This window comes from Mustela erminea, chromosome 3 (genome assembly GCF_009829155.1).
Source record: "Mustela erminea isolate mMusErm1 chromosome 3, mMusErm1.Pri, whole genome shotgun sequence".
Taxonomy (NCBI): domain Eukaryota; kingdom Metazoa; phylum Chordata; class Mammalia; order Carnivora; family Mustelidae; genus Mustela; species Mustela erminea.
The window spans coordinates 44667536-44788669 of record NC_045616.1 but is presented as its reverse complement, the minus strand read 5'-3'; the positions used below and the strand labels follow the sequence as shown (position 1 = coordinate 44788669).

The 121134-nt window shown below is 38.0% G+C and overlaps 1 protein-coding gene and 1 non-coding gene across 3 annotated transcripts; both read left to right on the top strand.

Annotated features, from left to right (window-relative positions):
- Positions 1–11378: 11378 nt before the first annotated feature.
- LNPEP (leucyl and cystinyl aminopeptidase) lies at positions 11379–114197 on the top strand. 2 transcript variants are annotated; one of them, XM_032335681.1, is made up of 18 exons: positions 11379–12656; positions 50210–51050; positions 55473–55611; positions 56927–57058; positions 75905–76025; positions 76714–76868; positions 79042–79155; positions 80554–80688; positions 84506–84637; positions 86954–87114; positions 87342–87430; positions 93817–94000; positions 95119–95275; positions 101615–101799; positions 103258–103419; positions 105658–105798; positions 106491–106572; positions 107422–114197. In XM_032335681.1, exons 1-18 carry the CDS (start codon positions 12638–12640, stop codon positions 107551–107553), a joined length of 3081 nt encoding a protein of 1026 aa, XP_032191572.1. In that variant the 5' UTR covers positions 11379–12637; the 3' UTR covers positions 107554–114197. The 2 variants fall into 2 exon arrangements, with proteins under 2 accessions (XP_032191572.1, XP_032191573.1); XM_032335682.1 differs by lacking the exon at positions 11379–12656 and adding an exon at positions 12698–13536.
- Positions 38448–38581, top strand: LOC116587439. The gene has a single exon (XR_004284447.1). It is a non-coding gene; the product is annotated as a small nucleolar RNA SNORA13 (small nucleolar RNA).
- Positions 114198–121134: the final 6937 nt, after the last annotated feature.

The window sequence follows — 121134 nt, the reverse complement described above, 5'->3', positions numbered from 1 at the left end:
AATGTAAATATTTAAATGGATCATGTTTTATAACTCAGTTTTAGCAGTTCTTCATATTCTTAAGGGAAACTGGATCTCTGAAATGCTTTTCTAAATGCTTAAATTACTTGTTTTATTAATAAGGTATTTGGAATGAATAAGGAAACCACCACTCTTAGATATCAGGTTGTAAATTTAATAAATTCATGTGCCCACATATGGATCACTATGAAGATATAAACATGTTCTAGAAAAATCTGAATCAATACACAGATTAATTTATCTGGGCTATTAAGGGAGGCTGGGATATTGGGGTATGAGTAAGGTGGGCAGAGCACTAACCCATCCATTTTAGAGTGATATCTTGAAGGTTTACAGATCTTTCTCTGGTGCCACGGACAGAGACAGGGTACAGCTTGGATGGACCATTGACATGACCCAACACATTTTGCTAAGTTTGTTTTCAGATCAGTTCTTGGAATCTTTGAAGCATCTTTGATTCTAGATTTGACTTGGTTATGGTCCTACCAAGATCTGTGTAACATGTAATACCCGTCTGGAATTAAACGTACTTTCAAATAAAGAAACTGAAAGAGTGAAGAATGTTATTTTTTCTACCAAGATAATGTGTAATTTAAGCAGAAGAATGTGTATGAGTTTTGGTAGATCTCTGCCGTCATATTTATTTCCATAAATAAGTAGTTTCCTTTGTATACTAAGTTATCTATCATAAATTTCCAAGTTTTTGATTCTCTTCCTTTTAGTTCTTTGTGTACGTTCTTTGTAAGTTCTTTGTAAGTTCTCAGATTCTTGAGAATACAGAAGTAGTAGAAGTAGCAATTTTATTTGTTGAAAATGAACACAGTAAGTACTGTGCCAGTAATGGTTTAACAAATAAGGAATTTTTTAAAAAGAAATCTATTGTACTTAGTGTAGTATTTCAAAATCTTTATGGCAGATGCCAAACCTCCAGCACCAACTAAGACTTGGCTAAAGTTAGTTTTACGTCCTTTTACCCCAAATGAACAAACAAGTTGTGAAATACTTATAGACAAGTTCATGAATGGATGATGGAGGGAGCAGACAGGGCTCCAGGCCTGCTGACTTCCCACAGAGACTTGGGAGAATTCTGTGGTCTCCGAAGCCCACTTGGAATGAGAAATCTTCCAGATCAAAGGAGCCTAAAACCAATGTCTTGCTCTGTGTGAGGGGCTTTGTGTGGGGGAGAATGGGGAATTCAGCCTTCAAGAGTCCAACTTTACCACCATGATAGGAATTTCTTGTCCTACTTCATGTATACCCCTGTGCATTTCGTTTCTTGCTATGTGATTGGGTCTATTTTAGGTTCCATAGAATCAGAGGTCTTGATTTTCAGAGGGAAGTTCCTGGAGCTTTTTTGTTTGTTTTTTTTTGTTTGTTTGTTTTGGGGTTTTTTGTTATTGTTTGGAGTGGGGTGAGGGGCTTATTCCATTCTAACTGTAAGGGGGATCTCCAAATAGTCCTGGAGGCTAGTTTTCCAGTTGAACATTGATAGCTGTCAAACACAAGGCTGCTTAAAATGGCCACATTTTTCTATGCAACTTCCCTTTACTTACATTTGTTATTGACCTTCTTTCTTCCATTTAACCACGCATCAGTGTTTTCCATTTCAGCATATAAGGGTTTACAACCTTTACGTTTACAGGCTTTAAATAATTTACCTGCTATATTGTCTGCTCCCTGAAAACTTAATCTCATTCATCAAAGTCATGTCTCCAAATCATAAAGAAGAAAGGGCAAAAAATATTATGAAAGGAGTGGGTTAGCTGGGTTGAAGCACATGTGTGTTTTATGTAATCTAATATTTTAATAGGTAGTGCCAGATTATCTTCCTGAAAGGGGGTGTCAATTTATTTTCTTAAAAAAAAAAAAAAAAAGATTTATTTATTTATTTATTTATTTGAGAGGGAGAGAGGGAGAGAAAGAGTGCCTGTGTTTGCAAGAGCAAGCAGGAGGAGGTACAAAGGGAAGAAGAGAGAGAATCTCAAGTAGACTCCCCCACTGAGCACTGGGCCTGGCTTGGGGCTTGATCCCATGACCCTGAGATCATGACCTGAGCTGAAATCAGGAGTTGAATTCCTAATCTACTGAGCCACCTAGGAGCCTGTAATTCACTTCCTTTTTATGCCTGTATCCTGTGTTTGTCAGTACCAAATGTTAATCTTTTATGTCTAGTAAACTTTCCCTAGTAAAGTACAGCTTCCCCAGATGTTTACATAGCTATGCCACTAGTTTCTTTTGGTTGATATATATATATATATATATTTTTTTTTTTTTTTTTAAGATTTTATTTATTTATTTATTTGACACAGAGGTCACAAGTAGGCAGAGAGGCAGGCAGAGAGAGAGAGAGGAAACAGGGTCCCTGCTGAGCAGAGAGCCAGATGCAGGCTCGATCCCAGGACCCTGGGATCATGACCTGAGCTGAAGGCAGAGGCCTTAACCCACTGAGCCACCCAGGTGCCCCACTTTTGGTTGATATTTGCTTAATGTATTTTTCTGTATCCTTTTACTTTGAATTTTTCTGTGTTTAGTTTCAGATGAGTCTTTCATAGAGAGGCTGTACCTGAATTTTGTTTGCTATTATGTTTCCCAACTTGGGCAAGCTCAGGCTCTCTCATCCATCCTTTCCACTCTCAAAGGCCAAAAAAAAAAAAAAAAATTGTCCTCAAGGTGAACACGGACTTCAGCCTTCTGCTTACCCCTCAGGGTTCCTGCCTTCAATTAGTTTTTGATCCATGACTATTTCTTACTAGCTTTCCAGGTCACCAATATATTCAAACAATTAAAAAATTCTTGAATTCTACATTTTTAATTATGCTTAGCAAGAAGGTCACTCAAGGTACCTAGTCTAGCATATTCCCAGAAGCTATAATAATTTATTTTCAACAATGTGCAAATGTCCAACACTTTTACATAAGTGACTCCTTAGGATGGAAATTGGTTTGCAGTATTGACTGCACAGTATCGATTTTTCATAAATAAACTTGTGGGATGCTTAACATTGTATCAGGAAGTTAGCAGTATAAACAGATCATTTGTTCAGGATTTAAATCAGAAAAATTTTCCAATATTCATAGGGAGAAATGACTAGAAAGTCTGAGAAATGTAGACATAATTGACTGGGTGAAAAGAATTTCTCTCTCAATCACTTCTGCAAGCTTTACTTTACAAACATGACTTTAAGATCTTTTGCTAATTCTCTTTTCTGCAAAAGTTTTCATCTTCTATCATGTTACCAGATAAAGTCAGGAAACCAGTTTTCTATTCTCAGTACATGATTAATTAATTCTCACCTCTAGGTCTTAACACATATGATTTCCCACCCTTCAAAGTTCATGTCTCCCTCTGTTGAATTATGCCATATTTATTTCAATGTATCATTTCAGGTTCATGTTTCTGTAAGGGATTCACATGTTGATCCACCTGACATTTCTTTGCAGTCATCTAAACAATGCTACAGTTATGATTAAAAACCCCATTTTAAGGTGGGCGGAGTAAATTGTCTATGAAAAGACTTAAGGGATACAAAGGACATTATTTCTTGGTTTTAAAAACCATGTTCCTGGGCGCCTGGGTGGCTCAGTGGGTTAAGCCGCTGCCTTCGGCTCAGGTCATGATCTCAGGGTCCCGGGATCGAGTTCCGCATCGGGTTCTCTGCTCCGCGGGGAGCCTGCTTCCTCCTCTCTCTCTCTCTCTGCCTGCCTCTCTGCCTACTTGTGATCTCTCTGTGTCAAATGAATAAATAAAATCTTTAAACAACAACAACAAAAAAACCATGTTCCTCATTAAATACTGTTCTCTAGTAAACTGAGCTTGGAAATTCTAACTGATTTCTAATTATTCTGAGTTTGAGTTGGGAAAAGGATAAGTTGAACACTCTGAACACTCAAATATGGCAAGAGGCAGGGATGGTGGTTGGAGAACTTTTTCTGAAAGAGCAACAATTGTCTTCATGGCCCAAGGCTGTTAGCATATACTTTTATTTTCTTTCTGTTCATGATTCCAGATCTAGGCTCAAAGACTAGTAGTAGGAATTCTAGAAGGATAAACAAGAGCCTTTTAAGCTGGTAAGGATTAAACAGGTCAAGAGACTCAAGCTGATAAAGATCAAAGACAAGTTCTGGTCTGAAACAACTATGCACAGTTCTTGTGAATCAGAGCCCTCAGGAGTCAGACTGGGCAAGTTAATTCAACTCACCCCAAGGACTAAATTAGGGTCACTTAAGCAACAATGAATAAGTTGTTGGTTAATGAGAGAGGCTGTATAGCATTTAAAGTTTTGCATTTGATTTTTCTTATTCTAACTTGTACCTTATCTATAGGCAATAGTTATGATACTACCGATCAAAACACTATTTTACTTTTATTTTATTTTATTTTGTTTATTTTGTTTATTTTATTTTATTTTGTTATTTTCCAAAGCACTGTTTTAAAAATAATGTTATTTTCCAAAGCACTGTTTTAAAAATAATGTTTTCTATATTCTAGAAAAACCATTACCTGGTAGAAAAAGCATCTTCTTCTCCTAGTTTCAGGTAACTGTTTCTCTGGGCAGCCTAGCTATTTGGATTTTAAGGCAAAGGGGAATATACACACTATTGTCTCCTCCAACTCACTGAGGACCTAGATAGAAATAACAATTTCTAGTGTTGCCCTTGCAAATCCAGATCTAAAAAATGCTATCTAAAAAAAGGAAACCACATATACTTCTTTTTTTTTTTTTTTTTCAAATACATCTTCTCTTATCCAGTTGGGTTTCTTCTATAATTTCACCATTACAGATTCATTCCTTTGGGCTAATAAAAGCTCAAGTATTCAATTGTAACTCATTAGTCATGCTTTAGTGAGACTTTTTAATTTTGTTTAAATGAATACTTATTTAGTTCTTTAATAGCTAGCTGAGAAAAGAGCCCTAAGGGGAGAGAGAAACCTGAAGCTAGGAGAGAGGATTGGGGTGAGTGGGTTCTGGGACAAGGACAACACTCCAGAAAATACTGGTTTGGTAGGAAGCTCTGGAAGGCAGTATCTGTTACTTACTCAAGGGTATTATATACAGGTGGCATTTGATAAATATTTGTTAACTGTGTGAAGCAGCATTTAGAATTGAGGAAGCAAAATGGAAAATGGGACCTAGCAGAACTCAGAGCCCCCTACTTGTCAATTTTGCCCCAGCCTGATCCTGCTAGTATATTTTTATATTTCTGTGTCATGCATTGTACACGATGCATATGTCCTGGGTACTTGTTCCGACTGGCCCAATGTATTGCAAGTACCTTAAAAGTAAAAATGTCTTTCCTGTTTTGTTTTTAGTCTCTTTAGTGTTCTGCGCACCATGGGCACTCCACAAATGTTGCTGACTGACTGACAGCCTGTGCTGGCAGCTATCAGCCAGAGGGAGGGAAAAAGCATCTGAGTCATCCCAGAGTCAGCCAAGAATCACAGTCAAGTGTAATTTTCGGTATAAATATTACAGTACCTTTTCATGCTCAAAAACAAACACAAAACCTGAAGGACACATTTAACGGGAAGGAATCTTAGGCTCTGTGTTAGCAAGGCTGCTAGAAAGAAAGGAGAGGGAAAACTGAATCAGAATCTTCAGGAGTGTAAACATCTCCCTCGAAAGAGCAGGTCGATCAAAAATGCCAGCTAGACATAATTTCTAAAAATATCATTTATATCTTCTGACTTTCACAGAAGGGGACGTATGATTGGTTTTCATAGCTAGAAGCAGGGCCTACCGCCCCTGACACTTCCTAGCCTGGCTGGGACCTATTAAATGACGGAGGGCTTAGATAGCAATATCAAGAACTCAGTTTCAGGGGCGCCTGGGAGGCTCAGTGGGTTAAGCCTCTGCCTTCTGCTCAGGTCATGATCTCAGGGTCCTGGGATTGAGATCACATCAGGCTTTCTGTTCAGCATGGAGGCTGCTTCCCTCTCTCTCTCTGCCTGCCTCTCTGCCTACTTGTGATCTCTCTCTCTCTGTCAAATAAATAAGTAATATATATCAGCGTCATATAAATTTGTTTGCACTCACATTATGCTTTGCAAGTCTAAGCGTTTTTTTTTTTGCATGCAATATTCATAGTATTAAAATTTCACAGTTCACATCTAATAGTAATAGCAAATCCATCCTTAGTGCTTATTTTGTGCCAGTCTCTGTTCAAAGCACATTTGAACATTTGTGTTAATTCGTCTTATTCTTATTCTTACAATAACCCTAAGAGCATGGTACTTATCTATTCAATTTACAAAGGCGAAAATGAAGCTGAGGAAGATTAAGCAACTTGCCCCAGTCCCAGAGGCAATGGTTTTTTAGGACATTTAGAGAGTGCATCTATCAACATGGTTCTTTTAGAACATTTTTATCACTCCAACAAGAAGCCCCCCATACCCATGAGCATTTGCTTCCCATTCCTCCCTCTCTTCCATCTTCGGCAACCACTAATCCACTTTCTCTATCATTTCGCCAGGCTGAGCTTTTCATACAAATGGAATAATACAATATATGGTCTTTTGTAACTGGCTTCTTTGATGGTCATTTGTGTTGTTTACACTTTTTGGCTATTATGAATAATGCTGCTATGAACATTCACACACAAGTTTTTGTATAAACATAGATTTTCAATTATTTTGGCTGTATAGCTAAGAGTGAAATCCTGGATCACTTGTTAACTCTATGTTTAGCTTTTTGAGAACTGCCAGTCTATTTTCCAACACAGTTGTATCATTTTATATTCCCACCACAGTATATTAAGTTTCCAATTTCTCTAGATCTTCACCAACATTTATTTTGTCTGCCTTTTTGATTCTAGCCTTCCTATGCCAGAACCTTGCCATGCTGTGAAGTGGCTCCTCATTGTGATTTTGATTTGCGTTTGTTTTATGATTAATGATATGGACCATCTTTTCATGGGTTTATTGGTCATGTGTATGTCTTCTTCTTCTTTTTTTTAAATTTAATTTATTTGTTTGACAGACAGATTACAAGTAGGCAGAGAGGCAGGCAGAGAGAGAGAGAGAGAGAGAGGAGGAAGCAGGCTCCCTGCTGAGCAGGGAGCCCAATGCGGGGCTCCATCCCAGGACCCTGGGACCATGACCTGAGCCGAAGGCCGAGGCTTTAACCCACTGAGCCACCCAGGTGCCCCATGTGTATGTCTTCTTTGGAGAAATGTCTATTCAGAGCTTTTGTTCATGTTTAATTGATTTATTTGTCTTTTATTATTGAGTTGTAAGGGTTCTTTATATATTCTAGATGTAAGTCCCTGTGAGGTATATGACTTGCAGATATTTCCTCCCATTCTGTAGGTTGTCTTTTTACTTCTTACTGCTATCCTTTGAAGTTACATCTTTCTTGATACTTATCTTCAACTTTATTTCTGTTAGGAAGATGCTGTTATAATGAGTTGAATAGTGCATCCCTCCCCAACCAAAATTCACATGTTGAAGTCATAACCATCATTACCTCAGAATGTGACTTTGCTGGAAATAAAGCCATTGCAGATGTAATTAGTTAAGATGAGGTCATACTGGAGAAGAGTGGGCCCCGATCCAACATGACTAGTTCCCTTATTAAAAGGGAAAATATGGACACAGGTGTGCACACAGGGAGAATGCCATTTGAAGGCTGGAGTTATTCTGCCACCAGCCAAGGAAGCCTAGGATAGAGGGCTGGAACATACTTTTCCCTGGTCCCTTCAGAGGGAACATGGCCCTGCTGATTCCTTGATCTTGGGCTTCTAGCCTCCAGAACTATGAGGCAATAAACTGTTGGCAATACATTCTGAGGCAATAAATCTTCTACCTAGATTGTGATACTTTTTTTGTAGCAGCATTTGCAAACTAATATAAATACCTAATTTATTTTTCCACTTTAGTAGTTACTTCCAGATCAGCATTTGAAGTTTAATAATATATCATTTCTTGGTTTGGAATCTTAATCTCATTGATCAATTACATCAAAAGTTACATCACATTGGGCTCTGTCTTTACTTTTCCTTTAAACCTTAGGGTTTAAAGAAATTATTATCAAATTATTATTAAAATATACCAGCGTTTATAACCTTCAGTGGACTAGGTTGCCTACTTGACATTTTGGTTACTTGACTCTCCCTTTTCTCTTTTAAATAATAAAAATGATTTTATCCAAGTTCCCCCCATTTCCCCCTATGAAACAAGGCAGTGATCCTAAACTCAGCATTCCTAAACTCTGCTTTGTTTAAGAAATCAATCATAGTAACCCTGCTTTTATTTCCAGTGTTTGGCTTAGAAATGTACAAAATTCCGTTTGGCAGTTGAAACCTAAGAAGGGTTCTAATGGGGGATTTTTGAGAAAGGTTTCCTTGCTCTTGAGAAAGAGACCAAAGAAAATGTTCCTTCTCCCTTCTCTGATGCCATCCCCTATCTGTCCACGAGACACTCAGTCTTATGGAAAATTGCTCCCAGAGCAGACAGAGTGAGAAGCGGGGTTCTTGGTAAGGTTGGGAGCAGTAACTAGAGATTGTCTTATCTCTGCATTTATGTGAGATGATAAATTTCCTTATGTTTATGCTAATTTGATTCAACATTTTGGTTTTTGTAGCCCAAAGCATCTGAACTACTATATAACTGTTCCTTCCTAATAACCTTTCCGTTTATTTAGCTGAATCTTTTTGCTAATGTCAAAGCTCTACCAAAACTCTGTTGGATAATTATGTTGCTTTCCTTAGTGCTCTAAGCATTTCTAGATTTGTGATAGCTTCAAACATCACTAATTGAGGCGCAGCATGTGTGTTGAAAATAGGTGACCGGTGTAATTAGATATTGACTCCTCTCATCCTTAGGGTGACTGGGTAGAAGTTTGGGATAGCTGGAAACCTCAGGGTGGTCATCTTGGTCCTGGAAGCAAGCAGCATCCTCTACTTATTCAAGAGTGCTGAATAAACAGCATTTCCTGAGGTATACACTGAATTAATGTATTGTTTAGTTTATTTTAAAATAATTAGAAAATATATTTAATAACGTTAAACTTAAAAGTTCACATGGAATATCAGTAAATTGAAACATCAATTAAATAATTAATGGAACAGTCTTCCAGTAGCCTGAATTTAGCTATAATTCTCTTTACCCTTTATTTCTTGTGTATTATTGTCATTGGCCCTAAATTCGCTGTGGGAATAGGGAAGCAGTAAACTCAAGAGCACTGGTTTAGAACATAGACCACCTGAGTTCCAGTCTGCATCTACCATCGGACTGTGAGTGACTCTAACCTTTCCAGAATTCATCTCACCTATTAAATCAAGACTTGGATGAGTTGATCCATGGCAGACCCAGTTTTTATTTTGATGAAAGTTTCTATATTCATTGTTTAGCAAATTTGCTGCTTCTTTATAAATAAATGCTGTTTGTTACTCAGGGAGCTTACATTTTTTCCTCTTGTGTTATTTATTATATAATTAGCCCTCCGAATACTTTGTTTTCAAATGTTAAACGGTAAGGATTTTGAAACTAGATGGGTATAGCAGATAATGTCACACTATCTCCTCTGATAATGAATAGTAACTTCATAATAATTTGAAGTATTAGATCCTTAAACTAAAAAAGCCGCTCTGTGTAGGAGGATAAGAGGTGGTTAATGATTGAAACAGAACCAGCAGCAAATTTATGAAATTGTGTTTTCTCAGAAAGTCTTCATGAAGTCAAATGTAAAGTGGTATCCAAACAAACAAAAACAATACCACAAGGAAATCCCAGAATAAAGCAAAACAAAATTTATTATTATTCTTTTGAGAATAGGTAGGATTATGAAACCTTTGGGTTCCTCGTTTTTTTTTTGTTTGTTTGTTTTTGTTTTTTACCTCCATTACAAAACCACAGGTCCGTAAATGTCCTTAATGTGTGTGTGTAGGAATGGGAGGGATGGAAGGCAAGAGGTTGGCAAAGAGGTAAAGAAGTTATTTATCTCTTTCTCAAATCTCAGGAAGACATGATGCCCCACCTATATTTGCTACTGCAGTGGTGAAGCGTTTTTACCACAAGCCTGCAGAATTTAAGTATTTAAGACAAAACACAAGATAACATGTTTCACACTTAAAAGCATGATAGACTCTGGCTTACAGGTAAGGTGAGGTGAGGAGACTTAACACTCTGTGTTGTTTTAAATATCTCTGATACTAAGTGCTTTGGCTGCAAAAATAACTCCAAAGGAACATGACCTGACCTAAAGTATAAGGATGAGTCTCTTATCTGAGCAATATAAGGTATGGAGTCCTTTTAACAAAATCCAGCCCTGCACATACTACATAACCTCTGAACACCATTGGCACCAACCCTGTGGTTCACTTCCTGTTTGGGATTCTGAAGTGCCCTGGGGGGGGGGGCGTGCCAAGGGCTCTGGCTATGCATAACACGGTGGGGAGAGAGTAACTTTGAGGTATCATAGGATACAGACATCTTCTCCGGAATTATCACAAACACACTACTGTTTCTGGCAGAATTCAACATTGCAAATGAACTAGAACCCTAACTACCATTGCATATATTCCCATATGCATTCATAAATTATTTATTGCATACTTACCTTGGGTTAGGATACTGCCCTTAAAAAGGTAGTAACTCTGCCTTCATGGAGCTTGCATTCTTGAGAGGGAGATTGATAATGAGGAAACAGCAAACAGAAGCATTGTTTCAGAGAGTGAGGAGTGCTGTGAAGAAAAGCAGGGCCGGGTCTTTAGAGAGGAGACTGTGTTTGTGGCTATTTTCCGTTGTGTGGTCAGGGAAAGGCTCTCTGCAGAGGTGACATTTGAGCTGACACCTAAAGGACAAGAAGATACCAGCAGGCAAAGTACCAGGCAGAAGGAATCGTTCTTGCGCAAGCAACATGCAAGGGGAATGGTTAACAATGCTGGACGGAACTTGCGGACTTCCAGGAACCGCAAGAAGGCCTCTGTGGCCAAAGCATCCTGAGCGCGTGTAGAGGAGGATCCATTTAGACCAGGAGTTTCACTTTTATTTTAAATGATGGGTATCCATTGGAGATTTTAAAGATGGAATGTTAAGAGCGTGATTTAATACAGTTGACATTTAATAATAAACTTGCATTCCGATTTCACTTCTTTAAAACCTGATTTCTAATTCCTTATGGGTCAAACGACACCCCAGCCATCCCTGTTTGCCTAGGCTGTTTGAGGTCGCCGCCGGCTTGTTTGCACCCGACGTCCTGCTTTTAACAGCCTCAGAGGAGTGTGTGACAGTTGGCAGGCGCAGTGAGGCACAGCCAGAGCCAAGTCGCTGCAGGGGCCAGGGCTGCGGGGCGGGGGTAGGGGGGTGGGGGTGGGGAGGAGGGGAAGGAGGCTGTGGCTGCGCGATGGGAGGGCAGAGGCTTTCACTGCGAGCGTGGCGGCGGCGCACACTTCGAATAAGGGATAAAGAAGCGGGCCCCTACGAACCCGGGGTCCCTGGGGCCCTGGTTGTTCCATCCCGAAGGGTCGCCGGGTAATGCCTGGATTTGACATTGAAAACAATGCTGGCTCGCGGTCGGAGGCAACGGCGAGAGTAGAGGAGGCAGAAGTAACTTAGAGTTTCCGCTTCAACTGGGTAGCAATGTCTGTCCTGTCCGCGGGCCCCATGCGGCTGTACCCACTGGAGCCGCAGGTGTTGATTTAAAGCTCAGCTCCAGCAGGCCTTCTGCTCGCACACTGCGGCGCCCTCACCCACGGCGAATCCAGCTCCAGGTTTTGTGATCCGCTTGCATGTAGAGGCCGCGCCCTGGACTGCCCGCGGTAGGACTGGAACCTACTTGTCTGGGGCCCAGCGGGAGTCCCCGCCCTCCCTTCGGTCTCCGGCCTCAGACCCGTCAGGGACCACTCTGGTGTGGGCCGGCAGCGGTTCCGGGATGACCCATAGCACCTGCTCCCACTGGCCTTGGCGATCCCGAGCCAGTCTCCGCAGGGAAACCGAAGCTTCGAATTCCGGAGAGCGACTCTCGCCCGCCGGCGGCAGCTGTGCCTCCAGATCGCGGCCTCAGTGGCACCTCTCGGCGAAGCCTCTCTTCACCAAGCTGTCCGCACTAGCTATCCACTCACTCTCCCATCACATCACCCTAATTTAATGCTCAGCGGGACATTTCTTTCAGTCTTGTGTGCCTTCTGTGTTTATTGTCTGTCTCTGGAATGTCCACTACAGGGGGCAGTGATCGATGTTTTGGGGCGCAGTATGGGGTTCCGGCGCCTAGGACCCGGCCGGGCCGGGATGCAATAGACCGTCTTCTTTGCTGAATGACTGAATACTTCCCCCTTGTATTGAAGAGCCTGAGCCCCTGGTCTTCCTGGAGGGGCGTGGCTTTTTCAGGCCCCGCCCAGGAGGCTGCTCCCACCTCTAACCCGCTCCTCCCCTTCCTCTCCGGGGAGTTGGCCTCGGGCCGTGCGGTGTTTTTCCCTTTGGCCTCCCTAGCTCTTGCTGCAGCTGTTGCAAAAACCCGGAGCAGCGGAACCTCAGAGCGGTGGAGCGGCGCCGTCTCTCGCGGCACCTCCCCGACAGCCCTTGGCGGCCGCGCTGGGCATGCTCAGTCGACAGGGCCGCTTCAGTTCTTGGAGTAGGAAGCTTGAGCGCTTCGGCTGTAAGGAGCCGCGGCGGGGGGAAAATGGATCCCTTTACTAATGGTGAGTAGGCAGCCAGAGGCGTCGGGTTTGGGGCTCTTTTGGGGTGCAGAGGGACGTTGGCCGTCGAGACACGCGGAGTCGGACTGCAGCCGCCCCCACCGTGGGTTTCCCACGAGGGTTTGGGGGCGGTGGAAGCGGACTGGGGGAGGCAGCTGAAGGCTGGGGCGGGGGTGGTCAGAGGCCGGCGCGGGACCGGGGGCTGGCGTGAAGGTCAGTGCCACCATCTGCCGAGGGCCTGGGGGCGTCGGGTGCCTCCAGACCCCAAACTGCGCTGCGTGGCCAGGTGGGTGAACACCAAAGTTTGGGCTGCTTTGCGCAGAGGAGGGGAAAGTTGGCCTTCTGGGTTTGCCCCTGGAGAAGGTGGTGTCTGCCCGCGGCTCTTTTGGCAGGAAGGGTTAAGCCTTGGCCACTGCCAAACCAAACTTCTCTTGTGCGCAGGGAGCTGTCCCCCCCTGTCCTTCCGCGCGAGTTGCCTGCGTGACTTTTCCTAATAGGGCGGGGTGGGGGTGGGGGGCTTGGCAGGTTAATTTAGTGGAAGGAAGGGAAACTTGCAGAAAGGCTTGCTTGGTCCTGCTCTGCGAGGAGGTGCCTGCCCGCACTGTCACCCTCCTGTCTGTTGGTGAGGCGCTCCGCAGGTCGTTCACCGCTACCTTTCACGGGCTCCCGATAATACCATTTTTTTCAGTCGAAGACTCATTAAATATCAGGGGTCCGTCATGGTGATATCACAATGTGTCTTGAGGCGAGAGTCAAAGCAGGAGCCTGCAGGACGCCCTGCAAAACAGCCACAGCTCTTCACTGAATGGACAGAATAAATCCCACCCTAGTTAAAACCGATGGCTTTTGTTTGGACCAGAAGTGCCGGAGTCACAACATAGGGGTGAGATGTCTTACCATTTTGTGGCCTTGAGTATATGGATTCCCTTTTTGGGACAGAAAGTAGGAGGAATGCCAGTAAGGGAGAATTCACTTTATAATTAGACGATTCACTCTGTCGTTGACCTGTGTTTTCTTGTGGGAGGTTGGTGACTTCAGGTAGACCGTTTGTCGCATGAGTAGAAGCCAGCCTCTGCTCTGGTTTAGGTGGGCCACTTGCCCCTCAAGAGATAGAGACATATATATATGTCTCCACTATAACCCAAACCGTTGCCAGACTTTGTTGTATGCTGTTTCATTCATGGGACTGCAAATTACTCATTATATTCTCCCTGCCCCTAATTCAGAATGCTTTATTCTACTGCCATCTTCCTGTCTGTACTGTCTAATTAGGCTTAATGATAGTAACTTTAATTCTGAATTTTCTTTCTCATTCAGGTTCTATTTGTAATTTCTAAGGCTCTAAGAATAGTTGGATAAAGTCCCTAAGAGAATTAAGGAATACGGAGCTGAAGGTAAACTTAGAGACCTTCTAGTATTTTAAGTGTAAAATATGTTTAATACAAATCGTTAAATCATTTCAAATGAATATTCCAAGGCTTTTGCTTTGTCCTCGGTGGAATACTTGGAGCTTCCATGTTTGTAGGATTTTAAATGTGAATTTTCACTTAAAAAAAATTCCCCGCAAGGCTGAGTCACCTATTTGGTCAAGACTAGTGCTAGTTGATTTTGCGGCTCTGTGCCTACAGAATTAAACTACATTTGCAAATCCTCCAACTGGGGTCTTTTCTCCCCTTTTAAAATGTATTCCTCTAAATGTTAATAGTTGCAGATTGTCACATTTGAGAGGGCAATGGAAAAGTCCCAGAGAGGTGAACAAAGAGGGAGGAATGCTTCAACATCGGTGTAGGAAGTTGAATTTTTAATCCTTTTGCTGTCTATCTTCCAGATTTTCAGAATCTGCTGGAACAGTTTGACAGTGCATCAGTTTAGTTAATGTGTTAATCACTTGTTGAGGGCTTATCTTAAGTGTCCTTTAACAAGGAAATAGAAACCATAACATCTAAAGCCAACCAAAAATTAGCTTCTAGCAACTTGAGATGCTTTTCAGGTTTAAGGTAGACTGTTTATTTATTTCAGAACTTTTGAAGGATAGCTGTAGAATTTTTCTAGTGTCTTTAAACAGGACTTGCTTAAGTAGGTTTATCTTTTTACTTAATCCTATTTAGTACAAACGATCTGTACAGCTAATTCTCCCCTAGGTCTGGGTATTTTGGTGCAGAGTATTTAATTATCCCTAGAATTTATAATGACAGGATTTATCAAGCTTGATATTGGCTTTTGCACATTCACCTTCTTCTAATAAAATATTCACCACGTACACTTTCTCATTTAAGCCTTGCTTATAGAGAGAGGTGTGAAAGCTTAGCAAAACCAGTTTCAGCAATTCAGAACCACTTGTCTTTCAATTAAAACATTGTCAATGGTTTCACCCTCTGACCTAGAAATTTGTAAAAGAGGCAGATATAGTTTCTCTTTCGTCATTTTTAACTTTCAGTACTCATCTATTCCAGTAGGGCTTTCTGTGCTTTCCCTGTTTTCCATCAAAACTTGCTGCTCATATGTCTCATTTGTCTTGGGCCCTGCTCTCTGCCTGCTAATACTGGGTTCATTTGATGAATATCCTATGTTAACCTGTCCAGGTAACATACTGCTACAACTTGTTAAAATGCTTATCTCCAGAAAGGGTTTATAAGAAGGGACCTTAGTGCCAGCAATTCCCATTTAGCTCAGGAGATATTTTTGATCTTGCCCTTGGGAGGGAACTGCTGACTATTACACTGCAGACTATATCCAGGCTGGCTTTGGATTCTTGGTGACTTTTTTTATGGGGGTAAAGATGTACTGGACTCAAGATTGGCTTGGCAGTAACTGTTATGTCCTATTAGGCAATTAGAGGTGAAACTCTTAGGAAGTAGTGGTTTATATATTACTAAAAGAAAAAAAATTGATGGCAACTCTATAGATGTTTTGATAGATGTACTAGATTGGGGCAAGTAGTTATTTGATTATTTTATTTCTCTTTATTTCTTCTCCTTTACATGTAGGATTAGGGTATTTGAGAATAATTTAAATTCATGTTAAGGACTGTAAATGCCAAGGCTCAGTCTTAGGATCTGACCAAGGAGTTCTGAGGTTAGGGCTAGAAATGTGTGACTTCATTTTGAGGATACTAGAAGTATTCACCAGAAGGGAGCTTTTGAGAACTTTATTAGGTCAGCAAATTCAGGATTTGGAAGCATACTTATGGAGAAGAACTTTTTCTTTTCCTGATATATATTCATCATTTTTTTCTTATGAACAAAATTCCCAGGAATCACTTTGGTAGTACCACCTGATATATAATCAAACAAGGGGGATTTACCTGTCTTGCAAACTATCTTTGTTTTGCTTTCGGATTGGCATCCAATTGGAAGTATTACCTAGCTTCCAAAATGGGAGGTCTGGAGAACAAATTCGATATTCATGGGTTGAAAGGCAGTATCAAATTGTGATTTCATTTCTTGATCTTACAAATAATAGTTGTCCTATAGCTGTGCGTTTCTTTTAAAAAAAATAGCATGGTCAGTCAAAAATATGAGCTTACCACATTTTGTGTGTGTGTGTGTGGTATATATATATATATATATATATATTTCTTTTCTATGATAAATGGCCACATTGAAAGAAAATCCTTAAAATGGAAGATCATTGTTGTTCTTTGTAATGAATGGAATATAAATAAAAATATGTTTTTATCCTTCTGTCTTGATTTTTCTATTTCAATTAAGTGAAATATGACTTAGATCAAATGTTAACATCTTTTAATATTATAAGGTTGAGGATGTAATTAGAAACTATTCAGTTTTTAAGGAAAGCAGTAGGGGGAAAGTCCTTTGCTTTGCATAACAATTTCCAAAAAAGTGTGTTTTGAGACAAACAGCGTATTTTAGAAATGATTAAAACCAGTGATTTTTTTTTTTTTAAAGATTTTATTTATTTATTTGACAGAGAGAGAGATCACAAATAGGCAGAGAGACAGACAGAGAGAGAGATGAGGAGAAGCAGGCTCCCTGCTGAGCAGAGAGCCCAATGCGGGACTCGATCCCAGGCCCCTGGGATCATGACCTGAGCCGAAGGCAGAGGCTTAACCCACTGAGCCACCCAGGCGCCCCAAAACCAGTGATTTTTTTAAAAAGATTTTATTTATTTGACAGAGGGAGAGAGACAGAGAGCAAAAGCAAGAGGAGCAGCAGGCAGAGGGAGAACCAGGTTCCTTGCTCAGCAGGGAGCCTGATGTGGAACTGGGTCCCAGAACTCTGGGGTCCAAATGCAGTCGCTTAACCAACTGAGCCACTCAGGCATGCCTAAAATCAGTGATTATCACTTATCTATAGAGGATCCTTGAGAGCTGAAAAATACATAACCAGAAAGATTGGTTATAAGGAAATTATCATACAGAAATAAGCCAGGGGTGATTTCCTCTTCAGTAATTCATGTGAACACTGTCTTTTGAATGCCCACTTACAAGTAGATTTTCTGCTGGACACACTTGCAGGAAACCCACAAACCTGTTAGCAGATAAAGCTGACCTCAGTAAGAGAAATGAAATGGAAAAATCTAGTTTTGCTTTCATGCTAATATAAGACTAGGAAATACAGAAGAAACAAGAAAGCAATAAAACTTTAAGATAGTTTTCTAATTGTGAAATAAATGTACCAAATTGTCTTTATAACCTGTTCCTGTAACATATGTCATCAGTAAGTTCACATTTGTGATGATTCAGTGTAATACTCCTGTTAGGAACCAACAGCATTTTGAACCTTCTCTATGGAAGTATTAGGAAATTGCAATATGGAGGAATTCAGCCAGGGTTACTCCTGAAGTTATGATGGAGCTGGATTAGGCCCATGGTTCTTGGCAGCTGAGGTTAGGACGGTGTCTTTGTGTTCTGTCAGTTCCCTCATGTCTTGAAACTGTGAGAGGTTGGAACTAGAGCTAATAATACTAGTAGATCTTTCCATAATATTATTGGAGCAATCAGAGAAAGTCTTTTTTTTTTTTTTTTTAATTTGAATTCCTAGATATGTACATTTACTGAGTGTTCACAAGAAACCAGGGGGGCATCTGGGTGGCTCAATGAGTTAAGCCTCTGCCTTTGACTCCGGTGGTGATCTCAGGGTCCTGGGATGGAGCCCCACATCAGGCTCTTTGCTCAGCAGGGAGCCTGCTCTCCCCCCCCCCCCCCCCCGCCTCTTTGCCTACTTGTGATCTCTTTCTGTCAAATAAATAAATAAAATCTTTAAAAGAAACCAGGATTGGGCATGAAGGGAAATTTTGGAGCCTTTGTGGTGGTTCAGCAACTTGCGTGTCTAGTGGACTTTGTAAAGTCACTCATTGCTTTACAATTGCTGCTCATTGCCCTGGTCTTTCTATTCAGCAAATATGACAGAAACAAAGTAGTTTTTGTTCCTTAGTCTATGGTAAGGATTTCCTTGTAACCTGATTCATTGTAATCCATTGGTGATTGTCCTGGGAGCACCTGTAGGACTTTGAATCCAAAGATCTTTAGGAAAAACAGAACAACAACAACAAAAACCCCAAAGATCTTTAGGGAAAACTGGGACTTAAGAGTTAGTGATGAAGATGAAAGAAATGTAGAGATTAAAGGTAAAGCAGGAGCCTGATAAGCAGAGATTTCCAAAATCGTCATATCTTGAGCCTTACACATGTTTGGCTGAGAAATGAGTTTACTTTGGGGATCAGGACACTGACGTATGAGGTCGAATGATGGAGGAATTGGGTTTGGAAGAGACAAGCAGGTGGGACTGGTTAGAGAAAAGCAATTGAGGGTTGAGGGGATGAGTGATTTAAACTGGCGTTTGGAAGCCCTGGCGGGAGATAGAAAACATTTGCCACAAGTTAAATTATGCAGTGTACTTCTCTCTCTGATAGTAAAAATAATCCATTGTCTCTTTTAAGTTAAGACCGTTCACTCTCCGGCTGGCTCAGTTGGTACAAGCATGCAACTCTTGATCTCAGGATTGTGAGTTCAAGCCCCACATTGGGCATGGAGACTACTTTAAAAAAAAAAAAAAAAAAAAAAAAGGTCTGTTCACTTTCCTGAATGTTTTAGATTTCAAGAAAAACGTTTCTAAGAGGGATGTAGAGCCATTGACTTTGTAGGAGCATCATGATCGCAGTTACTATTTTTTAGTGCCTGGTTTTGCTTCCCTTTTCTACTGATGCTTATGATTGAACAGTGAACCAATTAGTTTTTAAAAATTTCAGCCTTAGCATCTAAACTAGGAAGAAACCAGTTCACTTACCAAATAAAGTTCAGGCTTCTAAGGGAGTTTGAAAAAACAATGGTGAAAGAAGCAAGTTCAATAGTAAAAGACCCTTTGAAGTTCTTTTCCTTTAGTGTGTATTGCTTAATGAGGGTCTCCTGAGCATTCCTTTCACAAATTTCAAGAATGCAGCCACCAAAATAAAACTTAAGCTAATTGTTTGGCCTTTTTGTAAGTTGAGGATTGGATGGTCCAGAGTTTTCTCTAGACCCCTGGTGCTGTCCACGGAAGCCAAGCCAGTGATCTGGCATGAAGGGAGGTAAAGGCTTCCTAATGATCTATGGGGAGAATTTCAAAGCTGGGCTAACAGGAGAATGGGAAGTGCAGTGAGAGAATGGGTACCTTTGTGGATTGGGTGTGCTCCTTTCCTTCTTGGCCCTTGCAGCAAATACTAACCAGGGCTGCGTGGTAGTGTTTCTTAGACCAGCTGCCTCTGGTCTCATTCACTGGGCAAGGAGATTTTGAGCCATGGTATTTCTCACAGCTGACACTGTTATTTCATAAAATTTAAAAAAGTTGTTAGAACAGCAGCATCTCAGCAGCGTTACACCATTCCTAGGTTCTTTTTAGAGGAAAAATGCATAGTGATTAGTGGGAGTCATTGAGGACAGCTAAATGTTTTAAAGAACTTTTTTTAACTTATTGGTAGTATGATTTGAAGACAGAAGTAGTGTAATCCTTGTCTAGTTTCTTCTCATTCCATAATTGTCAAAATGTCCTCAATGGTTAAGTAAAGGAGGCTGCTATGGAGCTTGGTGGAAGGAACTAGTATGTTCAAGATTTATCAAAATAATATCCATGAATTTAGGCTGATTCCACTTTATACTTGTTAGCACTATTTTCTCTGGTCTTTAAATTAAATGCTAAGTACATAAGCCCTTTGGGCCACTGACATTGTCGTTTTAGTATCTAGACTGAGTGGCTAGTTTAAAAAAACAACTCAGTGAGTGTAGAGTATTTGAGTTAGTGGGAGGGACTAAGGGATGCTTTGCTCTTTAGAATAGAGGTCTTGCATCCATCTCTATCAGTACAGGCTACTGAGAGGCTTGGTAAGTTGTTATTCGGGGGAAGTACACAGAAGAATAATCGAGTGTCGAAGGAGGGTCCAGCCTGATTTGGGGATTAAATAATAGTGTTTTGAATTAGGTAGAAGTAAGCAAATGTTCACTAAAATATGGCTAACTTTGTTTCAGTGCAGTTCATTGCAGTTGGGCACATAGCTCTATTCTAATTAATTGTCAATTTAGGAAACACTGAGATAAAGACTTGAAGAATTCATGCATAGAAGCTTTTCTTGGCAGATAATGAGATGACAATGACTATTAGTAGACCAAAATGTGGTTACAAACCCAGACTTTTGGGTAATCATCATATATTTTTAAATGAGTTAATGATAGTCAAAGTGACCCTCAGCAAGTTGTAAATTGATGTCAACGTTTTTGCTATGAAGATTCAAGATTATCATCTCCCTTGCCTTTTATCAGTCTGGTGAATTAGATGGAAAAATGTTTCAAAATTATTAGCAAAATAGTCTTTTCAAATCCATCTGACATCAGCTCTAGCAAATTTATTCACCAGTTGAGGTCTTTTCTAACCCATAAGCTTTCTGCATACATTGAAGAGATCTCATACATTTTCTTTGTGGATCTCCATCAGTGGTTATGCATTCTCTTTAGATCGCTCACAGATATTCTTTAGGCCTAAATCCATTCTTCATTTCAAATAAAGAATTATGATAGGTTAACATTCTTTTGAAACTACAAATAATTGATGGAATTAAAAATAAACTTTGAACTTTTGCTCTTCAGAAAGTATTTGCAGTTATGTAGATTTTCATGAGAGATTAATGAGCTCATGTATTTAGGCATCATTAACAGTTTCAGTTATTTGTACGGCTAAGTCTTTCTCAGAGGTCCCCTGAGGATTGTCAAGGGCTGGGGGGCCTGTGTTACAAGGAAATGAAAAAAAAAAAAAAAAAAAAACACCCAAAAACCAACCAAATCTGATAAAGAGTATAAATTTGATTGGAGTACAAGTTGATATAAATATAAACATTATAGTAAATGATTTAGCTTAGAAAAGGAAAATGAAATTGAAAATTAAGCTCAATAATTTTATTTTTACCCGAAGGATAAATTAGTTAACTTTTAAGGGCATGAGATGGCATATCTTTATGTAAATTCTGTTCATTAGGACTGTATTCTGCACTGTTTGTATTCCTTAGTCCATGGGATATCATGTTGCACTTGTTAATTGATGTGTTTTAGGTGTCCTCTAGCCAGAATTTTAACTAGAGTATTTCCTCTGTGGAATCGACAATGTGTTTGAATGGTGGTAGAATTAAATGATTTTTGTTAGGACTTTGTATTTTATTGTAAATTTTATATTTTCTCTTGGTTCTTTATTAATTTCATTCTAACTAACAACCAGAGAAAATAAATACAAGAATATATACATATATACACAGAATTTACTGTTCAAAACATTTTTTAGAAGATGAATGCTTTGGGCTTAAGTCTGTTTTATTAAAACCAGGTAATATTGGGATTCAAATATACTTAAATTATTTTCTTTTTTGTTGTTATTTTATTGTGAATTTCTTTTTACTTCTTGCTAATAGTTTTTCTTTGTCTCTTATTTTCATCAAGACTAAAAATATTGGACACCAAAATTAGTGTTCCATGTCTCCTTGCTCCATTCTTCTTTTGGGTAGTCAGCAGTTGGGGGTCAGAGAAGCAGCACAGAGGGAATATATGAATACAAATCCTTCTTGCATACCATTTTACACTATGTCAATTAGCAAGTATTTTTTTAATTTGTTTCTGACAGACCTCAATTATCTCTTTTTAAAAAGAATAGTTTTTTAAAAAATATACTCCTCTCAAATAAACACATTAAAATGTACCTTCACTCTGTGCTGACTTGTTCCAGGCTTTGTTCTTAAAGCTGGCGTACAAGTAAGAATATGCAGTATGAGCTCTGCATTTGGAAAACTTAGTTCCAGTGGGATAAATTTAAAACAAATGTATATGAACACACAGATTAGCACACTGTCTTTGAAAATGATCAGGCTTGGAGGAGTACAGGTCCGATCCCACACTACTTTCCTTAAATATATTTGGCTTTATACTTTTATTTACTTATTTTTTTCATTTTAGAGATCTACTCATGAATCTACCTCCTTTTGTAAGATACTACGTAGTGTAGTGTAATGGTGAAGAGTAATTCAATTGGCCAGCATTCAAATCCTGGCTCCTCACTCACTAGCTCTGTGACTCTTATTTAAAGATATTACCAAGATGTTTTAGTAAGTTACGTTAAAAAACTAAAATGTGCAAAGAAACTCAAAACCTTTTCTGGTAACAATTGAGATCTAGGAGACGTGGTGGTTTGGGCATATTCCTGCCATAATGAGATTTTGAAAATTGGGAAACAAATGATATTTCATTTACTAAAGACTCAAGGCCAGTATAGAAGGGTTCTTTTTATTTCAATCTTTTTATTAACAATTATGCATTTGTAACACTTCCAGGGAAGTGTTGCCAAGAGTAGAGCTATTCATTTCTACATTCAACTTAATTCTGGCTTACATGTGTTTTTCTGGTTCTGTCCAGCAAATGTAATATGCTACACTTTGCTGTTTATACAGATAGATTTTGTTTCAGTGCTAAATCAGGTATTAAATATATTTGTCTCTTAAATGAGGTTGAAATAGTTTGGAATTTAAGACCAAAAGAGGTAGTGTTAACATGAAGGTATGGAATAAAGGTACTTCTTTAACTGGTAACATTGCCTGTATTTCATAGGCATCAGGAATGCAGACAAACGTGTCTATAATGTAATGTGTTTCAATTATACCTGTTTTGTGTTCTCACAGAAGCTTAATAAGAAACTAGTTTTACTAGTGAATTCCAATTTCTGTTGTACAGTGACACCCTTTTTTATTACTATTTTGGCTAAGTGAATGTTACTTGGCAGCACCTTTTGGGCTCTGAGAATCTATTATTCATTTTGGTAATTTACCTCCCTACCTCCATCCTGCCAGAAGTCTCTGGGTCTGTTATTTGTTTTTCTCTCACAAAGATAATATTCTGAACTTCCCAATCATATAAGGTAGTGACTTTGACTAAAGAGCAAGGCGAGCGAGGGAGGTTGGAAATAATCCTTCAAGTATTTGGTGGCTATGTGGGTGTATTGCATGGGAACAGAGTAGAGGCATTGCTCTCCTTGAGTCACAGTTCTTGGGAAACCTCAGCATGAAGAAGACTGTGTTTTCCCACAGGAGTAAGTTACTGGACGTCACATTTCTGCCCAAGAATGTCCAGAGAGGCATAAATGGTATGTTATGAAAGCAGAGGTACCACTTGTTTAGGACTCCCACTTTCTGAATGGTGAAAACCACATTTCCAGTTCTATATGTATGTATGTGCTTCTTCAGCCAGGAAACATCAATTACATCTGACAGAAAACACACAGTTGTCTTATATTTGGTTCTTACTAGAGTTGGCACCCAAAATAGTACCCCATATGTCAGATGTTCTTTAAATGTTACCTGAGACTAATACTACTTTAAGCAACTCCAAAACAAACTTTTAAGTAACCATTGTGTTTTTGTTTTTACTCCTTTAATTTTGTTTTTTTTTCCCCAAGTAAAGTTGAATGTGAATGCTCTTTTCCTTTTTCTATATATTTCTCTCTAGCAAATAGAGTAATTCCAAATCTCTTTTCCTGAATATTCTTATCAGTATTCATTCAGCTTTCCTTTTCACTGAAATGCCTTTTGGGTACTTGCTGTGTTTCAGACCCTTTGCTTTGTGCAGGGAAGATAGTGCTAAATGAGAAACGGTCTTAGTGTTTGAGGGGAAGGAAGATGAAGGTTAGCAGGAGGGAATCTCTTACTCTGAAGCATTTTCAGAATCATAATTAAAGAATAACCCAATAGTTTCCTCTTCTTTCATCTTGTGTTCTTATTGCATCGCTAGAGAGCTGCTTTGCATTTGAGACCAGAGTAATGCAGTTAAATCAATTTCTCTTCCTGCCCCGCTGCGGGCCTTCTGGCTGACCTGTTCTTGGGGTACTTTGTCTTTCATTAGAGAGCCACAGAAACAGATACCAAGCCAATTAGAAGGGACTTTTAAAAAGGAATTTCCTACTATCCCAGAATTGGTAAAAAGGCATGAATTGGTCTGCATAAGAATTCAAGTGGCCTTGTGGATTATGTAGGGGAAGCTATGCCATTGAAAGGCAGGGTTCTCTGTTAGTTGACAGGACAGAATAACTAATGGTCTGAGTTACTGTAGTGCAATATGAGCTGAGATATGATAGCATGAATTTCAGACATGACACCAACCAGGAGGAAGAAATGGATGTTTCTGTCCTGATGTTAAAGGAAAAAAGTTAAATGACATTTTGAGAAGAACAAAACCTTAACTCCTTAGTGGCCAAGTAACAGAAATTATGATATGTAAACAGTGAAGATATGTATTCAACATCTCCTTCCCCCTTAAAAGGAACCTGCATTCCCCCCTCTCCCTTGTTCCATAGGTCTATGGAGTTATTATATAGAAATAGTACAGGCAGTGTATTAACTCAGCCTGCCATAACCAAAAGCTCTATGACTGGGTAGCTTAAACCAAAGACATTTTATTTTCTTACAGTTGTGGTTAGGAGTCCCAGATCAAGGTACCAGCATGGTAGGTTTCTGGTGAGAGCCCCCTCTTGGCTTGCAGATGGCCACCTTCTTGTTGTGTCCTCACATGGCTTTTCTTCTGTGCACAGAGCTCAGTGTCTCTTTCTCTTATAAGAACACCAGTCTTAGCAGCTCCACCCTGATGACCTCATTTAACCTTAGTTATCTCTTTCAAAGCCTTGTCTCCAAGTATAGTCACATTAGGGGTTAACACCTCAATGTGTGAATTTTGGGGGGAATAGGAAGCCATCCTTTTCCATAGTTTATCTCAAGGTAAAGAAGCTTGTGTTTTTCTGTAGGAACAAATTATTGAAGTCTACATTCCTACTGCCTGAGGATGCTAAAAGGAACATAAACAGTTCAGTTCTTTTTTTCTGGACCTAGGACTCCAAAATGATTCAGAACCCCTTGTCCTTTCCTGGCCTGCTATGAAGTTATACAGACCGGCTATATATTTATTTTTCTTACCTAACATATTTACTCTATATGCTTTTTCTTTTCTTTTTTTTTAAAGATTTTATTTATTTATTTGACAGAGATCACAAGTAGGCAGAGAGGCAGGTGGGGGGGGGGAAGCAGACTCCCTGCCGAGCCGAGAGCCCCACATCGGCTCGATGTGGGGTTCGATCCCAGGACCCTGGGATCATGACCTGAGCCGAAGGCAGAGGCTTTAACCCACTGAGCCACCCAGGTGCCCCCTCTATACGCTTTTTCAAATGATATAATGAAACTGCAGTGCTTGAATTATGATATCTGGAGAGCTGGGAATTTTTTTCTTTATTTTTGAAAGCAAGAGTTATGCTTCTCAAATCTTTTGGTATCAGGACCCCTTTTGTATACTCTTAGAAATGATTGTGAACCCCTAAGTGATTTTGTTTTATGGGCTGTATCTCTAGATATTGTTGCATGAGAAATGAACACTGAAATTTTTAAAAAATGAAAATTAATAAATTAGTAGATTTCATACAATAAAAAACCTTTTTTACATGTTAACATAAATGACATTTTTAAATGAAAAATAGCTATCCTCCAAAACAAATTAGTGAGAGCAATTATGTCATTGCAAATCTCTTTAATGTCTGGCTTAATAGACGACAACTGGGTTTTCAAATTTGCTTCTGTGTTCAGTCTGTTGTATCACGTGTTGCGTAACCTGTGGAAAACTCCACTGTATACTTACGAGAGAATGGGAGTGAAAAGGGCAAATAACATCTCAGTATGAAAACAGTTTTTGACCTTGAGGGCCACTAAAAGAGTATCAGGGATTCCAGGGGTACCCGTACTGCACCTTGAAAACTATTACTTTAAACATTAAACCTGCCTTTCATAGGGCCTGGAGAAGAATACCTTCACATGCCTTCTATAGCAGCTAGAAAGTGGAGCTGATGGAACTGGGCAGCAAGTGTCTTAAGATAGATCTAGGTCATAGGAGAAGGAAATGTTCTAGCCAGGCATATCTGACGAGCCACACCTCGGATGCCTCGGTTATTTGTGGACTCTAAGGTCATTTTATTTCAGTCCTGGATGGTTTTAGGGAGGACACAAATTTTAAAAAATGATTAAATTATCTCTTTAAAAATTGATTTTTATCTATTTTCTGTTTACGCCTGCAGGATTTTTCAACAAGCTGCCCCTCTTTCTCAGTACCCCCTCCCTCCAACATACACTTAACATGGATACATTATTTAACTTCTCATCCCTTGAATGGGGACTTAGACTTATCTTAATTCTAATGAATTAAAGGCCTACAAAGGGGGCACCTGGGTGGCTCAGGGGTTAAAGCCTCTGCCTTCGGCTCAGTTCATGATCTCAGGGTTCTGGGATCGAGCCCCATGTCAGGCTCTCTATTCAGCCCTGCTTCCTCCTCTCTCTCTGCCTGCCTCTCTGCCTACTTGTGGTCTCTGTCAAATAAATAAATAAAAATCTTAAAATAGAAAAATAAAGGCCTACAAAGTTCAATTCTTTTTTTCTGCTTGTCTTGATCTGTGGAGTCCAGAATGAAACAAAAGCCTTCGTCCCATACTTGCCCCATCATAAAATGATCTAGACCTTTAAGAGAACTGAAGTTAACCCTCTTTTTTCCTCTGGCTCTTTGGGGCCATGAGTAACTAGGACTTATCTAGTTAAACTGCCTTGCCCCCAAGACAGGGCATGTGGTAAACTGTGATCGCATGTAAACATGGAAACCTTGGCATGCACACGTACGTTCAGATAACTTGAGCTAGAGTTCTAGAAAAATAGGTAATAGACCACCCATGCTAACACATCCATTTTAAGTACTTTGAAATAGTTATTAATATTAAGAGAAAGCCTTTTACTCTCTAGGTGTTTATAATAAGTGTCAGGAATACTTATAATCAGGAGACCTTTTATGCTTCCTTTGTGTGAGTGGACAAAAAGTAATTTTGTAATGAAGTCCTGAAGTCTGGTGGGTGAATTTGTAATTATTGTTCAAATAAACCTCTCAAACTGGCCGTCTTATAATTAAAATCAGAGTACCAAAGTATTGCATATTCCTGATTCTTGGTGTTACATTTTTTCAACTTAAAGTCAAAGCAAAACAAAAAAGTTTCTAGTTTATGCCTCCCTCCATCCTGATTCCTAAGCGGTCACTAATCCACTTTGTGTTACTACAGATTAGTTTATTTGCTACTTTCACAGAATTTTTAAAAGATTTTATTTATTTATTTGACAGAGAGAGTGAGAGAGCATGTGCGCATGTGTGCAAGCAGGGCGAGTAGCAGAGGGAGAAGGAGGCAAATTCTTAACTGACTGAGCTACCCGGGTGCCCTTACTTTTACAGAATCTTATATAAATAGAATTATATAGATTTTGTATAGATGGAATCATGTACTATCTTTTTTGTCCTGTTTTTTTCACTCAGTATAATTTATTTTGAAACTCATCCATGTATTAGTATGGTTCTTTTTTCTTTTTAAATTCTGTATAGTATTCTATTTTGTTGATATATTTTCATTCACCTCTTACTGGATGTTTGTTTCCAGTTTTGAGTTATTGTAAAGCCGTTGGGAAACTCAAATACAAGTCTTTGTGTAGACAATTTGTTTTTGTTTCTCTTATTTAAGTATCTAGGAGATGATTGGTAGGGTCATCTGGTAGCTATATGTTTTAACTTTTTAAGAAACTGCCATCTGTTTTCCAAACTGGTTTTACCTGGGGCACTTGGATGGCTCAGTTGGTTAAGCGTCTGCCTTCTGCTCAGGTCATATCTCAGAGTCCTGGGATTAAGCCCCACGTAGTCCTCCCTGCTTAGTGGGGAGCCTGTTTCTCCCTCTCCCTCTGCTGCGCCCCACCTTTGTACTGTCTTGCAGTCTTTCTGTCAAGAAAACAAATGAAATCTTTTTTTTTTTTTTTAAGATTTTATTTATTTATTTGACCGACGGAGATCACAAGTAGGCAGAGAGGCAGGCATAGAGAGACTGAGAAGCAGGCTCCCGGCTGAGCAGAGAGCCCCACGAGGGACTTGATCCCAGGACCCTGGGATCATGACCTGAGCCGAAGACAGAGGCTTTAACCCACTGAGCCACCCAGGTGCCCAACAAATAAAATCTTTAAAGAACCCCCCAAAACTGGTTTTACCATTTCACATTTCCATCAGTGTATATGAGAGTGCTTATTCTCTACATCCTTGCCAAAATTTGGTGTGATTAGTTTTTTAAAATTTTAGCCAATCTAGTGTGTGCATAGTGGTAACTCAGTGTGGTTTTAATTTCATTTTCCTTATGACTACTGATGTTGAAAATGTTTTCATTTTTTTTTTGCATTAGTTCATCTTTTTTTGTGAAATGGCTGTTCAAATCTTTTTGCCCAGTTATTGAGTTACAAGGGCTGCTTATGTATTTTGGGTATGTGTTTACACAAAGGTATTAAACAAGTTACACAAATGTATAATATATATAACACATGTATTATATATATTACACATACATATATAATAATAGTTCGATATATATAAAAACAATAAAGATGTTACTCTTTCATTTTCTGACTTCCGTAGTTTTCTGTTAAGAAAGCTGTGGTGGGATGGCTGGCTGGCTCAGTCCATAGAACATGTGACTCTTGATCTCTGGGTCATGAGTTTGAGCCATGGGGGGGGTAGAATTTGCTTTAAAACAAACAAAAAAAACCTTCGTAATTTGAACTGGTATTACCTTATTCATAATATATCACTTTTTTTTTCATAACTGGTTTCAAGTTTTTCTTTACTTTTGGTTGTTAGCAGTTTGTTTATTTGGGTCTTGGTTTGGTTGTCTTTGGATTTTTTTTTCTTTTCCATTGAATTTCTTGAATTTATTTTTCAGTTTTCCAAGTTATATTATTTGTTTCAGGGGTATACGTCTGGGATTCAGTCTTACACAATTCACCGCACTCACCATAGCACATACTCTCCTCCGTGTCCATTACCCAGCCTCCCCTTCCCTCTCACTCCCCTCCCCTCCAGCAACACTCAGTTTGTTTCCTGAGATTAAGAGTCTCTTATGTTTTGTCTCCCTCTCTGGTTTCATCTTGTTTCATTTTTCCCTCCCTTTCCCTATGATCCTATGTCTTGTTTCTCAGATTACTTAAATCAGTAAGATCCTATGGTAATTGTCTTTCTCTGATTGACTTATTTCGCTTAGCATAATACCCTCTAGTTCCATCCATGTCATTACAAATGGCAAGATTTCATTTTTTGATGGCTGCATAGTATATATATATATATAACCACATCCTCTTTATCTATTCATCTGTTGATGGACATCTAGGTTCTTTCTATAGTTTGGCTATTGTGGGCATTGCTGCTATAAACATTCGGGTGCACGTGCCCCCTTTGGATCACTACGTTTATATCTTTAGGGTAAATACCCAGTAGTGTGATTGCTGGGTCATAGGGTAGCTCTATTTTCAACTTTTTGAGGAACCTCCATACTATTTTCCAGAGTGGCTGCACCAGCTTGCATTCCAACCAACAGTGTAGGAGGGTTCCCCTTTCTCTGCATCCTTGCCAACACCTGTTGTTTCCTGACTGGTTAATTTTGGCCATTCTGACTGGTGTGAGGTGGTAGCTCACTGCGGTTTTGATTTGTATTTCCCTGATGCTGAGTGATGTGGAGCACTTTTTCATGTGTCTGTTGGCCATCTGGATGTCTTCTTTGCAGAAATGTCGTTCATGTCTTCTGCCCATTTCTTGATTGGATTATTTGTTCTTTGGGTGTTGAGTTTGATAAGTTCTTTATAGATCTTAGATACTAGCCCTGTATCTAATATGTTATTTGCAAATATCTTCTCCCATTCTGTGGGTTGTCTTTTGGTTTTGACGACTGTTTCCTTTGCTGTGCAAAAGCTTTTTATCTTGGTGAAGTCCCAGGAGTTCTTTTTTTGCGCCATTGTTTCTTGATAATTTTTCTGTCTCAGTGTTGTTGTTTTTTTTTTTTTTTTTCATGTCATTCTGGAACTCCCAATTACATATATGTTAATCATTTTGCTACTTTCTTACAGGTCCTTGTGGTACTGTTCTTTTTTTTTTTTTTTCTCAATCTTTCTTTTCCCTGGGTTCTTCAAATAGAATAATTTGTTTAAAAGAAATATTTATTGTCTGATATGTAAATCATAATCAAAATTGGCCTTTAGTTGAGCTTGTAAACCCCCTGAAAAATAGCTGGAGTAATGAGCTGCAGTGAAACTTGGTTCGGTGAAGAAATCTAGAGTGAAACTTGAAAAAACCCCCACACGATATGATTTGCTATAAACTTTTAAGTTGCTGACTGAAATGTATTTTTAAGCAAATTGGCCAGTTTGGTGCTTGGGTATGGAGGTGTCATTTTCTGTATCAGTAGTCTATCAGTTACAGTAGTGAGTTCTGTGTCCCAACAAAGAGTCATGCAGTTATTTTTTCCTCAATGAGGACTATGTTGAGACCAGTCTTTGTAAGAAGATGGGAATGTAATAAAATGTGTTAGAAATACTGCATTAAAAACAAATTTTAGAATTTGGTAAAGTGTCATCTCTTAGCCAGAAAACTCCTATATTGATGATTATGCAGAGTCTGTCATCCCAAGTATTATGTTTTCCAATACCAGGATTCAAATAGTGCTACAGGGGAGAAAGAGACAGGAAATAGATTTTCTGAAAAAAATAAGCTATAGTATAACATGTGAAATTTCCCTAAAAGTTATAACATTTTCAATTGTATCTAGTCTCTGTTTTGTCTGAGATCAGGATGGAATCATGTTGTTCGGTCTTGAGCTATCAGCCTGTCTGTTAATTTTAATATGTTCATTTTTTCTTCTTCCAGTTTGGACTTAAAGTCTTGAGAATTCATTTATTATGAAATGTAAAAACTCATTTTTTTAAAAAAAAAATCAGAGTTCTTTGCTCTTTTCGAAGGAAAAAGAATAGAATAAAGTAATAACTGTAGCATCTTTTAGACTTGCTACTTAGGTTGATGAGCACTTGTACAATGTTCCAAAGTTCTATTATCTGGAAGGGACTCATTAAAAAAAAAAAAAAAAAAAAAAACACCAATCTTCTCTACTATGGCAGAAGAAGAAATGACTTTGCTGAGGTTGCTTAACCATTTCCTGTAAGTCTGAGAAAGTGGTTGTTTTCAAAATCATTGAGCTGAATTTGGGTAGAACTAAACTTAGCTAAGCAGTTCTGTGGGTTAAATTTGTTCATTGTTTCACTTCCAACTTTCTTGTAGAAAACTTAAAATTTAAAAATTTTTAAAAAGTTTTGATTTCATTCAGTTTTACTAACTAGCTGAGTAACTTTGAACAATAATTAATTATCTATAAAATATAATAGGCTTAGAGGTTCTCATAAAAACTTTTAGTTCTTGGAATGCCTGGGTGGCTCAGTGGGTTAAGCCTCTGCCTTTGGCTCAGGTCATGATCCTAGGATTCTGGTATCGAGCCCCATATTGGGCTCTCTGCTCAGTGGGGAGCTTGCTTCCTCCTCTCTCTCTGCCTGCCTCTGCCTACTAATTATGTCTCTCTCTGTGTCAAATAAATAAATAAAATCTTTAAAAAAAAAAAAAAAAGAAAGAAACCTTTTTGTTCTCTACAGTAGCAAAAAAGTAAAGTTTCAGTAAAATGGGTATTATATTTGGATAATTTTATAATCCTAATGAGTGGGAGAACATTCAATTTACAGACCATGATGAAGTCATAACAGGGAATATAATTGGGCAAAATCAAATAGCACTTTTTGAATACTGCTAAACGTCTGGCTGAGAGAGTTGTGTAAACCGTAGTGTCAGTGTCTGACACACGGTGGTAGTGTCCTCAATCTCTGGCACCATCCTGACCCTCTCTGTAGCCTTTCAGCCTGACATAGAGGCAACTCTGTGACCACCCTGGATCCAGAGACTGCAGAGACATGGGACTTTTCTCTGGCACATTGGACCTGGTTTGACATTCTCTGGGCTATTTCAAGTCATGGCACATGGCCTAGAAGGATTTAGCTACTATAGTCAGAAAAATGTGGGTTTGAAATTTGGCCATGCCATTTACCAGCAAGTTATTTAACCTCTCTGATTCTCACTTCTTCATCTATAAAATGTTGTGAGGATTAAATTAAATGAAATGACATATGTAAAATGATGACTAATAATACTGAAAGCTAATAATTATTTAGCACTTTACTATGTGCTAGGCTCTGTTCTAAATGCTTTACACATATCTCATTAAATTCTTACAACTCAGTGAGATAGGTACCATTACCTCCATTTTACAAATGAGCAAACTGAATTTGGAAAGATGAAATAACTTGCTCAGGGTTATACAGTGACAGTGACAGAACACTCCAGTTTCAGAGACATTCTTAACTACCCTGCTTAGCCCAGCTCACTGTTAGCACATGCTAAAGCCCTTAGTGAATGTTGGTTTTTATCATCATCATTGTTGGTGGTGGCATTAAGATAGTGGTTGTGATAATGAACTTGGTCTTACTTTTTTCATTGTCTGATGTGGTCCTGTACTAAGAGCCAAGGCAGAGCACCCTCACATCTATCAATGAGGGGGAGTAAGAAACTATGAAGTCATATACTTCAAGGCCCTTGGGCTTTGGAGGAAAAGCCCACAGTTGCACACAGTTTTTGTATAAAGAATGCTGTGTGTTCTGAATACCAGGTGTTCTACTCGAATGGGTCAGAGTAGAAGTCTGACCATGAGGCCCTGCTTATGTTCCCATTGCCAAGATGCCATAGAGTCATAGAACTTATATGTACAGTGTAATCTCAATTTTTTCTTAGGGGATAGATTATTCTGTAAGAATTATACACTACAATATTAAAAGTTTACTGTGTGAGTGGTGGATAAATCATTCATCTATTGGTGCGTAACAAATGACAAAACTTAATGGCTTAGAATAATAACCATTTTATTTGCTCACAATTTTGTATTCAACAGTTTGTACTGGGCTCAGCTGGATGTTTCTTCCACTGGTCTTACCTGAGGTCACTTGTAGCAGCCATCATTTAGCAGCTTAATTTGGAGCTGGAAGATTTAAAATAGCTTAACTGGCATATCTGGCAGTTGGTGCTGCCTGTTGGCTGGGTTGTCTTTCCAACGTAGATCCTCATCCACAGGGAGGCTAGCTCAGATTTGTGCTCATGGGGGTTGCAGGTCAGTAGAAGAGAACTAATGAAAGTGACAAGGGTTCCTAAAGCTAGGATTGGAAATTTTGCAGTGTCACTTCTACGTTCCATTGATGGCAGCAAGGTTTAAAGCCATTAGATTCAAGGGGTGGAGATAGAGACTCCACTTCTTCTTCTTCTTCTTCTTTTTTTTAAAGATTTTATTTATTTATTTATTTGACAGAGAGATCACAAGTAGAAAGAGAGGCAGGCAGAGAGGGAGGGGGAAACAGGCTCCCTGCTCTGCAGAGAGCCCGATGCGGGGCTCGATCCCAGGACCCTGAGACCATGACCTGAGCTGAAGGCAGAGGCCTTAACCCACTGAGCCACCCCGGTGCCCGAGACTCCACTTCTTACTAAGAGGTCCAGTGGGATGTTAGTAACAAGTACTGTCCTGGTATCCAGATTACTTGATTTCATCATCCAGGACCATTTCTAAAATTAGATGGTAATTTTTCATCAGTTCATTAACTTTAGATCTTGAAAAATTAAATTATGATCTGTTTGAGGATGTTTTCCTTTATTTATACATATAAAAACTGGAAAATATAGATAATAAAAACACCCAGCATACCCAGAAATAACCTCCCAGAAATAACTAGTATTAACATTTTTATTTACAGTGTATCCAACTGGATGAATATTTATTTATTTAAAATTTTGTAACCTGCCTCTTAATACTATATTTTTAATTCCTTTCCATGTTTAAAATAGAAATAAATTGATGTAAATAATTTTTATGCCTGCCTAGTATTTTATTAGCTATGAATATACCTATCCCCTATCGTTTCGTACTTAGGTTGTTTCCTTTTTTCTTGCTGTGTAAACAAGACTGCTGTAAACATTCTTATGCATACATCTTTCAGTTATTCATGGGATGCATTTCTCTTGTGGAGTAACTTGGTCAAAGAATATATTTTAAGTTTTGACATATATTGATGAGAAATTATTTTTTTTATTAACATATAATGTATTATTGGCCCCAGGGGTACAGGCCTATGAATCACCAGGTTTACACATTTCACAGCACTCACCATAGCACATACTCTCACCAATGTCCATAACTCCACCACCCTCTCCCAACCCCCCTCCCCCTGACAACCCTCGGTTTGTTTTGTGAGGTTAAGAGTTGATGAGAAATTATTTTAAACATTCTGTGGTTTAAATTCACTAGTATGTATAACTGCAGAGCAAAGTTCTTAAGTGTTACTGTAAAATTATTCTTTAGACATTCACAAGTAGGTGTATACATAATGATTTGTGCTTGGAAGAACTTATATTTGTGCTCTTGGGATGAACTATTAGGGTGAACCTTAGATCTAGATCACTTTTCCTTTAACATGATCTCAAATATAATGAATATCTTTAAAAACCTAGTTAAGAATGGAAACTGTAAAGAAAATTGCATTTCTCTAATATTTCAAGTCAAACTGTGTAAACTTCATTACTAATATTGTCTTATTGACTAAAGCTTTTATTTTGTATGTGGGTCCACTAATAAGAGTTCTTCACATTTCGGGGCACCTGGGTGGCTCAGTGGGTTAAAGCCTCTGCCTTTGGCTCAGGTCATGATCCCAGGGTTCTGGGATGGAGCCCCGCTCGGGCTCTCTGCTCAGCAGGGAGCCTGCTTCCTCTTCTCTCTCTCTGCCTGCCTCTCTGCCTACTTGTGATCTCTGTCTGTCAAATAAATAAATAAAATCTTTAAAAAAAAAAAAAAAAGAGTTCTTCACATTTCTCCTGTGCTACCCATGATGCATCTGTAACTTCCAGGTCTTTATTTTTTATTCAAGGGGTTTGAGAACTTAGATCCTTTGAAGCCCAGGGGCAAAAATTCTTCTGTAGGGTCCTCCTGCCTCAATCTTTTTGTTTTACTTGCTAATACTTAATTTGGCAGCCGTTTTATTTGGGGGACTCACTTTTGTGGGATTTTTCTGCTGCATGTTCAGTTTTCAGAACTGAACAGAAACGATTTTCTTTCTTTTTTTCATTTAATGCAATAATTATTACATAACTGCAGTTATAATTTTAGCTAGCATATATTGATTGGAGAACAGCTAATCCTTGGCAAGAATACAGCTGCTCTTGTGGGGACATAGTGCTTGGACCTTCTACAGAGTAGCCCTTCTGGCACTCAGTGGGCACCTGGCATCAGAAAATGTCTTTGGAGGGCAATGGAGAACGTTGGTTAATTTGGAGGTGTAACTGGACATAAGTTAAGAGGACACCTACTTTGTTGAGGTAAAAATTTTTCTTCTTTTATTAAAGGAAATTTCATTTTTTTTATTCTTGTTTTACAATTAAGGTTTGTATTAAACTACAGATATTTATGTATCCCTCTCCTTGATCCTTTACATTCAGTTCTTTATCTGAAGCATTTCATAGCAGGCTTCTTTAGGTGCTGTGGCCCTTGTTCGTGTTTGATACTCTTTGGTCATTAGCTTTTTCTAGTAGAATGAATACCTCCTTTTCATCTTAAATGTTCTCCTTGATATTTAAAATAATGTGCTTCATAGCTGCAACATAAAGCTAGCCAGTTCATCTTATTTGTTTCTTCCCTTCTGAACTAAAATGTTGGCTTTTGCTTATAGGACACAAAACTGCACAGAAAAAACCACCTGTGATTAGACTCAGAGAATACAGTGCAGTGTAGAATTTGAAGATGGTGAAAAATTTATTGACTGAGTGTTTTAGTTGGGTAAAGTGAAATTGATGGCTATGTAATACTGCCCTTTAGGTTGTTTTAATCAGAAAGTGTGAGCATTATGTAAATTTAAATTGCCTTCTTATAAATTGTAGCTGCCATTAGTTATCTGAGTTTTATTGTGTAAATGCAATTATAGTAAATGAGCATGGCCTTAAGATACACTTAATCCCTAGAGATATTTTGGGAAGGGTTGTAGTATCTTTACAATCAAGGCAGCCATTTGGCAAATATCTCAGCAGTCAGAGGATTTAAAATATAAAACCTGTGTATTAAAGTCTCTGTGAAACAGATAGAATGATCTCAAGTTATTCTGTTCCATACTGGCTGAAATCCTCTATGGACCTTGCTGATGCTGATCTTAAAAGACATCAGGAGGCCAGAATTGTTATTTATATTATCCTTTGGTATTTGTGGCACAGAAGACAAAATGGGGTTTCTGGACTTGACTTATTTTATGAATTTATTTACTGATGTTTGCTGTGGGTGACATAGAAGCATCACCTTTTATAGTAAAAGGTGTGAGGTGGGAGATTGTACTGGTGAATCTTAAAGAGAAATGCTAGTGTGCTTGACTGAAAAATAGAAGATGTGCTTATGATTTTGAAGTTCCTACCATAATTATTTAATATATGAGCAATAAACTATTAATGGAGCACCTCACAGTTTGCAGAGTGTCATGACCCATTTATCTGATTCAACCCCTGTGATCATCTAAGCAGATGGGGCGGCTATTATCTCCATTTTACCTGTAAGAAAACTGAGACCCCAACAGCATACTTAAGTGGTGGAGCCAGAACCCGAATCCACAGGTTTCTCAGCACTAAACTGAACCATAATCAATTTAAATTATATACCGGCTTTGAGGAAAGAGCAGGAAATGTAATAAGAAGTCCAAAGAATCAGTGTCCGGAAGAAATGAAACGCAGTGTGACTCAAAGCCCCACAGCAGGTGTTAGAACGGCCTTCTTACCTCGTAGTTAGCATATTAATTCTATCTTATTCCAAGCTTCAGTAGACCTGGGTTTAGTCCTTGGGGAATCTATGAATGGACATGTAGGTAATTTTCACTAATTAATATTTACTTGTAATGTGTTGGCTGTTGCTACTTTCGTTTCAGCATTTATTACAGCTTTTCCCTGCAGGGCGCCAGGGATACCAAGATGAATGCGAGAAGAGCCCCTCCCTGGAGGAATTGTTTAAATGTGAAGCAAAATCTGTAATTACAGTTCACCTATGCAGAACTTCCCTTCTTTATAGGTTAAACCAAGCCTTGGAATTTTTTTTAAACCTTCTCGCCTTCAAACTATAATTCTGTAATAAGCAAAAAGTTACAGAATTAAAATGTAGAAAAATTCTAGAAAAATATATGGAGCTGGTTTTTTGGAACTTTGTATTTCATCCTACATGTGAAAGACTATGTAAGTATGTTGTGTACACAACTATCATTTTTCAGTTTTGAGAGGCTGCCAGGGGTTTGTAGTGTGGAAAGAGTGAGGTGAGTCATGATTTGGGAATGATTTGATCTCTCCCTGTAGGCCCTATAGAACATTGGCAGGGCGGCCAGAGTAATTAACACTGCACAGTCTAATTATAAACACAACTCTGTGGACAGTGGTGACCAAAGAAGAAAGCCTGTACTGGATAAATAATCACGTTGGCAGGATTCCTTGCAAATGATGACTAGATAATGTCAAGTTTACATAAATCAAGTTGCTTTTCCCTACTTCGTCTCATGAGTTACAACAGGGGACAAAGGTATTATCTGTGAAAGTCTCACTCGCTTATTTTTTTAAAGGCCCATTTAAGCATTTCTTTATTGCAGTCCTTCTAACCTTTTCATCCTGAGAGAACAGTTGACATCTTAATTTTTATGGTGTGCTATTTTAAGGAGAGTAGGGTAATGGGTCACAGTAGGACATTTGTTCCCATTAATAGTTGAATAGATTTTTAAAAGGTGAAAGAAACTAGGGATTTGAGAAGACTACATTGGACTAGTGTAATAAAGAGGGAGAAAAGAGAGTCTTTGGGGCTGAGGAGAGTGAAGAGGGTGGGCTAGGGGTAAACTGTGAAGTGGCCACAACAGCCACGCATGCTTGAGAGAAACTGAGACGTATGTTACGCATATATGGTCTCACATACTGGTCAAAGGCAGCGCCGGCACTCTGCTGTGGTTGTATGTGTTTAAGGATTTGTTGACGCCTGAGGAATGGTCTAGTTAGTTTAAATATAGGTTTGGTCATTGACTCCCTGAGATTTAGAACAAAGGTGTTTGTTGGCTGTGGAGTTTGGTTCCACAAAACTGTAACCTGAACTACTGCAGGATGGTTTTATTTCTGCAGAATGAACCTCAGAGTTGTGATTTACCCCAAATAAATTGAACACTTTAAATCAAATGCTTAAAAAATGAGGCCCCCCCTTTTTTTTTCTTTTTCTTATTCTTATTGAGAAGTACTCATTAAAATTTTAAATCGACACTTAAAAAGATATTTTTTGCAGCCTTTGTGTTGTCCATTCACTTTTGGAAACTACTGAATGTGGTTTCAAAAAAGGTGGAAACTAAATGCTTTGCAGCCTTTTCCTGTCCTTGAATTGGATACTGTTGGTGTAGGAGCTGCATAAGTAACAGTTGATGCTTTTACATTAATTTGTTTACACATGTACTCTTGGGTTTTCTGTTAAATGTATAGTTTCTTTTAAAGGGTTTTCAAAAAGATTTCTCTTTTTAAGAAAACAATATACAAAAATATAAATTCAGAAATAGATGAGTTAAGTATAGTATTTTTTGCATAAGAATGCTTTTTTTTTTCTTTACTGTTGAAGAGATTATAAGAGGTTTCCTTTAAATAGCTCCCCAATTTCTTTTAAGTACTTGGATTTACAAACAACAAACAACAACAACAACAACAACCCCCCCCCAAAAAAAACCCCTAGCTTTTTATTTTAAGAGGTGGGGGAATACATATGGATCTTTTAATTGTCTGAAATTTTAATATTCTAAAACATATGGATGTTGCTAGCAATATCACTGGCTAAATTATTTTGTGTTTATCAGATACTCTCAGAAGAGGTACAGACAGAAGGTGGTGAGGCTTGTGAAAGAGAATTTATGTCTCTAGTCCAAGACCCAGTTCTGATTTGTCTTTTACATGAACCTAACTAGACTTTTGAGAAATGAAAAATTGGTCTTGGAGATCCATGAGGACCTGACATAATGTTTACTGAAGCCCAGTTTCTGGGAGAATATGATTAAGAACCAGTAATATTACTTTCCTGCCCTCCAGCATTTTTTGCTTTATTAATTTTCTGTTGTATCTGTTTTCTATTTCATTGATTTCTGCTTTGTTCTTTATTATTTCTATTCTTTTTACTTTCTTAGGGTAGAAACATATCATTGATTTTAAACCTCTTTCTAGTAAAGGTATTTAAAGCAGTAGATTTCTCTCAATTTTTAAAATTAAAATTTTTTATTATTTATTTCATATTTTCTAAATTCTTAGTGGTTTATTCTTTGACTTATGAATAATTTAGAAGTTTTTTTCTCTGTTTTCCAAATATCTAGAGATCGTCTAGGTTATTTATTACTATTGCAATTTATTACAATTACTATTTAAATAATTTTAAAAATTATTTTTATTATGGTCAGAGTTCATAGTCTAAAAAAACTCTAAGTATTTTATTATTTTTTTAAAGATTTCATTTATTTGTCAGGGAAAGAGAGAGCAAAAAAAAGCAGGGGCTGCTGCAGGCAGAGGGAGAAGCAGACTCCCCACTCAGCAGGGAGCCTGATGAGGAGCTTGATACCAGGACCCTGGGATTATGACCTAAACTGAATGCCGATGCTCAACCCACTGAGCCACCTAGGCATCCCTTTTTCAGTCTTTTAGAGGTTATTGAGATTTATTTTATAGCCCAGTATATGGCCCACCTTGGTGACTGTTACATAGATATTCTGCAGTTGTTTGGTATAATGTTCTATAAATGTCTTTTAGGCCAAATTAGTTGATAGTATTGTTTAGATATTCTGTGGCTTGCTTGTTGTCTACTTGTTTGATTAATTATGAAGAGAAAGATAATAGAATCTCCAATTATGGTCGGAGATGTTTCTGTTTCTTGAGTTTTGCCATTTTCTATTTTGAATTTTAAAGCTCTCTTATTAGGTACATCCATATTTTATTTTAAAGATTTTATTTCTTTATTTGATAGACAGAGATCACAAGTAGGCAGAGAGGCAGGCAGAGAGAGAGGAGGAGGAAGCAGGCTCCCTGCTGAGCAGAGAGCCCAATGTGGGGCTTGATCCCAAGACCCTGAGATCATGACCTGAGCCGAAGGCAGAGGCTTAACCCTCTGAGCCACCCAGGTGCCCCAGGTACATCCATATTTAAGCTTGGTATCTTATCCTGATGAATTTCTTTAATCAAAATTTTATTCTGATTTGTTAGTCTATTTGTGTCCTTAAATTTAAAAGGTATCTCTTATTAGACCGTGTATAAGTTGAGTCTTGCTTTTTTTAATCCAGTGTGATAATCCCTGTCCTTTAGTTGAAATTCTTAATCCATTTACAGTTGATGAAATTATTCATGTGGTTGTGTTTAAATCTGCCATTTTGCTACCTTTTTATTTGTCCATTTTGTTTTTGTTTCTGTTTCTTTTCTAATGCTGGCTTTGGGGTTAATTGGGTTTTTTTTAAGTATTTCATTTTATTTTCTTTACTAGTTTTTTAGCTGTCTTTTAAATTACATTTTTATTGATTACTCTAGGGTTGATAATATGTGTCCTTAACTTATTAAAATCTTTTTATTGTGAATATTATGCCATTTAATATTTTATACCTGACCCTTCTGGCTTCTCACTGGACACTTACCATTTCCCCTTCTCAGTTCACAGGTATAATTTAATTCCTCTTATCCACCCTCTATTTTTAGTGCTCTTGTATTTTCTATTTTTATATATGTTGAAAAACACATATTATCTTACTTTTTTTTTTTTTAAGATTTTATTTATTTATTTGCCAGAGACAGAGGGAGAGAGAGTGAGCGAGCACAGGCAGACAAAGAGGCAGGCAGAGGCAGAGGGAGAAGCAGGCTCCCTGCCAAAGCAAGGAGCCCGATGTGGGACTCGATCCCAGGACCCCGGGATCATGACCTGAGCCGAAGGCAGCTGCTTAACCAACTGAGCCACCCAGGCGTCCCATATTATCTTACTTTTAAATAGCTTTAATATACAGTGTTTTAAGGAAATTTTAAGCAGAATAAAGAGAATAAACTTATTTTTAACAACTTATTATTTCTAGTATTCTTTCTATCCTATGGATCTGAGTTTCTATCTGGTATAATTTCCCTCCAGGCTAAAGAACCTCCTAGTAGTATCTTGAAGTGCACATCTGCTTGAAATTAGTTCTCTTAGCTTTTATATATTTGAGAAGATCTTTATCTCATTTTTGAGGGATATTTTCATGGGATATAGAATTCTGAGTTGGTAATTTTTCTTTTGCAGTGCTTTAAAAATGTTGTTCTGCCATCTTCTGGCCCCCATTGTCGTGATAAAAAGTTAGTGTTCTTTGTATTATTTTTGTCCTGTTTTTAGGCTTTCAGAAGACTTTGTCTTTGGTTTTCAGCAGTTCGACTGTGATGTAGCGAGATATGATTTTCTTTGTATTTATTGTTTTTGGAGTTTGATGACCTTTTTGGATCTGGTAAATAGTGTTTTCACCAAACTTAATAAAATTTTAACTTTTGTGTCTTCAAACATTTTTTCTGCTTTATTTTCAGAGTCTTTTGGGGCTTCTATGACATATGTGTTAGACATTCTGATACTGTTCCATAAAATTCTGATGCTGTATTCATTTTTCTTCAGTCTTCCCCCCCTCCCCAGTTTCTCAAATTGATAATTGCTAGTGATCTGTCAAGTTCATGGACTATTTTCCTCTGCCATCTCTGATCTATTATTAAGTCCATTCCATGAGTTTTTTATTTTAATTATTGAAGCTTTCAGTCCAAAATTTCCATTCCCCCCACCCCCCATTTGATTCCTTTTTTTTGTAGTTTCAGTTTCTCTGTTGAGAGTCTCATCTGTTCATATATTCTCCTTTGTTGTTCAAAACATTTTCCTTTATTTAAGACATATTTCAAATAGTAGCTCTGAAGTTTTTATGAAGTGCAATATCTGGGCCAAGTTAAAGTCAGTTTCTAATGACTTATTTTTTCTTATGGGTCACATTTCTTGTTTTGTTGAATGCCTAGTAATGTTTTTATTATTGAATAGTGTTGATACATTGTAGAGATGCTGATTAAAAAAAAAAAATTCTTTGTAGAGTGGTGTTTGTTTTAGTAGTTTAGTTACTGGCTGATGGCCCTGTATATGTTTGCTGGGGACTATCTGTGGAAAGCTCAAGTTTTTCCTCAGGCTCCTCTAACTTAGCACAATTCTGCCCCCAGATTCTTTTTACTCCATGGGTTTTGTTAGGGCTTGTTTTTAAATTTTGTTAATGTGGTCTAGAGTTGGTCTTATTCTAGGATGTGCTTTTTCCCTTAAAGTGAAGTCTTTCAAGCTTTTCAAATTGATGTGCAGAGTTTCATAGTTTTCTTTCTTCAAGTTGGGTTAGACTGGCAATGTTTCCCTATCCTGCTTGACCTCTAGTAATTCTCCATATTAACCTTATTACAGCCACTCTTAGGTAAGCCTTATGTAGTTATGCCCAGCATTGGTTAAGGACTCTCAGGTAACCCTATACAAACTTATGTGGTCCCCACTCTGCACAGTTCTGTCCTCTCCAGTGTTTTGTCTCTGCCGCCAGCCCTGCTCGGCTAGGACTCTATCTCACCATAATAAAATTAGAAAGTATTCCCAAGGCAGAGAAGCAGGCATATGTAAGCTCATGTTATTGCTCGTTTATCCAGTAACTGAAAATAGTTGCATCATTTTGTCTAGATAATAGTTGCTTATGAGAAGAAAAGAAGTTTGGTATCAGTTACTGTGTCATATTGGAAGTAGAAGTCTCTCACAGCATTTTTATGTGTTGAAGTGAACTTTAGAGGTAACTTGAAAGGGAAAATTACTTTTTAGTTTCTTCTACAACTAAATAGTGAGCATATGGTACGTATGAACTGACCATTTCTCTCTGATCTTCCTGCCTCCCGCCTCTAGTCTTCCATTCACTGCTGTCTTGTCTATTCCCAAGAGAGACAAGGTGGGAAGGGGGAACAGAAGAAAGAAAGACCTTACTTGGGTCATGCATCATAGGTTGTGATCTTGGACCTATCAACTGGAAAATTAAATGTGGCTTTTGAAACGGCACTACACAGAAGTAGGAACACATACAGGGCTTTCTGTGTTAGTGTTTTATGACACTGCTCATACATTGAAGGGTAAGCAAACAGGGTGTATCAGGGAAAGGGGCTGTTGAGAACATCTTGAAAAGTTGTCCTCTGTTAGTGACTACTCTCCAGATTCTGGGAGAAAATGCTATATCTAAGCATGTAACTTAGCAGAAGCATTGTGATAAATAGGAAAGATTTTCTTTGAGTGTGTCTGTTGAGGAGGAGTGGGATAATGTTTTGTCAGATCAGAGCTGTACAGAAAAATCACTGTTTTTGTTCTAAATTCTAGTTGTTTTCTTTCCTTTTTAAGATTAATCTTTTAAAAAATAAAGTCTCTTTTTGATGGCAGAGGATTGCTTATTGGGAAAATAATTACTGTATTTGATAATTAGCCATCACTCAGAAATTTTATGAAGTTTCCATTTGGCAGTGATCTAGAAGATATAAAAGCTGTCTCATGCTTGAAGCTTTTAGCTCTGTTTAAGTATGTCTGGAAGGCCTCTGAAGAAGCATAATTCTTTATTGTTAAGGCCCAATTTGAATATAGCAAGTTGTTTTATTACCTAATTGAATATAGCAATCTTGCATCTGCCTAAAAAGCCTTGTTGAAATCAGGCCTATTCTTTTCAAGTTGTTTTGCCTTGTTGGTTTGAAAATACACTCCATTTCATTTCATCTTCTCAGAAAATGTAATGGTAGTTTCAAGGGATTAAAGTTGTGGGAAGTTTTCTTGTTTTAATTCGAGTTGCTCACCACACTGTTTGCCATAGCTTTCCTTTTTGTTGTGTTTTCTAAATTGAATCCCTCTGTTAATCGCTTTCTCTCTTGCCAGCACCTCTTGTGCATTTTCCTCTTAACTTTTCACCATATTCTCTCTATACATTGAACACTGAATTAACCCATCTGCTTTCTCTACTCTTTAAAAATTTTTTGACATTTATATTTTCCTTTTTGTAATTGTGGTAAAATACACATAACACACTTTTTCTTCTTGTAGACTTGGGCCGGTAAGCACTGTCAAAGGCATTTATGGAGACTGGTAGTACAACAAATTCTGCTGGGCATACTGAACTTCTCAGCCATACTCTATCCTTGCATCATCCTTCCCTGGTCCTTTGGTATGGCTTCTGTACTTTATTTTTGTCCTTAAGCCACCTATGCCTTCTGCACAACTGCCTTGGAGCAGATGGCCTTGATTCTTCCATCACAGAGAACATGGAGGCACTCTGTGTTCACATCCAAGCTTTTCATGCGCTTAAACATTTTTCTTCTCTGTCTTTACTTTCTGTCTCTCAGGCTCAGAGGAGAAGTGCCTCATTCCCATCAAGGTTAATCTGCCTACTGGAGTTTTTGTGACGTCTTCCTACTCCTCTGGGATGTTATTCCAGCATTTCATCTTGTCTACTCCTTTACCTCCACATTTTGTCATTCATTACTTTTCCTTCATGCTTAAGTTGTTTCCATCTTAAAGACGGACAAATAAGCAAAAAAACAAAACAAAAGAACTTAACTCTTATCTGCACCATCTTTTCTTCTTCTTCTTCTTCTTTTTTTTTTTTTTTAAGATTTTATTTATTTATTTGACAGACAGAGATCACAAGTAGGCAGAAAGGCAGGCAGAGAGAGAGGAGGAAGCAGGCTCTCCATTGAGCAGAGAGCCCGATGCAGCACTTGATCTCAGGACCCTGAAACCATGACCTGAGCTGAAGGCGAGGCTTAACCCACTGAGCCACTCAGGTGCCCTGTGCCATCTTTTCTTTTAGTTTGACCCTGTGCTTTTTTTTTTTTTTTCTTGACTCTTCACTATGTACCTTGAAGGAATGGTCAGCGCTCTTGCCTTCCCATGTTAATTTTCCATTCTTCGGACTGTTGAAGTTAGGCTTTCATATCCACTATGCCCCCTGAAGGTGCTCTACAAAAAGTTACTGGTTCCCTGGTTGCCAAATCTGGTGACCTCTCCAGGCCTCATTTTCTGTGACCTTTCTAAGACGTTTAATGCTGACCACTTCCTTCATGAAAACTTCTTTGTTTTCTGGGGTACTACTTCCTGATTTTCCTACCTGTGGCACACTCCTTCTTATTCTCCTTTTCTGCCCCTCTTCCTCTGCCCATGTCTTCAGTGCTGATGCTCTCTTTTACCTCCCTTTCAGTAGTGTCACTCATCTGCATGGTTTTCATTTTGTATACACAGGTGATTCTGAAATCTGAATCTTCCACGCAGATCCCTGTTTTGAATCCATATCCACATGACCTGATCCTCATAACAGTCCTACAAAATAGTTCTGCTTTCCACATTTATAGGTGAGGAAATTGAAGTGAAGGGATGTTTGGTTATCTCTTTGAGGTCAAGCAGTCAGTTGAAGAGGCAGAATTTGAACTTCTTTCTAAAGTGAGGTCTTTAACTCTGTAATATGCTGTTAATTAAACATCTCCACCTGGCTATCTGAGAGATGTATTAAATATGTCATGCCCCATAACGAATGCTATCCCTAAATCCGTTCTCATTATTCCTCCTCTTATACTCTCCCCTGCAACAAAACAAAACAAACAAACAAAAAAAACCAAGAGAGAGAATTTGAAAACTATATTCTCAATCTCAATGAATGGCATTCTTTCTTCCAGTTATCCAAGCCAGAATGTGTGTCAGGAATTGACGTAGACTTCCCTCTGTCGTTCCATCTTCAGACCTGTCTGGCCCAAGGAAGCCTCAGTTCCTGGGTATTCTCCCTTTTTAACAGGACTTATAATCATTCCCTCCTTTTCACTTCTTCTGCTGTCATAGTTGAGAACTTCATATTGATCTGGATTGCCATTATAGTGACAATCTAACTCATTGCTTCCCATATTACCTGAGCTGAATAATAGAGGTTTTTAATTTTTTTAAAATTTTTAATCTGTTGCAGAAGTTTTATAGCATTTAAAAACATGAATTATTGGAAAAAAAAGAAAAAATATATGAATTATTGGAAAGCTGAAGTGAAAAACATAAGTGAACTATAAGCTCCATTTTTAAAATAATTAAATTTGATAGCCATAAAATAATTGACAAACTGCTATGAAAGTTTTTAAATACTAATTGTCCACATATATCCTGTCACAGACAGATAACAGTTTGTGGATTGACACTGATCCACAGACAACATTGAGGAGCACTGGTTCATGGTATCTGAGGAAGAGAAATGTCTTTAGTTGTCTCAGATTACCAGATGGGCTTATTTATTTAAAATGGAAACATGTCAGTTAGGATGTTCTTTGCTTCTGGCTTATAGATAGCGTGTATATATGGATTAAGAGGTTTTAGAAAATTTCCTGTTTCTGTAGGATACCTTCTTTTAATATAAGTAAATCCATTAGAGCAAGGAGTAATCATGTTCCATTACAGTTTAATGCTAAAATCAAAGTGTATCAATTTAAGAGTCCAAAGGAAAAAAAAAAATTTTAAAGGTTTTATTTATTTATTTGACAGAGAGAGAACACAGCAAGAGAGGGAACACAAGCAGGTGGAATGGGAAAGGGGGAGGCAGACTTCTTGCAGAGCAGGGAGCCGGATACAGGGAGCCCGACGCAGAGCTCCATCCCAGGACCCTGAGATCATGACCTGAGCCAAAGGCAGATGCTTAACCCAATGAGCCACCCAGGTGCCCCCAAGGCAAAAATTTTCTTAAATAGGTTGGAAGAATAGTCTTCATGGGTTACCTATAACAAGAATGATTTCCCCTGGTTTCATATATTTAATTTGATATTGTATGCATATACAAAAATTTCCCTTTAATGTGCAATAAATTATAGCAGATGAGTCAATATATTCTACTTCTGAAAGATTAAAATTCTACATAGCTATTAATCTGAATAGGTGATAAATAACAAAAGTAGGGTATTTGGATTTGTTAGACAAATGACTAAACCCTTATCACAAGATTTGTAGTAAATGAACTACAGACAGGTGATGCTTAAATGGTCAGATGGTAGAACACTACTTGCCTTTAAAAAAAGGCACTGCTGAGGAATCAAAACACACAAAACCAAAGTTCCAAGGGGTTGTGAATTCAAGAGTGGGTGTGCTCTAAGTTAACTGAAGTTATACCTAGAGTTAGTTTAGAAATTGATTAAATTAAAAAAAGCCATACTGTGCCGACCTCCTTTTTGTCTACATCAGGTCTGACACAGAACAAAACAATATGGGCAAATGCTAAGAGAACATAATTTTCCTATATGAGGTTAAAAAAAAAAGTCAGAAAAAGCCTTTCAGATATTTTAAAAAAGTGAATTAAGCAATTAAGCTTCAGCACTGTACCAGGACTAAAAGATACACAGAAAATTTCTGACCCTTAGGAGTTCATTAAGAGATAAATTCTTTTTAAGTTCAGTTACAGCAATATTTGCTCTGTTAAAGAAGCAAACGACCTCCAAACACAGTTAACCATCAAAAAACAAAACAAAACAAAAAAACCCCAACACTTTGTCATGAGAAGTAGAAGTTCTGTCGGATGTGTAGGAGATGCAATGCCTAAAGCAGGATTTTATAGTCACTCTTCTTCCATTTGTAGGTCCTTCACAGGAGGTGGGAAAATGGCAGCTTGCTAAACCCACCCTAGAGTGTGACCAAACGTTTTATTCAAAGAAAACTTTGTAAAGTAGTAGCATGGCTTGTATGGAAGTTCAGGATAGAGAGGAGGTAGGAAAATGTAACCTCGTTGGGTTCTCTGTGCTCCCCAAAGCAGAAAGGGGTGACATGTAGGGAAAAGAAAGTTTCTTTTTTATTTATTTTTATTTATTTATTTATTTATTTTTTTAAAGATTTTATTTATTTATCAGAGAGTGGGGGGGAGAGAGCGAGCACAGGCAGACAGAATGGCAGGCAGAGGCAGAGGGAGAAGCAGGCTCCCTGCTGAGCAAGGAGCCCGATGTGGGACTCGATCCCAGGACGCTGGGATCATGACCTGAGCCTAAGGCAGCTGCTTAACCAACTGAGCCACCCAGGCGTCCCGAAAGTTTCTTTTTTAAATGTAATTTTTTAAAAAGGAGAAACAAAAAGAAAATAACTTTTCTTAATTTTTCTTAATTTATATCATAGCAACTGAACCTGAGTTATGGCATAACATGTTCACCTGGTAGCTGGGGATGGAAGGGAGAGATGGTGACATTGCTGGCAAGGGGAACAGGGAGAACAGGCACGTGGAGGATAGTCTGAAACAGCAATGTGGTGTTCTCAGAAGAGGAAGCAGTTTGAAGCGGCAAGTACAGCCAGGAGTGAAGTGTCTAGTGCTGGCTGGGATGTGACTGGAGAGAAGGCTGAAACCGGTGCTTCTCAAGCGGATGGGCACATGAATCACCTGAGGATTTGCTAAAATTCCGTCTCAGGAAAGGGGCTTGAGAGTCTGCTCTTCCCTAAAGTTGCAAGATGATGCTGATGCACTGGTCCACAGACCACACTTGGTTCAAGACTCAGTTTTGTCCTAATATTTACTGATACTTTGTTTCATGGATTATGAGTTACCCCTGTTCAGTGTTTGTTGGATATTGCAAAATACATGGCATTTCTGTTAAGGTAGATATTTAGATATTAAATAATTTTATATGTTTTGTTCTGATGATGGTAAAATAATACTCTTAGCAACTTCATTGCCAAGGGCAAATAAATAATTTAGGTATAAACTCTTATTTTTATTGAATTAGCTGAATAAGATGATGCAGTATAATAGTGGGAATAATCTAAAATTTGGAATTAGATTTTTAGACCTGGACTTCAGTATCAGTTGTGTGTTGAAACAACTGTGACTTAATGAAGCTAAATTAACCCATTTCTCTTTTTTGTTTTCTCATGTCTGAAATAGTTATGCTTGCCATTTTGTAGAATTGTTGTGAGGGTTAGAAATGATAATGAATGAAGTACCTAACAGAGAAAGATTAATGGAGGTTTCAGTCACCAAATTTTGAGATCCCTTGAAGCTAAATTTCTACTATTCTTAAATAAAGAATATTGGGTGATCTTATCTTAGGAATGATTGATCTGTATGTGATTTATTTACCCTTTTTACTTTTTGTGTCTTGTGTTCTCATTTTTGCCAAGTAATGTTCTTTGTAGTTTATAAGAGCTCTCCTTAACTCAAGATCCACTTATTCTCATGGTATATAATATGGTTTTACAGAGGGGAATATGTTGTGTTTCTGAATGCTCTGGAAGAATGAAATAATAGGTTGGATTATAGTTGTATCTGGTTTTTAGAGTTCTTCCATCTTATTTTTAAATGATTTCTTGATTATGAAAATTTTGTATATAATTTGCCACTTTTGGTTTGTTGTGAAATAGAAACATCCCCCTTACGGAGACAAAAAATAGCCCAGCCTCTTGCTTAACTATCATTCGAGCCTATAAATAGATACAACAGTTTGTGTTCCTCTGTAGGGAGAATCTTAGTGAAGACTCAGCGAAGAGACCCACAAGTGCCTTAGAAGTAGGATTGAGGCCTTTTAGGCAGGAATTCTGGTGGTTCTGGTGACCAAACCCCAGTTCTCCAGAAGGGGGACATAGAACGTGGGTGGGCACATCTCTGATCTGTGAGGACAGGCACAGCAGTTCTAAAGCCAGGGCCTCGATGGGCCTTTAAAGCTCAAGACAAGGGCCCAGGTTGTTAGACAGGAGTGTATTAAGGAAATTAGTATTTAGTCTCCACTGCCTTTTTTTGATACTAGCTCATTTATTTAGCTTTCTTGTTTCATGACTATGGTATACTTTTATTTATGCTTGAGTTTTTAATGGATGACACAAGGAAATTATAAGCACCTTATAATTATAAGCACCTTCAGTAGCTCTGAGATGGAAATAAGTCTTAGTGATAAAAAAAAGTTCTTAGATTAAATGTGGTTTTGATAGTAGGCATTTTATTTAAAATTTTTTTTTTCTAATTCTGTGCCTTGTCCTTATGTTTTGGTTGTTTAGATCTGCTTCAGCTCCCCAGGAATATGATTGAAAACAGCATGTTTGAGGAAGAACCAGATGTGGTAGATTTAGCCAAAGAGCCCTGTTTGCATCCTCTAGAGCCTGATGAGGTGGAATATGAGCCCCGGGGTTCACGACTGCTGGTGCGGGGTCTTGGTGAGCATGAGATGGATGAGGATGAAGAGGATTATGAGTCATCTGCGAAACTGCTGGGCATGTCCTTCATGAACAGAAGCTCAGGCCTTCGGAACAGTGCAGCTGGCTATAGGCCGAGCCCAGATGGGACTTGTTCCGTACCGTCTGCAAGGACCATGGTGGTCTGTGTTTTTCTTATTGTGGTTGCTGTTTCTATAATCATGGTGATTTATCTACTGCCCAGATGTACCTTTACCAAAGAAGGCTGCCATAAAAAAAACCAATCAATGAGACTAATTCAGCCACTTGCGACAAATGGAAAGGTGTTTCCGTGGGCACAAGTCAGGCTTCCCACCACCATTATGCCACTACGCTATGAACTTAACCTACACCCAAACCTCACCTCGATGACATTCAAGGGTTCTGTGACAATTTCACTTCAGGCTCTTCAGGCCACGTGGAATATCGTTCTTCACAGTACAGGCCATAATATTTCGAGAGTGACCTTTATGTCAGCAGTTTCAAGCCAAGAAAAACAAGTTGAGGTCTTGGAATACCCATTTCATGAACAAATTGCCATTGTTGCCCCTGAAACCCTTCTCGAAGGACACAATTATACCTTGAAGATAGAGTATTCAGCGAATATATCTAGTTCTTACTATGGGTTTTATGGAATCTCCTACACAGATGAAAGTAATGAGAAAAAGTATGTAGTCTTCCTAAATGATTCTACTTCTTTGCTCTGTGATGACTTACATAATATGGATTCCTTTGCCCGCACCAAGAGACATTAACTGGAAATTTTTTTTTTTTTTTTTTGGAGGTTATGTGCAAAATAGTAGAATGGTGATTTGGAAGAATATACTATTTCTGTCTTAGTCAAAGTTATTAGCAACTATGTCATGGAGGGACTTAGGCAGGTGGGTGGGAAGAAATGGATGAAGATTATATCAATTATAGTCTCTAGCACAAAATCTTAAGTTATTTTGAGCTTTTAATGCTGGTGAATCTAGTTTTCAGTCACCTCACGGGATCTCGGTGGATGCAAAAAAGAATTTTGATTTTTTTTAAGACCTGTTTTCCTAACATGCAGAGCTTTTAGGAGGTGCTTAGTGAGATGGAGAAAGAGGGCAGGAAGAACATTTGTATGCTTACATATATCATTTTTAGTGTCCTTGATATTTGCTGTTCTTTAAAAAAGTCACTTGATTTGGATTTCTGATGGAATTTTTAAAAAAATCTAGGAGAGACTTAATTTGGTTTTTAAAAAAGGTGATTCAAAACATAAAAGTACTCAGCCCCCTATTTATACTGTTATTTTTCACTTGAATCTTAGTATTCATAGTATATATGAATATGGAAAGATGCAGTGTACACTGCATACAGGTTATTCTTAAGTAGCAATAATGTCATTTCTCTTAATGTACATGAAATCTTATTAGAGCTGTTTAATTTGATTGGCACATTCTCTCATATTGCTTTGTAAGCCAGTTTTTGAATTACTGATGCTAGTCGTTTGGCAAATATATGTTGGTATATTGAGAAAAATAGAATAGCAATGAACATTTAAAATCTATCTTAAGGAAATGGTTTGAACCTTCTTAAATGATGAAAGACAAAGCAAGATCTATATACCTATGCAGAAAAGTAATTTTTTCTTTGCCTTTATCTTTAAAAAAAAAAAAAAAAAGGCATTCTGGAGCTTGTGTGAGATCTGATGTTAAAAACAAATTTATGATTGTGAGATGTGGGGATGGGTACTGCCAGAGGTGAATGTGACCCACGATAGGTTCACACCCATTTCCTTTGTGGGTCAATGGTTCTTTCCTTTTTACTTTCACTCTGATCTAAAACTAGAACTTTACCTGTTCAAATGTCTCTATTAACAAAGAAAACTGAACTGTAATATAGTAAACAGGATCCCCCCCCCAAAAAAGGGCAAATTTATAATTATGGCAGCTCATGGCTTCTTGCCTTTATTTCTCCCTTTATAATCATCATCTCTAGGAACTACAGGATATACATATAAACAATGCAAACAAACCTGGAAGACAAATCCTGTGGTCATCTCTTCTAATCAGATTATTGCCCTTGGAGTCCCTTGGGCCAACTACTATCTAATGGAAGGAATAAATGTATGGCAGAGAAAGGTGATTTGGGGTATGGTCACTTGTTGATTCTTGCCATGGGCTAGATCAAGTTGTGGAAAATGCTAGAAAAATAGAGAAGACAATTCCTTAAAAATAAGAAATAGAATATTATTTTAAAAAGTGTTTTTAAATATATTAAAACAAGTTAGTATGTGAAATACTGCTGTTAAAAAAGTATATAAATCTGTTAACCTGCCTGCTTCAGTAAAAGGAATGCCCCACATGGTTGTATATCTTGATGGAAGGTAAGAGTTGAGAAGATTATTTACCTTTCAAGGTATCTGAGAACTGTAATTCAAAGCAATATTTTTGGTTTCTCTCCAACTTTTAATTTTGCATGATTCTATTAGAGAAATTTTTTGCATGCCCCCTCCAAAGTGCAGTAAGAATAACTACTTAAACAACTAGATAAAATAATTAAGGGATACATTCCTTATTGATGGGAAAATCAGATTATATGTAAATGTCAAACATATATTTGTGGTCAGGGAACTTTACCGATATCATCTAAGATGTAGACATCAATGACCCTAATATGTAGGGTCATTGAACTTGGAGTTCACTCTAGAAGGTGTTGATGATATACTTAAGGTTCTAGATAATAAACTGATACTAAAAGAACTAGTAAACAAATTTAGGATGGGGATGTGTTTTATTTCTTTGTCCTTCAGTTTTTCAGTCCTTTTTCTTGAACTCTTCAAGCATCCTCTTAGCTGGTCTCCTGGCCTCCAAACTTGCCACTTTATCCCCTACTCTTCTCTTGTCACCATCTTACACACAGTTTCCAGGCACATATTTCTAGAAATACACATTTAACCATGTTGATCTTTGGTTTAAGATCCTTTAGCACTTCCTCTTTTCTAATAGGATTCAGTTCAAGATTTCAACAGATCTGGCCCTTGTTTTATCTCCTATCCCTCACCTGCCATAACGAACTTCATGTGACTCTCCTGAATTCCAGTGATAATAATAATATTTACTGAGAACCAAAGTGCTAGAAACTTTTCCAAGCACTTTCTGTGTTTAGTCTTTGATCTTTTCAAACCCACCAAGAGGTGGATATTAATATTTCATTCATTTTACAGGTAATGAGGCAGAGGCACATAAAGCAACTCATCTAACATCGGCTAGCAAGTAGCAGAGGGGGACCTCAATGTCATTTTCACTAGAAGCTCTGTTCTTAACCACTGTGATGTATTGGCTCCCTAGTTCACACCACCTTTTCATTTACCCATTGTTACTCCCAGTGGTTAGAATTCTGTTGCATGACCCCCAGCTAATTCATAATTGTCTTCAGCACTTCAGGTAATGCTCAAAGTGCAGCTAATATTTCTGAAAGCAAAGGAAATCACTAATGAAAGCATAAGCTTCAGGGTGTTCAACATAGATAGGATAGATTATAAGTATCCTCAAGCAGCAACCTTCTCAAAGCGACTTTTATGTAAAAGTTATTATTGCATCCCTTTGAACAGTAATTTAAAATTTTCTTTGTCTCAGAACATTATAATCCAATTTTTATCTAATAAAGCAGTGGTCTAAGTAGACTATATGCATGTTACGGATATTATTAAACTTTATCCCCTGGTCCCTTGTGGCCCTGTTCCATAGTTTTCTGTTAAGTAGGTAAGAATTTGGTAGTGAAGTGAAGAAATTGAGTATTAGCAACATAATATGTTTAAATTGTTTCCTGTATGTTGATTGCTATCTTTTGTGCAGCTTACTCAATAGAAACAATTATTTGGGCAAATCCTTATGGGAACAAAAACACGATAATTATAAGTGTGGATGAAGAGTTATGACTATCTAGCATTGGTAATAAACATCTATGTTGGACTTTGTGCCAGACAAGTAGTTTTTATTTTGAATAGACTTAATAGATTCTAACAAAACCCCTAACTGTTTGGCAGAGGATCCTACCTCAGTCCTAAGTTAATGAATAAGGAAACCGAGGAGTATGTTACTGATTTGCCTGAAGTCACATGCAGGGTTTGGTCTTCTTGCTCTAAATCCCACACTCTTTTCTGTATGTCTTTCCGAAGTGGAAACTAAGCCATAAGCAAGTGAGGCCATCACCAGAGGGGTGATTGTACATGTGCCATATTGACTTGTACCTAAAATATGTGCAACAGGGCCATACTTGCCCTGCTTACTCTGTGGCCATGTTGGGATGATCTCTCAATTGCAGATCTCTTTTATTCCTCCGTTTTAATTGAAAATCTGATTTTCTCTTCTTTTTCTTTTTATGCTCTTCTCCCAACTTTTAACTGAGGACTTTCGTATGATTTTAAGTCTCATGTGTTGTTGCTGTGCTGTAGCAAAGGGAGGAAATATTTTTATTCACTTCTGAAGATTGTGAAGGAGACCATCATACTACAGAGCACCCAGGGTTTTTTTTGTTTGTTTGTTTTTTTAGTCTTCATGAAAGTGTAAGTAGTAAGTTTAAGGTTTAGTGTTGTGAAGCCAGAGTCTGGGTAAATGATTGATGGCAATTAATGACCACCTTTCATACTGATGTCCATCTGAAACATTTTTAAGACCTCAGTAGCCCACTGTAGGCTACCTTTGTGGCTTTATCTCCAGCCATCCTGGACAGCCACCTCCAGTCCCTGAGTATCCATCATTCTGTCTTGTGCTTCCCACTCTTTCTGCAGTGTCCTTTCTTCCCTTTTCCACCTTTTGAAATATTCCTCATTTTTTAAGACTGTTGAAATTTTGTCACCAGTTTCCATACGGTATTTCAACCGCTACTCAGAATTTGTTTCCTATCCTTTGTTTCCACTGCTTTATTTTCATTATTAATGACATAGTTTACAGCCTGACAGGTGTCTGTTCATCATATAACCTGTGCCTCTCCCAGCTGATTGCAGATCCTTTAATGACTGGGATTTACCAGGTTTATCTTAGTGTCCCTAGTACTTGGCAAGATGCCTTCAATAGTAGGTGCTCAATAACTGTGGATGAATTTACATTTGTTTTAGGTACTTTGCAGCAACTCAGTTTGAACCCCTGGCAGCAAGATCTGCTTTTCCTTGTTTTGATGAACCAGGATTTAAAGCCACATTTATCATCAGGATCATAAGGGATGAGCAATACACTGCTTTATCAAATATGCCTAAGGTACTGTTCTGTTCCTTAATGTAAAACCTTTGAGTGGATCTCTTTCTTTGTAATTAATACTTGAATTCCTCTTTGTGATAATGTTGAGAATGATTAAAATTATATACATTCTTATTCCTTCTTAAAATACCTAAGTAAAAGTTAAAATATACATTGAAATTAATCAAGAAGTCAGCCCAAGGAGCAGTTGAAGGAAGAGGAAGACCTGCTGGATGTGGAATGTGTGGGCAGGAAATGGAAGTGTGTGCCATATACTAAAGCTGTACAAATAATAATATTATATGAACTAGTACTAAAGATCACAGTGGTATTTTCTGAGATGTGTATTTGCTATTCTAAAAAGTGATAAATGATAGTGTTGAATCATGACTGACCTTCGTGTTTTATTGGTTATTTGAAAAATCTCTATGGTAATGTGGAGGTTTAACAAGAGCGTGTACCTGTTTTTTAGATGTAAATTCTGTGTGGGAGGCAGTGAGGATGAAACAAAGCAGAATTTCTTTTATGCTAAACAGAAGCTAGGGTTTTGGTTTTTTCCCTGACATGTGAGTGGCCATGTGGAACCCATGTGGTTAGTAGAGAGGAACAGCCGCATCTAACAGACTATGGAGTCAACCTTTGTAGAGAAGAGAGGATGTGATCCGTCCTTCAATAGGGACATCACTTCAGCAGCTCCACTCCTAGCCATACTCTTCACCTTAATCTTCCTTTAAAAGAGGGGAGATACCTACTTGCCTAATATCCCCAAACGTATCTTAATTCATAGTCAGAAAATCTTGCAATGTTGCATGCATTCTTTCATCTTGTGTCTACTGCATACTTCTCTAGTGACTTATCACATTTGATTCTGCTAAGCCTTCTTAAGGTCATCAACATGGCACTTTAAAAAAGCTGTTTCAGATCTTTCAGAGGGATATCATATCTGTAGCTCCTTCTTCTGAATTTGTAGCAGTAGAGTGGAGCACTCCTACATCATAAGGAAGGATTTGGTTTGGGTGATATTTTAAAGGGGAAAGACAGAACCACTGACATTCACTATTTCTAAGTTACATTTATTTAAAGTGGATCTTTTGAAATTAAAATTCCTTAAAGATTTTCACTGTATTCAGTATATTTGCATGATGAGGCACAATGGAGCAGGTTGAGAGTAAAGGCCATGCTCTGTTTAGAGTAAGAGTCATGCTCTCTTGTGCTGAGAGACTAAAATATGCCAACATCTTCCCTACTTGTATCCTATTTGAATTTTCAACTTCTTAGTTTGTTACTGTCATGTATTCCCATAGTTAACTAGATATCTTTTCCCCTTTGCTTGTAGAACTCATCAGTCATCATGGAAGATGGACTCGTTCAAGATGAGTTTTCTGAGAGTGTGAAAATGAGCACTTACCTTGTTGCATTCATTGTTGGGGAGATGAAGAACCTGAGTCAGGATGTAAATGGAACTCTGGTATGTTGTTGTAGTAATTGTCTTGAAAGCCTGTTTCATAAGAGGTTAAGAGAGATTCTTTAATGACTTCTGACAGCTGCTTTATGAAGGAAAATAAGCTTTTTAAAAAAATTTTAAATTTAAATTCAATTGACATAAAATATATTATTTGTTTCAGGGTACAGGTCCATGATTCATCAGTCTTATATAATACTCAGTGCTCCTTACAACACATACGTTCTCCAGTGTCCATCACCCAGTTATCCCATCCCTACCCCACCCTCCCCTCCAGCAACCCTCTGTTTGTTTCCTATGATTTAGAGATCTTATGGTTTGTCTCCCTCTCTAGTTTTGTCTTGTTTCATTTCTTCCTTTCTTCCCCTATGATTCTCTGCCTTGTTTCTTAAGTTCCACATAGGAAAATAAGCTTTTGGATCACAACTCTGACAACTTATGCTAGAAATGTTATTTTTTGCTTAGTGTTATTTACTTTCATTAATTAAATACCCAGTCAATAATTTTCAAGTTTCCTTTAATTTTACTTCTACAAGAGAATTCCAGTAAGACAGTATATGTATAACAAAGCTTCTATAACTGGGCTGCACAATATGGTAGTCAAGCGCTTTATGTGGTTTTTCATTTAAATTAACTAAAATTAGATGATAGCATCATGGCTGAATAATGTGTCCCTCATTCATGTCCTCTCACCCCAACAATAATTAGTATCTGTTTATGGACAAAAATGGAAGCTATGGAATCCAGCACCATATGCCAAAGGACCTGGGAGGAATCTTGCCCACTGATGCATCAGGCACTAGGCATATAGACCATGGTCCTGGCTGTGGACCCTGTAATGGCATGTGAAATAGCTCTAGCCCTCTTGGCCATGGTGTGGGATCATCTGAGAAATACTGTCTTAGATAGTAACACCTGGACAAAATAGCCTTTGTGGAAGTCCACATTTCTAGCCAAAAAGTTCAGCACTCTTGGAGGAAAGAAATGCAAGTTTGGATGCATTGGCAAGAGCAGTTACTAAAGAGTGGAGGAGGTGACTGCTACTTCAGATGTGAAGACAATAATGTAAAACTTCAAGGAACATGAAAAATCAAGAAAACATGACAACACCAGAGAATCACAATAGTCTTCCAGTAACAGATCCCAAAAACATGGAGATCTGATTTACCCAACAAAGAATTCAAAATAGCTTTTTAAAGGAAACAAAAAGATAATTCAGTGGAATCTAGAAACAATACATGAACAAAATGAGAGTTGTAACAGATAGAGAAATCATAAGAAAGAATTTATTCTGGGGCTGAAAAATATAATGAGTGAAATAAAAAAAGGGGAAGTAGAGAACATCTGTAGTAGAATGGATCAAGCAAAAGAAAGAATCTGTGAGTTAGAGGACAGGAAAGTTGAGGGGCGCTTGGATGGCTCATTCGGTTAAACATCCAACTCTTGATTTCATTTAAGGTCATGAGCTCAGGGTCCTGGGATGGAGCCCCATGATGAGCTCCCCATGAACAGGGAACATGCTCAAGGATTCCTCCTCTCCCCCTATCCCTCAGCCTGGCACATGCAGTGTCCCCCCAAGCCCAAATAAATCTTTAAAAGAAAAAAAAAAAAAAGAGAGACAGGAAAGCTGATATTATCCAGCAGGAGAACAAATAAAAATGGAGAAAAGACTGAAGAAAGCCTGATTTATGGGACACCATCAAAGAAACAATTTGTGAATTACTGGAGTTCCAAAAGGAAGAGACGGAGGAGGGGGACAGAAAGCTTATTCAAAAGAAGTAATGGCTGACAGCTATCCAAATATGGTGAGAAATTTGGATAATCAAGTTTATGAAATTGACAGGTTATCAAGCAAACAGCTTGAAGAGAGACATGATAATAAAACTGTCAAAAAAACAAAGAGAATCTTAAAAGGATCAAAAGAAGAGAAGCTTGTATCTTTCAAGGAATATGTCTATCAGTGGATTCTCTGCAGAGAACTTAGCAACCAGAAGAGAGTCAGATGATTCAAGGTGCTGAAAGAAAGAACTGCCAGTCAAAATACTCTTGTCTGACAGTGTTTTCCTACAGAAATGAAAGAGAGAGAGACTTTCCCAGACAAAAGCTGAAGGAATCCTTCACCATTAGCTCTCCCTTAAAAAGTGCTGAAAGGAGTGCTTCCAGCTGAAAAAAAGGACACTAATTAGTAAAATGAAAATACACAACACACTGGTAAAGGTAAGTATATAGCCAAATTCAGAATACTCTTACAGTATCATGTGGTGGTGTATGCATCCAACAGAATGCATAAAAAGCAGTTCTGAGAAGGATATTTTGAGTGATAAATGCCTATGTTAAGAAACAAGAAAGATCCCAAATAAACAACCTGATTTTATACCTCAAGGAACCAGAAAAAGAACAAACTAAATTCAAAGTTAACAGAAGAAAGGAAATAACAAAGATCAGAAGACAAATAAATGAAAGAGGTAACAGAGAAACATTAGAAAAGATCAGTGAAACTGGAGCCAGGTTTTTTTATTTTTGTTTTTTTGAAAAATAAATAAAAATGACAGACCTTTACTTGGACTAAGAAAACATGAGATTCAAAATCGGAAATGAAAGAGGCATTACCATTGATAACACAGAAATACAAAGGAACATAAGAGACTACTATGAGCAATTATAGGCCAATAAAATGGATAATCTAGAAAAAATGCATAAATTCCTAGAAACATACAACCTAACAAGACTGAGTCATGAAGACATAAAACATCTGAACAGATCAGAAATGAGTAGAGAGATTGAATCAGTAATCAAAAACCTCCCAGCAAAGAAAGTCCAGGATCAGGTGGTCTCTCTGGTGAATTCTACCAAACATTAAAGAAAAAAATGCCAATTCTTCTCAAACTCTAAATAATTGGAAAGGAGGAAATACTTCCTGACTTACTTTACGAGACTAGCATTACCCTCATATCGAAGCCAGATAAGAACATCAGAAGAAAACTATAGGCCAATGTCCCTGATGAATATACATGCAGTAGTTGTCTCTGTACAAAGTTCTTAAGAAAATGTTAGCAAATTGAATTCAGTAGCACATTAAAAGGATCATAGACCATGATCAAAGGGGATTTATCGCTGGGATACAAGATGTTTCATCATATGCAAATCCTAAATATGATACAGCACATTAATAGAATGAGAGATAAGTAGCACATGATCATCTCAATAGCTGCAGAAAAAGTATTTGACAAAGTATAGCTTCCTTTCCTGATTAAAAAACTTTAAACAAATTAGGTATAGAAGAGTATAACTCAACATAATAAAAGGCCATATATGACAAGCCCACAGGTAACATTATACTCAACAGTGAAAGGCTGAAGATCAGGAACAAGAAAGGGTGCCCACTCTCACCACTCTTATTTAAAATAGTACTTGAAATCTTAGCTGGAGAACTTAGACAAGGAGAAAGAAATGCGGAGGGGTCAAGATGGAGGAGAAGTAGCAGGCTGAGACTACATCAGGTAACAGGAGATCAGCTAAGTAGCTTATCAAACCACTGGGAACACCTACAAATCCAATAGGAGATCGAAGAGAAGAGCAACAATGCTAGAAACAGAAAATCGACTACTTTTCTGAAAGGTAGGACCGGTGAAATGAATCCAAAGCCACGGGAAGATAGACCACAGAGGGAGGGACCAGCTCCAGGCAAGCGGTGGAAGAATGGAGGACAAAATCAGGACTTTTAAAAGTCTGCTCCACTGAGGGACATTGCTCCAGAGGCTAAACTGGGGTGAAGCCCACGCGGGGTCAGCGTGGCCCCAAGTCCTGTTGGGTCACAGAAGGATCAGGGGTGTCTGAGTGTCACAGAGCTTGCAGGTATTGGAGCGGGGAAGCCGGCTACAGAGACGGAGCTGAGAAGTGAGCTCTCAACTTGGGCTTACCTTGAACAGTAGTCCGTGACACAGGCCACTGCTCTGTGAGGGAGGTCCCCACAAGATCCAAGGAGGCATCCCCTGGGGGAGCTCAGGGATCTGCGGGGTCGGAGACTCCAGGCAGAGCTGTGTGCCAGAGACAGAGACGCTTGGTCACAGGCTGGGTGAGCTCGGAGTGCAGCCGGAGGCCAGGGAAACGGGAGTGATTGGGGGCTTTTCTCTGAGGGCGCACTGAGGAGTGGGACCCCGAGCTCTCGGCTCCTCTGGGCCAGAGACTAGGAGGCCGCCATTTTCATTCCCATCCTCCGGAACTGTACGGAAAGCGTTCAGGGATCAAAAGCTCCTGAAAGTGAACCCAAGTGGATTACTTAGCCTGGCCCCTTAAGGGTGTGGTGCAATTCCACCTCAAGCAAAGACACTTGAGAATCACAACAGGCCCCTCCCCCAAAAGATAAACAAGAAATCCAGCCAAGACCAAGTTCACTTATCAAGGAGAACAGCAGAATTCCAGAGGAGAAAGCAAAGCATGGAATTCATGGTTTTCTCCCCATGATTCTTTAGTCTTTCAGTTAATTAATTTTTTTTAATTTTATTTTTTTTCTTCTGCTAATTTTTTTTTAACTTTTACCCTTTCCTCTTAATGTTTTTAGCTAGATTATCTTAAAAATACCTTTCATTAAAAAATAATAATAATAATCTTTTTTGAACCTTCATTATTATAGTCATATTTTATCCTTCATTGTATCTAACTTTATTTTTTGTATATACATACAGTTTTTTCTTCTAAAAAAATTTGGGGTACAACTTCTTCTAATAGATCAAAATATACCCTAAATCTAGCTCCGGGCTTGTTCTAGTCTCCAGCCCAAGCAAATTCTCTCCACTTTCTTTCTCTTTATTCTCCTAACCAACTTACTTTATCAACTCCTTTTTTAGAAATTTAAAAAAAAATGTTTTTTTTTTTCCATCTTTATAGGCATATTCCATCCCTTCATTGTGTTTACCCTTACATATGTTTTTCATTCTTTAAAATTTTGGGAGGGGGGCATCTGGGTGGCTCAGTGGATTAAAGCCTCTGCCTTCAGCTCAGGTCATGATCCCAGGGTACTGTAACCGAGCCCCACATTGGGCTCTCTGCTCAGCGGTGAGCCTGCTTCTTCCCTCTCACTCTGCCTGCCTCTCTGCCTACTTGTGATCTCTCTCTCTGTCAAATAAATAAGTAAATAAATAAACAAACTAAAATTTTGGGAGGTAGTTTCTTCTAAGAGACCAAAATACTCCCCAAATTAAGTGGGTGACCCTGTTCTAGTCATGAGTCTAATATATATAATATATATATATACATATATATATTTCTTTTTAATATTTTTTCTTTATTTCTTTTCTTTTTCTAATTTTTTTTATTTCCGAACTTCTTTTTATCCCCTTTCTCTCCCCCCTACGATTTGGGGTCTCTTTTGATTTGGTTAAAGCACATTTTCCTGGGGTGTTTGCCACCCTTTTAGTATTTTACTTGCTCCTTCATATATTCTTATCTGGGCAAAATGACAAGGCGGAGAAACTCACCACAAAAAAAAAAAAAAAAAAAAAAAAAAAAAAAAAACAAGAGGCAGTACCGAAGGCTAGGGACCTAATCAATATGGACATTGGTTATATGTCAGATCTAGAGTTCAGAATGGTGATTCACAAGATTCTAGCCAGGCTCGAAAAAGGCATGGAAGATATTGGAGAAACCCTCCCTGGAGAGATAAAAGCCCTTTCTGGAGAAATAAAAGAACGAAAATCTAACCAAGTTGAAATCAAAAAAACTATTAATGAGGTGCAATAAAAAATGGAGGCTCTTACGCTAGGATAAACGAGGTAGAAGACTTAGTGATATAAAAGAGCAAATGATAGAGAATAAAGAAGCTGAACAAAAGAGAGACAAACAAATACTGGACCATGAGGGAGAAATCGAGAGATAAGTGACACTATAAGACCAAACAACATTAGAATAATTGGGATTCCAGAAGAAGAAAGAGAGAGGGGAACAGAAGGTATATTGGAGAGAATTATTAGAGAAAATTTCCCTAATATGGCAAAGGGAACAAGCATCAAAATCCAGGAGGAGCAGAACCCCCCTCAAAATCAATAAGAATATGTCTACACCCCGTCACCTAATAGTAAAATTTACTAAAGTCTTAGCGACAAAGAGAAAATCCTGAAAGCAGCCCAGGAAGAGAAGTCTGTAACATACAATGGTAAAAATATTAGATTGGCAGTGGACTTATCCACAGAGACATGGCAGGCCAGAAAGAACTGGCATGATATATTCAGAGCACTAAACAAGAAAAACATGCAGCCAAGAATACTAGCTAGGCTATCACTGAAAACAGAAGGAGAGATAAAAAGCTTCCAGGACAAACAAAAACTGTTTGGAAACAGCTCTACAGGAAATATTGAAAGTGGTCCTCTAAGCAAAGAGAGAGCCTAAAAGTAGTAGATCAGAAAGAAACAGAGACAATATACAGTAACAGTCACCTTACAGGCAATATAATGGCACTAAATTCATATCTCTCAATATTTACCCTGAATGTTAATGGGTTAAATGCCCCAATCAAAAGACACAGGGTATCAGAATGGATAAAAAAACAAAACCCATCAATATGTTGCCTACAAGAAACTCATTTTAGACCCGAAGACACCTCCAGATTTAAAGTGAGGGGGTGGAAAACAATTTATCATGCTAATGGACATCAAAAGAAAGCTGGGGTGGCAATTCTTATATCAGATCAATTAGATTTTAAGCCAACGCCTCTAATAAGAGATGAGGAAGGACACTATATCATATTCAAAGGATCTGTCCAACAAGAAGCTCTAAAAATTTTAAATATCTATGCCCCTAACATGGGAGCAGCTAACTATATAAACCAATTAATAACAAAATCAAAGAAACACATTGACAATAATACAATAATAGTAGGGGGCTTTAACACTCCCCTCAGTGAAATGGACAGATCATCCAAGCAAAAGATTAACAAGGAAATAAAGGCCTTAAATGATACACTGGAACAGATGGACATCACAGATATATTCAGAACATTCCATCCCAAAACAACAGAATACATATTCTTCTCTAGTGCATGTGGAACATTCTCCAGAATAGATCACCTCCTGGGTCATAAAGCAGGTCTCAACCAGTATCAAAAGATTGGGATCATTTCCTGCACATTTTCAGACCACAATGCTCTGAAGCTAGAGCTCAATCACAGGAGGAAATTTGGAAAGAACCCAAATACATGGAGACTAAACAGCATCCTTCTAAAGAATGAATGGGTCAACTAGAAAATTAAAGAAGAATTGAAAAAATTCATGGAAACAAATGATAATGAGAACACAACTATTCAAAATCTGTGAGACACAGCAAAGGCAGTCCTGAGAGGAAAATATATAGCAATACAAGCCTTTCTCAAGGAACAAGTTAAGTTCTCAAATACACAACCTAACCATACACCTAAAGGAGCTGGAGAAAGAAAAACAAAGAAAACCTAAACCCAGCAGGAGAAGAGAAATAATAAAATAGAAACCAAAAACAAAACAAAAAAACCATAGGAAAAATCAATGAAACTAGGAGCTGGTTCTTTGAAAGAATTAATAAGATTGATAAACCCCTGGCCAGACTTATAAAAAAAAAAAGAGAGAGAGAGAGAGAGAAAGGATGCAAATAAATGAAATCATGAATGAAAGAGGAGAGATCATAACCAACAGCAAAGAAATACAAACAATTATAAGAACATACTATGAGCAACTCTACACCAACAAATTTGATAATCTGGAAGAAATGGATGCATTCCTGGAGACATATAAACTACCACAACTGAACCAGGAAGAAATAGAAAACCTGAACAGACCCATAACCAGTAAGGAGATTGAAACAGTCATCAAAAATCTCCAAACAAATGCACGCCCAGGGCTAGATGGCTTCCCAGGGGAGTTCTACCAAACATTTAAAGAAGGATTAGTTCCTATTCTCCTGAAACTGTTCCAGAAAATAGAAATGGAAGGAAAACTTCCAAATTCATTTTATGAGGCCAGCATCACCTTGATCCCAAAACCAGACAAGGATCCCATCAAAAAAGAGAATTGCAGACCAATATCCTTGATGAACACAGATGCAAAAATTCTCACCAAAATACTAGCCAGTAGGATCCAACAGTACATTAAAAGGATTATTCACCACGACCAAAGGGGATTTATTCCAGGGCTGCAAGATTGGTTCAACATCTGCAAATCAATCAGTGTGATACAACACATTAATAAAAGAAAAGAATGAGAACCATATGATACTCTCAATAGATGCTGAAAAACATTTGACAAAGTACAGCATCCCTTCCTGATCAAAACTCTTCAAAGTGTAGGAGTAGAGGGCACATACCTCAATATTATCAAAGCCATCTATGAAAAACCCACCACAAATATCATTCTCAATGGAGAAAAACTGAAAGCTTTTCCACTAAGATCAGGAACACGGCAGGGATGTCCTCTTTCACTAATGCTATTCAACATGTGTACTAGCAGTCCTAGCCTCAGCAATCAGACAACAAAAAGAAATTCAAGGTATCCAAATCAGCAAATAAGAAATCAAACTATCACTCTTTGCAGATGACATGATAGTATATGTGGAAAACCCAAAAGGCTCCACTCCAAAACTGCTAGAACTTGTACAGGAATCCAGTAAAGTGTCAGGATATAAAATCAATGCACAGAAATCAGTTGCATTTCTTTACAACAACAAGAAGACAGAAGAAAGAAATTAAGGAGTCAATCCCATTTACAATTGCACCAAAAACCATAAGATACCTAGGAATAAACCTAACCAAAGAGGCAAAGAATCTGTACTCAGAAAACTATAAAGTACTCATGAAAGAAATTGAGGAAGACACAAAGAAATGGAAAAATATTCCATGCTCCTGGATTGGAAGAACAAATATTGTGAAAATGTCTATGCTACCTAAAGCAATCTACACATTTAATTCAATCCCTATCAAAATCCCATCCATTTTTTTCAAGGAGATGGAACAATTAATCCTAAAATTTATATGGAACCAGAAAAGACCTCGAATAGCCAAAGGGATATTGAAAAAAAAAGCCAAAGTTGGTGGCATCACATTTCCAGACTTCAAACTCTATTACAAAGCTGTCATCATCAGGACAGTATGGTACTGTCATAAAAACAGACACATAGATCAGTGGAACAGAATAGAGAGCCCAGAAATAGACCCTCAACTCTATGGTCAACTAATCTTTGATAAAACAGGAAGGAATGTCCAGTGGAAAAAAGAGAGCCTCTTCAGCAAATGGTGTTGGGAAAATTGGACAGCCACATGCAGAAGAATGATACTGGACCATCTCCTTACACCACACACAAAAATAGACTCAAAATGAATGAAAGACCTCATTGTAAGACAGGAATCCATCAAAATCCTTAAGGAGAACACAGGCAGCAGCCTCTTTGACATCAGCCACAGCAACTTCTTCCTAGGAACATCGCCAAAGGCAAGGGAAGCAAGGGCAAAAACGAACTATTGGGACTTCATCAAGATCAAAAGCTTTTGCACAAAGGAAACAGTTAACAGAACCAAAAGACAACTGTCAGAATGGGAGAAGATATTTGCAAATGACATATTAGATAAAGGGCTAGTATCCAAAATCTATAAAGAGCTTAGCAAACTCAACACCCAAAGAACAAATAATCCAATCAAGAAATGGGCAGAGGACATCAACAGACTTTTCTGCAAAGAAGACATCAGATGGCCAACAGACAGATGAAAAAGTGCTCTATGTCACTCAGCATCAGGGAAATTCAAACCAAAACCACAATGAGATATCACCTCACACCAGTCAGAATGGCTAAAATTAACAAGTTAGGAAATGACAGATGCTGGCAAGGATGCGGAGAAAGGGGAACCCTCCTACACTGTTGGTGGGAATGCAAGCTGGTGCAACCACTCTGGAAAACAGTATGGAGGTTCCTCAAAAAGTTGAAAATAGAGCTATCCCATGGACCCAGCAATTGCACTACTGGGTATTTACCCTAAAATGCAAACGTAGTGATCCAAAGGGGCACGTGCACCCGAATGTTTATAGCAGCAGTGTCCACAATAGCCAAACTATGGAAAGAATCTAGATGCCCATCAACAGAAGAATGGATATAGAAGATGTGAGATATATATATATATAAAACGGAAAACTATGCAGCCATCAAAAGAAATGAAATCTTGCCATTTGCGACAACGTGGATGGAACTAGAGGGTATTATGCTTAGCGAAATAAGTCAATCAGAGAAAGACAACTATCATACGATCTCCCTGATATGAGGAAGTGGAGATGCAACATGGGGGGTTTGGGGGGTACAAAAGAATAAATGAAACAAGATGGGATCAGGAGGGAGACAAACCATAAAAAACTCTTAATCTCCCAGAAAAAACTGAGGGTTGCTGTGGGGAGGGGAGTCGGGAGAGGGTGGTGGGGTTATGGACATTGGGGTGGGGGTGTGTGCTGTGGTGAGTGCTGTGAAGTGTGTAAACCTGGCAATTCACAGACCTGTATCCCTGGGGCTAAAAATGCATTATATGTTTATTTTTAAAAAAAAAAAGTTCATTAAAAAATAAAAAAGAAAGGAAAGAAATGCAAGGGGTACCTGGGTGGCTCAGTGGGTTAAAGCCTCTGCCTTTGACTTGGGTCATGTTCTCAGGGTCCTGGGATTGAGCCCCTCATCATACTCTCTGCTCGGTGGGGAGCCTGCCTCCTCCTCTCTCTCTGCCTGACTCTGCTTACTTGTGATCTCTGTCAAATAAATAAATAAAATCTTTAAAAAAAGAAAAAAGAAATGCAAGACATTCATATTGGAAAGGAAGAAGTGAAATTGTCTTTATTTGCAAATGATACGATATTATGTATAGAAAATCCTAAAGACTCTACCAAAAAACTGTTAGAACTAATCAATGAATTTGGTGAAGTTGCCCGATTCAAACCAGCATACAGAAGTCAGTTGAATTCCTGTATACTAACAATGAAATGTCTGAAAAATAAATAAAGAATACCCCATTCATGATAGCATTTAAAACCAATAAAATACTTAGGAATAAATTTAGCAAAGGAGGTGAAAGATCTTTACACTGAAAACTATAAGATTTTGTTAAAAGAAATTAAAGAAGACAAAATAAATGGAAATATATACCATGTTCATGAATCAGAAATAATATTGTTAAAATGTCCATACTACACAAAGCCATTTATAGATTCAGTGCAGTTCCTATAAAAATTTCAATGGCATTTTTCACAGAAAAAAAAAAGGGCAAGAATTCTAAAATGTGTGTGGAACCACAGACCTTGAATATCTAGAAAATTCTTCAGAAAGAACAAAGCTGGAGATATCACACTTCCAAATTTCAATCTATACTACAAAACTATGGTAATCAAAACTATGTATGTGTACTAATATATGTATATGTGTACATATGTATACTAATCAAGAGAATATGGTGCTGGCATAAAAATAGACACATTGACCAAGAAACGGAATTAAGAACCCAGAAAAAAAATGCATAACTGGTCGACTCATATATATAACAAGGAAGCCAAGAATACTCAGTGGGGAAAGGATATGCTCTTTAATAAATGGTGCTTGGAAAACTGGACAATCACGTTTAAGAATGAAATTGGACTCTCGTCTTACATCACTCAAAAAAATTAAACCTATTAAAGACTTAAACATAAGGTCTGAAACCATAAGACTTCTTTCTAGGAGGAAAAAAAAACCTCCTTGACATTGGTCTTGGTAATGATTTCTTGTATACGACACCAAAACACAAGCAACAAAAGCAAAAATCAGTAAGTGGGACTACATCAAACTAAAGAGCTTCTGCACAGGGATGCCTGGGTGGCTCAGTCAGTTAAGCATTTGCCTTTGGCTCAGGTGATGATCCCAGGGTTCTGGGATTGAGCTCTGCAATGGCTCTTTGCTCACTGGGGAGCCTGCTTCTCCTTCTTCCTCTGCAGCTCCCCCTGCTTGTGATCTCTCTCTGTGTAAATAAATGAATCTTTAAAAAAAAGAGCCAATAAATAAATAAATAAATAAATAAATAAATCTACCAATAAATAAATCTTTAAAAAAAAGAGCTTATGCACAGCAAAAAGAAACATCAACAGAATGAAAAGGCAACCGAAAGAATGGGAGCAAGTATTTGCAAATCATATATATGATAAGGGATTAATATCCAAGATATATAAGGAACTCCTATAACTCATTAGCAAAAATATATATAAACAATCTGATTTAGAAATAGGTAGAGGAGAGGTGCCTGTCTCTCTCAGTCCGCAGAGCATGCAGCTCTTGATCTTGAAGTTGTGAGTTTGTCCTACATTGGGTGTAGAGAGTACTTAAAAATAAAATCTTAAAAAAAAAAAATAGAGGAACTGAACTGATATTTTCCCAAAGAAGACATAGAAGTGACCAGCAAGTACATGAAAAGGTGCTCAACATCACCAATCACAAGGGAAATGCAAACCAAACTTCAAGGAGATATTACCTCACAATTGTTAAAATGACCTCCATGAAGATGTGGTGGAAAGGGGAACCCTTGTGCACTCTTGGTAGAATGTGAACTGATAAAGCCCCTATGGAAAGCAATGTGGACGTACCTCAAAAAATTAAAAATAGAACTACCATATGATCCAGCAATCCTACTTCTGGGTATACATCCAAAGGAAATGTAACCAGGCTCTCAAAGAGATATCTACTCCCCCATGTCTGCTGTCAGATTATTCACAACAGCCAAGATACGGAAACAACCTAAAGGTCTTTGCAGATGAATGGAGAGAAAAGGTGTGGTAAACATATTATAGATTATTATTTAGCCATGAGAAAGAAGGAGATCCTTCCATTTGCAATAATATAGATGGACCTGGAGGGCATTATGTTAAATGACATAAATAACGTAAGTTAATAGACAAAGACTTTATATATAATCTCACATGAAGAATCTAAGAAAGCTGAACTTTTAGTGACTAGAATGGTGGTGAGGGTGAAAATAGGAAAATGTTGGTCCAACGGTATAAACTTCCAGTTATAAGTTTGAGATCTAATGTATAGCATAGTGACTGTAATTAAGAATGCTGCATTATATGCTTGAAAGTTGCTGAGAGACTAGATCTTGAAAGTTCTCATCACAGAAAAGAATCGGTAATTATGTGAGGTGATGGAGGTGTCCTAAGTAATACTACTGTGGTAATCATTTCACAGTATAACAGTGTATCAAAGCAACACATTGCACACCTTCAACTTTCACAATGTTACGTGTTAATTATATCAATATGTAAAGTTGCAAAAAATTAATTTAAATTTAAAACTCACTTCCTCAAGTCTGAGTAGTCACATTTCTAGTGTTCTTGTGGCTAGTGGTTACTAAGTTGCATATCATGAATATTGAACATTTCCATCAGTGCAGAAAATTTTATTGGACAGCACTATATCTAAAACATGCAGATTTAAGAGATAGTGTACAAATGTAGTTAGGAGATAAACCCCAGGTTATAAAAGTTAATTTAATCTTCCTTCTTAAAAGAGGAAGTTCAGATTGAGTTTCCTTAGAATAGTGAGTAAGACTATTTAAAGGTCTTATGTATCTATAACTTGTAAAAATTATTTGTTCTAATTAGGCTTTTCTGCTTTTCTATGTCATTAGTCCCTGTCAATAAATGATTATTCGTTTAGATTTTACTCTTTAATTTCACCATAGAGACCTAGTTAATATTTTTATACACTAACACTATAGGAGAAAGGGTCTTTTTTAAACTAAAAATGATTATTCTTCATGATAGAAATATAATCTTTAGATTTTTTTTCATATTTTGATCACCTCAGGGAATATTTTTACTCATTGAGCACATTCAGTTGGAGCTGGCTTTCCTTTTTAGATTTAAAGCTTTATTTTAATCACATTATATTTAGATTTTGCTAATCAAAAAGCATATACTCATTCTGTTAGAAAAGCTTATAATGGCTACTGCATAACTCTGAGAGGTAAGGGCAGAGATGAGGATTATGGCTTTTCATCAGCAGTGATACCCTATGCCATTATGCTCAGCAGTAAAAGATGGAATGACTCAGGAAGTTTCAGCATTCAATGTTAGGTGTAGACTATGTAGTGGCCAAGTGCTTAAATGATTTACAAATCTTTGGCCTGAAAGAGTTTTTTTCAAGTCTAAACCAAAGAATTTTTCTGAATCCTTTGAAAAGGATAGTGAGGTTGGTTTAAATCTGATAAAATTCAATTAATTTTTCTTCAAGCATCACACCACAGATCGGGCTATTGATTCAGATGTTGCAGCCTGGATAAAATCCCAAAGGCTCAACCGAGGAGAGTCAGGTTTGCTTCTCAAAACCCAGCTGAATACCATCCTCTCCTTGAAGCAGTTCATTCTTTCCCCAGCTGGGATTAATCATTCCCTCTGTGATCTTTCATAGCACTTTAGTTACATCTCTGTTGTAATTATCACACTCTTTGATATAAAATCCCCAGCACTTTTTATTGTGTCCCAAAATATATGCAGTCTTGGCTTTTTCTTTCCCCTCTGTGCCTTCCTCCCTTCCTCCTTCCTTCTTACTGCCTCTAGGATTATACTTAAAGTCATCATTCACATCTTCAGGGCTCTCTCAGAAATCCGTCTTTGTTTCTCATTGCTTCAGTATGGATTTGGCCAAGCTGAACTATTCACTGCTCAGATATATACCTTATTCTCATATATAGAGAGGGGGGCAGGGGAAATGGAGATAGCATGAAAGTGATTGATTGAGACTGAGATAGAGAGGAATTTGGGGTGGCTTTTTCTTTCCTTTTAATTTCTGTGTGTTATGAAGCAACATGGTTAAACATGCACTCTGGAGTCCCTCCTCTACAGCTTCCTAGGATGTGCTCAAGAGAGCAGATTCCTCTGTAATCCTGCCTAAACCTCACCTTCTACAAATCTAATACTGTATTGCCTATATTAGCCTGCCCTCTCAAGGATTAAATGGTGATTTTTTTTGTAAAATACTTACTGCCTGGGAGATAGTAATACACACACACACACACACACACACACACACACACACGGTACTCTTTATTTATCCATTTGGCAAACATACATAAACTTCCTTATATGTCTGTGAATATAAAGTCATAACTATTAAAAATTATTTTTATTAACATATGTATTATTTGCCCCAGGGGTACAGGTCTGTGAATCATCAGGCTTACACATTTCACAGCACTCACCATAGCACATACTCTCCCCAGTGTCCATCACCCCACAGCCATGATCTCCCTACCCCACCCCCCAGCAACCCTCAGTTTGTTTCATGAGATTAAGAGTCTCCTATGGGTAGTCTCCCTCCCGAATCCATCTTGTTTGATTTTTTCCTTCCCTAGCCCCCACAACCCCCTGCCCTGCATCTCAAGTTCCTCATGTCAGAGAGATCATATGATAATTGTCTTTTTCTGATTGTAAAGTCATAACTTTTAATGCTACCCAGCACCGGCATATTTCAAAACGTGTTCTAAAAAAAAAAAAAGTTATACAAATAAACAGTTGTTTCATTAATTTTCTCTCTTTTTATTAGGATGAGGGAAGACTCTAATACTCATGGAGCTATACTCTGTGCTGGCCTTTGTCTTGCCTCATTATAAATTCCTTTTTGATTCATAAACCACACGAGAGGGAAACATTAATCCTGTATTGCTGAGGAAGAAACACTGTCTCAAAGAGGTTGCGTTAAGTGACCCAAGATTACATAGTAAGTGAGAGTCAGGATTATACTGTCCACCACAATGTGTTGCTGCTTACACCCAGTGACAGAAATAACTTCTGTTGGTGACCATAAATCTCAACTTGAAGTCTAACAAAGGATCTTTCTTACACTAAAATGTGGTAATCTTTAGGATGGATTCTATCTTGTGTAGTAGTTAACATTAGGCCTATTTCACAAGATTCAGGAATAAGGAATAAGGCAGCGGGGCTTTATTTACTAATGTCAGTCTTAACAAAGAGCTAGAAATGCCCTCTTTAGTGATAAAGTCACTACATTGTCAAAGTTTTAAAGAAAGAGGAACATTTGTTTTTATCATTTCTGTCTGGTCTTCAGTGTTCTTTATACCTCTTTCTGTTTTCAGAAATGCCAGAATTACCTAGAAAATTCTACACCAGTTTTGAAATACACCGCTTTGTCTTGAGGTTTTTATTTTTGCCATTGCCTGATTCTGTTTTTATCATAGACAGGTCTAATTTGTAGAATCATAGAGTGCAGTGCTGGTTAATCAGATGTACATACCATGTTTTAAGCTGTAAGTCTTAAGGTCTGAATGCTAGTTGACTTCCATTTAATAGTGTTTAGAGTGCTCTTATCAAGCCCAGAGTACTGGTCAAGACTTCTTTGCTGTTGTTGAATTAGGTTGTTCTGTTTCTTATTGCTTCTTTTGCTCTTAAAACAAGCTTGCTAATAATTATAATTACCAGATGATTTATCTAGTGAGAACTCATAGCACATCATTCTTTAAGGGAAAAAAAGGCGGGGGAGAGAAAATAATAAACTATCTTTTTTCCTAATCTCTGTATTCCAGAAGTGGAACTAAATGGATCCCTTGGTCAGATTTTAGTTTCACATGAATTTCTTCTTCCTCCTTTACTTTTCCTCCAAAGAAAGGTGCTTTCACACATAGAGAGAGGCATGGCCAAATGGTATGTGTGGCAGAGGGATGTTGGAGGAGGAATCTAGGGGAGATGGGTGGTATTTCCATTGGGATAGCATCTTGGAGGTTAATGTGTTGACTATAATATAAAATATGTGTTTCTGGAAAGAATAGGCAGAGATAATGAAGATTTGTCTCAAATTCCTAGTGATCTTGGTATAGTCATTTACAATGGAAGTTAGTGTAAAAGAACCCTCCCCCCACTAACATTCACTGCAGAGGGGAAGGATGCAGGAAGTAACACATCAATGGAATGAGCTTATAGTTCCTTTGGCAAGTGGTGACTGCATTCAATAAACTGGTCACTAAGGGCTACAGATGGCAAAATCCTGGGCTGGTGATGTACTCTTGGCCACATGAGGCAAGAGGTTAAATTTCTTTCATAGTTCCCTTAACAATATAGTTTTAACTGATTAACTCTAGTCCTAGATAGGTTATTTTTCCAGTAACCATTGGCACAAATGCTCTACTCACACATATTTTACCCCATTTCTGTATTTTTAAAATAATAATAATAATAATAACTACCATTTATTGAACACTTATATCATGTCATAAACTAGTCTAAGTTCTATATATGTATTAGCCCATTTAATCTTTCCAGCAACCCAGTGAAGGTAGGAGTTACTTTTCTCACCCAACAAGGAGAGTTAACGAAACTGCTCAACGTCATATAACTAGCAGAGATTTATTTTTGTTTACTTAATTTTTTTTCCTTACATTTAATTTTTATTCTGGGTTACCTCTATGTTTTTGTGATTAACTGTAGACTAAAGCCCCACATAAGGACAACTCTGACTGAAAACGATTTGACTTTTTAGAAATTGTCAACAGTTTTTTAGCCCTTTAATGAGAGAATTGAATTAGAGTTCAGTGCATTTTTTGCAAGTGGTGATTTATTCAGTAAGTCTCCATTTCCCATCAGTTGAGATTTTTTTTTAAAGTTTTTATTTTCTACTATGTCTTGGCCATATCTCACATTCCCAGGTGAGTATAGAGGGCTTCTGTTTTTTTCAATCAACTGAAAAACAATAATGCTTTTTAAGAACCCATTGCTTTTAACATAAAATTGCTTAAAACTTGCCTTTTGATACTTATTGAATAAGATGTTTATAGTTAGTTATAGCTTATGTGTTTAACTTATGCACTTAGAAAAAGAGAGAAAAAATAGCGATTTAAATGATGTGGGCAATCAGATCTGCCTGCCTCCCCTGTGAGCATGTATCCTGAAGGGAATGGGTAATTGGAGTATGGATTCATCATCCCCTTCGTTGGTTTTAGTTACTGTGTGCCACTCACTGAGCATTGGATTCTGTTTGGTATGATTATTTCTTACACAACATGACCCATGAAAACAAGCCAACAACTGGAAAAAAGTAAGCTATCCCAAGGCTAGAAGAAAAACAGGCTTGCCATACTTACTGACAAAGCATGCATTGGTCTGTAACAGATTTTCCCAGGGTAATTTCAACAAATGTGTAATTTCTGCCTTGTATGTTTACTTTAGAGCTAACTCCCTTATGTGACTCCTCTGTGTTGAGTGCCTGTTTGATGCCAGGTACTGTAAAAGTGCTAAAAAGAGGAAAATTTGTTTTGTCCTTCAAATTTTTCAGTCTTGATAGCTCATAGGTAAGGAAGGGCAACTTTAGGTAATGGAGAAGATACGTATCATGAAATTAATAGGCAACTGCTTGTATGTTGCTATGATATGACCCAAATAGTTTATTTGGGATGTTCTGTTAACTTAAAAAAAAATCAGGGGGCACCTGGGTGGCTCAGTGGGTTAAAGCCTCTGCCTTCAGCTCAGGTCATAATCCTAGGGTCCTGGGATCAAGCCCCGCATTGGGCTCTCTGCTCAGCAGGAAGCCTGCTTCTTCCTCTCTCTCTGCCTCCCTCTCTGCCTACTTGTGATCTCTGTCTGTCAAATAAATGAATGAAATCTTAAAAAAAAAAAAATCAGTAAGTTTTTGAACATGGTGGCATGTGTGGAAGTGACTTGCTAAATTTTCCAGGGGCTTATTGATTTGGAAGCAAGAGTTTCTGTCCTATAAAATCTCATAAAACTCTTTTTTCAGTTCTCACATATGCTTCACAGTATTCACATGACTATCATGCCATTTTGGTTGTACCTGTCTTTACATCATATATACATACATATATATGTTTTCTTTTAGGTTTCTATATATGCTGTACCAGAAAAGATTGGTCAAGTTCATCATGCCTTGGAAACAACTGTGAAGCTTCTTGAATTCTATCAAAACTACTTTGAAATTCAATACCCGCTTAAGAAATTGGGTAAGAATCAAACAGTGCCTCTGATTTTCATTGCTTTTACAACCTAGATTCATTTTGCAAATGTTTTTTTAGAAAACTTTTGCCAAAGTTATTTTAAAAGAAAACTAAGAAACACTTAAATCTTTAAAAATTGTCTCTATTTGTTGAGATTATTCAGATTCCATAAAAACATCTAAATGTGGAGCTTAAAACATTTAGAAGTTTATGGAGGTGTTAAAAGGGCTTACACAGTGTATAAGCTGTGTATTTGGGAATTTGCTTAGGGCTTAGTCTGGAGTTTGACTAATTCTAACTTCCTAAGAAATTCCTGACTCAAATAACAAGAATTGAGTATTGGGAGCTCAGGAAAGCAAGAGCATATCAGAGCTATTTAACCAGGAGCTAGATAGGGGAATGTCGGATCTGCACCTTATCCTCCCTGCTCTAGAAAGTTGATTCATTGTGAAGGAATTAGGTTTCTCTTCCTTCGCTAAGTGACAGGGGAACAGTTACTCTAAAGGGATGGTTCAGGTCTTTCTCAACTGACTGACAGGTGGGGAATGTACAAGACAGGAGCAGGGTTCCATTTGCTGAGTATAAAATGACCTCACTGTCTCTTGATTCACAGTGATAAACCAATGGGTAAAATATTTTTATTTAGGGAGTGCCCTAAATGAAGGAAAGTTGATCACTTCTTTCTTATGTCCAGATTTGGTGGCTATTCCTGACTTTGAAGCAGGAGCAATGGAAAATTGGGGTTTGCTCACCTTCCGAGAAGAAACACTTCTGTATGACAACAATACTTCTTCAGTGGCGGACAGAAAACTGGTTACTAAAATTATTGCTCATGAGCTATCCCATCAGGTATGAGTAGCCAAGAATATTGTATTTCATTTCTCTTTTATATCCTAGAGTTTTAGAGTAGAATTAGATGCTAATAAGAAATTTAGCACTTTATTGTAGTATCGCCTTCTTTCATAATAAAGTGGTGTTTTCTTTCTTTCTTTTTTTAAGATTTATTTATTTATTTGACAGGGAGATAGTGAGAGCAGGAACACAAGCAGGGGGAGTGGGAGAAGGAGAAGCAGGCTTCCTGTCAAGCAGGGAGCCTGATGTGGGTCTCAATCCCAGGACCCTGAGATCATGACCTGAGCTGAAGGCAGATGCTTAATGACTGAGCCACCCAGGTGCCCCTGGGTGTTTTCTAACACAAACTTGATTTCAAATGAAAATGCTTTCTCATGTTTGTGTAGGATTTTACAGTTTATAAAGCATTTGCATATCCATTATCTCACTTACTTATTATAACTGCTCTGAGGCAGGTGATAATCCCAATTTACAGATATGGAAACTGACTCAGTTTAAATAAATGACTTATCCAAAGTCATACAGTTAATAATTGGCAGCACTGGGCTTGAAGACCACTGTCTACTCAAGATCTGCCTCTCCTTTCTTGCCCTGTAATGATAGAGATCTATTTCACCCCTGACAGATGCCAGCTGCTCAGTATAGCTTTGTGGTAGACAAACCCCTCCCCTAAATTTCACTCTGTTCTCATAACTCTTGGACTGTAGTTGTCAGGACTAGATTTATGTTTTCTTCTCCTGCTCAAACAGTGTTCTTTGTTAATTTGAGAGAAGGAGGGTACTCTTTGTATGATAAGGAGAAAAAGAAAGAAAATTATGTGGGTATGTGAACATCCTGTTTTCTTCCCCAGCACCTTGTCTTTCTTTTGTCCCTTGCTGAGGGGCTTAACATTGTTGGTATGGGGGTGCCTGGGTGGCTCTGCCTTCGGCTCAGGTCATGATATCAGAGTCCTGGGATCGAACCCCGCATTGGGCTTTCTGCTCAGCAGGGAGACTGCTTCCCCCCTCTCTCTCTGCCTGCCTCTCTGCCTACTTGTGATTTCTCTCTCTGTCAAATAAATAAATAAAATCTAAAAAAAACAAAACAGTGTTGGGTATGGTTTGGGGGTGTCATGACGGAAGGGAGATGTGGAAGAAGAGTAGCACATGATCTGGTCAGTTTGCTTCCTGTCTCCAACACCATATATGTGCAACTCTGGAGCCCTTGTGAACACTTCATAACAGGCTGACATCTGAAGCACGTCCTTATTGACAGTCATGGTTTTGGGCATATAGCCACGTTGTCCTTTAGAGGATATCCTCTTGGTCTTTTTTGCTTGGGGCCACCCATCACCACTTCTCTGTTACTTCTGCTTTAAGTCTTAGAAACCATATTCCTCTGAAACAGGTTTAAAGATAATATCTTTGAAAAGCATCTTCTTATAATTCTCAAAACTGTTCTGTTTCAATACCTAGTAATATTATTTTGCTGCTAGTTTGAGATGAGCTGTAGGCCACACTAAATTGCATACCCACCACTCTCCATTTGGGGGACTTTTGAGATACTTTTTTTTAGGGGAGTCTCCTATCATTGTTATCCTTCTTATGGTTACATCATAAAAGAAGACATTTAAAGAACTTTCTGATGTCCTTTATTTATATGCATGCCAACTATCTTAAGGAACATTACTTGAATTCTTTTTTGAATCCTGTAAATACCTCCTCTCAGGTGCCTGAGGAGAAACATGAAGCCTGGGCTTATGTAGGAAAATCTGTCACATACAAATTTATTTCTTACTTATCATGCATAGCTGTAGATAGATGGAAATAATCTTAGTAACTTAATATTAGAAGGTAAAAGAATTTTATTATCTAGGAAATAATACTTTAATGAAGTGGCTAAAAACTGTTTTTACCTAGCAAACAGTGTGTGTGTTAATTATATGCTAATTGTGTTTCTTGCTTGTTTTCCCATTTAACGGAGTAAAATACTAAAATTTTTATTTTCATTTTAGAATAAATATATACAGATTTTCTCATGGGTCTTTAATTTGAACGTAGTTTGTTTAACTAATAACTATTTTTAAGTAGTTATAATCTGGATATAGGTGATTAATCTGACAATTCAATTACTAGGACATTTTTAAGAATGTAAATACTGTGTTGGTTAGTAGTTTGTTTTTTCCCCACAGTGGTTTGGTAATCTGGTCACAATGGAGTGGTGGAACGATCTGTGGCTAAATGAAGGGTTTGCTACATTCATGGAGTATTTCTCTTTGGAAAAAATATTTAAAGAGCTCTCCAGTGTAAGTACACCGTTTATTATACATACTCTCATATTTGCCATTTGGAGAAATGAAAGTGTTTCTAGAAAGATAAAATTGATCCTTGTTGCTGATAAATCTTCAACCTCTTGACATTTGGCAATGAAAACTAAGCTTTTATTTATTGAAATGTTTCATTGAAAGCTGAAGTTATGTGAAATTATTTTATACTTTGTTAAGATGAACATTTTAAATCACTTTGTTACATTTTATTTTTAAGAAATGTAGCCCTTCTCCTTGACGGAATGTAGATAAAGTTGAAAAACCTTTTGTGGACAACAAAACATTTTATCGTTTGTATAAAGAGAGAAAGAAATTAAGACAATGTGTAACAATACTATCTCTCTGTTATTACTATGATCCTTCTTGTAACATGTACATAGATTGATACAGACAAGTAATTTGCCCTATTAAGATACAAACCATATCTAAAGGGATATCATTGGGATATCATTCTGTCATAGAGGTCATAATAATGATACTGTATTATTAGACTCTGGAGAAGTTTCCTATCATTAGAGATATTTGAACACACCAGGCCATAGTACAATAGGTATTGCCAAATAATCCAACCAATAGGTGGGAGTGTGTAAATAAAGATCCCATTCAGCCCTAAAATTCTCTGACTTTATATTAAACTTCCTGGGTATATGCTCCAAGACTGTTTCAAAATAGGGATACTCTTAAGAGCTTTTAATCTGAAATTTTTATGTAAGTCCTGTTCAAAAACTTCAGGTGGGTAGAGGGAACTAGAATACTAAGCAAAATATTCTAAATCTATGTGTGTTACTTAATTGAGCAATGAGATATACAGTTTCACCACTTGGTGGTGCCCAGAATGTTTAAAACCTTCTAATGGATATTCTAGGGGAGCTTGTCTACTGGGCTATCAATGAATTCGATTTAAGAGTCATATTTTATTTTGAATGAATCTCAGTTAAGGGAAATGTCTATTATCTTAATAGAAACCATGTATGAAAAGTTGGCTGAAGGACCAATTTTTATTTTTGTTTTTTAATTTCAGATGTTATTTTGAAAATGTACACTAACCATTTTAGAATATTTACTTTGATTTTCTCTCTGGACTTGGCACATTTGGTTGCTTTAGTAATAGATTCTTAATTTATTCTTACAGCGTGGTTTAGGAAACAATGCTTTTCATGTGGCTAGGAAGTTATAATTTTTTTTTAATTTAAGGAATACAAATGAAAGTTGCTGTATTCCTACATTTTAAAAGCTTATTTTATAAAGTCTAGTGAAGATTTTTTTTTAATAATGAACTTAAACAGTTATTAGTCTAACTCATATAAATAATTACTATACTTGTCTTTGCCTTTGATACTTTTTGTGGTTTCCTAATCTGTTTGATGTTTTTGCTAGTATGAAGATTTCTTAGATGCTCGATTTAAAACCATGAAGAAAGATTCCTTGAATTCATCTCATCCGATATCATCATCATCTGTTGAATCTTCAGAACAGATTGAAGAAATGTTTGATTCTCTTTCCTATTTTAAGGTACTGCTTTATATACCAAGTACCTGAAGTGGGTTTCAAATTAATTTCTTTCTTTCTTTTTTTTTTTTTTTTAAGATTTTATTTATTTATTTGTCAGAGGGAGAGAGAGATCACAAGAGGCAGAGAGGGAAGAGGGAAGCAGTCTCCCTGCTGAGCAGAGAGCCCGATGCGGGGCTCGATCTCAGGACCCTGAGATCATGACCTGAGCCGAACGCAGAGGCTGAACCCACTGAGCCACCCAGGCACCCCTCAAATTAATTTCATATGTGAGCAAGCTGCATGATTTAGATTACTTTAAAGATTATATTTTAAGATTATTTTCATGTTTGCTTCTATTTAAATCTTGGTTTTAACTTTTCTGGGTTTTTCTCCATATCTCTGTTCTCATTTAAGTTCTGAAACTGGTATTCTGAGTAGTTAATCAGATCATACAGCCATATATTGGTTCAGTCTATAGATCTACAGGTAGAATATATCCAGAGGATGTTCTAAGCAAGCCCTTGGCTGGGTTATTGACAATTGAGGCATGTTCCAAAGTCACAATTGCCAAAACACATAAATAAAAAGAGATTGTAAGAACTGAAAAGTAGATTGCAGGACCAGAAACATAAGATTCCAGGTTTGGGAGTAAAGCAAAAACAGAAAACTAGAAACCTGACTAGGATCACCATAGATCAGGGGCACCTTGGTGGCTCAGATGGCTGAGTGTCTGCTTTTGGTTCAGATCATGATCTCTGAGTCCTGGGATCGAGCCCTGTGTTGGGCTTCCTGCTCAGTGGGGAGTTTTCTTCTTCCTTTACTGCTGCAACTTGCCCCCATCCCCACTCATGCTCTTTAAAAAAAAAAAAAAAAAAAAAGGATCATCATAGGTCAGAGAACAGAACAGTACCACTCACAGTTGTGATGGGAGTCATGAATATTTGGGCTTATTTGCCTCCTTACTCTGGCTGTCAGATTAATTGATTAATAAATGAATTCCTGTACTGGACAGAGGAAATACACAAAACCTGTGAGATACAGTCCATATCATCAAGAAACTCAAAGTTTAGGTGGTGGGTGCTTGTGAAGCAGTAAAAAATTGATGCAGGTAGAATGAATGGTATAGACTTTTTTTACCTAGGATTTTGAAGAAAACTTTTTTGGAGGAAAACAGAAGTTGAAGAGAATTAAAAAATAAAAAGAGTACAGATAAAGAGGAATGAGAAGCACTGAGTAGGTCAGGAATAAGGCAGTGAAGTCTACAAAGAAAAGTCAGGAATGCTAATGGGCAAGACATTTTTGTTTAGGGAGTAAATGCTTTACTGTGGTGAAAGCCGTAGGTGGAGAAGGGGAAAGATGAGGAAGGTAGGTTGGGGCAGTTGTAGAAGGTTCTGAATGCCATCAGGAATGTGCCCTTTCTTCTGTAAGCAATAGTAAGCTTTAGAAGATTTTTCAAACAGAGGAATTCCTTGATTAAAGTTACTGTTTAGGAAAACTAATTTGTTCCAGCTTACAAAGTAGATTTAAACGGAGGGAGATCTAAAGTCAGAAGGTTGCTGCTAAAGTCCTAACACGATGTGGTCAAAGTGTGAAATTAGGAGTGGTACTGAAAGTAGAAGGAAAATGATGACTGTAAAAGCACTGGGTAGAGGGAAGTTCTGGAAGGATTTAGTGACAGGGTAAGGCAGGTAAACAAAGAGGTAGCCATGTTTTCCAGGCGAACACCTGACTGGCATGGAAAATAGTTATACTGTTAACAAATAAGGAATCAGGAATTTAGTTAGCTATATTAAATATATTCCAATCAGAGCTGCTGCTGCTGTGATTTTTAAAGCCTGTATTGGATCTGTTGACAAAAATGTTTAAACTTGTGGTTCTGTTCTTGTACAGAGCTGTTCAGGATTTGTTTTGACTGAGCTCCATCATCCTCTGACTCCCACCCCCTAAACCCTGAATTCAGTGTCTTCTGATCATTTGGTTTCTACAGCATATCTAACTCCTGTCAGTATGGTTAACTACTTATTTCAGGATTTTGGAATCAGGATTTTCGAATATTTGGGCAAATATCCCACATAATTGGAAAAAGTGGGACACTGAGTAATTTACCAATATTGTATTTAAGAACAAATAAGCATGATTAGGGAAATGTGTTTGACAGACATATTCTTTCTGGGTTTTTTAATCTCTAAGCCTAATTCTGATACAGGGTGTCTGTTGAGATCAACTAGGAAGTAAATTTTGAAATAAAAGGAAAAAGGTCTAAAATTTAAATGCCAGGAGCCACCAAAATGAGGTGGTTCCATGGAGATGAGGATCCAGCAAGAGACTGAGAATGATGGACAGTGATTAGGGGAAGAATCAAGAGGGTGTCCCAAGGCCAAGTGCAGAAAGACTCTAAAGGGGGAGTGAGTAATCAGTCATATCAAATGCTGCTAGCAGGTTGATAAGTTGAGTGTGGGAATTACCATTGGTTTGACACCATGAAGTTCTCCAGTGACCTTGATAAAAACACTTTTAGTGATGGTTGGATGAGAGCAAATGGAGATGGCAGATGTGGACAGCTCTTTCAAGGAGTTTACTACAAAGGGGGTATAAGAAATAGGGTGATAACTGGAAGAGGCATGGGGTTAAAGAAAGGAAGGACATTTTTTATTTGCTTTAAATGAGGAATGTTGCATAGTTTTTTTGTTAATGGGAATGTAACAGTAGTGAGGAAAAGTTGGTGATGCAGGGGTGAAAGGGATCTGTTGGGAACAGGAATGAGTACTTAAGTTGATAGAAAAAGTAACAACATGAAGCACAATATAGAAAAAAGGGAGTAAATAGAAAAAAGGGAGTAGTAGGGATTAAGTTGAGTTGTCTATATCTGATCATCTTGATGGCTTAATACTGCTACATTTTTACCAGAAGTGAAATTCAAAGATTATTTGAGTACCTTTGTTACTAAGTGCTGTTTTAGTCACTGGATTTGAGCTTTTTGGATTTTCCCTCAGCTAGCATATAGTCTAGAAGAGGAAATAAGTATATATCTACATCTATAAGTACATACTTAAATGTATATCTACCTAAATATCTAAATATATATATTAAATACATATCTGTAGCAGATGCAGGGAGTGATATAAATTGTTTTTGAAGTTGGAGAACTCTTTCTATCTTGAATCAGGGAAGTCCGCCCAAAGATGATGTTTGGAAATGATGACCTGGGCTTCTGTGACTAGTGTCACTGAAGAACCTTAACAGCTGCATGCCGGGTTCGGAATTATTAGTGTATGCTTTCTGCCCTATGCATTCGCTAGTTCCCAGCGTATTTGAAGTGACTCTGCAGGAAGAAGAGAGATCTTCGTTTTGTTAGCAACGTGATGTACTAAAACTGGAAATTAATGTACTCCCAAGCTGAGAGGCCTCTGGAGCTCTGCTTGTTGATTATCTCTGGCAGTGAACTCATGAATTCAACTTTTGGTATTTTGAGCTCTGGGATTGGGATGGGGATTCCACAGAAAAATGTGGCATGCTTTTCTATTAAAGATGTATTCATAAACACTTATCATAGCACTGAGACAGGAACTGACAGACCACATAAAATAGCTTATAGTAGAATTAGTGCACGTGGGAATCTGCTCCCATTATTTTTTCTCAAATCCCTTAAAATAATTTTTCAGACAATCTGAGCACAATTCACATCTGATTATATGACAGTAATAACTGTGTGTTATAACTGGTTCTCTATAAGAATATACTTAGAATAATTATATTTTGAATTTTAGGTTCTCAATTCTATAACCTTTATTTCATTTCCCATGATTTCCCCTTTTTCTCACTTTTTTTTTTAACATAGGGAGCTTCCCTCTTGTTGATGCTGAAAACTTACCTCAGTGAAGATGTATTTCAACATGCTATTGTTTTTTACCTGCATAATCATAGCTATGCATCCATTCGAAGTGATGATCTGTGGGATAGTTTTAATGAGGTAAGTGACCCAAATATTTCATTTAGTTCTGAGAGAAGAGTTCTTCTATTTATATTTTTATCAAGTATATAACTAAGCCATGGTACCAAGGATAGTTATTTGAGAGAAGGGGGATGACTGGATTAAATGTCAAGAAATGGAAGTACTCATCTTAATTATTGAGATTATTGTGTATGGCCTTGTGTAACTATTTTTGTTCTATACCTTAATCTCAATTCCTACTTTGTAGGAAAGTTGCTCTTCCTGAATAAATATATATTACTATATTTTCATTATTTGATTTTTTCAAAAATCTGTTTTCCTTTTCTTATGCTTTTGCATCTTTATCTATCTCTGATTCATAATTTTTTCCTACACTCTGCTCTATAAGTCCTCCTGTCTTTTGTGGCCATGTTCCTAAAAGGCCATCTTCATAGAGGATAGATCATAAGCTGCTGCCATGGGCTGCGTATTGCCCTTGGATCATTTTGCTGTTTGGATTTTGTTGTTCCTGCAGGTGTTCTAACAAGCAGTGAAGTTCAAGTTAGGCTTCAGAGCAGTGCATGAACCCAGCCTGCATTGTACATTTATGCTAATTGCATAACCCTTATGAGCATTTTGGTATGTCACCCTGATCCAGACCAATGGTTCTTAATGTTTTGGAAGATCACAGACATATTTGAAACTTTGAAGAATATTCTGGACATGTTCCCCAGAAAAAACATATATATACACAAAGTTTCAAAATTTTAGGGCCCTGGTTTAAGAATTCCTATTCTGGGGGCACCTGGGTGGCATAGTCGGTTCATTGTCTGACTCTTGGTTTCAACTCAGGGTCGTGGATCTCAGGATCATGAAATTGAGCCCCATGTCAGGCTCCACACTCAGCGCAGAGTCCGCTTAAGACTCTCTCCTTCTGCCCCCCTCCCCCGGCCCCCAGGCACGCTCACTCTCTCTGTCTCTCAAATAAGTGAATAAATCTTAAACAACAACAAAACACCTCCTACTCTCAATCTTTCCCATATACTCTCTCTGCTTCCTTATCTTATCTGAAACCTTGTGTTTTCTACCTGTTAACCCTGCACCCAGAAGATAGACCTTCCCTTCTCTCTGAGTTCTCTTTGCGAAGACGAATTAGTCCCTATTACTTAAGAGTTGCTTTCAAATCACTGTTTTGCTCTTATTATATGGTAACATTTCATTTGAAAGCCACATTATTTATTCTATACTCATTGCATTATCTCCTGACATTTAGAATATACTTCTGCCTTTCTGACTGTCTTCAGCTTTTGCATCATAATGTTTTCCTATCCCAACCTCCTCCCTAACACTATCTCCAGGTCTTTCAGCACCTACATCGAATAATGCACTGGGCTTTTCATTTCCATTCTGTTTCAGAGGCCCAAAAGTGCCTTTGGCAAAGTTTGTCTTCTTCCCAATTCCTTATCTAGAGATGAATAGATCAGAGCCATGAGAAATGTAATATTAATATTGCAATGAATTTGGGTAGATTTCATCCATCCTTTCTGCTTTAAATAAATGGGCCTATGGAGGTAGAGGTGAGGCGTGTCATCATGGAACGATACTGTTAGCAAACACTTAACGTGCTTAATGATTTTAGGCACTTGCTGTTCAAATCCATATGCAACCTAGAAAATGGTTGGAATTGGAAGGTTAACTCACCTGCTTTAAAGAGATAGTTCCAGAATTTCTATTTAATCAATGATCCCAGTGTCATAGAGATAGTGAACTTTAGAGGGTCTGTGAACCTCCGACGCTGGATTCTAGATTTCGTAGATACTGATGCAGTTTCTGGGAGAGAGCACTGTGCCCATTAACATCTTACTTTGTTGCTGCTTTCTGACACTCCCCATGGTATTCGTTCTTTCCAAGGTGGACGCTCACATGTACGGAAAGCAGAAGGTCTGGATGCAGGCTGACTCACAGGAGAAAGCTGTGCTTCTTACTCTAGAGTATTTGTCATGATTCATACCTTCTATAGGGTGGTATTGTGAGCTGAAAGAGTGCTTGTCCTGACGTAGAGATTTGGACAAACACTGGGTGTACTTCTTTTTCAACACAGGGTTTCTCTCACTTTCTCTAGTTATCTAGAGAAAGTTCTGTTCCAGGTGACTTTCCTTTTGGCAGCTGCTCATTCACTTAGATCAGAAGTGTAAATTTAACTCTGTATTTGTGCTTCTGGTTTTCTATTAATAGAATGTGTAGTCTTCATAGAATATGGTAGACAGAGAGGGAAAGGTACAAACTATAGTTTTTAAGCTGTTCACTTTTAAGCAAAAATAATTTATTCTTTTTTTTTTTTTTTTTTTTTGGTAGATCACAAACAAAACACTAGATGTAAAAAAAATGATGAAAACCTGGACCCTGCAAAAAGGATTTCCTTTAGTGACTGTTCAGAGAAAAGGAAGGGAGCTTCATGTGCAACAAGAAAGATACTTTTTAAATACGAAGACTGAAATTCAACCTTCAGATGCAAGGTACATTCCGGCTTTCTCCTCCAGCTCTCTCTCTTACACCCTTGGGTTAGAGTATTTGTAGTCACAGGTTTCTATGAAACCTAATAAGATTATCTTTTTCTGGGAATAGCTTGAAAATTTCTTCTTCCTGCCAAAAGGAAAAAAAAAAAGATCCAACAAATTATGTGTAACTGACTGAAATACTGGAGAGAGTAATAATCTTCCAAATTTTTTTTTTTTTTTTACAGCTATCTCTGGCATATTCCACTATCCTATGTCACTGAGGGAAGAAATTTCTCAAAATACCCATTGGTATATTTACTGGACAAGAAGTCAGGTTTGACTTTAATTAATTCTTTTCTGATAAGAAATATGTAACAGCATGTTTTTTTAAAACTCTGACCTAGCAGCAGGAAGGAGATTATGGTTTTCTAAGTACACATTGTTGGAGCTAGTTTTACCAATCACCTACACAAGATAGGACTAAAATGAGTTTGGTCCCTATATCATGTATGAAGTTAGTCTTTCTTGTTCATGGGAAGTAAGGTATAGAAAATTGCCCTGAATGTGCTAGCAGTCTTGGTAGAAAACAGCAAATGCTGTCTTTTTTTTATATCCTAGATTAATATTTTATGTTACTAGGTATAAAGTAGTAGAAGCAGAACAATCTCTTAAAGTATACTCCGCTCTCTACGTTTTAGTGGTGAGTTTGGGCAACTGCATTTTAGGTGATTCTCATGCATAATAAAGGTTGACTCATGATCTAGATTTAGAGCAAATAATCATTACAAAATGTCCTATGAACATAGTATACATTTTTTGTTAATAAGAAAATGGGGTAAGAAATTATGATTCTGAAGAGGGGGATAAGAAAATGTAAAGATTGTATATGTTGTTGGACCCGTAGGAGTCTATAAAAAACAAAATTGAAATGTAATTTCTGACCATTTGTTAAATACCACTGTAAATGCCACACCATGCACCCTCTTAATTTACATCCTGAAAGAACATGAAGATCTTGGGTCCCGCAGAAACCATTAGTGATACTCTAGATTTATGAAAAGGGAACATTTCTTGTTTGAATTTGTGTCTGGTTTTCACACCTATATTTTTGAGAAGAGAGTATAGTCTAGTGGTTAATGGAATGGACTTTGGAACCAGATTATCTGGTTCACTTGTATGCCTGCATGTAGTTCTGTGATTCTCTGCGCCTCATTCCCTCAGCTACGGAGTGGACATGATGACCCTATTTTATAGCGTTATAGATTGAGTTCATTTATGTGAAGCACCTAGAGTAATGTCTGGCATGTGTTACGTGGTATATACAAGTTACCTGTTGTTATTCACTCCATTATTGAAAAATCTTTAAACATAGTATATCCACATTATATAAAAGGTAGAAAATGGAGAACAGATCAACCCATCACAACTATTCTCATGATTATATCTTTCTAATAATATTTAAATATTTTTTTACTTAGTTGATACCATTGTGTACAAGTGATTTTTATCTTGCCTTTTTGAAAAACATATAGAGTATTGATTTGATTTTTCCTTCCTGTTGGACACTTGATTCACCATTTGTCTCTATTTTAAAAAAAGGTCTTAGTAAAAATTTGTGATCTTAAATGTTTTGCCGTTAGATGAACTTCTTCATAGGAATGCTTCTCAGAAATGAAGACTGTTATCTTTTGTGATTTAATACACATTTCTAAGTTGCCTTTCTATGATGTAATAATTTACAATGCCAGGTGAAATATGTGAGCATACCAGTTGCATTGCTGTTTAACTAGAGTGGAGTGTTAAAACAATCTCATTTAAAACATTAAGAACACTTGATGATATTATATCTTTGATTAATATAACATAACCAGGGGTTCAAGGAAGGGGTGCCTTTGATGAAAACAAAACTCGTTACTTTTAAGTGTCCTTGGAAGGACGGTCCCTGACTAAAGAAAGAACACTTCATCCCATCCCTTTTTTGGACCAAAAAGGAAATTTTCCAGACCTCCCAATAGTATGTAAATTTTTGGTGGTATTAGAAATAATTGGGCAATGAGAAACCTGCTTTTATAAAAGACCCTTAACTTTTAAAGCTCAGTTTGAATGTGAGCTTTGAAAACTGTCTTTGAGTCTCATATCCCAAAGTCTAGCTCCTGTTTTCCTGCTGTAGCCTTTTCTCCCTCTGCCCTTCCCTGGCACTCTGTGCTTCTGCTCTACAGAAACTGTTTCACACCTCAGTTGTGCTCTCCTGCCCTTGCACGTGCTGTTTGCGCTCCCGGAAGAACACTCTTACCTCTCCACTCCCTTGATTTACTGCTGTTCATTCTTCAGATCTCAGCGTGCTCACTGCTTGCTCTAGGCAGCCTTCCCTAACCTCAAGACAGGTTAGATGTCTGCTTGTGTGCTCTAACAATACGCTCTGCTTTTCTTCTTTTGATATACTGTAAATACTGTTTCCCTTAGGTCTGTCCCCACATTAGATGTGTTCCCTATTTAAGGTAGAGTTCCTGGCTAGGTGAATCACTTTTGAGACCTTAGCACCCAGTACGCACACATTTTTTAAATGAATAAGATTTAGTATGTAACGAGGTGACTCAATTTCAGGTCTCACTGTGAAAAGTTTTAGGAAAAGAGCATGCAAAGCCTGATGAAATGTTAACTTCTATTTTCCTTCCTTTGCAAGTATTCTTAATAAAGGGGAATATGCAAAATGTGCCATAATGTAATTGGTTTAATCTGGAGCTGGAATGGAGCCAACAGATGATGAAAGCAGTGTCTGTTACTTCCTCTTCTCAAATGTCCTTTCCCTTGCTGCTGCTGTCACTGCTGCCCCCGCTGCTGCCACTGCTGCCCCTGCTGTTTCAATTCTGGGCAGTTCAGGTTTTGAGAGTCCACACTGAAAATGTTCTGTCCTCACTAAAAATTATTGACTCTGAGGGTGGTTGGGTCTTCTTGGTTCCTAATGCTCTGGTGAGAAGCACTCTTATTTTAATTGCATTTTAATTTTTTTCTATTCCCAGAAGAAGTGTGGTAGAGACAGGGGCTACAGAGGCTTACTTTTTGCCGTATGACTTTAGTGCGGTGTGTGAATTGTTAAGTCTCTAGTATATTTCCATGTGTTCTAATGCCAGGGCTGCTGGGTTAGTCTGTTTGTTCAGTCAACTATAGGAGTTATGTTTGATCAATATCTTTGTCACTTTTTCCCACATACATGAATTTTGAGTGATTAATAGTTGGGCCTAAGAAGGTGTGAAAGGGGCCATTTTGTCAAGCTATATATTGAGAAAATTTCACTAAAATAATGAGTGTCTTCCTCTCCCTTCTCTCCTCTTTTCCCTCCCCACTCCCTCTCTCATCCACATCTTACTCAGACCTGAGCTCTTTAACTGTAGGAAATCTTTATATTAAATCTAATTTGAAACACTGATGATACCACTGTGCCAGAAGTATGTATCTCAAACTAAAAGACCTGGTGTTGTCTTTGAATAAAGGGCATTTGGAAGAAAAGAATAAGGAAGGGCATATAATTAAGGTATTTATTATGTGCCATCCTTTGCTCTTGCCCCCCCCCAATAAAATAAAAGAGAATAAAGGGTACTGGGGAAAGGAATGCTTTTGAACAAGAGGGAATGTAGTTTAACTGCGAATATCGTGCTAGCCCTCTGGAGCAAGCTGCACAGGCAGCTTCTCAACTTTGTGTAAGAACTTGTTTTTTGTTTCTGTGTTTTAGTGTTTCTGTATAAAACAGTAGTTGATTTTCATAACTCATTGACAAGTGGTTTTTAAAATCACTACTAAATTGCTTCGTCTGGGCTTCTGCCATATAAGATTGGAGTGAGTCTTTTTTAATACTCAATGGAGTGTGAAAATTGAACTCTTAATCTGTTAATGATTACGATAAATTAAAAACATATGAGGATAGCCTCATCCACATTTGAGCTGTAGGATGTAGTTACCTCCCTTGTGTGCAAAGCTATTATTTTTTGATACCTGTGGTTTTAAGGTCCTTCATTCTGGATCATTCAGAAGACCTGAGGGAGACTAATATGTTGATTCTTTAAAATGATAACTCTCCTCTCTCTGTTCTTGGCTACCCTGCTTTGTATTCTGTCATCGAGATGACAGTAATAATTTCGAGTACACTCCCAGCTGCCTTTCTCCTTTCTACCGTCTGGACTTGGCCAAGTTTACAACACGGCAAATTGCTTATCAGTCAAAATACACTGTATTTCAGTATTTTCCTGTATCCATCCAGTGGAAGAATTGCCATACTTACCATTTCTTGCCTCTTTTTTTGGCAAAGGGAGATTTGGAGCTCTTTAGTCTTGATTCCCAAGGTTCTTTCTTGCTAAAAGCTCAGCAGGAAATTGTGTTGGGTGACCTGGAAAAGGTCGATATTTTTTCCGTAGTTACTAATAAAGTTATCATTTCATCAGTCATTGTTTTTTTTAAATGTCTCCCTATTATTCCTTAGAACTGCACTCTGCTCTACGAAAAGGAATAAATCCTATTAATGTAGTTGATTTTTCCCATCTTCTGCTCTATCAGCCATAGAACAGAAATTAATATAGGATTTTTTAATGGAAAAAACTGATTATTTGGTATGTCATGTTAGGACATGATCAGAATGTAAGTCTTTTCCATATTAAACATCCTTTGTAGTTTCAGTAGAATTGGAGTAATCAGGTATTAAGAAAATCTGATAAATTTTAATAATTCATGCTTTTGAAGTTGATAGGCCCTGAGATTTTAGGTACCAAATTTAAATGTGTTTCTAATGCATTTTATGTGCAAAAGCCATCATACAGAGTTATTATGGTAGTGAAAATTTTAAAACAGTGTATTTCCAAATAGAAGATGGGTTAAACTATGGTAGTTTTTCACATGGAATTTATGAAGATACTTGAATACTGCATATGAAGAAGACAGTGGGAAAATGGCTGAGGTAGAAACTGATAGGTAAAAAAGCGATACAAATATTAATGCATACCTGTCCACTGTTTGAAATATTACATTAATTAAAATGTGTATGGGAAAAGTCTTGGCACAGAATACACCCCCACAAAGCTATCATTGTCTGAGTTTAGATTATTTTCCTTGTCTCTGTTCTTCTTTGGTAATTTTTAAAAATAAGTACTCCTTAAAGTTGGAAAGAAAACTTACTTCGTAAGTATCTATAAACCATATTTAGATTTGGTTTGAAAACCTTTACTATGACATGGTTATTTTGTTCATTCATTTATTAATTCACTTAGGATTTTTTTTTTTAGTATCTGCTAGGAACATTGTTCTGGGCACTGAGGGATTAGCAGTAAACAAAATAGTAAACTCATAGAACTAGATTCTAGTAAAAAGTAAATCTGGAGATGTTCAGAAGCATACCCTTAACTATTAAATTAAGTCCAAGTCTTTGTGGCAACTTACTTAAAGGACATTTCTTGATTCGTAATTTAAAGAATTTGAAAAATTCCTACATGTATTTTGTAGTCAGATTTTGTAGTAATATATTTTGGTAGTCATATATTTTATGACTCTTTATTAATTGAAATCATTTTATATAAATTTCCAACAATTCTTTTAGCATTCGTATATTTAATAGTAGGGACTCAAAAATGTATATCACTTTCCTGTTATTTTAACCAACTTATTTATTTGTGCACAATGCGATCTTCATCCTCCCCTAATGTCTGTTTTTGCTAGCTTTGAATTACGTGACTTTTCTAAATAGCTTCACTTATTCTTCCTCCAATGTAATTAAGGACAAAGACTGAGATGGAACACTTTTTACATAGTTTTTTCACTATCTTCCCTGCTTCCTCACCCTACACATTCTTTTTTTTTTTAGATTTATTTTTTTATTTATTTTATTTGACAGAGAGAGAGATCACAAGCAGGCAGAGAGGCAGGCAGAGACAGAGGGGTAAGCAGGCTCCCCGCTGAGCAGAGAGCCCATTTCGGGGCTCAATCCCAGGACACCGAGATCATGGCCTGAGCTGAAGGCAGTGGCTTAATCCACTGAGCCACCCAGGCCCCCCGACCCTACACATTCTTATCACCTGCTTAAAACACCTGTATATCTTGAACTCTCTCAACTTGGATGTCATTTCTTCCCAGAAATCTCTCCTAACCTCCACTTGGTGGTGGAGCATTTCTTCTATGTTCTTCCATAGAATGCCAAATTTTCTTTTTCCGTCAATTACATTTATATGATACTCTGTTTGCCTGGCTACATTGGACTGTAAGATCTGGGGAAGAAGGGGCATTTCTCCCTTATTCACCATTAAATAAAGAATTGTTAAATGAATGAGTGGTAAATGGTAGGTATTCATCCTTTCTGATGGCTGAGTAATAATCTGTTATATATATGAACCACATCTTCTTTATCCATTAAGGAGGGCACATGATGTGATGAGCACTGGGTGTTATATGCAACTAATGAATCGTTGAACACTACATCAAACACTAATGACATACTATATGTTGGCTAATTGATCTTAAGTAAAAAAAAAAAAAAAGTAAAAAAAATTCTTGAAATGAATGAGTGGTGATCTTTGCTGACTTTAAAATAACTGCACTAGGAGACAGACATTTAGTTCGTTAGTAGAATAATTAAATGTAACAATATACTATATTAACTTTGAAACAAAATGCCCATTCAGTACTTTTTATCTATTATCTATTATCTCTCCTCTCCTTCTCTCATTGTTTGGTCTGTATTAGGTGTCATCAATCTTACAGAAGAAGTGCAGTGGGTCAAAGTCAATACGAACATGAACGGCTATTATGTTGTACACTATGAAGATGACGACTGGGAAGCACTAATCAAACAGCTGAAAACAAATCCTTATGTCCTGAGTGACAAAGACCGAGCCAACCTCATCAACAACATCTTTGAGCTTGCAGGGTAACGTGAGCTTGGTTTGGGTTGGCGGGTTGGTTTTCAAACAAGTGTTCTGCAGAAAAAAACACTTTAGAAAAACAATTCAAGAGAACTAGCGCATGTATAGTCTCTTAGGTGTACTTGTTTTGGTTGATTGGGAAGATGTAAGATCTAATCCTTGCCTTCAGGGGTGTTATAATCTATATAGCAACATCCACTACAAACATAGTGAACAGTTAAATAACAAGATTTAAATAGTATCTTAAGACTTGCCCATACCAACAAGTAGGACACCTGTTTGCTGAATAAAGTAGGCATTCTGGCTTTATTTCATGAGAGAATTCTTTTCAAGCAGCATTTAGTTTAGGCGTGAAGCTTAGTGCTACCCACTGGTTTGAGCGATGTGTCTGAGAGGTGGGGCCTTCGTATTTGTGTACAGCTTGCCTCCTAACTACTCTGTGCCTTATGGAATCCCAAAACCATGTATGGAAGTGATGTGTGTAGCTATCCTCTGAAAAGTGAGAGTATCAACTTGGGTTGTTATTGGGTCTAGAGACACATGGAATATTCAAAAGTGTTCTTTCTGACCTTTGTTGACCTTATTTTGGTTCATTTTGTATGAAGTGACCTTACATTATCTGAGCCATCATTGTTTTGACTTCTCCTAAATGGTTAATTCTTAAAATATACTCACCATAAATTCACAGTGGACCTGTAACAAGTTTGACAAATTCCCATACAAATAACAAAATATTTTCTTTTTGATTCAAATCCTCTTTATGCTACTTGTCCTCACCTGGTAAATATAAGTAATAAATAAATAAATAAAGGTAGTACTCTTCATCGTTTCCCACGAAACGGGATGTTGTAATACTTTCCATGAGTCTGTAGCAATTTACAGGTGACTTGGGGAATAAAACTTGAGCTCTTGTTTATCTTTCTCATGAAATCTATCTTTAACCTTGGGTCATACACATGAACTTAATCAAGGATAATAATATTTAGTCTGACTTTACAGAATACCACCCTAAGCTTAAAACTTTAGTTCTTCAGGACTCACCATCTGTTCATAACATTTCTCTGCATGCCTATAGAGTTCATCTCCCTCAGCATATTGACTTTTCTGTTCTATTACCTTTTAGCTTAGGCAAGGTATCTCTTCAGAGGGCTTTTGATTTGATTGATTACCTTGGAAATGAGACCTATACCGCACCCATCACTGAAGCCCTGTTCCAGACCGGCCTCATCTATAACCTCCTTGAAAAGCTAGGATACATGGATCTGGCCTCAAGAGTAGTGGTAAGTCTCCCTTATTGCCAGTATGTCTTTGTTGCTTGCCTTTAATGTTGTGATTCACAGTTCTGTTCAGCAGAGTAATTGGCTGAAAAAGCAACCAGCCACGTTCCCTTTTCTTCATTTTCCTAGTTATGAAATCTTTACTTTGAATCATTATGACATTGCTTACCAGGAAGTGTTGATAAAAGGCTTGCATAACATGGTCTTGTTTGAATATCAAAATAAAGAATTCTGACACTGCTGTCAAAATGAGGTCACATGAAAAGAAAACCTCTATTCAAATCCCAGTCTATTTTTACATAATAAATGCTTGAAGTAGATCCTTTTGTAATGGGATGCTCCCCACTGATTTCCTAGTTGGTCATTATGAAATGACAGTGATGTTTGTATTGAGAATATCCTGTTTTAGGAGTTCTTACTGATACCTCTCTTACAGAGGATGATACTGGTGGATATATTTCTCTGCAAAGTACTAAAGGAGTCTCAGTATTGGGGACTGCTTTCCCTTTTTTAAAACCAGTTGCCTAATTAGTATTAAATTAGATTTAATACTGATCTCTCAGTATTATACTGTTGACAAAGTAAAAGCTTGGGAGGAAGAGATTAATTCTTTGTTTCATCTGACTCTGAATCATCACATTCTGACAACAGGTTTTGCTTTAGAGACCAGTTAGATTTTCCAGGCACTAGGCAAAAGGCAGCTTTCAGAAAAAGGAAGAAAGTATTGAACCAGAAATTAGAACGTCTTTTAGGGTTTTGGTGTCTTCACTGGGGAAGGCAAGAGGTTGGATTACATCTTTTTTTTTTTTTTTTTTAAACACCCCTTTTCTGCCTCTTGCTAGGCTGCTGCACATCTTCTGTGATGAGTTCTCCCATCACATACTATTCTCAGTGTGAGGAGGCAAGGCCAGCTGGTGGGCCATATGGAGCTTGAGAAGCACCCTTCCCCCCAGGTCTCTGATCTGACCCCAAAAGAGCTATGCCTATTCCTTCCCATAAGTGTGATACTTAAGTCAGATGATTTCTTTTCTCATTGTTACGATTTTCATCTTTCTTCTGTATCATGAGGCTCTTACCATCCTTAATAAAAACCAGTATCTTCAAAATGTGACTCAACCCATAGTAAATACTGAGCAAACAAATGAGTGAAACATACCAGAAACTGTTCATTTCAGTGCTTGTTATGTTCTGTACACCATGCTTAAGGGTTTAATGTAGATTACCTCATTTAATCCTCACACTGTGCCAGACAGATATCTCTACCCTCCTTGAATAGATAGGAAGACTCAATAACCTCCCTCCCATCACTTACCTAGTAAATTACAAAGCTGAGCTTCAAACCCAGATTAGTTCCACTCTGAAGCCCACTGGTTTTGTGTTATGTTGCTGTATTTTAACTTAATTTGTCTTCTAGCAATGTCATCTTTCAAAGGATACCTTTTGGTTGGAAAAATCAAGACTGTTTCTTTGCTATCATTTTTTTAAACAGAGGTTATAAATTAAAGCCATTTGAAAAATTTGTAGACCGTGTGTTTAAGGTTTAAGATGACAGACTTACACTTAGTGCCCTTGAAAATAAAGTTGTCAACTTAATATTTGAGATTTCTTTTATATTTAAAATGTTAATAAAATTTATATTCTCCGTGTGCACTTCGAGGAGTATGCAAATAACTTATTGGTCTCTTTAGGGCAAATTTAGAATCCAACACTGACTTTGTACTGTTAGTATATGGAAGAGATTGGCTTTGTGGTAGCCACTTCAGCTACTGTAGGAGAATGTTTGAGTTGTTTGTAATTTGGAGCTATTAGGAACAACATTGCTACAAATATTCTTATATATAGCTTTGTTGACTATATGTATGCATTTCCATGGGGTATATGTCTGGAAGTGGAATTGCTGAGTCATAACATATTTATAGTTAATACTGTACCATCAAATCGTTGTTCAATGTTGTATCAATTTGTGCTCCATCAGCAGGGTATGAGAATTTGAGTACTATTCTGGCTCTGTATCCTTGTCAACACTTTGTATTAATAGTGATCTTTTTCCTTTTAGCCATCCAGTTGGATGCATAGTGGTATCACAATTTTGGCTTTAATTTGTATTTCCCGGGTGCCTGGGTGGCTCAGTCGGTTAAGCATCTGCCTTCTGCTCAGGTCAGGATCCCAGAGTTCCAGGATCAAATCCCGCGTTGGCTCCCTGCTCAGTGGGGACCCTGCTTCTCCTCCTGTCCCTCACCCCACTCTTGTGCTCTTTCTCTCTCTTAGATAAATAAGTAAAATCTTTTTAAAAGATTATTTGTATTTTTCTAATGACTAGTGAAGATGAATTCCTTTGGATTTGTTTATTGACCAGTAGAGGTACACTTTGGTTAAGTGCCCAGGTGATTAACGTTTTTCCTATTGGATTTTCTGCCTTTCTCTAATTGATTTGTAGAGCTCTTTATATAGTCAAGATAGGAGTCCTTTGTTGCTCATGTACATTTCCAAGTATCTTCTCCCCCTCAGGCTTTTTCAGTCTCTTTATGATGTTTTTTGATTAGCGTAAATTCTTAATTTTTGTGTATGAAATCTGCCAACCCACAGATATTCTCCTTTGTTCCCTTCTGAAAACTTTATGATTTTACCTTACGCATTTAGAACAATGATCCATCTGGAATTGATTTTTGTGTATGGTATGAGTTAGACACAAAGATTCTTTTTTTGATATGGCCATCCAGTTGATCCGTCACCAGTGTGCTTTATTGTATGCATAGATTTTTTTATTATTGAATTTTTATGATTACTTTGGGGGTTATTAGTGCCATATCAAATCAACACCACTTGCGGTAGTAATTTAGTTTCCTTTAGCTGCCGTAATAAACTAGTACAAACTTGTTGTCTTAAAACAACAGAAACATATTCTCTCATGTTCTGGAAGGTAGAAGGCCAAAATTAAGGTGTTGGCAGGGCAGATGGATTCCTTCTGAGGGAGACTGTCTTCATGTCTCTGCCAGCTTTGAGCCATTGCCAGCGGTACTTAGCATTCCTTAGCTTGTAGATGCATCACTACAATTTCTGCCTCTGTCTTGACCTGACTTTCTCTCTTTGTTTCTGTGTCCAAATTTCCCTGTTCTTATATAGGCACCAGTCAGTAGATCTGGGCCCATCAGATTCAGTATGACCTTATCTTAAATCAATTACATCTGCAAAAACCTATTCCCAAATGACTTTAAACTCACAGATTCTAAGCAGACATGAATGTTGGGGGGATACAATAAATAACTTGAGTATGTATCACTCATTTTTTTTTTTTTTTTTTTTTTTTTTTTTACTATTGACGGATCATGTTGATACTGAATATGCTTAAAGAAGTTAGCAGAATGGTGGCGCCTGGGTGGCTCAGTAGGTTAATGCCTCTGCCTTCAGCTCAGGTCATAATCCCAGGGTTCTGGGATGGAGCCCAGCATTAGGCTGTCTGCTCAGCAGGGAGCTTGCTTCCCCACCCCACCCCACCTACTTGTGATCTCTTTCTGTCAAATAAATAAAATCTTTTTTAAAAATGTATAAAGAATTATTCTTTTAAAAAAAAAAAAAAGTTCGCTGAATGTTCTTGAAGCTGCCCAGCTAGTTAAATTTCATGGTGACAGAAGCCATTCTTCCCCCTGCCTCTCTCCAGTAACTCTGTTCCGGGGCCTAGTGTCAGAAAGCACTTGATACTTACCTCAGGCTGTCTCTATGCTGTGAACACCCATGCTAAATTCAATCCAAGGAGTTAGATCTTTTGAGTATTTTCTTTCTGTGACGCTTGAGTAACTCTGAGTCCTCATCCCGGATGATGATTTCCAGTGTGCTGGGCAGGAATGTGTTTATGAAGAACATACGCCAGGGCGGGGCCCAGGGGATGGATGCTTAGAGGAAAATGGCAGCTTAATATGTGTCTGTGAGCCTATGGGCCCATAACTGCTGGAGATTTTGTTCACTTGATCGTTAGTTAAAAGTCAGGTTAGTTAACCAAGAGTGAGAAATTGTCTCTTAAATTCAGAGGGCATTCTGGTACCACCAAAGTGCTCAAAGTATAAAATCTGATACTGTAGTTAGAGATGGGAATGGTAGACATTTCTGAGTCCTTGGATCCAATCTTCAAATAGTATTTGTGATTAAGACTGGTGTCTAATTTTCTGTGTTGTTGTCACCAGAGCATTTTGAACATATATTGGTCATTTTGTTATCTAGGCTGCACATACCTACACAGTACATACATCTCTATCACATTTGTGATGCATGCTGTGGTGTTAGGGTAGATAGGGTCTGCAGGCACTTTTGAATGGTGTCAAATGGTTCAAATCTGATGTTATCGTCTGATCCCAGCCATATTCCTGTTTCATCACTTACAAGTCTGTCACTCTTTTACAGATGAGGGATTGGTGGGATAAACCTTTTGCAATAAAAGCTGACACATCACTTTTAAGAAGCTGAGTTGACCCAAGAAAGAACTCCCTGGGCATATCAGTGTAAAATTAAAGCAGTAAATCAAAATGTAGTACATAATATAAATGCCACCATCTTTCCTGTCTGTTTTATTTTAAAAATCATTTTGTGTAACTGTTCTTGCATTTTATTGCATACCCAATGTTTGTAGCTTGTATAACCATCCGTTTATTTTTTTTCCCCACTTGCCATTTTCATTTTATAAAATCAGAGGATTGGATTCTATTGTTTACAAAACAAAATTTAGAATCATGGAAAAATGCGTTCTTTCTTTGAACTGCTGGCTTCAACAAAGAAACACGTGCTCTATGATTTATTAATATGAAAAATATAACCTGGATTACTTATAAAAATGATAAACAGGAATTTTCTAAAAACAGAATTATTTTTATAATAAAATCTTTTGCTCTATTATGTTATCATTTGAAACATATATAAAATCAACTCTTTGGGGATTTCATCTTAACTCTTTGGTACCAGAAATAACTAGTAAGATTGCACCCAGTAACTCCAGTGGAATAACTGCTTGGGAATTAGTCTGAGCTTCTTCAAGGGTTGGGCATCCCTTGCTTCCAGCATTTTAATGTGCCGTTTTTTTTTCCCCTACTCATTTCTATATGTTTTAGTAAACTCTCACTGACATTTTTCTCCACTGAATTTTTTTTTTAGTAGTATCTCAAGCATGTAACTTTTTTTCTTCTCATTCTTCGCTTGTTTCTGCTTGACAGTTCTGAGTTGCTCTGAATTTTATTTTATTCTTTATTCATTTGGGATGTTTTGCCGTCATGCCATTGAGAACGTCAGGCCAATGGCGGGCAGCATGCTCGGTGCAGCCATGTGTATCAGTAGGATCTCCTGCCTTGCTTTCATGTCCCTTGGATTATCCATCAGCGTGGCAAGTATTTTTCCACTTCATGTCCTCTCAATGACTCGCAGGCTTTGTTATTCACACATTCCACAAGGTGTCTGTTCTCTATTTCATTGCTTTTGAAGCAAACAAAAGCGAGTTGACATGTTATCACAAACTTGGAGTCCTTCCCCTTGCCCAGATTCCGTTTTTTCTTTCTTGTAGCTCCATGGGAGACTTCTGTAGAGAAGGTCTGCTGAGAAAATGGCGTCAGCAGTTTAAAAAGCTCCAAATAGGACTCATTTTAGGTATTGACAGTGGTACTCTGCAAGAAAAAGATGCTCCGTGAAGAATTTGAGCTGATTTTCTGGGGCGTATGAGTGTTACAAACCAATGAATCTAGCATATGGGTATTCACTGTGTTACTCTTGTTGTTTTACTACAGGTCTGAAAATACTTTACATAAAAAGTTGAGGGTGGGGAGATAACGATAAACAACTCTTGCCTGCATGCCTCATTTTCTTGCTAATTCAATTAGATTAATTTGTTACATCATCAAGCTAACTGATATTTTAAGTATTCCTTTAATATTGCATTTAGAGACATTTAAACATCTGCCTGTCAGTAAAGAAGTATATTTTTCTCATTGTTTTTTGGGTTTATGGAGTCTAAAGTCATGAGGTTAGAAAGTTCCAGCTCGCCTCTGACAGTGGCTATAAGTGATACTTGCTAGCAGGAAAATATCTTCTCACACAGAAGACAGGCTTTCTACTGCAGTGAAGTCATCCGTTCTTTCTGTGTTATGTAATTAAGAGACCCTCTCCCCTTGGCTCTAGAAGCTGATGTATAGTCTTTGTTATTGAATGGTTTTGCCCAGTTGTACACACGCTTTGTATGTCAGTTGATATTTATGAAGTAATACCTAGACCCTCTTTTATCTCCCTGAGTGAACATTGGGGAAGAAAGATCTAGCCATCTTGATTTTTCTGATTGTCCTAATGATTGTTAACAATTTGTCTCTGTAGGCCAGGGTATTTAAATTACTTCGAAGCCAAATCGAACAGCAGACTTGGACTGACGAAGGCCCCCCATCTGCCCGGGAGCTTCGGTCAGCCTTGCTGGAGTTCGCGTGCGCCCACAGCCTCGAGAACTGCAGCACTGTGGCCATGAAGCTGTTTGACGATTGGGTGGCATCCAACGGAACTCAAAGGTGACATGCCCTTCTACTCAAATGAGCTCTCTTCCTCTTCCTTACCTTGGTATCATGTACTGAAACCAGGATCTTTTCATCCTGGCTCAAAAATGTTATAAGACTGAGTGTTAGCGTAGGTGAATTCTATATACTTGTATTGTCAAACAAGACTGTTTTTTTAAACTGTAGTAAAATACATGAAGCATAAAATTTATTATCTTAACATGTTTTAGGTGTACAGTTCAGTAGTGTAAGTATATTCACACTGTTGAGCAATGAATCTCCAGAACTTTCTATCTTGTAAAACTTGAACTCTTTACCCAGACAACTCTCCATTTTCTCCAGTCCCCAGCCCCTGCCAGCCACGGTTCTATTTTTTGCTCTAAGTACCCTATGTGAGTGAAATGTACAGTATTTGTCTTTTTCTGACTGACCTGTTTCACTTGCCCTCAAGTTTCATCCGTGTTGTAGCATGTATTAGAATATTGTTCCTTATTAAGGCTGAATATATTCATTGTGTGTATACAGTGTAAATGGTGTATACACACTGAATTTTGTTTCTTGATTCACCCATTGATAGACATTTGAGTTGCTTCCACCTTTTGGCTTTTGTAGATAATGCTGCTGTGAACGTAGGTATACAAATACCTCTTCAAGACTGCTTCTGACTCTTTCAGATGTGTACCTAGAAGTGATATTGCTCTATCATATGGTAGATCTATTTTTAATTTGGGGGGGGCTACCGCCATGTTTTTTTACATAGTGGTTGCACCATTTTATAGTCCCACCAATAGGGCACAGGGGTTCCAGTTTTGTCACATCCTCACCAACTACTTGCTGTTTTCTGCTTTTTTATAGCAGCCATCGGTGTGGGTATGAGCTGTCAAACAAGTCTCTTGTAATTAATTTAGTGCTATACCATAGCAAGTGTAGGTTAGCAGTTAGTAGACATGTTTTTGATGATGACTGGTTCTCTCTGTGTTCCTTAGTGGGCATTATGAAAATAGATTCAAGCGTCAGATGGGAGTTGGGGTGGAGGATTGGGATAACCTACTGATATCCTTTCCAGCTCTGAGATCTTAATAAGGCCAGAAAACTGTGCTTCTTCTCCTCTTCTCACCACTGTATTTCCACCATGGAACTCACCACAATACGTGGTGATGCATTGATTTATTCTGTACATTGTGATAGCCTCTGAATTCCCAGAGGGAGAGACTGGGTCTCTTTCTTCTCTTTCCCAGCTTCCAGCCAGGTGTCTGCCTGGTTCTTTGTGGGTGCTCAGTGAATAATGACTGCATTAAGATGAATTGATACTCTTTATGGTCACACCACCAGGGAAGTAGCTGCCCACTGAGTTAAATATTTTCTTGACAATGAGTTGTAAAGACTCTTCTGTTATGTGCTATGACTCCACAACCACCACTAGTCAATTCCTTGCCTTTCCTTGTTTTTCTCATATTCGTACCTTTCTTACAGCCTACCTACTGATGTCATGAGTACTGTGTTCAAGGTTGGAGCAAAAACAGAGAAAGGCTGGTCATTCCTGTTAAGCAAGTATGTCTCTATAGACTCCGAAGCAGAAAAGAATAAAATACTTGAAGCTCTTGCCAGCTCAGAGGATGTACGGAAACTTTACTGGTATGAAACCACCCAAGCAATATAATACATAAAAACCCAAAGCATAAAAGCATGGTGCTCCTAGGCTTGGGGAGCTCCTTTTCTCTGGGATCTCCCTATTTCTGCCCTTACTTGTGGACTAGCCTTGACTTGGACAGTGTGTGGTGGAGCCCACATGTGTTGGGCTTCGTCTCAGGGACTGGATCTGTACGGATGGGCAGGAGGGGCTTTGCTAAAAGAGATTGGGAGATGCCAAAAATCACAGTTCCCTTCTCCTTTGTGCTTAAGAACTTTTTGATCTGCTTGGCATGTTCTCTTTAGTTAGTGCTTTTTCCTTTCTTTCCTTTTTTTTTTTTTTTGGTCAAGGCATTGCTCTATCCAAGCTATCATTTTAAAAATGCAGACACTTCAGTAAAACATGTAAAAACCATGGGTTATACATTCATGTGAATTTGTCAGACCTTTCCTTTTTTTTTTTTTTTTTCTTAGAGATTTTATTTATTTAATTGACAGAGAATGTACATAAGCAGTGGGAGCAGGAGACTCCCCCCTAAGCGGGAAGCCTAATGTAGGACTCGATTCCAGGACTCTGGGATCATGACCTGAGCCGAAGGCAGTTGCTTAACCAATAGAGCCACCCAGGCGCCCCAGACCTTTCCTCCTTTTTAATATCCAGCAGATGAAGGGCTAGAGGTGGTAGTTTCACATGGGGTAAGAGAGGCAGTAAGAAGGTGAGGTTTCCTGGCAGGAAGAACAGTCAGTGTCAGGTAGAGGAGCTGTAGGTAACCAGGAGAAATATGAAGGTATCTTGAAAGTCAGCAGTGGGAAGGAAAGGAGAGGCACGTGGCTCTCATTGTTTTTTGCTCAGGTAAATCCTTCTAGTGTTCCAGAGGTGTTCTTAGCACCTGTCCAGACCCACTTTCCAGAGGACGCACTATAGTCATTGTTTTTTTTTTAAGTAGCAGCCGGCCTCTGACCCAAGCAAATAAAAAAAAGTTTTTGTTTTTAAACAGTAATAATTTTGTCTTGAACTAGTAGTACACTGATGAATCCCCCAGTATAAATACTTAAACAGTACCTAAGGAAACGGAATAAAATGTGAAAGCACCTCTCATATGACCCCTCACTACCATCCTTACTCTCTTCTCTCTGTTAACAGCATCTGTCCCAGTGTGTGTATTTATATACTGAGCATAGTTTATACTGTACCGGGTGTTCCGTAACATTCTTTGTAGTGAGTGATCAGTCTTTGAGATTTGCCTTGTTCATTCATAAAGCTTATTTCATTTGTTTTTATGGCTACACACCATTCCACAGTATGGCTCTATCACATGTTATTTAATCCATCACATCTTGGTGGGCATTTGGGTTTTCCTCCCATTAAAAATTGTTCTGGGGCATGGCTCAGAGGGGTTAAAGTCCCTGCCTTCAGCTCAGGTCGTGATTTCAGGGTCTTGGGATGGAGCCCCACATGGGGCTTCCTGCTCAGTGGGGAGCCTGCTTCCTCCTCTCTCTCTTCCTGCCTCTCTGCCTACTTGTGATCTCTCTCTGTCAAATAAATAAAATCTTTTAAAAAAAAAATTGTTCTGCATTCTTTTGGGGATATGTGTTTTCCTGCTAGAAACAGATATTCTAGCACGATAGATGAGAATTGCAATTTATTTAATTACCAGGCTTTAGTATTTATCAGCTGTGTCCTGGTGTCAATTTAAATAACCTCAGTTTCTTAAACTGTAAAGTAGAGATAGGTAATGATTCCCTGTTTGAAGCCTTGTTGTGTCAAGAATTTAGAACATAATCTAGTACATATAAAGTATCGATAAATGTTAACTATTAATATTAAAAGCATATTCTAAAATGTTCTTGCTTTTTTACATCAAACAGCCCAGTTTTTTAAGAGTACCGATGTACCTATCTACTCATATCAAATAAGGTTTTTAACAACAACAACAAAATCCAGTCTTCAGAGTTATAATAAGTTCTACTTGAATTTATTTCCTAAATGTCCATAACTACATTAAGAACTATTTTATTATTGTGTGACAGTATATTTAAGTCCTTATCTTATTGGTGAGTTCTGCCTTCATGTAAAAAAAAATGACGAGTTTTCAATGTATGGATCAATCTTAGACCAACCCAAAACTTACATCCTTTGAATTGCTTCAGAACCTTAATTAGGAGACTGGCACTGATTTTAAGTTCAGTGATCACTTCATGACGAATACTTATTTTGGAAACTACCTCTGCTTTGCTCTTCAGGTTAATGAAAAATAGCCTCAGTGGCGATACCATCCGAACACAAAAGCTGTCTTTCATCATTAGAACAGTTGGCCGACACTTCCCTGGACACTTGCTGGCATGGGATTTTGTCAAAGAGAACTGGAGCAAGCTTGTCCAGAAGTAAGTTTCTCAGATAACTGCTAATTTTTCATATTCTCCAGTTCTTCATTTGAAACTCTTCCCAATGTTGTATTGATTCATAGGATTTAAGATCTGCTGTGAGAGGAAAAATGCTTCAGTGACAGTTTAACTGAAACACCCAGAAATTTTCACCCTTGTAAATGTAATCCCATAATGTGAGTCGTTTGACAGTGGTGCTCCATTCGGTACTGATTAAGCCCAGCCATGCTTGACCCTTAGGTCACTTCGCTTCATGTGGCTATTGACTATTTCAGAAGAGCTGTTTAGTTATGTGTGTTGAAAAACACCTCTTCATTGCCAGGGGATTGGATAAGAACTCAACAGCGACCCAGACAGCATGCGGAGGATTTTTTTTTTTTTTTTCCTTTCAAAGTAGTAATGGCATTTCTGGGGTAAGGTGTGATTTTTGAATCAAATAAATGAATTAATATTTTATCTGGGTATCCGTAACTCCTGTCTTTTTCTGCCCACCTTTCCTTGCCACTGATAGTGGGAATGTGTATAGGGTTACTGCCAAGTTACTGAGCTTCATTACCCAGGAGCAGGACTCCCAGTCCGCCTTTGGCCTGTGTAATGTATGGTCAGGTAATTCTTCTGCATTTAGGAACTTTGCTTCCTAGCAGCTGCCTCATGTTTTTGCTGTTTTGGCTCTTGTATTTGTGTTTCTTCAGGTTTCATCTGGGGTCCTATACCATACAAAGTATTGTTGCTGGGTCGACGCACCTGTTTTCAACAAAGGCGCATTTGTCTGAGGTTGGTTGTATTGGGTCACCCTTTCCCCTTAGGCTGCTCAGTCTAAGTCAGATGGTGCCTTGTCATGCCAGTTTCTGCCCCTTCTCTCTGTTGGCCTTGGTCAGTGCCAGCAATTCTGCCCTGGGATGATTACTAAAAGTTGAGGGTGGGGGCTCAGCAATGAGGACAAATTCTGGTGAGGAAGATTTCTGATTCCATTCTCAACAGTATTCCTGCATCTGCCTGATACAGATCATTTTTTGAATTAAGACCAGCATATGCCAAGTCTCTTTTTAAGTGGTAATAAAATGGTTTTAAAGAATTCCATTCCAAAGGTAGAACTGGGCACTAATTCTAATTTTAGACTACTTCATTTACTGTTACTTGGCTTTTTTTCTTTTTTCCTATTCTAAACTGGAAAAATTCATGCTTGTGGAACTAAGGGCAATTCATTTTTAAAATTACCTCAGATTTCACCATACGTGATCAGGAATTGATGTAAATACTTCAAATATTAAAGTACTTCTTGGAGAGACCTGGGTGGCTCAGTTGGTTACACATCTGCCTTCCACTCAGGTCATGGTCCCGAGGTCCTGGGATTGAGTCCCACGTCGGACTCCCTGCTCAGTGGGGTGTCTGCTTCTCCCTCTCCCTGCTCCCACCCTTTGCTCGTACTCTCTCTTGCTTTCTCTCTCTCTCTCTCAAATAAATAAATAAAATCTTTTAAAAGTTAAAATAAAATAAAACAAAAAGTCCTTCTCTTCTGTACTTCTTTCAAGAACTCAGCGTAGGCATGACTCAATTAAACTTATTCAGAGTTACCTATGATTTCCTGTTCTTTTGAAATACTTGTCCGTGCAACTTTTACAGGTCCAGGCGTTCTTTGAAAATCAGTCAGAGGCAACCTTTCGGCTTCGCTGTGTCCAGGAGGCTCTGGAAGTCATCCAGTTGAATATCCGTTGGATGGAGAAGAACCTCAAAACTCTGACATGGTGGTTGTAGCATGCACAACTGTGTCCCATTTTGTTGCCCATTCAGAGAGCTTGTTAACGTGGGCTCTGCTGCTTTTGCAAAAAGCCAAGGTGAAGTCAGAATTGCTGCCGAGTCGTTTGCAGTCTTTAGGAGTTCTAGTTCGCTCAGGGCCCGTCTGTGTTTTTCATCTGTCTTTCTTGAATTGTCTTTGGGCAGTACATAGTTATTTATTACAAAATTATATTCACCTATATGCCAACATCTACAAAAACAGTGAGTAATTTTTCTACTTTGAAGATACACAAATGGGGGGGGGGAACGTCTGTTTTGGTTCTGTTCTGTTTCTCAGTATCCGGAAAGTACTGACCCAGCAAAACAAGGGAAGATCTACCATGGGAGCCGGCCTCTGCGGGCGCTGCTTTGCCAGCCTTGTTGCTGCCTATTGATAGATGATAGATGTTCCTTGAGTGTGGTACAGAACATAGCTTCAAAAACTATGGTAACGAAGTCTGCAAATCCTACAACTGTTAGAAAACTGATCTCAGGTGTGCAGATCTACTTTGGTTTGAGGTTTTGATTAATCTTTTATTTTCCGAAACAAAGTTTTAAATAAGATCTATAGCTTCTATTTTTTTTTCTTCTGCAGAACAGCCAGGTGCTACAGAATTTTTAAATTTTTGTTGTTCTGAAAAGCTAAGTAACAAGGATAAGAGATTACATTTTCCAGATATCTAGTACTTATTTTTTCATCTTTTAGGAAAATGTTTCAAACTGAACTAGCTTTAATTATAATTATTTTATTTATGAATTCCAATATTCTCCCAATCTGTACACCTTTATCATTCCCTGCCATAGATATACCTTGTGTTATAGAAGAATATGTCTACATGTGTGGCGAGCATTTTGTTAGTACTGTTGTCTTTTATCATGACTTTATCACTGTTACTAAAAATAAAATTAGTTTAGGTTGCCTTTGATGTTACCTGATCATAGACACTTGTTCTGTCAGTCATACTCCTGTGTAGATTTTCATGTTATATGGTAGCATATATTAGAAGCATATTTTAAAATAGGGCCTTTGTGAAATTGAACATTTTTATTTGAAGTTCACCATAGTACCTTAAAGGAATAAAGAGAATATGGGATAGGAGTAACTTGATTCAGATTTAATATGGTGGGCTTTGAATTTTTTCTACTATCAAAACAGTACTTTTCTTTAGTTGAAAAATCAGTGGGTTTTATTTGTTTTGTTTTATTTTGTTTCTATCATGGCCAAACTAACTGATTAAAAGGAATGGCCAAGGAAAGAAAGAAAGGGAAGATTTCTGAAATCGTATGGCATTTTCACTCCTTGTAAAGGAGAAATACTGTACTTGAATTTTTTGAGCTATGCAGACTTAATACCTAGATTGTTGAGTTTCTTTGATTCTTAGGGGAAAAGCTTTCTTCCTAATAATTTTTGAGTACTTAATATTTTGTTTGAAAACATCTTCTGTGTACATAAAAAGGGTAGATACCCATTTGTGAGCACTTAAAACACTCCAGAGAATCAATGGGAAAGGTCACCTTTTTTTAAGTTAGCAGGTATACAGTGAAAATATGTGGGATTGTGTATAAAATTATATTTTATTTTATGAAAATATTTTTATATACCAAAATTTAAAATGCTGGCAAGCTAAAAGGTAGCTTTCTTTAATCCTAGTGTGTTTTTCCCCAAGTTAGTCTTTTCTAAACATTTACCTCTGGTTCAGAGTACAAAATATTATATCCTGAGAATTGCAGAATCCTCTAAAGATGTGTTATGGAAACTGGGGTGATTGTAGGTCTTTATTCCTCTTGTGCTCAGCAGACGAATAATAGTTTAGTTGATATTGGAAGTTAGTGTGTTTTTATATTTTTAGAGTGGGGAAAATACTAAACTTTTGAGGGGTTTTTTGGTTGCTGGTTTTTTACCATGTTATATTACTGAATTCCACTTTGATACAGAGTTTAAATTTTGCTACTTCTCAACATTAGTTAAGATTCTTCAGTTATACCTGCCCATCTTTCCATTGCTCCTGTAATGTGTGTTAACTCTGCATATGGCAAATCTTATCTTGAATTATATCATTTTTCCTGAGTGTGTGTGTATGTGTGTGTGTGGGCAGAGGGTAATGTTTAAGTAATCCTTATCAAAACATGGGCTAAAAGAAGAGCTGCCTTGTAATCCATTGCTTTCTTTGTACTCAGTCTGTTCATTGCCATAATGCGGGATCCCTGCTGGCTGTAGTTCTATTTGTAGGCCTCCCCTTAGAGTAGCCCTCACCTCACTGTTTCCCACAGAATTCCATAATTTTTAATGTCAAGCTAACCCATCTCTATGGCACTTCCAAAAACAACCCTTAGTCAGGAATATAAGGCTATGAAATAGGTAGAACATGTGACATAACAGGCATAACTGTAGCTTTTGAAGTTTTATGCCCCCCCCACACACTTTGGCTTAGCCATGATGTCTCTGAGAACTCCCGTCTGTGCGCCTGTGGCTCGCCAGGCCTAGCGTGACGCGGTCGGGTGTTCATGTTCATTGCAGACGGACGAGCTGCTTGAACGTAGTAGAAGACACCCATTATGCTGGATGATTAAGAAAGGTAAAGTTGGGAATTTGGAATTGTAGAAGAAAAACTTGTGCTTTGGAGATGAAGTAGAAATCTAAGGCATCCAAGGTCTTTATCAGCAAGAGATTGGATACATTAAACTGCAGGGACCCCCAGCTGCCGGTCCCCATCTCATCGTTTTCTAGAAATCCCTGTAAGTGAAACTGTGTTGCCATTGTGTGAGTGTTCCTGAACCTTCTTTCCATCCCAGGTTCCGCTTAATTCTCTTTGCAGTTCATGTTTTCGTTTTATTGTACTTGAGCCTCTGTAGGAACAAAAGAGCTGTCAGAGGAGTTCTGGGTATATAGAGGCTCTGGGGCTGTGTCATTCTCCCTGGGGACCGAACAGAGTCCTTTCTGAATACTGGAAAGTAAGAAATGAAAGTTAAGTGCTGAATTTGTCAGATTACTGGTAGCCTGTTACTGAGTTGTATTGTAAAAGCCAATGCAAACTAAAGCACCTGGGCCCATAATGTGTGGTCAGATTGCTGAGTATTAATGTCACCCCCTTTCATTTCATGGGGATGCAGAGAAGGCGTAGGAGTCCAGGACACGTATCTCGCCGAGGATAGCGTTTCCTGGGTGGAGTTTGCAAAATGAGATCTGCATTCCATAGGTCCGATAGAGCTCTTTTTCTCCCTTTTGCCTTTGTTATTTGGTTTTTACTGCAATGAATCTTTCTAAAGAGCTTCTTCTCTCCCCACTCTGACACTTCCGTTTGTACTTTTAAAAAAGAATGTGTGTATTTTTGCTAATTTTTGCATTCTTTTCTTTCGTGCTTCATTCTCTGCACTGGCAGTAGGTCCTGAACGAGAAGTGGCTGTTCACACGTGGGATAAATCTCCTCTCCTCCCTTTCCCTTTTCTGCATGTGCAATAGCCCATAGAGCGGTGGATTGATGTCTTTGAGTGGCTTTTGGCGGGGAAAGGGGTATATAATTTTTGAATGTACATACATGGTTTTGATCTACTTTTATTTTCCTTCATTCTGTGTACTGTCTTCTGATAAAGAGTGAGATACTGTCCTGTGAGAATCTCTTCTGCCCTTCCTATATTGCCTGTGTGGGCAACAGCTGCCCAGTAGTTACTTGGTATTTCTTTTTTGGAAGTTGATGGTGATACTTGGGGGTGTGGGGGGCAGAGCAGGGTATGTTCTTTTTAAAATCCATGCAGAATGTTTTTGCTGTTGTTTGTGGGTGTTATTTCATTTTGCACTTTGTTCGTCTTTGTCGTGGTTCATTTTCCTAATGAACGGTGGCAGTCCGGAAGTCTGATGGATGCCCAGGTATCGCTTCCCTTGTTGCTTGCATGGACAGTAACTACAGATTAGTTGTAACTGCTCTTGTTTGGATCTAGTCTTGTGGGGTGGGGGTTGTGTATCATCCTTTCAGATGTATATCTGTGTTATGCCCCTTTCTTTATGTTTCACTTTATGTATGTTCTTTTGGATGTGTGCATACATATTTAGTGAAATTGAGGTTCAGAGTATGACAGATTTCCTGTTTGCCCTTTTCCTTATTGCCTTCTTGGGTGGTAGCTGATGTTTTGTTTTGTTTTGCGGGGTGGGAGAAAGCAGGGTATGTACTTATATGTAAATAGACTTCCTACTACTTGACATTACTTATTCATTTCGTACTGCCTCCTCCTGAGAGGATGTCAAAGTACGCAATGAGACGTGGAGGTCCGGATGTATGACATTCTCCTCTTGTCCCCTTCCCTTATTGCCTGAGTGGGCAATAGCTAGTAGAGTAGTTGTTGGAGTGGGGTTTGGCGGGGTGGGGGGTGGGGTGGGGGGGGAAGGGATGTGTACATGCTGTATATACCTGTTTTTACTACCAAGTTGTATTATTTCATTGGGTATCCCAACTGGAAGTCACCCAATGAACCACGGAGGTCCGGATGTATAACAATCTCCTCTTGTCCCCTTCCCTTATTGCCCAAGTGGGCAATAGCTGGTAGAGTAGTTAATTAGTTTCAGGGGTTCTTTTGTGGGTTTGGGGGTAAATACTTTAAGTGTGTGTGTGTGTGTGTGTGTGTGTGTGTGTGTGTGTGTGTGTTGTGTGTGTGTGTTTACTTCCTTATTATATAGTGCTTCTCTCTGTACCCAGTCTTCCACTTGGACACATAGGTTCCTAAAGAACCATGGAGTTCTAGATGTGTAGCAATCTCCTCTTCTTCCTTTCCCTTTTTATCTATGTAGGCAATAATTTTCAAGTAGTTTGGGTTTTTTTGAGATCTTGGGGGTGGGAAGGGACTAAGGGCGGGATATAGACTTTTTTGAAAACTGTATGTACAGTGTTCGTTACTACATTGTGTTACTCCATTTGTACCCCGTCCCTTCCTTGGACATGGGGGTACCTAACGAGATACGGAGGTCTGAATGTATGACGGTGGCCTCTTGTCCCCTCCCACTGTTGCCTCTGTGGGCAGTAGTTTTAGAGTAGTTCTAGATGAGTTTTTTTACTCTACCCCTCCCTCCTCAGAGAGGGTGGGGATATGTACTTTTTTAAATGTATATAAATATTTTTGTTCCTTTTTTCTGTTACAACATCTTGTACCTAGCTCTTTCCATGGATATTTAGGTACATGATGAAAATCAAGGTTCATTCTATGAAAAAAATCTCCTCTTCTCCCCTTCCCTTATTGCCTGTCCGGGCAATGACTAGCGGCATAGTTGTTTAGAGGGGTTTTTTTTGGCAGGGTGGTGGGGGCATTTCTGGGTTTACATTTTAAAAGATGTACATATACGTCTGCTGTGGTGGTGGTGGTGGTTGTTTTGGTCTTTTACTTTGAACTGGTTTTTTTTGGTTTGGATTTGTAGATACGCAGCGTAGTGCAAAGGCCGAGATCCAGAGGCGTGATAAACCTGTTCTCTCTTCCCTTACAGCCTGTGCACGACTGTATGAGGATACTGAAGGACTTGGTGTTTGTTTTTTGTGTTTGAAGTTCTTAATGGGGAATGGGCTTATTAGGTAAGATAGGTGGTTTTTTAAATGTATATAAATGTTTCTGCTTCTTTTTGGTGTTTACTTCATTTTGAATCTAGATCTTTGCATGACGATTTAGGTACTTACCGAAAGTTGAGATTGATTCTATGAAAAATCTCCCCTACTCCCCTTCCCTCATTGCCTGGCCGGCAGTGGTAGAAGAATAGATGTTTAGTTTCTTTTTTTTGGGGGGGGGGGTGTAGTCTGAGTGAGAGAGAGAGAGAGAGAGAGAGAGTGTGTACACACACTCTGTGTGTGTGTGTGCGCACGCATATGTGTGTGTGTGTAAAAATTTTTTTAATGAATATAAATGTTTGCTACATTTTGTGTGTTATTTCACTTAGTACTCAGTCCTTTGTGGGACTTGTAGTTACATAATGAAACATGGAGGTCCATACGTATGATAAATCTCCTCTGCGTCCCTTCCCTCACTGCCTGCATGGGCAATAGTTTTATAATTTGGGGTGACTTTTTTAAGGGGGAGGATGATTTGGGTGGGTTACGGGGAGGGGAAAAGGACAGGATATGAACTTTTAAAAACTGTATATAAATGTTTTCCTATTACTGATTTTGTACCTAGTCTTAGCGTGATGTATAGGTACAAGATGAAAACTGAGGATCAGTGTATGACAAATCTCCTCTTCTCCCCTTTCCCTTATTGCCTGTGTTGGCAATAGTGAATAGAATAGTTGTGTGTTGCTTATTTACTTGGTTTTTTGGGAGGGGTTATATTTTTGGCAGGGGAATATTCTTAATATGGGTGGGGTTTTTTTTGTTTCGTTTTGTATTTAGTTCTTTGCATTGCTATCTCTATTGGGACCTAATGAAAATTCAGTTTCATAAATTGACAGATTGCTTCTTCCTTTCCCACATATTTCTTCATTTAGCAGTGCCAAGTATAGTTGTTGTTTTGTGGTTATTTTGTTTTATTCTCTAGGATATATGCCTTTAAAAATGTAAGTGTATATAAGCACATATCTAATCTTTTTTTTTTTTCATTATTTTTCATTAATACATAGTCCCTTTCCGGGTTGTGCATGGATCTAAAAAAAAAAATCAAGTCCCACTGAATCCCTGCCCTCTGACTTGAAAGGCATGGGGTGGTGTAACTCATGGCAACAAGTATAGAGCAAAGAAGTTGAGAGAAGACACTTGGCTGTGGTTGACTTAGGATAGCTAATCAGATTCAGCATTTCTTGTGTTGAGTCAAACTGAAGGAAATGGTGAGAAGAGACCTGTACTTTGGAGAGTTCAGAAAGCCAAGAAGACAATACTAAGTACAAAGTAGGTTTAAAGGCCTTTGCTGATGAATCTTTCAGTAATAACAGTGCTACCTAGAACTTGTGTGAAGACCCTTGAGAGTAGCTTCTTTGGGGGGCCTGGAATTCTGACTTATCTACAGAAGTCTCCCGTAGTTCCATTGATAGCATGTTCTTATGTAACCGATACAACTTACTTTGATTTTTGGAATGAGTGTTTTGAGTTATGGCCATAGTTCTAGTGAATAACTGCATGGGCCCCAAAATAAATCATTCCAGAACGAATTGGGGGACAGGCCCTCCCTCAGCGCCCATCTATGGTAGGGCAAGTTGGCCCTTTACTACCCAGAGCTCTTCTGTGTGGCTGCTTCTCTCTCCTCAGTTCTCCGTTAGCTGGACCATTCCTGTTTTGTTTTTTCTTTTTGTCTTCAGCGCCTGTGGTATTAGATGTTACCCTCATGTACGCTTAAAAATGTAAGCCCGTGTTGCCTCATCAGCTGTACGTTTTTGCATGTGTTTCATACATCCAGACTTGGCGTGTTCACTTTCAGCATTCTTGAGTCGTACTGACTCTTCACCCACCACATGGTAAATGTTAGGACTCCATGTTTGTCTGCATCAAAGAAAATGCATGTGTCAAGTCTCTCGCTCCCTCTCTGCCTCCCTTCCTTCCTTCCTTGCTTTTTTTTTTTTTTTTTCAAGCTTCTGAGCAATCTTTGTTTGTTCTGCAGTTTATTATGAATATAATGCTGAAGATTTGCCATATTATTTTATTATATATATTTTTTAGAAATGTTGATAGGACTCCTAGAACATTTGCAAAAAGATACCATTTACCATATCAAACTCTCAGGTTCTAGTGTTCAAAAATTAGCCTATACTTTGCTGTTATTTATACCTGCTGCTGTAGAAAAAAATAAGAGTTTGTTCATGACACATGTAACTTTGATCATAAATAAGTGAGAAAGGGGCACCTTTTTGGAATTAGTCATGGTAGTCATTAGTGATATTTCTGAACAGTTCTTAATTTGAAATACTTCAAAGAAGTAAAGGTCATGGCTTAGCTGAATGAAATGCTCCAGAATTTGCACTGTATAAACCATCAGTACATAATACACTTGTGTGTGTACGTGTGTGTGTGTGTGCATACAGATATATATATATATATATATATATATATATATATATATATATAATTATAGCATAATTGGAGCATTTGCATTAATCAGCAAACTCATACTGAGACAAAACTTAGTCTTATAGCCGTCTTGATTAAAGCCAAGTGTTCCATGTTGCTATGAAGAGTAGTCTCTTTCAAACACTTTGAAAAGCAATTACTTGGAAACTTGTAAAAGTATTACATTTTTGTATTTAAACACCTAAGTGGATCTCCAGTTCTTTGAATTTGAGCTTGTGGGTGGAATTCTAAATTTGTATCATAATCTGTCTTTTGTGGAAAATTTTGAAAACAGTATGTATAATATATATGCAAATTGTGTTGTGTCACTTGTAAAGGGAAAAGGCTTATTTTTCTTTATATTTCTGATAACTTGTTTTGCATATGACCAGCACTGACTGAAAGGCATGTGTAATTGCAAACACTGTTGCTTTTTTTTTTTTTTTGGTGAAATGAAAATAAAAGTATTTAAATATAAATGTGTGGCCTATTTCGATGAAAAAAAAATTAGGTATGTAAAATGGTGCATCTTCTCAGATTACATGCTCTACCAGGATAGTGACCATACTCATTGTGTTGCATGATTTGGTTTCTACCCCACTAGGACCCCAGTATCTCTACTGCCTGTAACTCAAGATTTCTCAAACTCACACTATTTATATTTGGGCCTGTCCTGTGCTTTCTCCAATGACTAGTAGCATCCTCAGCCTCTAATGTAAATAGCAAATACAAATTAATGGCAACTCCAGTGTGACAATGAAAAATGCCTCTAGATGTTGCCAAATTTTTCCTGTGATGCAGTGGGTATTAAAACTTTCAGTGGATGCTTGGAGCAGGGGACTCAGTAACAGTTACAGGAGCTCTATCTAGGGCAATGATTTACTTTTTAGACTGAACTGCTTCTTATGAATGCTCAATACCAGTTGATACAGTAATAGTTAAGTACCTTACTCTGTATGAGACGTGTAATGACATATGCCAATGAAACCAAAGATCATTCACGATCTGAATTTGAAGGTGAAAGGACACTGAAAGTTACCAAGGAAACCCCCCCTTGCTGTGATTCACATATAATTGGAGTGGGGGTGCACAGCTTTCAAGGGAGATGGTGAGTTGTTGTTTTTTTTTTTTTAATTAAAACTATATATTTTATTTATTTATTTATTCATTCATTCATTCATTAAACATTCCTGGTCAGGTCGACTAAGAGTTTCTCTTTCTAACCCATCATGAGTGGTCTTGAGGGACAATTAAAAATTTCTTAGCCTTCCAGATGGGGTAACTAGAACCAATATTCTCTTACAAGTAGTTGTTAAGACTTAAAGTTGGGCATTTTAGGGCAAGTACAGTGTCTCATCATCCCCTTACCCAAAACCTTATTTCTTGGGACACAAAACTATCTTGAAGCTATACCTTTTAAGAATCTCTTATGATATATATTGGAGAATCAACAAAGTGAAGGCAACCTACTGAATGAGGAAGATATTTGCAAATGATCTGTTAAGAGGTAACTATCCAAAATATATAAATGACTTACACCACTCAACACTAGAAAAACAAATAATCTGATTATTATGGGCAGAAGATCTGAATAGACATTTTTCAAAAGAAGACAATATGGATGGCCAGCAGACACATGAAAAGATGATCAGCAGCACTCATTGTCAGAGAAATGCAAATGAAAACCACGATGATAAGTCACCTTGCATCTGTCAGGATGGCTAATATCAAGAAGACAGGAAATTTCAAGTGTCAACAAGGATATGGAGAAAAAGGAACCCTCACGCACTGTTGGTGGGAATGTAAACTGATGGAGCCACTTTGGAAAATGGTGTGGAGGATCCTTATAAAATTAGACAGAATTACCATATGATCCAGTAATTTTACTACTGGTCATTTATCCAAAGGGAAAAAAAAACCATTAATTTGAAAGCTATATGCACCCCTATGTTTATTGGAGTATTATTTACAATAGCCAAGACATGGAAGGAACCTAAGTATCCCATCGGTAGATGAATGGATTTCATATATATATATATATATATATTGGAACATTATTCAGACATAAAAAAGAATCAGATCTTGCCATTTGCAACAACATGATGAATTGGAGGTTATTATGCTAAGCAAAATGAGACTGCAAAATACCATATGATTTTGCTCATATGTGGAACTTAAAAACAAAGCAGAAAGAAACCCATAAATACAGAGAACAAACTGATGATTGCCAGAGTGATGAGGGGTACGGGGATGGGCAAAAGGGGCGAAGGGGCATGGGAGGTACAGGCTTCCAGTTAGGAAATGACTATGTCATTGGGATGAAAGGCACAGCGTAGGGATTATGGTGAATGGTATTGTAACAGTGTTGTATGGAGGCAGATGGCAGCTGTCCTTGTGGGGAGCTTAAGGAAGAGCTGTTGAGTCATGTTGTACATCTGAAACTAATGTAGCATTGTGTCGTCAACTATACTTCAACTAAAGATCATAATATGCTAGAGAAAGGTTCTTAGGAGTTGGGGAGGTTTTGATCAAAAGCTACTGGTTACAGTTTTTATACTTTTTTATTCATTGATACTGCAAAAACAGTTGAACTAAAACCCTTTATAAATGTAGAGAAGAGCACTTTGATTTCAATGGACTTTTTGATGAGAGTAATAATAGAACTTTAGTTTTTTAAGTCATTTTTAGGATTCATGGCATAGAAGAGTTTGATTCGGTTATATTTTCTTTTTGCTTTACTTCAATTCTTACCGTAAAGCCCTACCTGCCCCCCACACCCACTGCAGCACACACACGCATGTGCACACACACACACAAGCATCCAGGGCTTCCTAAAACTTGTGAGGTGAACAGTTGACTTACATGCTCCACAGACGTGTTATTACCAGAGAGAAAAAACTCACTTTTAAATCATCATTATCGCCCACCTTCACTAATTAGCAATATGTTTCCAGTGCTTTCTGCTTGGTCTTCATTTTTATTACCTTTCTTAGGGATAGTCATTGAGTCAGTTACGTGATTGTGATTTCTGTTGTTGGCTGAACCAAATTAGAATCAGGACCTTTGCTTATATGTATAATAACTTTTTTCCCCCTAATATCCTACTTACTTCTTTGAAAGGAAGAACATAATGTAATTAACATAATAAAATGATCAAAAAAATGGGTTAGAGTAGGTGATGTTGCTGAAGGGGCAGACAGGAAGCCACGTCAGCTTAGGAAGGCTAGTTAGCTGACCCAGGTGTTGCTTATTCACAGGCTGTTTGTCTAGAAGCAGCTGTGGCTAGCTGCGAGCCCTTCAGTTTGGTGTCTGCTGACGTGACCCTTCTCTGTGAATGTAGCGAGTGTAGGGTGCTTCGAGCAGGTTGGTGCACTGGCTGCCCGAGGCATGTAGTGGCTGCTTCTATCTTCATTTACATCACCCCCCAGCCCTTTGTGATTTTTTAATTGAAGCTGAATTCTTGGAGTGTCACTATTTTGACATAGTAGCAAAAGGTAATGATTCCTAGAAATTTAAAATATTTGAAAGGCCATGGAACATAGACTAGCATCGATCAGGACTGGAATCGATTCCCAGTTCAGTCATTTGCCACTTGTTACTTAATTCCTACAAGCCTCAGTTTCCTCCAATAATGAAACAGGGATACTACCCACCTTATGAGGTTGTTCACCTCAACAATAAATAAAATATCTATAAATTACATAGCACAATGCCTATAATTATCAAAGTTAGATAGTAAATGTCAACTGATATTGATAAAACTTTTTGCTGCTTTCTGGGCTACACAGATGTTAATACCCTCAGTTCCAGATGGAAATGAGTTTTTTTTTTTTAATTGAATAGGTTATATAACTTGCCAGTTAGGAAATTAGAGAAATAGTGCTCGCTTTGGCAGCATATATACTAGAAGAAGAAGGAGGAGGAGGAGGAGGGGGAGGGGGAGGAGGAGGAGGAGGAGGGGGAGGAGGAGGAGGAGGAGGAGGCTTAAATGTAAGCCATAGATATGCAGATTTGAGAATTATTATAGTATATTAGAAAAAGCATGAAGTTATATAGGTTTCACAACTGAAATAATGTCCTGTCACTGAATTTGGTTAATTATAAATATGTATGAAATAAAATCCTGATTATTGACTAATCTGCAATAATGGTAATAATACCTACTTTGTAGGAATAACATCAGGCAGGCACAGGTATATGGGAAATAAATCTGGTACTTTGTAGGTACTCAGTAAATACTCTTTTTTCCTTTCAGTGATTTATTTGCCTTAAATATGCAAAAGAATTAAGCATATACAAGTCTTAGTTCTAGCCAGAAAATCTATGGTACAACTTAGCATGTGGCAGAGAAATTGGCCAAATGTGTTAAGATCTCTCTTCATGGGACACCTGGGTGGCTGAGTCATTAAGCCTCTGCCCTCAGTTCAGGTCATGATCTCAGGGTCCTGGGATCAAGTCCCACACCGGGCTCTCTGCTCAGCGGGGAGCCTGCTTCCCCCTCTCTCTCTGCCTGCTGCTCTGCCTACTTGTGTTCTCTCTCTCTCTCTCTGTCAAATAAATAAATAAAATCTTAAAAAAAAAAAAAAAAAGAAAGATCTCCGTGCTAGAGAAAACCTCCCATATGACATAGTCTAATTCCCTCCTTTTACTGATAATGTAAGGGCACCAGAGGCTATGCCTTAGCAAAGACCCCCAGAATATAACATTATATGTTGAATTTGTATATGTGTTTGTATTAGAAAAAGTTTGTGTTGCCTTTGACACAAATTACATGCATTGGCCTGCAGGATACCATTTCCTTGGAAACAAGAGTAGTAGAATTCACTATTGAAAGAGGTGTTTGATTATTTTAATGTAGAGTATGGAGCTAAAAACTACCCTAGTATTTTAACCTTTAAACTCAACAATGTGGGGGTGCCTGGATGGCTCAGTCGATTAAGCGTCTGCCTTTGGCTCAGGTCATGATCCCAGGATCCTGGAATCGAGCCCACATCAGTCTCCTTGCTCAGTGGGGAGCCTGCCTCTCCCTTTGCCTCTCCCCCTGCTTGTGTTCTCTCTCTATGTCAAATAAATAAATAAGATCTTTAAAAAAGCAAACTCAACAACAAGAACGATCTACTACAATCTCCAAAGCGTCGGTATACAGACGTTAACATCCATATACCTCATCCACATACCCTTTTGTGCATGTTTGAAGTAAGTGGGTTTCAATGAAGTAACCTTTCTCTGGTAGGAGATGCTAAGGGCAGACAGAGATTCAGACAGACCTCTGTCACCCCCACGGGAGACCCCAAGGAGGAGAAAGCGGTGGTTAACAATGGTGAGGGGGGCCATAGCCATCATGGGTGATGAACTGGATGGAAGGAACATAGATATCAACTTCACCAACTTCATGTAGAAGATGAGAAAGTTCACAGAAGTTTACAGTCGTGGGAAAAGACATAGTATTAACATGTAATTTTAAAATCGTTTTCACATATTTAATCTTTATTGAGAGTTGGGGGGCATAATGGATGTCAGTTGACCTTCCTCTGCCCTGCCTCTCTGCCCGTTGTCT

Coding starts and splice junctions, on each gene's coding strand:
- LNPEP (XM_032335681.1), top strand. Junction 76,026..76,713: donor ATACCCGCTTAAGAAATTGG/GTAAGAATCAAA, acceptor TCTTATGTCCAG/ATTTGGTGGCTATTCCTGAC. Junction 79,156..80,553: donor TATTTAAAGAGCTCTCCAGT/GTAAGTACACCG, acceptor TGTTTTTGCTAG/TATGAAGATTTCTTAGATGC.